The following is a 132350-nucleotide window of genomic DNA, read 5'->3' as shown; positions in this document are numbered from 1 at the left end:
AAATCTTCCCGATATAGGATTGCCTTCAGATGCCGGGGGGGGGGGGGGTTGTGTGTGTGTGTCAGATAACTCCATACCCTCCAGCATTTCTCTGATGAAAATAGGGCTGTCCTAAGGAAAAGGAGGACATTCCAGGATGAAATCAGAAACCTGTAAATCAAGGACGTCCCTGGAAAATAGGTCTCCCCAGCCTGGGTGGCTTCCAGCACATATAAAAACATCACCACCATCACAATTTCTATTTCTATTTTTAATTTATAAATTTATATATGTTGTCAGTGCTGCTCTTGTGACCCAAGTAGTGGGTCCTGGCCATAGCTGCCAAGTTATCCCTTTTTTAAAGGGAAATTCCCTTATGCTGAATAGGCTTCCTCGCGAGAAAAGGGAAAACTTGGCAGCTATGGTCCTGGCCCCCCAGCTGAAGTTCACAGCTTTACACTATTATTATTACTATTTCATAGCTGTCAAGTTTTCCCTTTTCTCGCGAGGAAGCCTATTCAGCATAAGGGAATTTCTCTTAAAAAAAGGGAGAATTTGACAGCTGTGCTATTTATTAAATTTATACCTGTATACTGCCCTTTGTCAGAAGAGCACAGGGCAGTTTACAACACACCACATAAATGTAACTAACGTCGTATAGAAGTCCATAGTGCTTTATGGGTCATGGTTTGCAGCACATTAAAACATCAAACGAAACCATCCAGAATGAAATGTTACTGAAGAAAGTCAAATACAAAATATGCATTCAAAGCAACCTAATTAACAGGAAAATAAAACATCTTAAAGAGACTTCAGAACAAAACATTACACTGGAGGTGAACTCTAGAATACCGGTACATATTTAACACAAAGTTAAGAACAACTACAGTCTTAAAACATTTCAAAAGAAAACACTGCTAAATGAAGTAAAATATAAAATATATGGTCTCGCCTCTTGAACAGCCTCAGCTTTTGTAGCTGGAGTCGGTGATTCGACAATGAATAAGTGGAATTTGGGTATTTGTGTTTGTTTCATAATATTTCATGGACTCTACTGTACAGTTGGAACTGGACACAAGGGTCATCTAGCCCAGCCCCCCTGCAGTGCCAGGAGTCTTTCACCTGACGTGGGTCTTGAACCCATGACCCTGAGATTGAGAGTTACTGAACAAACTTAATAGTTAAAAATTAAATTACTAAATATTAAATTTAGCAAATTCAGACAGTTATACACCACTTTGATGTTTAAAACAACAACAGCGCCCTCAGAAACGGTTTACAATAGACCAAAATGAGGGAAAGTTTAAGACGTACAGTAATTAAAATGCCCAATACAGTACTGAAATGCTAGACGCCTTTAGGCAGGGGTCAGCAAACATTTTCAGCGGGGGACCGGTCCACTGTCTCTCAGACCTTGTGAGGAGCTGGACTATATTTTGAAAAAATAATAATGAACAAATTCCTATGCCCCACAAATAACCCAGCGATGCATTTTACATAAAAGCACACATTCTACTCATGAAAAAACACGATGATTCCTGGACCATCCTCGGGCCGAATTTAGAAGGCAGTTGTCCAGATCCGGCCCCAGGCCTTAGTTTGGCTACCCATGCATTTAGGCTTTAAGGGAGAGCTGGGAAACTAGTGGTATTCCAGATGTTGCTATCAATCGCAGCCAGGAGAGTCAATGGTCAGGAACTGGGAGTTGTCATAAGAGTTGGAAAAGTTTAGGAGCAGGGTTAGGAAAGGTTGCAGGGCTGGGGATTTGTAGTTTAGAGGAAAGGCGAGTAAGAGGATATGTCCCCCTTAAGTTGACAGAGAAATCTACTACAAGGGTACAGAAGGGGAATAGCTCAGTCAGTAGAGCATAGGACCCTTAATCTCAGTGTCTTGGGTTCAAATGCCATGTTAGATGGGAGATTCTTGCATAACAGGGCGTGGGACTAGAATAGATGATACTTGTGGTCCCTTCCAATTCAATAATTCTATGATTCTATAGTAAGACACTGTGGCCAGGCCACGCGTTGCTGTGGCTCATCCCAGTGATTCCCCCCACCCTGTCCCGATCCATGACCTATCCCGTCCCCTCCTGCCCCCAACCCACACCCAGGCGAGTCCCCACCTCCATTCGGCCTAATCTGCAAAGGGGAGCCTCCATTCGGCCTAGTAGCTGGAGTACCAGTGTAGCCTCCGATAGAGGGCCAAGGTTTTCTAGCTGTAGTACCAGTATAGCCACCGCTAGAGGGCGCTGTGTTGCAACCTCTTCTGCCTTCTATTTCCCAACTTCCCCGGCCCTCTGATTTCAGGGTTCCAAACCAGTGGGTTTTACCTGGTTTTCGTGGCACAGGTGTGACATGTGGCCAATCTATGTGCATGGAAACACTCGCCTATACCCATGTGACGTTGTGGCCAAATTTGACCGCGATCGGGCAAGTGGTTTTGGAGAATACCGCGTTTTAACAAAATTGGACCCTCTACATTTATATATACATTACTGTATATAGAAGATTGTGTCACAATAAATGCCTCCCTTCTCTTATAACAGCAATGGCGCCCACCTGAGAGGTGCTGGAACTGAGTTATGGTGAGTTCCAGCTGAAAAAAAAGACCTGGACTTACAGTTCCCAGAAACCTTCAATAAATGACAGTGCCCAGAATTAGTTTAGAAGAAAAATGTGCTTCGGGTGTGCTTTAAAGGTACAGTGCGCACACAGCCTTAGTGGCTTGGCAGCATATACAAAAACTGTATAGCGAACATGCCAGGCACACCTCAGTGGGGAAGGAGTTCCACAGCCTAGGGCCCAAACTTTTCAAAGAGGGAAGAGGGCCAGATTTGATGAAGTGAACATGCGTGAAGGCCCCCAAAATGGACTTTGGACATGCCTGGCCTAGGGGCTGCTCCAGATAATACCCTATTTATGTCCTTTGCATTAGGCTTCCACTGGATGAGCTTATCAGAGACAAATCAAGGGAGGCCGCAGAATTACAGTACCAGCCCTCCTAAGAGACTGTCCACCTATTGTGTCTCTGAATACAGTAAATCATGGCTTTTTCCAGTTGTGGGGAGACATACCCATATCAGAATCTGATGAAAGTGTGCTTCTTTCAGGGCAAGGGACTCCTAGACTTTCTAAAGCTCGAATCCTGTACACGCATACCTCAGGGAAGTATGGGAATACTTCTGAGTAGGCATGCTTAAGACTGCACTATAAAGGTAAACCCTTTCTGACTGAAAGATGTACACACTGTATAAGATTTTGATTTTCAAAGTCCTCAGAAGTTTCAGAAGCATTTATTTACTCGTTTCAGGTCAAGGAGGATTATACTGTGAGGATTCATACACGAAATGTATAAATAGTTAAAATGCTGCAACAAAGACCACTCACAGCAAGTTTTAATTGGGCCGATCTATTGTTTTTTTCCACTATGGGCTATGATTAGTTTTAAACTACTTCCTATAACTGAAACACTCAAATGAGCTTTTAAATAGGCCTTCATTATTTTAGTCCCTAACTTTACTTAATATGTTTGGACAGATTCTCACAGTTTCCGTTGCTAATACGATTCCCTGCAAATAGAGCAGAAGGTTCAGCAGAACAAAAGAAATGATCTAATTTTAGTAATGGCGCAAGCAAGGCCTGTATAATCGTGTACTCTCCTGGTCTAGTTTTTGAATGTCGAAGCCTTCTTCCCTCCCTGGATTGAGTTGAATTTGCATAATAAGTGTGCGAGTTGATATTCTTTTTCATCTGGTATTTTATACAGCATCTCATCAAAGGTATATGGGTTTTTGGGATGATGCTTGCCTGATTCGAGACACATCCAAACCTTTGTCTAAAACGGGGCAATCATAGGCTAAAGAATCACATTTGATAAACAGCGGGAGTCATTGTGCAATGCCATTGCACACTCAGATTTTTATTATTGGTATTCCTTCATTCCTTCATACAGTGCTATCGGTGAAGGCGATCTTTACAAATCCCGGCCTTGGGCAGCTTAGATCCATTTTTAACAGTGAAATCGACTACAGAAAGGAAGGGAGATGGGGTGGCAGCCGTAACAGAACAAGCTTAATAACTTTCAGACTCCCTCGGAAGGTACTGGATTCTCCTTCACAGGAAGTTTTGAAGCAGAGCTTGGATGGCCATCTGTCATGGGTGCTTCAACTAAGATTCCTGCATTGCTGGAGGTTGAATTAGATGACTCTCCGTATCCCTTCCACCTCTACAATTCTAGGATACAGCTCCCAGAATTATTTATGGAATACGGTAAAGTCTCAACTTACGCGGTGGTTACATTCCAGAGAACGGATCTAAAGCCAAAATCACGGATAGCTAAAACCCTTTGGGTTCAATGGTGAGCAGGATTGCCAAAGTTGCTTTTCCTGGTCTTCTGCCCCTTTCCGCCCCTATTATTATTATTATTATTATTATTATTTATTTTGCCACGTGCATGAAGCTTAATGTGCACAAATTAAACTCGTGTATGTTGCAGGTTTATTTGTATGTACATACATTTGCATTTGTTGATTGCAGACTGCCATTTGTTTTCCAAATCCACAGAACACTGAGCTCTTCGGGTGGTATACAAATTTAATAAATAATAATAACACCAGAACAAATTTCCCAGCTTTCTCCCGCCCCACCTTCACTTATTCCTGCTGTGCTCCGTGTCTGCTAGCAACATGTAATATACTGCATAACAAACCTCCAAAGACAGAGCTTGACACTGGAGGAATCTTAAGGGGTATTAAAACCTGACAAGGTTAATCTTCCCATGTGTTCTTCCAAGGTTTGTTTGTTTTTTAATTAAAAGGAAATGCAGCTGTTTCTAATCAAGACAGCACAGAAAGCTGAAGGGAAGAACCTGTTGCTATGGGATTTTATTTTATTTTTAAAAATAGTGACTATTGTAGCAGCTTCGCTCCATTGTTCATTCTTTTTGCAGTCCTGGTTGCCCATCAAAGGTTTGGCTTGAACTGCCTTGCAGTGCCCTCTTGAGGCCAAATGCTGCAACTTCATGGCCAGCTTTGTCCTTTTGTGGATGCCTGAGCTTCCTTTCTTTGTCAGAGTTGGACCAATACAGTAAAACTCTCATTATTGCACTCACACATATTCTTGTTGTTAGACAGTGTTTAGACAACCTCTTTCTTCCAAGTTCCTTCCCAACACATCCTTTCCATGTGGCCTTTTGTCTTAGCCCCTGAAAACTAGTTATTAGGAAAATAAGGATGTAAAACATGCAGCTGTCGGGGCTTCCAGACTCTTGCTATTTTGTGGGTGGGATTCTGTCACTGGCAAAGTCAGGTTGTGCAATTGGAAGAGCAATTTGGGGCTTTTGAACAAACACCCCCAGCCAGCCTTTTTGCAATAAAGATGTGAATGAAAGCGTGGATTAGCATTTGCTTGAGGCAACATCACCTGACCTTTCTGCAGACAAATCCAGAGTAAGTAGCCCACATTGTCTAACCTCCCTGTAAACTCTGCAAAAAACAAACCCCAAACCTCTTTATCCAAGAGGCTGCCTGCACATGTGCTAGCCTATACTTTGAGATCACAACCAAAGCTCCTTCTTTGGGTTCTGTTGCCATCTGAGTGTGGTGGGTGCCTCTTGGTGGCACCCGCATTTTTTGAATGCTCTCTCTAGAGAGTTTCATCCGCTTCTCACTCAGAGGTCTATCCAGCACCTGGCAAAACTTCTTTATATTTTTATTTTCCCATAATTTTTACCTTTTTTCATCCATTTTATTCAGGTTAGTCAACATTATATTCATGAAATAAATCCCCCCCTTCCAGTAGCACCGTAAAGGTAAAGGGACCCCTGACTATTAGGTCCAGTCGTGACTGACTCTGGGGTTGCGGCGCTCATCTCGCGTTATTGGCCGAGGGAGCCGGCATACAGCTTCCAGGTCATGTGGCCAGCATGACTAGGCCGCTTCTGGCGAACCAGAGCAGGAAACGGCGTTTACCTTCCCACTGTAGCAGTACCTATTTATCTACTTGCACTTTGACGTGCTTTCAAACTGCTAGGTTCATAGCTGTCAACTTTCGGATTTGAAAATAAGGGATCAGCAGCAGCCTCACCTGTCCCGGGGACAGCCTATGGTATATCTAACAATCCAGGATAGCAGCGGGAAACGGCGCTGGAATAAGGGAGTTTCCCGCAAAAAAGGGAGGGTTGACAGCAATGGCTAGGTTGGCAGAAGCAGGGACTGAGCAACAGGAGCTCACCCCGTTGCGGGGATTCGAACCGCCAACCTTCTGATCGGCAATCCCTAGGCTCTGTGGTTTAACCCACAGCGCCACCCGCGTCCTTAGAGACCAACTAAGTTTGTCATTGTTCTAGTTACAGGTAGGTAGCCCTGTTGGTCTGACGTAGTCGAAACAAAATAAAAAAATTCCTTCTGGAAGGAATTTTTTTTAATTAAGTTTGTCATTGGTATGAGCTTTCGTGTGCATGCATACTGGAATGAATTTTTTAAATTTTGTTTCAACTATGGCAGACCAACACGGCTACCTACCTGTAATTATATTCATGATGCTTGCATAGATTTACAGATGTCAGCTCAATATTAGGTATTTGGGGGGGGGATGGGTGGTATTAAATTGTAAGCCACTCTGATAAGGCATTTGAAAGGTGGGCATATAAATATTAATAGCAACACCCGGACTTAAACAGCCCAAACAGTAGCACCACCCCACCCACCAACAAGAGGAATGTATCTGCAGGCTTGGGAAACGTTTTGCATATTATTATTATTTTTTAAAAAAAAATTGCTCTGGTGGGAACCCTGCCCCCGAAACATCCTAATATCCACATGGACCCCATGATTCAGGGGGGGGGGGCGCAGATTTTGCTAACTTCTCATAACCCACACCAGATGTTGTGTTTCTGCCTCCAGAGCTTGAAAATAACTGCCCCTTTCTACAAAAATATAATTTGGGAATAGGTTTGCTGGGATTGGATTTGCGATGTTTACCCCACATCTCTTCCCCAGAGCAAAAAACAGCAACAGCCTCAGGCTTTTTTCCAACCCACTTAGTATGGTATGTTGCTGCTACGAGCATTTCAAGGGTCTCAGTCAATGTGACTAAAACAGCCTTGGAAAAATTCATCAGGCTCTTCTATTACTGGAAATTAGCACCTCTCTTCTTTTGGGGGGGGGCAGGGCAGGGGGGGGAGTTATTGCTGAGAAACAAACAGAGCAAAGCATATTAAGTGCCAGGTTAAGAATATCACCTTAATCACGAACATGTTCCCTGCGCCACTTAATACGTTCTCTCCTGCCAGCTGTCCCTTAAATATCCCTGTAAGGTCAATTGGATAAACCAAATTTTAAAGGCTAAAATCAGACACAAAGCCCCCTGCTGTTGTAATGGTCAAATGATTTGCTGCTTTGTAAGCCTTTGGTTGATTTATATATATCTGCGCACAACACACACACACGCGCACACAAAATAGCACATAAGGGTTGCGGGAAGGAAACCGGAGGAACCCTCGAAGGTGATTTTTCAGGCCTGAAAAGTGAAAGGGCTACATAAACAGCAATCAGAGACAATTAAGAAAACTGGGACAAGTGCCTCATTCTTTTCCCCAACAGCCCCCACATGGGAAATTGCACTGTCCATTTCGCAGCCTTGTTGCATTTCAAATAAGGCCCCCAGCTAAGTCATGGTGGGGTTCTCCCCCCCCCCGCCTCTTTAGCCTCTCCAAGTCCAACTCCAATCAAAAGGTATTGCTTAAAATCTTCCTATTATGGCACAAATGAAAGGGGTGATTGTCTATGCTGATGAGTCTAGAAGATTGTCTTGGAAAGAATTGGACAGGTTTTTTGTCTCGAGCGGCTCCATTATAGTGTTATTGCAGAAGACGGTCTCTCTCCCCCACTCCCCAAACAAAAAAATAGAATAAGCAAATAAGTGTCGAATAACAACATTCAGGTTGTGTGCTTGCCAGGTCTTGGTGCTGGCATCCACTGTGCAGAAGAACTGCTGTGCAGCCTGTATTACAGATTCTGTCCCGGAGCAACAGATTTTTCCATGATATACCGTACCCATTTACTCTTAAAATTATGAATCATGGCTTCAGAGAACCTGGGACTGTTACTGCACATGGGATGGTCCTGCCCCCAAAACTAGGGGCTCCTCCAACCTGTTTATTCAGCATTCATCCTGATTTGCTTGCACAAAGGTTATGCAGATATTGAACTATGCATGGTCTTTATATGTTGGGTGCAACTTGGTGCTTCTGCATTGATCATTCATTTGCCCCACACTTTTTGAGGCATCAAACTGGAAAAAGTTCATTTTTAAAAAAGTGCTTTAATCCACTTTTAATAAAGTCAGTTGGATGGTATGTAATCCCACAAATGAAGTCAGAATTTTTTTTTGCCTTTCACTAGCTTTAAGATAGATTTACATCACATGCTGAAATGTTGAAAATGTTGAAAATGTTATAAAAATTAAAGGTTTTCTTTAACCCCCCCCCAAAAAAAACCATTGTAAGACTTAGGGGACTGTTCACGCACAGGCCTTTCTTATGTGCGAAGCGCAGCTTCTCTGCATCAAAGGGAACTTGCAAACACACCCAACACCCTGAGAGACCATCAGGGTGTGATGAACTGCATGTCAAAGCATGGCACAAGACTGCAAGGAAACAGCAATCTGTTGTTCAAAGTGCTAGTTTCAACCTTTAATGCCTGTGAGGGGGGAGACTTCATCAGGCAAGGCCTTATTCCACCTGCCTTGCTCCACCCTCCAGTCTCTGCTTCTCAATTTGTATTGTAATAATAATAATAATAATAATAATAATAATAATAATAATAATAATAATAATTTATTATTTATACCCCGCCCATCTGGCTGGGTTTCCCCAGCCACTATTATTTTATACACTGTGGCTTGCCATTGTTTTATTGATTGTAGTTTAGAAATTATTTATTGTTAAGAGTGAGTTTCTGTTTAATTTTTATATGCTGGTATTATTATTCTATACTATTCTAATGATTGTTGAATGTTACATTTTTGATGTCGGTTGCTTATTTTAAAGTTATGTTTTATTATCACATTTTTGTATTGCATCGATTGTTATAAGACGTACATTCCTTGTTTCTGCAGCTTGTAAACCGCCTTGAGTATTGTAAGGCAGAAAGATGGTATACAAAATAAAAGTGATTATGATGAGTGATGATAAAAGCCTGAGCCATGGGTATCTTTAAGGACCAGCTCCTCCTGTGTGGACTCAACCTGTGGTACAAGTTGAGTTTGTGAAACCCCCACTCATGACAGTGTTGCTTCAGGGCAGCTATCCTTCCATGGATTGCTCAGCTGGTAAGAGCATAGGACTCTTAATCTCAGGGTCATGGGTTCGAGCTCCACATTGAGCAATAAGATTCCTGCATTGCAAGGGGTTGGGCTAGATGGCTCTCGTGGCCCTAACTACAATTCTATAATTCTGTGTTTGGGACACTGGTATTAATTAAACCAGGGGAATCTCACACACCCAAGGACTGAGGGCACATCTGGAAAACTTCAGAAAATTTTCTGGGCACCACAAAATGCCCATTTCACAGCAAGGGACACTGAGGCTCAACACCCACCCAACTTTAAACACTTACACTTCCCAGATCAGCAACAACAACAACTTCGAGTACACAACAAAGGCATCTAGAGCAGCATCCTGTTCTCTCAGACAACCAGAAAAAGCCAGTAGTGAAGGGAGAGTAAGACCATAAGCCCTATTGAATTCAACCAGGCTTACTCACAGGTAACGGGTTGGGACTGCAGCTGTATTATACCTTCTAGCTACCACATTTAGCTGACTTTCAGAGGAGATGGTTGCCCTTGTATAACCGTGAGCTCCAGGAGTCTTTCTGCAACTTCCAGTCTTACCTTGAGTAATGCAGCGGAACTATTTTTGGACTTGAACTGAGATGCAAAAGGATCTGGAAATTCCATTAATCTTCCATGCCTCCAGCTTCACCCAAAGCTCAAAGGGAATGAACCTTCGCAGTTGTCTTTATCTTTTTGATAGGTATTAAACTATTTAAGGATTCCAGTCCCTACACCTCTGCAGAACCATTGCCATTTCCCCTCTCTCTCTCTCTCTCTCTCTCTCACACACAGAGGCACATTGTTAATTCCCAAAACATCACCAAACTTCTGAGAGCTGATGCAAATGTCTTTTTAGCATGGGAGAGAGCCACGGTTATGATGCCAAGCCCAACCCATCTGTCCTGAAGAAGTCAAGATGAGGAAGAGAAAGAGGGTGTTTCATTTGGGGTAGGACCTTCAGCCGCTCCTCCTGGGCCTTCCCATTCTGAGGACGTAGACCTCCTGCCTTCCTCTGATTCTAAGGATGATCTGTCACCTCACAGAAGCAAAGGGTTACAGAACAGAGGGAACATATCTGTTTCTCTACCACAAAGGGAGAGCCACAGCTAGCTCAGCTTACTGGGAGCTCTCCGTGGTCCTGAAAAGGCCTGCTTGCATGAACACACCTTGCCAAGTCCAGCTACTACTGTCTCTTGAGCCTGGCTTGACCTGATGTTATAGAATCATAGAAAGTAGAGCTGGAAGGGATCCCAAGGGTCATCTAGTCCAACCCCTGCAATGCAGAAATCTCAACAAGATCTTGCATGACAGATCTTGCAAAACCTCCAAGGAAGGAGAACTCACCACCACAGGTCTTACTTTCAGAAAGTTCTTCCTGATGTTTAGTTGGAATCTCCTTTCTTGTAACTTGAATCTATTGGTTCAGGTCCCACCCTCCAGAGAAGGAGAAAACAAGCAGCAATTCAGATATTTGAAGATGGCTATCATATCTCCTCTCAGTCTTCTCTTTTCCAGGCAAAACATACCCAATCCCCTCAACCACTCCTCATCAGGCTTGGTTTCCAGACCCTTGATCATCTTGGTCGCCCTCCTCTGCACATATTCCAGCTTCTCAATATTCTTTTTTTTCTTTTTCTTTTTAAATTATTTTTATTAAGGATTTTCTTGGGTTACAAAGGTAGCCAACAAGACAATGACAAAAACTTACCGTCAGCATACAAATCAAAACACCCTCCCTCCCCACTCACACAAGAAACCAAGGATCATCACAGCCAACCACAAATGAACAATCACATCCTACGACAATATCATTCTTAAATTGTGGTGCCCAAAACTGGACACAGTATTCCAGGTGTGGTCTGACCAAGGCAGAATAGAGTGGTACTATTACTTCCCTTAACCTGGACACTATACTTCCATTGATGCAGCCTGGAACAGTATTAGCTTTTTTGCTGCTACACCACACTGTTGACTCATGTTAAGCTTGTGATCTACCAAGACCCCTGGATCCTTTTCACAGGTACTACTGGCAAGCCAAGTGTCCTCCGTCTTATATTTGTGCAGCTGGTTCTTCCTGCTTAAGTGTAGAACCTTCCCTAAGTAAGGTTGCTACCAATTCCTGTACAAGTCATGAGCTCCAGCAGATCAGGACACCCACTTCATTCTTTCATCCAAAATGTTTTGCTTTTAGAGCAAGGAAGAAGCAGCACAAGATCCTGAAACTAGCCCCTGGAATGTCAAAGATGCACTTCTGAAGGGACAGCCGACTCCTCTGAGCATCCAGAGCACCCCACAGAGTTTCCACAGGTCACGTTCCCAGAGCCCTAAATAGCCAGAGTGGTGGTTATAGAGTATTGGATAAGGACCTGGGAGACCAGGGTTCAAATCCCCACCCAGCTATGAAGCTCACTAGGTGACCTTGGGCCAGTCCCTGCCTCTCAGTCTAACCCACCTCGCAGGGTTGTTGTGGGGATTAAATGAGGAAGGGAGAACTCATTGAGAGAGAAAAATGTGTGATAATAATAATAATAATAATAATAATAATAATAATAATAATAATTTATTATTTATACCCCTCCCATCTGGCTGGATTTCCCCAGCCACTCTAGGCAGCTTCCAACAGAAAAATAAAATACAGTAATCTATTAAACATTAAAAGCCTCCCTAAACAGGGCTGCCTTCAGATGTCTTCTAAAAATCTGGTAGCTGTTTTTCTCTTTGATATCTGATGGGTGGGTGCCACCACCGAGAAGGCCCTCTGCCTGGTTCCCTGCAACTTGGCTTCTTGCAACGAGGGAACCGCCAGAAGGCCCTTGGTGCTGGACCTCAGTGTCCGGGCAGAACGATGGGGGTGGAGACGTTCTGCAGTAGATAAAGCCCACTGCCTAGAAGGAGAAAATTGCTGCATGAAAAAGGGCTTTTAACTGGGATGTTGCACCACTCAGGAGGTGGTGCTTCCCAAAGCCAGTTTTGATGCCCCAAACTAGACCGTGGAGGAAAGGATAGAACAAAAGGCATGTATGGGGAGACATGCCAGAGGTGTGGAAAGTTATTCATGGCGTGTTCAAAGCTGATAGAGAGCCATTTGTCTTCCTCTTCCACGACAGAGGACATTCAATGGAGGTGAATGGAGTGTGGAGGAAGACAAGGGAGGTCATTCTTCACACAGGGCATGGCTGTGGAACTCCCCGCCTCAAAGCAGAGTGGTGGCCACCCACTTGGACAGCTTTAAAGGGGGTTTAGGCAAAATTAGGGATGTGGCTGGCACTGTGGTCTAAACCCCTGAGCCTCTTGGGCTTGCTGATCAGAAGGTCGGCGGTTCAAATCCCCGCGACGGAGTGAGCTCCCTCTGCTCTGTCCCAGCTCCTGCCAACCTAGCAGTTCAAAAGCATGCCAGTGCAAGTAGATAAATAGGTACTGCTGCAGCGGGAAGGTAAACTGTGTTTTCGTGCGCTCTGGTTTCCATCACAGTGTTCCCTTGCACCAGCAGCGGTTTAGTCCATATGACCCGGAAAGTTGTCTGTGGACAAATGCTGGCTCCCTCGGCCTGAAAGCGAGATGAGTGCCGCACCCCCATAGTCGCCTTTGAGTGGACTTAACAGTCCAGGGGTCCTTTACCTTAGGCAAAATTATGCAGGATAAGAAACCGCCATCATGTGGCACCACCAATAACATGGGTGCTCCTTTTCAGATATCTTGCTGATGGGTGTGACCAAGTGGGCATTGGGTAGAGACCTTCGTTGATGCATCTATGGGAAAAAGTGACTCGCCATATGTTTCTCAGCCTCTAGACACAAAGGCAACACAAAGGCAAGAGGTCACCTTAATTGTCTTCCTACCGCATCCAGAAATTTCCCCCAGCAACTGGCTGAATATGTAGACTACATTTCTCTTCTCCAAGCTTAGCAAAATACCTTGGTGTTAAAATGAAGGAACAACGCCCCCCTCCCAATCTAAATAATTACATATACTTAAGGTGTTTTTGGTTCTTTCTTGAAGAGAAAGTAATGAGGGAAGAGATTAAAGGCACCAAGATGGCAGTGGAATTAATGCAAAGAGGTTTTGGGGAGATTTGTTGGGTCTTTCCATTTGTCTTAACAGTCCAATTATGTACCACATAGCAGTCCGTATAACCGTCGTACGATGGAATTATCTTGCAATCAGGTTGCCCACAAAGACCCCAAGAGGATGAGAGGTTTTATTTTATTTCTCTACTCCCCCCTCTCCTTTAAATCTCCTTAGATTTAAGAAGGTTTTGGTCAACCAAATTAATTGTTTTTTTGGGGGGTGGAATCCTCCTTTACGGATCACGTAGAGGAGAGAGAGAGAGAGAGAGAGAGAGAGAGAGAGAGAGAGAGAGAGAGAGAGAGAGAGAGAGAGAGAGGACATGCCTTCTGTAGCTCTGTGAGTCAGATGTTCTTTTGGAGTTACAGTGATTTTCGCTTTTAATTCCTCATCTCGCCGACATGCATTCTGAAAGAATAATGAGGGCTGCGTTGGTGGGTTTTAATGCTCTTCTCTGCCAGTGTACTTTAGGAAATCTTTGCACCGCAGCAGCGATAAGGGCTAGGCTCTTGAGTGTCAGGTGGACTTTGAAAAGAATTGCAGTGAGCTGTAAGCAAGCAGGAGAGCTTCTGTTCAGCTAATACACCCAGTTGTTCAGGCACAATACAGAACTGGTCTTCTGTTTATTTCTATAAATATTTATATAAACCATGCAATAAAAGCCATATTGAAATTTTAAAATCAGCTTACGAAACAGGAACTAACTATCGTAGGAAAGATGTTTATTACTTATTATTTGTCATTATTTCTATTCATGGCAACTTTTCATCCTTACCAATTCCCAGAACAACACACTGCAAGCATAATATAAGCCTTTTAAAGGGAGATTCTTATCCTAATTTGCATCTGCATTGGATTTGAAATAGTCGTCGTCGTCCCCAACATACAAATTTGTTGTTATATGTGGAGTTGTTTTTAATTGTTTCTATATTAATACAGTGGCTTTTATGTATGGGTTGGGTTTTTTCCCACATGGATTTTTCTTTCAGAATGCCCCCACCCCAAGTTAATTTTAATTTTCCTGTGAGATATTCTGTGGGAAGCAATTCATAACTGGAATCTAGCTAACTAACCATCAGTTTGGAAAGCCAACATCAACTGGGAAAAAACATTGAAACAGGTTAAAAACCAATATGTTGATTAAAGATGGGTGAATCTGCCAATTTTGGTTTCCTTCAGCATCTCATTTTTCCAATCTAGAGTTCAGTTCTCCACATTTCCATTTGATGATTCCCCCCAAAAATTCCTCATCATGAAAACCTGCCATTTTAGTGTGAATTTCTCTCAATATACATGGCATGCAATTTTGCTTCTTATGCACATTTCTGCGAAGCAATTCTCCCTAATATAAGGCAGTCTTGTATTTTATTTTCACTAATAAATGCAATTCCGCGCATTTGTTTTACCCTAGTATATGTACCTCTGTACACATAACTTGGCTGGGGGACTGCACTGCGAGATTTGGAAAAGTACACATTGTTCAGTTCACATACCGTATAAGAAATTGCATATTAGGTAGGCTCACCTTCAAATACAACCTGAATCGAGATTCTACCCGGTCCTTCCCTGTGATGCATGTGAAGCCTGAACCTGGCAGCTTGAAAGGCAGCACAGGATAGGAGGTTCTGCTGCCATTCCAAGGGACAAACTAGATGCTTTGGGGGGCAACCAAATTTTATTTGGGCCTGTTCATGACTGAAGAGGAGTCTCTCTGCGTGTTCCTTTTTTCTTTAAGCAAGCCTTCTTTATTTAAGCAAGCCTACTGAGACATGTAATTTTATTGCAATGAAACTGTTGATTTTATCTGTATTTTGGTAATTTAATTGTCTGCTAGTTTTTAAACCTGTTAAAATACGATTAAAAAAAACAGGGATACACTATTACGTAACTGCTTAGAGGTGTTGGGTGGGTATCCAGCTAACGTCAGTGCAAGGATTTACATTTGCACAATGGAGTGTCCCATTCAGTGCAGTTTTTCAAGAAAAAGGGGTGTTGTGAACACCCCCCTCATTCTCTTAGAATGGCAATGGCACCCACCTGAGCACCATTTTTTCTCTAGCTAAAAAAAATAATCCGGTTCCACTCCACCTCCTCCCAAGTCTGTTCTAGGGGGTTTTCCCAACCCTCCAGAGCTGGGTTTTTTTGGGGGGGGGGCATGGGACACATGCAAAGGAGTGGAAGGGGGAGAGGATTTAGGCATGAGCCGAAATCCTTGCACTGACGTGGCACTTGAATTGGATACTACCCATTATTTTGATTAAGCAGTATATAAACCTTGCTGAGTGCTCCCTGGAAGGACAGATCGTGAAGCTGAGGCTCCAATACTTTGGCCACCTCATGAGAAGAGAAGACTCCCTGGAAAAGACCCTGATGTTGGGAAAGATTGAGGGCACTAGGAGAAGGGGACGACAGAGGACGAGATGGTTGGACAGTGTTCTTGAAGCTACGAACATGAGTTTGACCAAACTGCGGGAGGCAGTGGAAGACAGGAGTGCCTGGCGTGCTATGGTCCATGGGGTCACGAAGAGTCGGACACGACTAAACGACTAAACAACAACAACAAAACCTTGCTGAATTATGGCAATACGGGACTATAAACAGGACAAGGGGGAATAAAAGCACAAAAGTGGTCTTAGAATTATTGCAAATAAGTGTACGGCAGTCTCACTGAGTCTTGTGTCCAGGTCAGTCCCACACAGCAATGATCACAAGAGGGGTACAGTGGGATTGTATTGTGACCAGGTTAAGCACAAAGACGCCAAGAAGTTGAAAGGTTTTGTTTTGCCTTTGACACAGACACCCTTCACACATGAACAAACAGTGCACATATGTTTAAAACAGCAAGGGGGAAAATGAATAAGGTCTCCATCAGAGGGCAGTTCCACAAATTGGAAGCCACCACCGGGAAGGCCCTGGTGCTAGAAGGTGTTGATCTTCTCTCTCAACAGAGGAATCCATACAAAAGGGTTGCATCTCTAGACCACAGTTGTTGTTGTTGTTGTTGTTGTTATTGATTATTATTATTTATTAACTTTGTATACCACTCTATCCCCACATGTCTCAGGGTGGTTACAACATAAAATCACAAACACAAAATACATACAAATACTAATAAAAACAAAAACAACCCAATAACGCCCCCCAAGCAATCTTAAAAGTGCATTGGATGTCAGTCACCCCCCCCAAAAGAAAAGGTAAAGGACCCCTGACAGTTAAGTCCAGTTGCAGATGACTCTGGGGTTGCGGCGCTCATCTTGCTTTGCAGGCTGAGGGAGCTGGAGTTTGTCCGCAGACAGTTTTTCCGGGTCATGTGGCCAGCATGACTCAGCCGCTTCTGGCACAACGGAACACCGAAACCAGAGCAGCACACGGAAACGCCATTTACCTTCCCACCAGAGCGGTACCTATTTATCTAATTGCACTTTTTGGGTGTGCTTTCGAAGTGCTAGGTTGGCAGGAGCTGGGACCGAGCAACGGGAGCTTACCCCATTGTGGGGATTCGAACCGCCGACCTGCTTCTGATCAGCAAGCCCAAGAGGCTCAGTGGTTTAGACCACAACGCTCCCCGCGACAAAGGCCTGGTTAAAGAGGAAAGTTTTTGCCTGGTGCCTAAGGTTGTATAATGAAGGCGCCAGGCAAGACTCCCTGGGGAGAGCATTCCACAAACAGGGAGCCACTGCAGAAAAGCCCCGTTCTTGTGTTGCTACCCTCTCCATCTCTCGTGGAGGAGGCACACAAAGGAGGCTTGCAAAGTTCTGGGTCGCAAAGGGAATTGTGCTCACAAGGGAGAAGACGGCTTACTCTGGAGCACAGTACAGGAGAAATATCTCCTGCACAGCCGTTTTGGAAACAAACTCATGCAGGAGGCCTCCTTGCTGGACATGTCCTTTGCCTGCAGCCCCGTGAAACCCTGTCACAACCCCCCTTCCGGCAACAGCAACGCCGAGCACGCCGCTTATGCGGCCGAAAGATTTCATTTCTGCGGAAGCAGCATTGCCTAATAATCCCAGGGTTTTTAAAGCTCCGCAGGTGGAAAACAGGGGGCTATAAAATTGGGTTATTTATTCCAGGGAAGGGATAAAGGAAGCCATTCGAAATAATGGTGGTTAGGATCTCTCTCTTTTTTTTAAAGAAAGGAAACAATCCCTTCCAAAGTGAATTAAACAGCAAACTATCCCAATTTTGATTTCTAGCCTCGCCAGCCACCCCGCACATTCATTTGGCTCCTGCTTGAAGGCCCTTCATTCTGATGTTTTGAGCCTCTTTTTATAGTCTCCAGCTTCCTTTTCACCTTCCTCCTCACAGTTTAACACAGATGTCTCGGCCCAGCCTATTGTTCCAATTGTCAGTAGTTTAAAAAGCCTCTGCAGTATTTTACTCTTTCCATTGTATCTCTGCTTCCCTGAGTGCTCTGCTCAACAGCGTATTACTTGTCTTGGCTGCGTTTTCTAAACCCATTTATGCCTCTCCCTTTCTCTCTCTCTCGCTCCCCCTCCCCTTCTCTAGACACTTGTTCATCAGGGAGCTTAAATTGACTTCTCTCCCATTTTGTTTCCTTAACTAAAAATGCACCATTAAGGCTGATTGAAGTCTTTTGAAAACACTTCATGAAAAATGAAAGGACCCTAAGAAATGAGGCTACCCGTGTTTGCAAATACCTGTTTTTCAGACAAATTGGTGGGAAGAAATCTGAAAGAATTGGGAACTTAACAACGCCATTGATAGGTGTTTATGCGCTCTCCTTATTCTCGCACAAATTGGAAAACCGGGTGTAAAAACATCATTTTCGGAAATGTGAAAAATTGGTGGGCACTCAGCAAGTTTCTTTAAATAAAAACACAGCAGCTTGGGGAGGAGGTTGGGGACACCCAGAACAAATACTTGTATTGTTTCCTTAACACACACACACACACACACACACACCCCTATAGCATTTAATAAAAACATGTATTCAGAATTTAAATATTATCCTTGTCTTATCATCAAGGTAAGTTTTGAAACAAGAGCAACATATAATTATCAGAGTTTTAGTTAATATTTTCTCTTAAAAGCAAAATATTTCCATCTGGAGGGAATTGTGCAATAGGAAGCAATTTATCACATACTAAATATATTAGTGGATTGCGGTTTGGGCTTACATTTGTTAAGAATTATTACTTTGCTGTATGGACTGTGGCTGATATGTTATGATAGATGTCACAAATTTATAAGGAAATGTCTGGAATTGTTTATTTTGGATATTTTACCCCACCAGCTCACTATGGAACGTGCCCTTCCCTGTGGAAAAGAGAACGATATTGCTTTTGCCTTTTTCGCAGGGGTGTGTTTTTCTCATTATTCAGCTCTCCACATTCCACATTTGTAAAAATACATCAGCGTTTCAGTGCAAATTTCTCTTAATATAGACATTTGTTTGCAATTTCCCATTTTTGTACATTTGCTAACCATGCATTTTTATGCATATTTTACTCTAGTACACACATCACTTGGATAGAGAAATGTATTGCAAAATTTGGAGAAGTGCAAGTTTTGAAGTATGACTGAGATTCAGCTTGCGTATTGTATTGTATAGTAAAAAATGAAGCTGGTTTTGCCTTTAAATATGAACTGAATCAAATTTATCCTTTATCTGTACTTTTTGGTAGGGTTGACTTATATACTCAGGTTCTTAAATGAGACTGCATTTTTGTACCAATAAAGATGGTAACTTGTTTGGCAGTCGATTTTGGTTAAGAAGTGGGATATAAATATAGCAAATAAATACTCACATTTGGGGGATTTCTTGACAAGCGCTTTAGATATTTTTACTGCCATGTGCTAGAAATTTCTCTTGTCCTCTTGCCCTTAAAAAACCACATCCTCAGCAGTCTGATATTAAACATCAAACTGTACCATATATTGAAACAAATACATGTGATTGTAATCGTCTTGTAGACTTCTTAATTTATGTGGGCTGTTACATGCTTAAAACTAGTTTTCCTCCATCGAGTTTACCGGTAAATGCAGTAATGTTCTTTAAAAATATAAAATGATTAAAAATAAAAATATTAGAATGCCTGAGAAACTGTGGCGTGAATCAAGCCTTATGAGGAGCGGTTGAAGGAGCTGGCTATGCTTAGCCTGGAAAAGAGGAGACTGAGAGAAGATAGGATAGCCACCTTCAAATATCTGAAGGGCTGCCCCATGGAAGAGGGAACAAGTTTGTTTTCTCCTGCTCTGGAGGGTAGGACTCGAACCAATGGCTTCAAGTCTCAAGAAAGGAGATTCTAACTAAACATTTGGAAAAACTTTCTGACAGTAAGAGCTGTTTGAAAGCGGAACGGTCTCCCTCAGAAGGTGGTGGACTCTCCTTCCTTGGAGGTTTTTCAGCAGAGATTGAATGGCCACCTGTCATGGGTGCTTTAGCTGTGATTCCTGCATTGGAGGGGGTTGGACTAAATGACCCCGGGACCCCTTTCCAACTCTACCATTCTATGATTCTATGAATCAGCTGCTTTAGAAATGCACACTTGGCTTTTGCCAGGGATGGAGGAACCTGCAATGTCAGTTTCTCGTTTTTCCAGTCATAAGTTCGCAACCTTCACATTTTCACATGAATCTGCAATTTATTTTTATTTTGTTCAAGTTTTCTTGACAATTCATCAGCACTCCAGTGAGAATTTTGCCTAATACAGCTATTTTTGCACACAATTTCTCCCAGCACACACATTTTTGCAAACAATTTCCCCCAAATACAATGCATTTGGGTATGTTATTTTCAATGATCTGTAGGTTTTCATAGGCACACTTTATGTGTTTTTGTACACATTACCTGGCTGGAGAACTGCATTGCAAAATTCAGAAAATTGTGCCTATCAAAATGTGGCAGTTTCACACTATTTCTTTGGAAAGTGTGAATCGGGGAGATTCACCTTTAAATGCAAACAGAATTGAATTTCTCCCGCATTCCTGCTTTCAACCAAATGGGTCCTCAAGACAAATTGGCAATAAATAAGTATGCATTTGTGAAGCTAGGAAACAGAAAATCCTGAGGGTGTCTTTCCTCTTTAAAGCTCAAGGCAACCCATGCTTTTTGGTGCTCCAGATATGGTATCGCTGAAGAAGAGGAAAACCCACTTGTAAACCATCTGACACAAGAGAAGAGGAGGCTAATTCTGGTCAGCGGAGAGATTTGTAATGGAAATCTCTACCCGGCATATGGAAAAATGCTGCAAAAGGAGGAAAATATCAGGAGGGATTACGCAAAGCTTAAAAGCATGCAAGTGCTTCCAACGAATGGGTGATTAAATTGAAAATGGAAGCCAGTTCATGAAGAAAACTGACGTGGCTATGCCTGCAAAACAAGGGACTGATCTGCATCAGAGGCTAGGTGAGGTTAGGTGGGTAGCTGGTTAGGCCTTTTTGGTGTTGGCCCCCCCTTCTCCTGTTCTTCTCCAAGGAGGTGGCAACACTTCTCTCAGACAGAAAATGCAAGGCCTTCAGTGTAGTGTCAGTGGTCAAAGCATTTGGCTTGGCTCAGGGAAACCTGGTTTCAAATCCCCAACTCAGCCTTGAAGCTCAGTAGCCTGACCTGGAAATCATACAACAGGCCTTGGCATGTGTCTGTGGTCTGTTAAGATTAGTGAGCACTTCCCTTACTAAAAAAAATGCACTTCCTGTTCTGTGACTTATCTTGACCCCCACAAGAGCCAATTGCACAGGGAGGAGATGGAGGAGAGCCCCCATTGCACAAGCAGAAGTCCTTGTGCAGGGCTTCTTCGGACAGGGTTGGTTAGGCGAATCCCACCCAGAGATTCTGGGATGGCAATCCTGTCCAGTGCTATTTTTCTAGAAAAAGAGGTGCCGGAACTCACCATAAACATCTTCCTCGTTCTCTTAGAATGGCAATGGTGTCCACCAGAGAGGTGCCGGAACTGAGTTCCCCCGAGTCCCTGCTGAAAAAGAAAGCTCTGGTCCTGTCCGTGAGGCAGACTGAAGCCGTCACCTCGGGCAACGGAATCCAAGGGGCACCTCTGTGGCCACCTCCACTGCCCTAGAAGCGAGGGAAAGTTGCGGCAGCTTCTGGAGAGATCTGGTGAGAACCTTCATGCGACCTTCCCAACACCCTGATAAACAAGGCACACTTCCTCACATACTGGGGTCCCAGGGAAGGTTGTGCAAGAGCTCTGGAGACCTCCACGTGATTTCTCGGGGCTCTTGCACAATCTCACCAGAAGCTGAGCAGCCGTGGTAAGCAAGGCTTTGGTGGAGGTGCCAAGGGGACTCGTGCAGGGCAGCGCTTTCCTGTTTCACCGCAGGTGGTGAAATGGAACCGACTGCCCTTGAATTCTGGGAAATGTCCTTTCTTTCAGGGGTGGGACTAGAGCTCAGGTGGTAGAGGCAAGCCACAGCAGAGGACCTGGCTTCCATCGACAGCATTTTCCCAGCAAGTGATGGCAAAGCTCCATCTTTGCCTGAGACCCTCGAAAGCTTCTGCCAGTCAGAATACTGGGCTAGGTGGACAGTTTGGTCTGACCGGGTATAAGCCAGTCTTCCGTGTCTCTGACTCCATCCAATTCACTGAAGACCATGCGAACAACAACGGGCTCATTACTGGCGTGTCTTCTGCTGCGGGATTTGCATAGCTGCCATGGCAGCAATGGTGACTAGTAGGCGCAAATGTCATTGCAGCTGTGCATCAGCACAATGTGCTTGCCTTATTACGAATAGGGATGTGGGTGGCGCTGTGGTCTAAACCTCTGAGCCCCTTGGGCTTGCCAATTGGAAGGTCGGTGGTTCGAATCCCTGCAAAGGGGTGAGCTCCTGTTTGTTCTGTCCCAGCTCCTGCCAACCTAGCAGGTCGAAAGCACGTCAGTGCACGTAGATAAATAGGTACTGCTGTGGCAGGAACGTAAACGGCGGATAAATAGGTACTGCTGTGGCAGGAACGTAAATGGCGGTTCCGTGCGCTCTGGTTTCCATCACGGTGCTCCGTTATGCCAGAAGCGATTTAGTCCTGCTGGGCACATGACCCGGAAAGCTGTCCGTGGACAAACGCCGGCTCCCTTGGCCTGAAGCGAGATGAGTGCCGCCATTTGACTGGACTTAGCCATCCAGGGGTCCTTTAAAGGTAAACGTAAAGGGACCCCTGACCATTAGGTCCAGTCGTGACCGACTCTGGGGTTGCGCGCTCATCTCGCATTATTGGCCGAGGGAGCCGGCGTATAGCTTCCAGGTCATGTGGCCAGCACGACAAAGCCGCTTCTGGCAAACCAGAGCAGCACATGGAAATGCCGTTTACCTTCCCGCTGTAGCAGTACCTATTTATCTACTTGCATTTTGACGTGCTTTCGAACTGCTAGGTTGGCAGGAGCTGGGACCGAGCAACGGGAGCTCACCCCGTCACAGGGATTCGAACCGCCGACCTTCTGATCAGCAAGCCCTAGGCTCAGTGGTTTAACCACAGCGCCACCTGGGTCCCTATTACCTTTTACCTATTATGAACACAAAAAAGCCACTGGCGATGCATGTAAGGTTGCTTCTGCAGGGTTGGGGCTCAACAAGACAGAGGTTTGCATAACACAGACTCTTTGGGGAACTGTCTCGCCAGTTATCTTATGTTGTGTAAATGACTCTGAACTGCATTTTACATGGGACTGCCCTTGTAGACTGCTTGGAAATTGATGGCACAATTATTATTTTTTAATTTCCCCCCAAAAAAATTGTTGCTGGTGGTGCACTAGACCAGCATAGCTACCCCTCTGAAAGTTCTGGGTTGTGTCTAACCAAGTTCTACTCAAAGTAGAACCACTGAAATGACTGACCCTAACTTAGTCCTGTCCATCAATTTCACTGGGTCTACTCAAGAGTATGACTAATGTTTTAATCAATTTGTGGTTTTATTTTTCATGGATTATAAGACACACTGTGAAGTCTCTTGGATTGAAGAGTTGGCCACTAAGCAGCAGAATAAATGAAAATAGGCTAGGGACTAAAATGGCAAAGGGAACTTTTGGATTAAGGGATTCAAAGTGGCCATTGTCCACCTTGCCTGCTACTCTAGGGCTTATTGATTGCAAACATTAATTTTCCAAATTACAATTTCTGACTGGGGGCGGGGATCTGTTTCCCTTCCACCCCCACCTTTTGCAGAGAAACAGGTACCTTCTTTCAATATTTACAGAAATGCTTAAAATAAAACAAACAGCCAACTCAGCTTTTGTAGTCATTCCAGACCCTCCCCTCCCAGGCCAGGTGGAAAAAGGCCTGCAAGGCTGGGAGCAGGTCTTTCAGGACTCACAACCAAGATGGTCTCTTGCACTCACCATTCAATAGTGAGTCCCATTGGGTTCACCGGGGCTTGTTCTCGGGTAAATGGTAAATGACTGCATGTTCAATTGAACGACAGATTTAGGTATGTGGCTAAAATCATCTTCTTCTGGAAGGTTGTTAGCACAAAACAGCAGGTCATCCTCAACACACTTGCTCAGCTGTGACAAGTTGATTGAAACAGAATTTCTAGGGCTTTATTAGAATGATGCTTTACAAAAAAAAGGTTTGCTTTTCGCGGCTGCATCTAAAAAAAAAAAAAATTGGTTTGGCCAGGAAGAACATTGCAAAGCTGAAATAACTAAGTGTGCATGCATACGAAAGCTCACACCAAAATAAAAACTTAGTTGGTCTTTAAGGTGCTACTGAAGGAATTTTTTAAAATCCATGAGTTGGTTTTTGTAAACTGGATATTAGGACAACCTTCTTTCAGCAAAGAGGGGCGGGAGAAGGGAACTTCCAACCAAACCAAACAAATTAATTAAGCATTTAAGACCCTGGGTTTTACAAATTGAAGCATTCCGACTCCACTGTTAAAAGTTCTTCTGTAATATATATCTATATAATTTTAAATAGAATGCATGAAATATCTTCTAAGCCAAAACTGTCTTTATTATTTGAGGGAATGTAGAAAAGTGGGGCATTTGCCTTTAAGAGTTTCTCCCGTTAATGGAAGGGAAAAGAGCAGTGAGATCAACAAGCAAAGTAGCTAAGTACACTGAGGTCATTTGAAAGCTATGAGTTCTATAGCAGCGGTACATGACAAACCTGTCAGCTTCCATCCCATTACACAAGCTATGAGCCATGTGTTAGGCGCGGCGTGATTATGGGCAAATCTCAACCGAGCTACACCCAAGTGTCTGCTTCTCTATGAATTATTCAATTCCTTTTATGCAAATAATGTTTCAAGGAAGCAACGGGGATCTGTAATGGCTGGGAGAGAAACATCCATTTAGAAGAATTAAAGACTGGGCGAAAGGTACAGCATTTTTATAGGCCAAGGCTTCTGGAAACTCCGCAGAATCGGTACATTCTGAAAGGTTTGCAGCAGGACACAGGAGCGTACATGAAGTTACATGTTTTGCTGCCCTTCTCTCCCTTTATCCAAGAGGAAACAAAGGATTGAGGCCAGCAGACCTCATCCTACTGGTTTTTGAAGACTGGGAGAAAGAGGTTTGTGCCTGCACTATATCCAGGAAGTTTGGATAGATGGGCTTTTGTTTGTGCCGCCGTGAAAAACAAACCGTACCCTTTTCTGAAAAAGTACACTATTCGAATTTCTGAAGAGGGGGGCATTGCAACAGCCACACACACCCTGTAATTATTATCTTCTTTTTTTAATAAAAAAATACTTGGAAAAATATACTAAATAGGATTTAAAACGAGAAGGCAGACCCCAAACAGCAAGAGGATTTGAAACAAGAGCTGAAAGCATAGAGCTAGAACCAGACCAGGCAAACAGAGCTTCACACACAAAATAATCACATCATCTGCGGCTTGATGAGGAATTCAAGGAGGAAGCATTCCCCCTGCATGTTCTTCCCTGTCACATCGTATCTGCAGGCATTGCTTCGTTCCAAGTCCATACTTTCTGGAAATGGGGGAAACGACCAAGCAACGCCCAAGTGTGAATGCAGAGGTAGGCACTCGCGGGGAAGAATCGTGCCAGCGGTGTAGGTGCTTAACCCCTCCCGCAGCCGTCAATTCTTCTCCTCCAGATGCACCCACCCCCCTCTACTCAACTTCTGATTTCAGAGTCCAGGAGAGAATTAGCCAGCACAGGATATCCTCCACCTCCCTGCCAATTCCCTCCTGCAGTTATCCAGTAACTCTGAACCAAGGTTGGGGGACCGCATCTTCTCCTTGGGGTCAGCATCTTGTTCTACTCTGAAGGCACTTTGGTAAGACTTGTTTACTGAGCGTTCATCCTGAATGGTTTGCAGGGAGGTTAGAGGATGTGGGCTACTTGACGAGGATTTATTCTGATTTCTGTGCGGGGAGGTTAGATGATGACGCATCAAAGCAAGGGTTATATACCCCAGTGCTGTTTTTTCTGGGGGGAAAGGTGTCAGAACTCACCATGAACACCACCCTCATTCTCTTATAATGGTGCCCACCTGAGAGGTACTGGAACTGAGTTCCGGCTGGGGGAAAAAGCCCTGGTTATCCTACACTTTTTCTGTGCATTTTCTCATTGTTTTCTCATTGAAATATACTCAGAGTAGAGCCATCAGAATCATGGAGTTTATTTCAGTTGTAATAAAAACAAGTCAGTCATCAGGCGTGTCTCTGTGTGGGTGTCCCCACCCTGGGCACAGGCTATATATCCTGTATCCACACCCTAAGTCACACCTGATAGGCTAGTTCAAACTTCCCTTCTGTAGCCGGATTGGATGGCTCCAACGGCCAATCATATTACTACATTCTAAAATTCTAGGATTTAAAGCTCCAGACACAACAGTTTTTCTTGCTGGGAGAAGTCTGATCTTTTGGGACAGGGGGTTTGTTGTGCAAGAACTCCTACCTAGTCAACTATAATCATGTGACCAGGGGGTACAGCATGCGTGGCATAAATGGCTGGGTGTTTTTGCACACAAAAACACATTTCCCCATGGCTAGTAGGCTTCCTTGAACAATAGTCTTCCAAAAGGTCTTATTTAAGCACTATCTGTCCAAGTCACAAGGGCTCCCCCCCCCTTTGTGGGTATAATAATTTCTCCCTTATTTCAGGAAATGAAGATCAAACCTATCAATGGCATTCAGGGCTCTAGAAGAAAATAATCTCTGCAAGGAAGGCTGACATACAAACATCTTTAATAAAATTATGAGAAAAATGATTATGGCAGAATCATTCTGCCTTCTGCGTCCTGTTAAGCTTGAAATGAAGGCACTTCCACACTGCAGTTTATTGCTGTGTCTGTGCTGACCACAAATGCTTTATTTTCTTGCAGCATTCATGTGGCATTATCCTCATCAAAATGCCATCCCACATCCCCCCCCCCAAATCTGGATTTACTGTTTTTGTGAGGGTGGGTTGTTTTTGCCCCCCCCCCCAAATGGATTTCCCACAGAAACTGTGAATTCCGATTAAATAGGGAAATAATATGGGATGACATTTTGAGGAGGGCTCCTTCATTTGGGCAGTGCAATAAAAAATGCTCATGCACAAGAAAATGCAAGTCCACGATAAAAACGGCTGTGTGGAGCACCCTGAAAGATCAAAATTGTGAGCACCCTCCAACTTTAATAAGTAAGTGCCAAATGTCAGCAGCTTTTTGGTTCCTTCTAATCTTGGAGAAGACAAAAGCCTACCATAATAATTCCTACTTTTTTAAAAAAAAATTGTTGCACCATTCAAATGGAGAATGCTGTCACTAGTCTTTTAAAAGTGTGAAGGTTTGCACACTTTTTCTCGAAGGTATTAAATAAGAAACACTTCAGCCACAGTGAGGGGAGGTCCGGTAAATGCTGCCCCCGGGGTCCCCTGGCTGGATCGCAAACACTCCAGCAGTGGTCTCTCAGGTATGGCTGCACACGGCTTTAACATTTCCTGACACACCCAAGTCAGCTTGGCTGGTTGGTTTGCTCCCTCAAGGATGCTCTGCCGATGCCTCCTTTTAAAAGAGCACCTCAACACTCAGCACCCATAGCCTCACGAGGGGCAGCAGCTCCAAAGAACCCAACGCAGCTGGGTAGTGCAGAACTCTAGCACAGTTGGGTAGTGCAGGGAAGGACAACCATTGCTCTCCTCTCCTGATATCGCTGGACCAAAATTCCCATCATCCCTGACCATTGGGCCATGCTGGCTGGGGCTGATGTGAGATGGAGTCTATAATCTGGAGGGCTGCAGGTTCCCTGCCCCGAAGACAGAGGGTCAGCTGGTTAATGGCCACAAAGCAGGGCTCTTCAACCTGCCCCCCCCCTATTTCAGATGGCCATGCACATTCCATACACTCTCCTACTATGTGCCATGGCCATTTCCAATGTGGCAACCCCCAAATTTGCCAGCTTCTATGGTTCCACTGTGTTGCCATGCTGTGCCCCGCTTGTGAGGAGTACCACACCTGATTCCCCCCAATATATATATATATTTCTTCAGTTCCACTGGAAGAGTACTTCTTGTTTTTCTTTTGCAGAATGCCAGAGGGTTTAAAGTGTTTGGAGGAAGTTATGTTTGGAGCTCAGTTGGCAGAGCATGAGACTCTTAATCTCAGAGTTGTGGGTTTGAGCCCCGCATTGGGCAAAAGATTCCTGCATTGCTGGGGGTTGGACTCAGAAGGCAGCCCTGTTTAGGGAAGCTTTTAACGTCTGATGTTTTATCGCTTTTTAAATTATTATTTACATTAATTCTGTTGGGAGCCGCCCAGAGTATCTGGGGAAACCAAGCCAAATGGGTAGTATATAAATAAATTATTATTATTATTATTATTATTATTATTATTATTATTATTATTATTATTTATTAGACCCTTGGGGTCCCTTCCAACTCTATAATCACCAACTCACATTTTCTGCTCCCCGATTACATTATTTTCATTCATCACTTGTTACAAGGACAGTCTCCCCTATGAATTCCATATCCTTAGCCGACATATTTTAGGAATGGATGTCAACATCAATTTATTCCTTGCTATTATCTTTTCTCCAAAGCTGCCCCTGCCAACAATACTTCCATCAGAAAACCCTTATGCGACCGTAACAGTTACATCTTGTACTCAACCCCAAGTCTAATTAAAATGGAACAGCACCATAAAGTCAGGTTAAGGGGACGAATGCTAGTATGGTTATCAATCCACAATCCGTCAACAGTTATGTATTAAATCTGGAATAAACATGGGCTCCCATCTTTTCCATTGATAGCTAAGGCACACCCCTGATTTGCAGTACAACAGTGCTGAGGCTAAAACTACACATGGAGGTCAATTGTGTGGTTGCTTTCATAAAGGTATAAATTCCAAATCAGCCTGGGCAGAGGAGTGAAAGTGTCAGAGGAGCTGTTAACTCTGTTTTCCTTCCTGTTGTTTGACCATCTCCTCAAGATGTATCTCTGGGGAGCGAAAATATAGGGGAGAAAACATAGTTTCCAGAAGGGGGAAGCGTGGTGCAGCGGTAGCACTCACCAGACCTCTTGACCACTGAGTCAGTGCTGCTCATCAGGATGGAGAAGGGTGAAGCACCAGGAGGTTGGCTCAGTGCAAACAGGCCAGCAGGAGCACGGGATTAGCTCCGCTGCTCTATCTGCATCACACTGACGTTCCTGCGACTTTTCTGTCTCTGGGTAAGCAGCAGCAACACAGCTGTTGGGAGGTCAGGTGAGCATCACCACTCCCATCCCGCCACCGTCTGCTGCTGGTTATTTTCTGACACAAGTGGAAAAGCAGTCTGGGGAGGGAGGCGCTTTTGAGCAGGCAAATGAAAGAAAGGGAGAGGGTTAAGCAGCCCCTCTCCCTGCCATTCTTCCAGCTGTTAATGGCCTCCCCAAAGGCTGCTTTACATCCTGGTTGTTGCTGTTTTTTTTATGGGCAGAACTGATTGCACTACCAATAGTCACATGTTAACTGGAGCCCAAGAGTCCCATTTGGTCCAGAGTATCCTACTCAGTCCTGGATCTGGAGGGGGAAAAAATCAGGCATGCTTCATCAACCTTAAGAAACTTAAATCAGTTCATTCATTTCAGTCTCTGATCGAAGATATAAAATGTGAAATTATGGAACAAATTCTCCTGGAGTGTAACTCAAGTTGGGAAAGCAAACATCTGGATACAAATGTAGATCAGTGTCAAAACTAGTGTTCGTTCCTCTTGCGGCTATTTACAATTCATTCGATCCGAAAGTGGAACTGCACCGTTTCTGAAAGGAAAAGAAAGGAAGTCACATGAGAAGGGTTATATTAATTCAAAACAGGGATGCTACAGGAGTTTCTGTGACACAGGTGATGAACAGGTGACTTTATTTATTTATTTGGTACATATTATTTCACTAATCTTCTGTAACTGAAGGCAGTGTATACAAGGCTCCGACCAGACCCACCCAAACCTCTTTAGCTTATGGAAGGTGGCTACATTATGAAGCCTCCAATAGAAATAGGCAAATCTGTCTTTTTTGGATTCCCTCCATTTCTCATTTTTCTAATCTTAAACTCTGTTCTTCACATTTCCATAGCAATCAGACATTATTTAAAATGAAATCCTCGTGAAAATTCACCAGCATTTTAATGCAAACTTCTAATAATCGCATTTTGGTATGCAGTTTTGTCTAATCTGCACATATAATATACAATTACCCCTCATATATTTTTTACACACACTGGTTGCTTGGAGAACTCCCATCACAAAATCTGGAGGGATGCAAATTTCAAGGGAAAGCTGTTTGAGTTCACATATCAATTAGATAATTTATCATTAAAACTCAAACAAAACTAAATTTCTTCCCCATCATGAATCTCAGACTATGTCCCAGGTTTCCAGAACTGATTGCCTACAAGATAATTCTTGCCATCTACCCATTAAATTTTTATTCTCTTTTTTTAAAAAATAATTTTTATTGGTTTTATAGAATAACACAGAGAAGAAAAGAATTTTTATTCTCCCATCTAAGCAACACAACAACAACAAAAATCAACGATGCCAAGGGCCGAATTCACTAAGAATTCACTTCATTCCTGTCATGCATGGAGGAAAAAAGGAGGAACCCAGAGCCACTTTTAACACCTCGTATCAATGAACTGAGTGCAAAAATATGGAATTGACACAGTGCCAGATCAATGTGTTGGTTAGAGTGCCCGGCCGACCCAGTTTCAAATCGGCACTTAGCCATGGAGTTCATTGGGCAACCTTTGGCTAGTTGCCCTCTCTGTCTTGCCAACCTCACAGCCTAAAAGGGGAGGAAAAGAACCGCACATAGCACACTAAGCCAGGCATCCCCCAAACTGCGGCCCTCCAAATGTGTTGGCCTACAACTCCCATGATCCCTAGCTAACAGGACCAGTGGTCAGGGATGATGGGAACTGTAGTCCAAAACATCTGGAGGGCCGAAGGTTGGGGATGCCTGCACTAAGCCCTTAGAATAGGGCTTGACTGCAGCCCCCATCACCCCGACCATTGGCTAGACCGACTGGGGTTGATGGGAGTTGGGAGTCACGCTCCATTTGGAGGGCCACAGGCACAGGAGTCTTCTCCCATGGCCTGAGGTCCCTTTAGCCTCACCCCCAATAAAATATTTGAGGGAGCTGGCCCCCCTCAAAGTTGATGGACATTGCCATTCGGATGGTGTGCATGTGATCGTGGTCCTGTGTGATGGCCTGGGACTCGGGGCTCGGACTCGGAACCAGAGGAGTCTCAGTCTGCACCAAGTCTGGGGCCTGATTGTGAGGAGCCTCAGTCTGCACAGATTCCCCTGCAACAAGCACCAGCTGAGCCGAGTCAGGGGCCTGAGCCTGTCCTGGCTCCAGATGTGGGGAATACCTCGTTGCCGTCAGCTGGCTCATCACCGACAGCTGAAACACTACCGGCTGAGTCAGGAGAGGCTGAGGCGGCTCCTGGGTCTAGTAACCCACCAGCGTCTCCCGAGCTGCAGAGACTCAGGTCTGAGAGAAGGAGAGAGCTGAGTACTCGCAGGAGGAGTGCTCGTCTTTGGGCGAGACAGGGTGGTGAGTCATCAGGGGATCTGGACCGGCCATTACCCTGTCAGAGATAAAAGGCGGTCAGACCCCGCCCCAGTTTGTGGGAGCAACATTGCTGTTTGCCAGATTCTGCCTGTGTTCCTGTTCCTGCCCTGCACCCTGCTTTGGCTACATTGACTCTTTGGACCTCGGACTGGACCTGGACCTCGCCTCTCGGATTACCTACGGGACCAGCACATCCTGTGATTGATTATGTGGACTGAGGCTTACCTGTCCCGTCCCCCCAATATTTTATTCAAGTCGGCACCCCTGGCCACAGGTTAGGCAACCTTAACTTAGGAGGACAGCTGTGATAAAACTACTAAAACCCAGGCAAAAAATGGAGAGCTATCCTTGGCTCTTTAGAAGTCGTCTTCCCCTGCGATACATGTATTCTTTATTTTCAGCCAGACGACTGACATACGAGAGTTTCCAAAACGTAGCTCACACCAAGAGAAAGAGAAAGACTGGTGATCAGTCGCATACCTGCACTCTCCTTGCTGGTGTGGCAGGTTTACGTGGTTCGAGAGGGGCCGCTCTGTGGTGCCCCGTGGGCTGGAAGGTTGGCTGAGGCTGCTCTGACTTGCCTGATGGCGACCTCTGCATGGATGCTACGAGGGTTACACACGCCCTGTGCGGAGTTCTTGGACTTCTTACCTGAAAGCGGAACTGTAAAATCGGCACTTTTCAAACTTAGGGTCGCCATTGTTTTACACCAGAGGTCGGCAACCTAAGGCCCATGGGCTAGAAGCGACCCATGAGGGTCGCTTAACTTAACTGGCCCATGAGCCGCCCCTGAACAGAGCAGCCCACTTGGCAAGTCCCCGCGGCTGTGCTAAACCGGCACGGCACAGTGTGGTCCAGGGACTCTCTTCTACAGTTCCAGAAATCGCATCTGTGCATGTCTGCGGCGCTGATAATCGCTTCTGCGCAGGCGCGATTTTCGGGGTCTGGGCATGCGCAGATGCGATTTCTGGCATTGCACTACGCTGGCCCAGCCCATGGAGGATCTCTGCAGGAGTGATCCGGCCCATGCCCGGTAAGCCTTGCCGACCCCTGTTTTACACCAAGCAAGAGGAGTCAAGTTTATTACAGGGAAAACAATGCTGCAGGCAGCTAACTGAACCAGGCTGTGTGTTTGAGCAATATTGCAGCGCATCGTTAAAACTGCGGAACTCCCTCCCACAGGAGGCTGGGATGGCCCCCATATGGGATGGCTTTAAAAGGGGATTAGACAAATTTAGGGTAAGGTAAATGTAAGCATGCGGGTGGCGCTGTGGGTTAAACCACAGAGCCTAGGGCTTGCCGATCAGAAGGTCGGCGGTTCGAATCCCCACGATGGGATGAGCTCCCGTTGCTCGGTCCCAGCTCCTGCCAACCTAGCAGTTTGAAAGCACGTCAAAGGGCAAGTAGATAAATAGGTACCGCTACAGCGGGAAGGTAAATGGAATTTCTGTGTGCTGCTCTGGTTCGCCAGAAACGGCTTTGTCATGCTGGCCACATGACCTGGAAGCTGTACGCCAGTTCCCCCGGCCAATAAAGCAAGATGAGCACTGCAACCCCAGAGTCAGTCACAACTGGCCCTAATGGTCAGGGGTCCCTTTACCTTTACCTGAAATGTAAAGGCCCCCTGGATGGTTAAGCCCAGTCAAAGGCGACTATGGGGTTGCAGCGCTCATCTCGCTTTCAGGCCGAGGGAGCCGGCGTTTGTCCACAGACAGCTTTCTAGGTCATGTGACCAGCATGACTAAACCGCTTCCGGCGCAACAGAACACCATGACGGAAACCAGAGCGCAAAGAAATGCCGTTTACCTTCCCACCGCAGTGGTACCTATTTATCTACTTGCACTGGCGTGCTTTCGAACTGCTAGGTTCGAACTGCTAGGTTGTCAGGAGCTGGGACAGAGCAATGGGAGCTCACCCCGTCGCAGGGATTTGAACCACCGACTTCCAATCGGCAAGCCCAAGAGGCTCAGTGGTTTAGACCACAGCGCCCCCCATGTCCCTACAAATTCATGGTGGAGGGGGCTATCGATGGCCCTGATGGCTTTGCTGTGCCTGCAGAGTCAGAGGCAGCAATGCTTCTGAATGCCAGTTGCTGGAAACCACAGGGAGAATTTTTCTTGTGCTCTAATCCTGCTTGAAGGATTCTGGTTGTCCACTGCGAAAAGAGGATGCTGGACTAGGTGGTCCATGGGCCTGATCCAGCAGGCTCTTTTCATGTTCTTAAGTTCATCTAGACTCACCTTGACATTTGTGGGGGTGCTTATGTATTGGACCAGAGACCTGTAGGGGACCCTGTTGTGCCATCTTAAACCAGCCAAGTGGAAGACCTGAGACTTAAACCAGAGAAAAATAAAGGCCACCATGGCCAATTCACACTCACCTTTGACGGACTCACTCCCAACCAGCTCATCCACAGAATGAGGGACAATAAAGTCGCCCCCATATAAATAGCTGATACCCGCGTTCAGGTTGACGTTGGCTATCTTCAGGGGACAAGGTTTGGGGAAAGTAGTCTGCAGTACGGGGAATCCACAGTCTATTGGAGAGTTGGCAAGAGGAAAGACCTACATGGTGAGACGACATCAGGGGTATTAGTAAGTCTCGTCTCTCAGGCTCAGAAATGCCGCAAAGAAACAGGGAGGGAAAGTTACTTACCCCAACTACTATGGTCATGTGGGCCCCCCAAAAGCTAATCCCTTGGGTGGGCTAAAAAGGGTTCCTCAGTCCTGCTCTCATTTCAAAGCAGGATACATTTCCATTCTCCTTAGAAAAATATTCTACTATGTGTGAGACTGCCTTACAATTCTGAAGTTTCCTCCCAGTGTCCAGTCTGAGGCTGTGACAATTTTATTGCTGCTGGTTAGCGCACTCACCCATTTTCCCCAAGCTCTTGTTCCAAAGAGACCTGCCTTGACTCCATTTCCCTCCCTTTCACAATTCAATACAGTACAGCCTGCAAAACTACAACCCCCATCAGGCTTTGCTCCTCTCCTCTCTCACAAGATTCCACCGGCAAGGGGCAAGGGCTACGTGTTTGCCTCAGTGCCCTCTGTAAAAAAATAAAATAAAAGCACTTCCCAGCATGTTTCTGCCTTTCCCTGTTGGATTTCCCTGCAAAGTTCAGTGGATTATGTTGGGTTTGCTGTAGCATGGGCCGAAGCCCAACTTACTCATGCTCATTAATGTCAGTGGGTCTACTCTTGAGTAAAACATGGTTGCATTGTCAATCCCCAAGTTTCCATCACGCTCTGCCTTTTTGTGAAAGATCACAGGGTGGAATTAAATGTCACACTATGACAAACTTCCCACTTGCGCAAGCATTTTGGCTTGCCAGACGGAACGATTCCCCCTCTTCCCGCACCGTGTGCTGTTTTGCAGGCTGTTTTGCAGGAAGGAAGACGAAGCCCCATTGTGCAAATGGAAGTCCTCATGCAGGGCTTTTGCTGATGGGCCTCTTAAAGTGAACCCCACCTTTAGACTGTGACCAAAAGACCAATAAGCCCAGCTAAAACCCAGTTGAAATACAAGCCCTAAAAACTGACAGGAGATTTGAGAACTGGTACATCCCCCTTCCCCCAGGTGAGCTCCCCCCACGATCGCATAAAATTGGTTTGCGAATGAGCTGAGCTATATTTCCCTCCAAGGAGGAAGTAGATTGGCCCATAAGGATCCCCCGCTAATATTTTCTGGGCGCTGCCTCTGCAAACAGCAAAGCAAAGAGATGAATGGGATCCTTCTGAGCAGGAGGCGCCCTGTTGCATGTAGTTCGGGGCTGCTTCCACTGTCCTCCGCAGCTGTTTCCCTGGTAAGGGAAGCAAGGGTGAGCCACAATATTTTTTTTAATGCTCCCTCTGTCCATTGAGCCAAGCATGACTAGGCACCTACAGCTTGCTTCCGGGCCTGAGCCCAAGAAACTACAGATGCATCCCTTTCTGAAACTATCACCACTTTACGTCGATTGTGTTTAACGCCAGTGCTTCCTTCTCCACCTTCGACTGCAGGGCTTAAAATTCATTCCCACTCTTGCCGATACCGTTTTTATGTGCTTCTTGAATATTCGACACAGAAGCACGGCCTGTTCGTGACTCATAGAGGTAGGGCTGAAGGAATGAGGAAAATACAACAGGCCCCATAGAATCAGGAGCGTGTTTGTGTTTGTGTTTGTGGGGGAACCTTGTCTATAGAACCTTGTCAATAGAACCTTGTCAATAGAACCTTGGTTCCAGGAGCAGTGGGGTGGGACTGGAATACAGTCATACCTTGGTTCGCGAACGGCTTAGTTGTCGAACAAATCGGCTCCCGAACGCCGCAGACCCGGAAGTAAGTGTTCCGGTTTGCGAACGTTTTACGGAAGCCAAACGTCCGTTTCAGCTGTCGGCATTGTTTCTGGGGTCAATCAGCCGATCAGAAGCCGTTGGATTTTGAACGCTTTGGAAGTTGAACGGACTTCCAGAACAGATTGAGCTCGAGAACCAAGGTACCAAGGTAACTTGGCAAGAAGCCAAGTTACAGGGAACCAGGCAGAGGGCCTTCTCGGTAGTGGCACCCGCCCTGTGGAATGCCCTCCCACCAGATGTCAAAGAGAAAAACAACTACCAGATTTTTAGAAGACATCTGAAGGCAGCCCTGTTTAGGGAAGCTTTTAATGTTTAATAGATTATTGTATTTTAATATTCTATTGGAAGCCGCCCAGAGTGGCTGGGGAAACCCAGCCAGATGGGCGGGGTATAAATAAATTATTATTATTATTATTATTATTATTATTATTATTATTATTATTATTATTATTATTATTACCACCATACTTGCTAGGACTTCAACCCAAAGCTTGAATTGGATATGCACTTGTAGGCAGGCAAAGCTTGCAAGAAGAGGAGCAAAAGACCGATATTCTCCCGCGTGACGTCACCATGTCCCGCCCCGTTTCACCAGCCCATCTTTGGTTCTCCAAGGGATGCCATAAACTAGGGGTGCCTCCGGCTTATAAAAGGGTCAGGGAGGCCCAAGAAATGCATTCGGCAGTAAAAATTTGCCACCAAGGAAAGATGGCAATCAAGGCCTTTGGACCGATTCAGGGGATTTTGGGAACAATCTGTATGTTATTTGGCTCATCATTCTAGCGTTTTTACCCTCATGGAGGGGTTTGGATGGGGGCTAATGTTTTGGTTTTCTGCTACCATTTCCAAAATGTTTCCGGAGCACCTCGGAAGAAAACAAGGCGCTGATTAAGATGCTTTCTCCTGTGCGAAATTTCCTGTGACATTTAACACCAAAAGCATATTTTTCAAAGAGAAACGGCAGAAGACCTTGCTTCTCAACTTTCTAACAAGCACTTAGGAGAGAACAGCTTTGATGTCGGGAAGGAAACCGAGAAACCGTTTGTTGTTCCACTTCGGTGGCCTAATGAGATAATGCCTCAGTTCTGTTCTAGCTAACGAGGCAGAGCATCTTCACTGAAGCTTTCTGAAAAACCCAGAAATCTCTCTCTCCTAAGAGAGGGGAGGCCTTAGCACTCTTTCGGCAGCTGCACTAATACGGCCATGTTTTTTATTTTTAAGTGATGTCCAACGTATAAAAAGCATAGGTCAGTTTGGAAATAAAGGCATTTACAACGTGCTGCAATTCGCTTCACAGCACTTAGAAGCCTTGTATACAAAGCACCACATCTTCAAGCAGCAAAACACACACATGCACCAGTGTTCATTTTTGCAAGGGAACCCGCTGAGCACTTGGCTCTACAAAGAGGCAGGCGCTGCTTCTGATTCTGTAAACATGGCAAAGATGTCGCCTAATGTGTTTGTCGGACTGGGGCTTGGGGCATCATGAACTGAGCGAATTTTCACACGGATTAGAGCAGCCTTCACCAACCAGGTGCCCTCCAGATGTTCTGGACTACAACTCCCATCTAATCCCTGTTGAGATCCTGAAAAAGTATGTCAATTGGTGGGCACCTCCACTTGCTAATCTGTTCACGCTTATTGATAAAACAGGAATAGTACCGAACTCTTGGCTGACCTCTATAATATTTCCAATATATAAAAAAAGGTGACCCTGAGCAACCATGTAATTATCGACCTATTAGTTTATTATCTACTATATGTAAACTCTACTCAAAACATCTAGAGAGATACTTATTAGATTGGATGAAAAAGAAAATAATTATTGGTCCTGAACAGATTGGCTTTACAAAACATAAATCGACAGTAGATCATTGTCTATTATTGGCATCCCTAGCTGAAAAATACACGAAATCGGACAAGGGGAAGCTATATGTGGCCTTTATCGATTTAAAGTGCGCTTTCGATTCAATTCCAAGAGGTCTATTATGGGATAAATTGAAAACTTCCGGGATGGAAACCCGCTTACTTTTTCTGATTAAAAAGCTACATTCCAACACTAAAGGTCAGGTGAAGTTTTCCCTTGATGGTCATTTATCTACCAGCTTCACAATCACTAAAGGGGTTAAACAAGGTTGTATACTTGCTCCACACTTGTTTAACCTATTCTTGAATGATATGAAACAACATTTATCTGCTGTAAATGGCCACCCTCCCAGATTAGATACCAAAGCAATCCCTACCCTCTTGTACGCAGACGATACTGCTCTCCTCTCCTATTCCAGAGTTGGGCTACAAAGATATTTAAGAGCATTCTCCAATTACTGTGAAGTGAATCACCTAGCAATTAACTACTCCAAGTCAAAGATTCTTGTTTTTTTCTAAAAGTTGGTGTCCATTCAATTGGTCGATTGGAACCCAAAAAATGGAGCAAGTTAAATGCTATAAATACTTGGGTGTCACCTTTCACTATAACTTAAAATGGGCGACCCATCGCAACAGAACAATTAATTTAGCAAGATGCTCGGTTGCACAAATCAAGCGCTTTCATTTTCTTGGTGGGAATCAATTTGTACCTGCAGCAATTGCTGCCTATAAGGCAAAATCCGCCTCCCAGCTTCTATACGGGATCCCCTTATGGATATCCAACTTTAACAACAAAGTAGAAGGAGTCCAATAATCCTTCTTTCGGCAAATCCTTGGAGTACCAAAATGTGTGCCATACCTGGCTATCTGTGCAGAATTGGGCCAACACCTTCTTGAGACAAGAGGGTGGATCATTACTTTTAAATATTGGCTAAAAATTCATTTTAATACCGATCCAGATAGCCTGATATCCTGTCTTCTGAAAGATAGCCACAGCTTTATATGGTTCTCTAATATTTCCAACAAACTTAGGCAACTAGGCCTTTCAGTGGATTCCCTCTTGACATATGAGGACTCATATATCTTTACTCTTATTAAGCAGAGACTGCTTGATATTGAATTCCAGAAACTTCATCCTGCCCAACCTCTAGTATGCTCGCTTGCCTTCCTGGGGCTGCCGCTGCACCAAGGATTGATACCTAATTATTTATATGACCTGGTATCTCCTTTTTATCGCAGAGTATTTATGTTGGCCCGCCTAAATGCTTTTCCATCCTCTGTGTTAGCCGGAAGACTCAAAGGCATCCCCTACTGTAATAGATTATGCCCTTGTGGCCAGAAAGAGGTAGACTCTATGGCTCACATGATTCTGGACTGTCCCCTTTCTAATTTTTTTTTATTTTGGCCCCCTCTTATCCTTTATGAGACCTGGAACCCTCCCCAACAAGGAAACAGTGGTCCAGCTCTTGCTGAGGGATGACTTCCCCGAAATTACCAGAATTATGGCCCACTACTTGTCCAGAATTTATGTAATTAAAATCAATACATCTAGCCTTCAACAATGATAGCTGAGGATCCCTTGTGTGCCTCTTCCTCCTGCTGCTCACCATTATTTCTGTACGACGTAGAGTTACTATTTATACTAATGACCTATATGCTTTGTATGTTTTGTCTTTGTTTTTATATTTTATATATATGCCAATAAAGGTGTTGAAGTTGAAGTTGAAGTACAACTCCCATCAGCTCCAGCCAGATTTGGGAGTCGTGGTTGAAAACATTGAGGGCACCAGGTTGGCGAAAGCTGAGCTAGAGACTGTGGGTGGACACTCCTAAATTACACCCCGAAATTTAAAAAAGGCTACCAATAGTGTTGTAGTCAAATTACATATGCACAAACATGTACAGTATTGCGGAATGGTACTCCTCCTACAAAGGGGTGCTAGAATCACAGAACTGTAGAGTTGGAAAGGACCCCAAAGCTTATCTAGTCCAATCCCATGCAATGAAGGAAGAGGGGTGTAAGGCCCTTAAGTCTAAAATAAGGATGGGAGCCTGTGGTCTTGCAGGTGTCAATGGGCTCCAACTCCTACCAACCCCCACCCAGCAGGGTCAATGCATGGTTCTACCATAATGGGGGTTGTAGCTCAGCTACAAGGCTGCAAGGCCACAGGCTCCCCATCGCTGGTCTGAAATTAACTGCTTGCATATATACAACTTCTTGTGTAAACACACATGCACACCCATAGAAGCTCTGGAAGCGCATTGCAGCGTACTCAGGGACGGACAGTGTAATTACCGGTATATTGCATGCACTTCCTGACGCACGTATTGGAATCACAACAGCTTAAAAATCTGGTGTGGTCTTGTTTATGTCACACAAGCATACAAACCTCCCGCAAGCAAGTGTGAGGATTTGACCTTACACTGAAAGCGGCAAGGAGAAGCTTGTACTGCACATCATTCAGTCTTACCTCTCAAAGCCTCACTCGATCGATCGCATAAACCAGTCCGCCATCCTCCTTCTTCCTCCTTCATCCCTCCTCTGCCATCCTCCTTCATCCTCCTTCTTCCGAACCCCATCCTTTGCCCAGCCACATTCAATTCACCCTCCCAAAATCTCTGCCAGAAATCACTGCTTGGCTGTACCCAACTATATGTCAAATAAGGTCGATGCATGGAAGTGAGAGCTGGACCATAAAGAAGGCTGATCGCCGAAGAATTGATGCTTTTGAATTATGGTGCTGGAGGAGACTCTTGAGAGTCCCATGGACTGCAAGAAGATCAAACCTATCCATTCTTAAGGAAATCAGCCCCGAGTGCTCACTGGAAGGACAGATCGTGAAGCTGAGGCTCCAATACTTTGGCCACCTCATGAGAAGAGAAGACTCCCTGGAAAAAGACCCTGATGTTGGGAAAGATTGAGGGCACTAGGAGAAGGGGACGACAGAGGACGAGATGGTTGGACAGTGTTCTCGAAGCCACCAACCTGAGTCTGCCCAAACTGCGGGAGGCAGTGCAAGACAGGAGTGCCTGGCGTGCTCTGGTCCATGGGGTCATGAAGAGTCGGACACAACTAAACAACAACAAGGTTGGTGGGGACGAATTTGACTGTCCCCCAATAACTAGGGTGGCAGTAGGGATGGTTCACCCAGAATAAAAAGTGAATGGCAATCATACGTTCAATGTCATTTGGTGCTGCAGGAAGGTGGTTTTTAAAAAAAGAAATAAAGCCCCGTCAGAAAGTGTTATTTTGGTTCTTTGGGTGCACAAGGATTATCATTCCGGGCAGGTAACAGGACTCAGGAGGAGTATATGCCACCTTTGGGACTTAACGGTAGCTCAAGGTGTGGAGCTAAAGAGCCCTCATTACTGAACTGTCATGGATACCAGCACCCAAACATGGCTGCCCCTGAATGCGACTCAAAAACATGCTGGATTTTTTAAAAAAAGGATGGAAGAGGAAAAGAAGACACCAAAGGCAATTTCTGAGCTGACAGAATCATGTCTTCCTCGGTCCTCCCCCAAAACGGTAAGAGGCCTAAGCAGATCTTAATTATAATAATTGTACTTTACTTGCTGTTCTAGCAAATGGACTTCAGCCCTTGCCCTCTCTTCCGGAGTGACTGTTACTCCATCCAGCACCTGAAGGTTAGGTAAGTGGAATACAAGGAGCGGGCGGTGGCAAATCTTGCGGGACACCTGGGATGTGGAGAGGAAAGAAGACAGTGGTGAAACCCAGGTGTTAAATCAAGTGCATTTTGCTCTCATCCCTTCCAGAGTTTCAGGTTCAGGTTTCGGCCCTACAGTTAGCTAACAGATGTAACATAACACAGTGAAGACAGATGTAACACACCACACAGCGAAGACAGATGTAACACAACACAGTGAAGACAGATGTAACATACATAACAGTAAGCACCCATGGAGGGAAATCTTGCTTCTAAACTTGCCATATGCACACGCATATGTCCAAAACAAACTCTGGATCTGCTTTCAAGTCTTGTCCCTCCCACTGTGCTTTCTAAAAGGCATCATTTTAGCAGAGGCACATATACAATTTAATGGCTACTGTCTGGCACTCAAAACATTTCCAGGCTTTCTCATTGATATATTTACTGTCAAATGGTATATGACCTGTTTGGGCATACCAAAACACACACCAAAAACACTGTACGTTACATCATGAAAATGAGTTCCGAATATTCCAGAATGAGATCATAGAATCACAGAACTGTAGAGCTGGAAGGGACCCCAAGGGTTATCTAGTCCAGCCCCCCTGCAATGCAGGTATCACAACTAAAGCATGCCAGGCCTCTTTGTGAGCGCCTCAGTCTTAACCCAGCATCCTGTAAAGCACTTACTAGATTGTGGATAATTAATGAGATGAAGGTAAACCTCAGCTTTACTCACCGGATTTCCGTATATCGAGAGCTCTTTAATGCATGGAAGACAATCAAGCTTTTCAAGTTCTGACAACTCCTGTCCCAAGATTAAAAAGGTTGTATTCAAGAGCCATTGAAAGCTTTTCTGTGGAATGCAAGCACTGACACTCTTATGCAGGAATCTTCATACAGCTTTGCTATGGAGTCCCTCAGGGCATGGGCGTACCCAGCATGGGGCGGGGGGGGGGCAGCTGCTCCCCAGAAGCAGGGCAGCTGGAGAGGACAGGCAGGGACGCTTGGCTGAAGTGAAACGGCAGCAGCGGCAGCAAAGCTGCTTCCGTTAAAGGAAACCTGGACCTGGACATACATGCAAATGAAGTGCCGTGGAGCATTGTGGGGCAGCACTTTCTGTGCTGTGCTCGCTGTGACTTGAAGGAGTGTGGCCCAGGTCCAGGTTTCCTTCAACGGAGGCAGCTTTGCTGCTCCTGCCTCTTTTTAGTCACCGCTGCCATTAAAGGAGCGGGCGAGGCAGGAGTGCAAGCGCGGGTGGCTCCATGTGCTGCATTGCAAACAGCCCCCTTTCCTCTGGGGTGTGTGGATGTTGACCATGCCTCCTGGGGGGATCCTGGCCACATCATTGCCAGCTAGCCAATTGGGTGGCTGGGGTGTGTGGCTGGGGGGGGGGTGGCTGGTGTGCCCCCCCCCTAGTTTTGATCCTGGGTACGCCCATGCTTCAGGGATCACTTTGGGCAGGAATGGGGACCCTGTGCCCCTCCAACTATTGAAGGACTGCAACTGCCATCAGCCCTAGCCAGCCTGGGGAATGGCCAGGGATGATGGGAGTAGTGGTCCAAAATCTGGAGGGCTGCAGATTTCCCAGTCCTATTCCAGCCTATTCAAATCAGGACCGCTAATTCCCAGTTGACCAGTTGTTGGCTCAATTGTTTCTTGACTGATCCTAAGAGATAGCAGCACAAGATCCACTGCAATTAGGGATGGGGCAGAAATTTATTTCAGCCCCCATTTAAAGGCAAGCCTACCTAATTTGCCCTTCCCCAAACAGTAAGTCAATCGAAATACAACCATCTTTTCAAATCTGCACTTCTCCAGATTTTTGCAGTGCAGTTCTCCAGCCAAGTGTACCAAAAGCAATATACCAAGGTGAAGTATGCAATCAAATGTTCACATAACATAGAAGCATGCATTGCATTAGGGAAAATTCATTTGCAAAAAAATGTGTGTTCTAGGCAAAACTGGATACAAATATGTGATCATCAGGGCGAATTTGCTGATGAATCTTCAATGGGACCTTTTAAAACAAGAGTTTGCAAACTGATGCAGAAATTGGAGAACTGTACTTTGGAAAAATGAGAAATGGAGAGAAACCAAAATTGATGGATTTTCTCTTACCTAATCATAACGGCAACAAGACAAGCTGAGTGCAGAATTCAGCACTAGAACCTTTTGCATCCAGCCTTCCCCAAGCTAGTGCCCCCCAGCTGTTTTGGACTGCAGCTCCTCGACATCTGGAGGGCACCAGGTTGGGGGAGGCTTGCTCCGCTCTCTCCCATCAGATCCACTGTACCTGAATTCTATTGAGGCCAAGGAAAAGCTTCTGCAGCTTCACCAAGCAATGCAAATTGTTCAGTTCTCTCAGGCGGTTCTCCTCCAGGTGAAGCGCCACCAGGCAGCTCTGCTTAGCAAACGAATTCTCATGGATTGCTTTGAGTCGGTTATGATCCAGCACCAATTCCTGTAGAAGCTGCAGGCCATCAAGCCCCTCGATCTGGCTGATCTCGTTGCCTGCAACGGCAAGAGCAAAGGATGTGGGCTGTATCATAAGCAGCCAAGTACAACACTTCCTGTTTGCCCAGAGTGGACACAAAGGGGGATGTTACACAGGGCCGTCTTAAGCGCCCCTGGCGCCGTGGAGCGACGGATCCCTCCGGCGCCCCCCGCCCCGTTTCCCAGCGCGCAGCGCGGCTGGCACAGGCGCTGCTGCGCGGCCGGCGGGCAGGCACAGCGCGGTTGCCGTGGGCGCAGCTGCGTGGCAAACCGGCGGAGCAGGCGGGCGCAGCTCGTGGCGCCCTCCTGGCGGGCCGGCACCGTGGTGCCCTGTGCCACCCAGCCTGGCTGTAGGGCCGGCCCTGATGTTACACCAGCCGTGTGTCCCGGGACGGCGATGGCACCCTTTCCCCAAATGGTACCCAGTGCGGTGCGCTCCCCCCCCACTCCCCTCCATACGCCAGTGCTCCCACCCCCCAAAAGGTATTATATGAATACGTGATAATGGCTGTTTATACTACTGTTGTTACTTACCCTGTAAGAACAGGAACTTCAGGTTTTTTAGCCTGCTAATCTGCAGCGAGGCCAAACTGGCAATCCCATTGTAGCCCAGATGGAGGACTTCTAAGCTCTCCATTATCGGAGCCAAGCTTTCATTGCCTCCCGTGTCCCTGAAACAACACAGGGACCATGTCAGGGGACAGAGCTCAGCCGCCAACTGCCAAGAAAGAAATTTACATACAGCTCCCCCCACCACCACCACCACTGCAGAGTTTTGCTAGAGCTTTGAAGCAGGGGTGGGCGAGGACACCCCGCTGCTGTTAAAAACAGCGCTGCTGGAACCCCCACCATGGACTTCGGGCATTAACATGGAAATCCACTCTTCCCCCAGCCAAATGCCTGGCAGGAGGAAAAGTGGAACAGCTGGAAACCGCTGTTTGCTTCTATTTAGTAAAAGTTTTATGACGACCCCTTGGCAACAGCCCTTTGCTGCCAGGGCAAGGCATGTGAACGCAACACTTCTGCCGCTCTGCAGAGGAAAAGTCAGGGCTCGGCCAAATGGAGGTTTCTTCTGAGGTTTCAGCGCGCTTCCTCTTTACAGGTCTGGCATGCCAGGTTAAGTTAGGGGGGGGGGCATTTGAGACATTACACAGCAGCGCACCCAGGGGAGTGTTCCTGGGTGACAGGAAGCTACAGCCATTCCTGGCCCCTTGACAGGCGTACCTGGAAAACGCACACATTTGTTTGCAAACCCACTGGTCATATTCCTACATCGCATTTTTAGGTATATTGTTACAAAAGTTGGGTGCCACCCCCGCTCTCTGCCAAGTGGTGGCAAGAGACTATGAGGTCCCAGGGTTTTTGTTCCTTTGGAGAACTGAAGATGTAGCAGGGACTGTCATGTTGTTGTTGTTGTTTAGTCGTTTAGTCGTGTCCGACTCTTCGTGACCCCATGGACCAGAGCACGCCAGGCACTCCTGTCTTGCACTGCCTCCCGCAGTTTGGTCAAACTCTTGTTCGTAGCTTCGAGAACACTGTCCAACCATCTCGTCCTCTGTCGTTCCCTTCTCCTTGTGCCCTCAATCTTTCCCAACATCAGGGTCTTCTCTTCTCTTCTCATGAGGTGGCCAAAGTATTGGAGCCTCAGCTTCACGATCTTTCCTTCCAGTGAGCACTCAGGGCTGATTTCCTTAAGAATGGATAGGTTTGATCTTCTTGCAGTCCATGGGACTCTCAAGAGTCTCCTCCAGCACCATAATTCAAAAGCATCAATCTGTCATAGCTTTTAGAAATATGGTTTATTCACCCATTTACACCTTCAGTCTGCATGGAGGGAGGGCAAATCATGCCCCTTAAGAGGTGCCACCCGAGGCGGCCGCCTCATCCCCCCTCACGGGCGGACTGTCTGAGCTCTGAAGCACAAAGAGCAAACATTTCTGGTGGCCATTGCTATGAGAATACTCATACACAGAAGAGGCCTGAGATGATTACTGAAAGCAGGCTGAAAAGGAGGACTTAATTGCCTTAAGAAGGAAAGGTCGTACTGATACGAATCAGACAGTGGAATTAAGCAGTCTTTAATTAATTAAAGGACTTAATATCCCGACTGATAAGCCTGATTAAGGTCTTTCGGAGATATCAGACCTGCAAAACCCACACATATCTTTTGCCAGATGTTTCTGAGAAAAGCACAAAAGCCTCACCGTACACCTGGACCCAACTGAGCAAAGAGAAGCCTGGACAAAGCAGTCTGATTTTCATAGATTAAGCAGATATAAGGGGCTCACATGTCTGGAACAAAAGGCCGAGATGCAAGGGAGAGATACCATTTGTTTTCTCTCCATGCCTCTTGCCAGGAACTTGTCCACAGTATCTCAAGGCCTTCATTTATCAGTCTGGGTCGTTCACACACCAGTTCCCCTCCTCTGCACCCCCATCAGAATGTGTCCCAGAAAAGGCTCCAAATGGAGGACCCATGACTAGGAGGACCCATGGCGTCTGACTTGGGTAGCAGGCAGCCTCCACTGCAAATGCGTAGAACTGGTTCTCCCTCCAGAGACCAGCCTCCTGAAGGGGAAGCATCATCCATCTGGGTTTCACAAAGCAACGGTGCTTCTAGATCGGACTCAGAACACCCACCCGTCTTCAGCAGCTCCTGCTGGACTTATCTACGACATACTTATTGCCTTTGGAAGACTGTCCGTAGCCGCTGGATGTCACTTTCTGGTACAGCAGCTGCCTGTTGGTTAAGTGATTTGAAACCTTCTGCCTGGGAACGATCGACTCGATGTGATTGTAGTTGAGGCAGAGGACCTGCATAAAAAAGAGGATATCAGGTGAATTCAGTTTGGCCATGTAAAAAGGACCCAGAATTGACCCTCTGCAATGGGTTGGACCAGATGACCCTTGGGATCTCTTTGAACTCTATAATTTTCTATGATTGTATGACGTAGGATGGGTCAAGTAGCGCAAACAGGGAATAAAGACAGATCTACAGCTCTGACCTGCTTAGTCCCTAGGATGTCGTGGTGAGAGTGACCAGCTGGGGAACCCCCAACGGAAGAAGACTCAGAACCTGGGGAGTGGTGGTGGGACAATGATGAGGGGGCAGAGGGAGAAGGTCTCCCAGAACCAGAAGAGGCAGGAAAAGGGTGGAGAAGGGACATGCAGGCACAGTCTCCAATTGCTTGGGGAAAATCAGGGAGTGGAGGAGACTTGGTAAAGGTAAAGGACTCCTGGACAGTTAAGTCCAGTTGAATTTGACTATAGTGTGTGGCCCTCATCTCCGCTTTCAGGCCAAGGGAGCTGGTGTTCGTCCACAGACAGCATGACTAACACCGTGACAGAAGCCAGAGCACACGGAAAAGCTTTCTGGGTCATGTGGCCAGCAGGACTAAACCACTTCTGGTGCAAGGGAACACTGTGATGGAAACCAGAGCGCACATAAACACAGTTTACCTTCCCGCTGCAATGGTACCTCTTTATCTATTCGCACTGGTATGATTTTGAACTGCTCGGTTGGCAGGAACTGGGACAGAGCAACGGAAGCTCACTCCGTTGCGCAGATTCGAACTGCTGACCTTACGATCAGCAAGCTCAAGAGGCTCGGTGGTTTAGACCACAGTGCCACCCGCATCTCTGAAGAGGGGACTTAGGCAGCTGTGAGGAGGCAGGGCCCTTCAGTCTCAGCAACTGCTTCATTAGGTCTGCCAATCACGTTTTGGCTAATAAAGAGTTAACTTGCACAGTGTGATTTACTGCTGCCTCGCTCCTAACAGCAGCCTTTTGAGCAGGGATGGGAAACCTGTGGCCCTCTGAATCCAACTCCCATCATCACTGGCCACTGGTCCAGGCTGGCTGGAGCTGATGGGACTTGGGAATCCAAGAACATTTGCAGGGCTGCAGGTCCCTCATCCCTTCTCTAGAACTTCTGAGGCTACTACCACTGGCTGCTACTATACTTGATATTGCAAATCAATGTATGAGCTTCATAGCATTCACTCTCATAATAATCTCAGGAGGAGAAGAGAAAGAAGACTGAGACGGAGGACTGAAAACTGGGGCATAGTTGTAGTAAATGGTAATAATTTTTTAAAAAGTACTGTATATTCCTGCGTCTAAGACTACTTTTTAACCCTGGAAAATCTTCTCAAAAGTCGGGAGTCGTCTTATACGCTGGGTCGTATTTCTTATATGGCGAGGATACAGTGGTACCTCTACTTACGAATAACTCTACTTACGAATAGTTACAGGTAGGTAGCCGTGTTGGTCTGAGTCGAAGCAAAATAAAAAAATTCCTTCAGTAGCACCTTAAAGACCAACTAAGTTTATATTTTGGTATGAGCTTTCGTGTGCATGCACACTTCTTCAGATACAACCTTTTGTGTATCTGAAGAAGTGTGCATGCACACGAAAGCTCATACCAAAATATAAACTTAGTTGGTCTTTAAGGTGCTACTGAAGGAATTTTTCTACTTACAAATGTTTCTACTTACGAACGGAGCTCTGTCCGCCATCTTGGATGCGGTTTAGATAGGATTTTTTCTACTTACGAATTTTTAGATAGGGTTGCTTCGACTTACGATTTTTTTTCTCCCAATGCATTCCTATGGGATTCGACTTACAATTTTTTTCGACTTACGAATGTGCGTTCGGAACGCATTAAATTCGTAAGTAGAGGTACCACTGTATCCCAAACTCTATATTTTAACTGGAAAAGTTGGGGTCGTCTTATGTGCCGGAATATTCGGTAAGTCTGAAATAGCCCTCGCACACCCACACCAGGGCCATCTATATCTGCACTCTATTCCCTGTGAACGAGAGGGGAAGAATAGGAAGCATGGATGACTCACCTTGATGTTAGGGAGATAGATCAGACCACTGAAGGAGGTGAGGTTGTTGTTCTGCAAATTCACGCTGGTGATGTTCTTAAATTGGTCTGCTGGCGCAAGATCCACCATTCTGCATCAGACAAAGGAAGGAAAGAAAGAAGACATTTAGAGAGGGCGGAAGGTAAATAAAACTTGATGCTGTTTCCCGCCCTGAGGCATGCTCTAAGGAATCACCGACAGGGTTTTTCTTTCCCTTTTCAAAGCAAGTGGAAAACATTTTGGGAATTACAGGGACAGAACTACTTAAATCGTGTAGAAATTTATTTATGTGTGCTACTACAGCAGCAAGAATGTTACTCGCCCCAAAATGGAAATAAGCAGAAGTCCCAACAAAGGAAAAATGGATACAAAAACTTATGGAATATGCAGAAATGGTGAAACTTACGGGAAGAACAAGAAATCAAGATAACAAACTTTTTAATAAAAGAATGGAAATGGTTTGTTGAATATTTACAGATAAACTGCAAACAGATAAAAACATTAGCAGTTTTAACAAGAGTAGATATTTAAAGTAGACAAACAAGTGAGCAAATTAAATGAATTTGGATATGCAGAAGATATAAAAAACGATAATAGCTTTAAGGAACTGCAGAAAGAGGGGGAAGGAAGTCAAGTTTTGAAATGTTAAAATGATTGTAAAATTAAGGAAATGTATAAACCTGAAAAGTATAAATAAAAATTAAAGAGAGAGAGGGGAAAAACAACAACATTGGTCTAGGAACATAGGAAGCCTTCTTACTCCAGGTCAGACCAATTGGTCCATCTAGCTCCATATTGTCTTCTCTGACTGGCAGTAGCAGCAGCTGCCGCTCTCCAGAGTCTCAGACAGAGGCTTCCCATGTCTTCTACTCATTATCTATTTACCTGGAGATGGTGGGGATGGAACCTAGGACCTTGTGTGTGCAAAGGCTGTGCTCTGCCACTGAGCTACACTCCCTCTCCATGCATGGAAGCAGTGGTGTAGCAAGGTCAGGTGGTACCCGGTGCAGAAAATTTATTGCCACCCTCCCTCACATTGAATTATTTTCAAATTTTTTGCCTGCAAAAATGGTTTGTCTTTATTTCATATTGGGGGGGGAGAGCTTTTTTTGTGGAGATTGCGTGCCTTGTGACGAGCAGACTATCTGCCATTCTACAGCTGAGGGGGAGCCGGCGGGCGGACCGCTTTGGCAGCAGGAAGCCTGCGTGTGCCAAAGCCACAGCGTCTCTCACAGGCGTTGAGTGCCACGCATTTTGTCACCCCCCTCATAAGTGACACCCGGGGCGGATTGCATCCACCTCGCTCCGCCCCTGCATGCAAGTCCAGCTTATACCAGTCCCAACCACTGCATGTTTCATACACACACAAATAAAGACACCAGCCCTTTCATGAAAAGCAGCCAGTTCCCAAAATCCTGAAGGTCTTATTCACATACCAGTGGAAGGACAGCAAGGAGTTTGGCTTCTCTAGGGAGTTTCCCATCCCTAGCCAGGCATGACGGGAGCTGTACTTTTAAAAGGGATTCAGGGAGCGCCGATGTGTGGTTTTAGGAACTCTGCTGACAAACAGAGCTGGAAATAAACAGTAAATTGCAAGAACTCAGGCCAGGAGGAAGATGAATTTGCAGTAAGTCTTCAAAAGGTTTTATTTATGTAATGATGAATTCAAATAGGAATCAATTCCAGTATGATAGTGAGGCAAATAAAAATAAATTCCCGTGGAAAAAATCCCAGGACAAGACCCTGTTTCGACAATTCTTCATCAGCAATGTTTTAATGGTCAGAGTGTACCAAGTATGCAAACATTGCCGATGAAGAATTGCCTCACTATCATACTGGAATTGATTCCTATTTGAATTCATCATTACATAAATAAAACCTTTTGAAGACTTACTCGAAATTCATCTTCCTCCTGACCCGAGTTCTTGCAATTTACTGTTTATTTCTGGACTTCACCAAGAACTCCAGTTTCTACAAACAGAGCTGGCCATCTGCCCACAGTCCTTGTCACTCGTGTTAAAAAATATTACTGACCTGATCATAGAAGCCGTCCAATTTAATTCTTGCATTTTGCTGAAGTTAGAATGGCCCAGTCTTTCCGCAACCATATCCGCATTAAGTTTGCCCCCAAATAAATCTTTAGCGTTTTCAGTTTCAGCTGCTTCCTGTATTGAGGACATTAATATATATATATATTTAACCAAGAGCCAAAATGAAACTTGGAAGATTGAAGCTGGATGTTGGGAGATTCAGGACAGAGATAAGAAGAAAGTAGTTATTCGCAGAGTATACACAGCACATCTGTGTTCCGCGTCTTCCTCCTGGGCCTTGTTCAGAAAGTGGTGGTGGGGGGATGAGTGTTCAGACCCCTGGGCTCTCACTTGTGGGGTGCCTCAGGGCTCTGTCCTCTCCCCCATGCTTTTTAATATCTATATGAAGCCGCTGGGGGAGATCATCAGGGGGTTTGGGCTGGGTGTTCCATCAGTAGGCGGATGATACCCAGCTCTACCTCTCTTTTAAATCGGAACCAGTGAAGGTCCTGTGTGAGTGTCTGGAGGCAGTTGGCGGATGGATGGTGGCTAACAGATTGAGGTTGAATCTTGACAAGACAGAAGTACTGTTTTGGGGGGAAAGGAGATGGGTGCGTGTGGAGGACTCCCTGCTGCTGAATGGGGTTACCTCTGGGTTTCGGTGCGCGTGCATGCGCTGAAGCACTAAATTGTGCTTTGCGCATGCGCAGAAGCGCCGAATCGCGACCCACGCGTGCGCAGACGCGGGTTGCAAACGCTGCGGGTTGCAAACATGCCTCCCGCATGGATCATGTTCACATCCCGAGCGTCCACTGTATTAAACACAATATTCAATAAAGCACAATATTCCACATTGATTCTGTATTCTTTGCTTGGGGCTGGCTCCCTTCTTTGCTTATAAGACATAAAAGTTTTATACATATCCTTTATGTAGGAAAGGAGCTCACCACTGCAGTGCCATCCAAGGCTTTCAGAGATGCGATATGGAAAATTACAAAGAGGCGGTAGTTATCCTGCTTCCAAACGATCAGGTTTCCATACATGTCCAGGATGACCAGATTGTTTAGACCCTGGAAAAGGAGGCTGGTGTTATCAATTGCCTGGTTCTCCCACTTTCCACCATTTCACTGTGTGAACCCTACCAGTAAGGAGTTGAATGCTCCAAGCTTCGACCGCATGGCTTAAGCAAGCCATCTTTGTATTTCTATACAATTTAGAAACTCTCACCATGTTAGAAACTAAGTCTTACTGCCTGTGTTTTCTTACTGCTGTATGGAAAAGCACATGAATCTGACCTTTGAAGAGTCTGCAAGTAAACCACTTTTAACCTACCAGACGTGTGATTTCTTTCTATGCTAAGGGAAGGGGAACTTTGGAAGCAACTTAGAAGGGGATATCTTATAGGTCTAACAGCTTATATTTCCACGCTTTACTTTGCTGTATATTTTGTGATTTTAAATCTCTACTGGGGCTCTCTCACCAAAGAGCACTTGCCCCAAGCCTGGATCTAGGCATCCAGAGAATTCTATTTTTATAACACTGCCATATTGTATATTTAACCAAATACCAAAAACAAGAATTGCAAAGAATAGCTGTATTTCCTTTCGAGGGGGTAACAGACTCAGTGGTTCACAATCCCTTCTCTTTGGCATGACGCTACACATTCACAAGAGTTTCATCCAGGTAGGTAGCCGTGTTGGTCTGACGCAGTCGAAATATATATAAAAAATGGTCCAGTAGCACCTTAGAGACCAACTAAGTTTGTTATTGGTATGAGCTTTTGTGTGCATGCACACTTTTTGAGATACTCTGAAACAGAAGTCACCAGACCCTTATAATATAGTGGGAGGGTGGGGTGGGGTGGGTTTTTCCTCAGGAGCATAGTAGGAGATGGGTGATTGACTTTCATTCACGCTTTTAAAGTGGCAATGTCCCCCCCCCCACTCCACCCCCTTTACCTTCAGCTGATATATTTCTTGGTTGGAGGAAACGTAGTTGTTGCTTATGTAGAGCTCAATGAGCGCATAGGCTTTTTGCAAGCCCGCCAAGGAAGTGATCCGGTTGTTCTCCAGAGAGAGATAATGGAGGTGAGACAAGTTATCAAAAATATTCCTCTCCAGGCTGGTGAGGTGATTGTTGTTGGCACTCAGTCTTGTGAGCTTGCAGAGCTTCGAAATGCCTGGGGAAGGGGAAGCAAGAACATTTCTTACAAGAGCTGTGACACAAGGGAGAGAGCTTTCTCCGTGGCTGCCTCCTTATTGTGGAACTCCCTCCCTTAACAACAACAACAACAACAACAACAACAACAACAACAACAACGATGATGAAGGCCAAGTCCTTCCTGTTCAGACAGGTCTTTGAAAACCAAAGTGCTGATTACTGGGCTGCCGTCAAGGCTGGTTCTAAATGTATTTTGGTGTATTTTAACTCTTCCTAGAAATGTGGAGTCGGAAGGGGTCCCAAGGGTCATCCAGCCCAACTCCCTGCAAGGCAAGAATCTCAACTAACCAGAACCATTGCTCAGTTTTTCACTATTACTTTGCATTTGAGAACAATGTTTTGTAGACGTTGGAAGCCACCTTGAATCCTGGCTTGGGGAAAAGGCGGTACAGTCGTACCCCTGAGAAATCGAACGCCTTGTGAGATGAACCTTTTGGCTCATGAATGCTGCAAACCCAGAACAAAATAAAAAAATGTTGCGACTTCCGTGGCTTCCAATTGGCTGCAGGAGCTTCCTGCAGCCAATCGGAAGCAGTGCCTTGGTTCCCAAACATTTTGGAGGTCAAATGGACTTCCAGAACGGATTCTGTTCGACTTCGAGTTACCACTGTATATTTAAGTTTGGTACATTAAATAACTAAATAAACCAACAACAACGATAATTTCTCAAGAGGAATAAAAAAATTCCTTCAGTAGCACCTTAAAGACCAACTAAGTTTTTATTTTGGTATGAGCTTTCGTGTGCATGCACACTTCTTCAAGAGGAGAAAGAGAAAGCAAAGCAAAGGGACAAAATTGTCTGCCTCCCCCCGCAAATTAAGTAAATAAGTAAAAAATAGAGATAATAAGAATATTTGAAATGCTCGCTGAGGTCACATGGACGATGTTGTGGCACATTCTAGCGACACAACTGGCAACCCAACTGAGCAATAGGCGTGGCTTCCACGAATTGACCAATCACATCGCAGGGAGCTCGGTTCTGGAAGCTTCTCATATTTTTCAGCAAATCCAAGAAAAGTTAAGTTTTTTTAAAAAAAGATGAAAAAAGGTGCGTTCTTTGTAATTTTGCAAAATATATTCGTTAACCGCATGAAAGGTACACCCTGGTGTTAATTTTTAAAAATTTAACTTCCTAGTTTTAAAATGGACTGCCATGGATTGCAAGAAGATCAAACCTATCTATTCTGAAGGAAATCAGCCCTGAGTGCTCACTGGAAGGACAGATCGTGAAGCTGAGGCTCCCATATTTTGGCCACCTCATGAGAAGAGAAGGCTCCCTGGAAAAGACCCTGATGTTGGGAAAGATTGAGGGCACAAGGAGAAGGGGACGACAGAGGACGAGATGGTTGGACAGTGTTCTCGAAGCTACGAACATGAGTTTGACCAAACTGCGGGAGGCAGTGCAAGACAGGAGTGCCTGGCGTGCTATGGTCCATGGGGTCACGAAGAGTCGGACACGACTAAAAGACTAAAAAAAAACAAAGTTTTAAAATGACTAAAGGTTTTGACAGATTTCTCAGAGCACTGGTGGCCAAAAGAAAGTAATTTAAAACAACTGTTGTTCCCGGGAAACCAGGAATTATGTTCACATGTGGCAAGAGTGTAAATATGTACAATTTTTCTAGCAAAGTGTTTAAGGAGATAACTGGAGAAATCACTGGGTTAAAGCTGACCAAAAGTCCAGAGGTAGCATTATTATCAGTTTACGATGGGGTGGAAGGCTCACCAGCTATGAAGGACTTGCTCACAAATTTATTGAGAGCTGCGCGAATTATCTTACACATCAGTTAGGAAGACAGGTGAACTAATATCAGTGTACTGGATGAAGCAAAGATCACCAGTGTTGAAGCAAGGATTCTTCAACATCAACTTTGTTGGACTGGTCATGTTGTGCAGATGCCCAATGATCGTCTTCCAAAGCAACTACTCTATTCCGAACTTAAAAATGGAAAGCGTAATACTGGTGGTCAACAAAAGAGGTTTAAAAACTGTCTCAAGGCAAATCTAAAAAAATGTAGTATAAACACCGACAACTGGGAAACACTGGCCTGTGAGCGCTCCAGTTGGAGAACAGCCTTTACCAAAGGTGTCATGGGCTTTGAAGAAACTTGATCTCAGGACGCAAGGGAGAAACATGCTAAGAGGAAGGCACACTTGGCAAATCCACACCGTGATCAACTCCCGCCTGGAAACCAATGTCCCCACTGTGGAAGGACGTGTGGGTCCAGAATTGGCCTCCACTGTCACTTACAGACTCATTGTTAAAACCGTGTTTATGGAAGACAATCTTACTCAGCTACGAGTGATCGCCAAAGAAGAAGAAGAAGTATAGCTAGGAAGTGGAAGGGGCAAACAGAATATAAAATGGAAGAATGGTATAAAGAGGTATGGGATCTAGCTATTAATGATAAATTAACATGTGCCATTCGGGTAAGACAGGGAATACTCAGGAGAAATGATTTTGAGAAGATATGGAGGGTGTTTGTAGTATTTGGACTTTTAAAACGGAAAGGGGTCAAACCATTGCAAGAGATGTTGAAATTTTGGGAGGTTGGATGGTTACAATGGAATGGTCTCAGTGGTGGGGTGCACATTTTTATTCTTATATATGTATGATTATTACTTTGACAGTGGAAGACAAGAGTGCCTGGCATGCTATGGTCCATGGGGGCACAAAGAGTCGGACACGACTAAACGACTAAACAACAATTACTTTGACAAAGTAAAATTAATAATAATAATAACAACAACTGTTGTTGAGACACTTCATTCTGAATCTGCCTGAATCCTGCCTACGCCCATGGACCCAGAAACAATTCAGAAGCCAGCGCCATCGAGTATCAAAAGCCCTGAACAGAAAGCGTTCCGCACCAGCTGAACTTTCTGAGCGCCGCTTCTCCAAGGCGGACGACCATGCGACGCCTGTCTCCTCCAGGCAAAGCTCTTGCAAAAGCTGCCACTGTAAGGAAGTGCTCCTGGCCTCGGCCCCCTCCCTGGGAGCAGAGCCAAGCCCAGGAACGCCCAAAGCTGTGGACATTCGGAACGGAGCATGCAAAATACCTTACCCTCGAGGGTTGTGATGCAGTTTCCGTCTACTGTGAGCTCCTCCAGATTTTGGCAAGTATCCAGTCCTTCTATTTTAGTGAGATTGTTGTTGCTAAAGGATGCCCACCGCAAATTCTCCAGTTTCTCCAAGCCACTGATTCTGCTGAGATGTTGCCCGTCAAGGTTTAATACCGTAATCTGTCGGGGCAGAGGGAGGGGGGCGAGAATAAAACACAATCCTCACTGTATCACTACGCCGAACCAATGAATTCAGGAGTTTAGGCATGAGAATCATTAGTGCATATGATGTTTGGTGCAAGGTCTATCCTACACTCAACGACAGACAGGAGCATATTTTATCTCATTGAATTTCACCAAGTCTTTTCTTTCTGTATAAAGTGACTAACAATTGTAATAAATAATAATAATCACAATTTCTATATTTCAGTTTCTGTGAGTGCGTGCGTACATTGGGTGCTGCATTTTAAGAACAATGTGCAGAGTCTAATACCTGCGGAAATTCCGACTGATCGTCAACATTTTAAAATTTCTTATTGACACTTTAAAAAAAGATAAACCACAAAACGCAGTGCTGCCGCGCTGATTTGTATCTCATTACTTTCTTTCATCCTCACAATAATGTGGGAATCTAGCTTCCCAGGATTCCCATTTTACAGAGATGGATACTGAGGCAGCGAGACAGTGGCTTTCAAAAGATTCTCCAGTGGACAGGTAACTGAGGTGTGTTTTGGACCCATCTTTCTGAAACCCAGTAAGTACCACCCCGAGAACCCCAGAGATTTCTCTTCTTGCCTCTTGTTGCAATGCATATATGTTTTCAGCAAAAATGCGTCCTTTCCCCCGATACGAATCACCTTTGGCACTGATGTCACACAGTGTAATGTTGACACCATGGGCTGAAACATCCGCCTCTCTTGGCAGCGTCTGTGAATGTGCTTCCCTTAATGTACAAAGAGCAGAACGCTATGCTCATCTGCCCAAATGTGTTCTCCTCTAGCTATGCTATGCGCCGCACAACAAATCGAACTGACAGAGGAGCTTTTAACCTTTTCTACATGGCAAATTAACATGATTCTGGATGATGGGCCGCAACACAGACTATGACAGGATGAGGTGCCCGAGGATCTCCCTGGACTGCCTTGTCCAATGTCCTTATTTTGTGGAACGGACTATAAACGGTGGGTGGTCATTTAGGAGGGAGAATGAGAATTGTGCCCATGTGTACGTTGAAAGGAGCTGGACCTGAGGTTTGTCCGGAGAGCTTGGAAAATGGCTGCCTATCAGTCAGCTCAATGGACCATTAGCCTTAGTGGTTAGAGTAAGACGGCTCCATTATAACCATGAAGTGCTTACTCTGAGGCACCGATGGAGCCACAGAAGGTGGGTTTTTTTTTTTGGAACAGTCTGCTTTTATCTTATCTGTCGAACGCAAACTTTTCCGTTCCACCTGCTTCGTTCCAAAAATTCATTCCCAGTGCCCCCCTACCCTTATTCAGAATGGTAGTTTCCACGAGCCACTAAGGCAAGATAATGACCCAATAAAATTCCAAAAAAGTAACAGCTCATTAATTAAAACTAGTTTATTTAATTCAACAAAACTTTATGAACTTGATGCAGTGATGTCAGCCTTCCAAAGTCTGACAGCCGGCTACACCTCCAGCAGCCCCCTTGCCTCCAGCACCCCCCTAGATCATCCTACTGCCCACTGTACGTTAAAGAGCCACAGCGTTAAAGAGACCCAGCTATTTTTTTCTCCTATGCTGGTTCTAAGAGGCAATGGGAGTGGCACAGCAGGTCCCAGAAGTGGTCGACCTGCTCCCAAAATTTCAGGAGATCTGATTTTACAAGCACGTGGTATTTGATAAGGTTTTCCCCTTACCCGAGAAGGCCAGTTGTTCTGAAACACGTCCACTTTGTTCTGGCTAATCTGGGTCAGGATCACAGCCTGAGGAAGGATGCTCAGTATGCGAAGTCTGTCTTGGTCCGTCCGAGAATTCTCCACCAGAGACACCTGGAGGAACGAAACCACCAGAATGAAGGCAAACAGCAAACGAACGTGCAGCGTCGCAACCCAATAAAATCACCCTTGGAGACATTTCTAAAGCAAATGTGTGAGAGAGGGGGGATTCCCCCCCTCCCAACCTTGCTAGAGCAGGCTCATTTCTGGTTAGGCCAAGCATACTTTCGGCTTTATAAAATGCCTGCAAGGTGGATGAAGAAACTCACTGGTGGAGAGACTATCAGCTTAACAGAAAACCAAGTCTGCCTACCTCGAGGGGTGGGGAACCTGTAACTGGACTGCAACTCCCATCATCCCTCGCCATTGGCCCATGCTGGCTGAGACTGATGGGAGATGGAGTCCAATAGCATGCGGAGGCTTCCCAAAACCCAACCAAACTGATCATTCTCCCCTGCTCTGTTTATGGACCCTCTAAAACAAAAAGCTCTTCCTGCAGTATGTGGGTCTACAGCTCAGAGCATGGGGTGATTGTGGAAATCCTGGTAGACATACGTACAGGACCCAAATGGATCTCCTGCTGCATATCCTTCGAGCATTCCCTCTTGGGAATGCCCACAAAACAAAGTCTGGTCAGAATTGAGCAGACACTTCCAGAGGTAATGCTAAATCCTGGCAAATGAGCCGCCCTAGCCGCTAGAGGGCCTTGAAAATTTGTGTCCTGGGCTTCTTCGACTCGTCTACCCATGTACTATCTGAAACTCAAAGGGCACATGCATTGTCAGGCGTGAAATATATTGGCATTATTTCCAGTTCTGCTACCCCACTCAGGGCCGTCTTTACCAGGGGGTGCAAGGGGTGCAAGGCACCCGGGCGCCAAATTCTGGGGGGGGCGCCAGGTACCCGCTGCTGAAGCCCCCTAAGCTCTTAACTATCTACCTGTTAAGAAATAATAAATAATGTTGATCGAGCTAGAAAAACAAAATACATATATACCTAGGTATTACCGAAATGTATACCTACTGTTTCACTAAAGGACTTTCGACTTTGTGCGCTTATTGACCAAACATGCGCCACCGCGCCAGTGGCGGCGCTTGTCATTCACAACGGCGCCATGCACATGAAATTTGGGGGTGCTGAGAGGATCTTTGCACCCCAGTGGTGCATATGCTAAAGACAGCGCTGACCCCACTACACCTTGCTCCCCTCCCTCCAAAGGTTTGCCCACGAGGAGATGCCCCACTCGGGCTGAGAACTCTTCCTTGCCGCTGCCTTAAATGAGCAAACAAACCCGGGCTATCTAACCTGCGTGATTTTCGAGTCTGCCATGAACTGGATGGCAGCTGCTGCCTCGTCCTCAGTGATCAGAAGTCCGTCAAGGTGGGTCAGAGCCCTCAGCTGGCCAATCACACTCAAGCGTACGGAGGCTGGCTGGCGGCAGGGAGGAGAAAAACAAGAGTGGGGTGACGTTTCTCTTGGACGGAAGCGTTTGGTGGTGTGGGATGTATCTTCACTGAAGCAGTCAGATACAACGTTTTCCTGTTGCCTGGACACACTGGTGAATGTGGCTCCAGACAGGGAGGACTTCCTGTCATTGTGTGTCACCGGGTAGATGGGCATGACCCTAGCTGACCCTGCAGCCATCTCCCCTTTTTTCCATTTTCTCCTTTCAAGCTTCTCTCTTGGACCTCCTCTCCTGGCTCTTAGCAGCGCATGGCTCATCCTTACAGAGGATGGGAGCCGCAAGGTAGAAAGCCTGAGGTCTAGCTCAGACTTATTTTCTCTACAAATGTAACTGTAACCACATGATAAACCCTGCCTTCAGATTACTGCTGTGAACTGAATGTAAGTAAACTTTTACAGTGGTACCTCGGTTTATGAACACAATTGGTTCCGGAAGTCTGTTCATAAACTGAAGCGTTCATAAACTGAAGCGAACTTTCCCATTGAAAGTAATGGAAAGTGGATTAATCCGTTCCAGACGGGTCCGCGGAGTACCCAAACTGAAGCATACTTAACCCGAAGCATGGGTGTAATTGGTTCCGGAAATCTGTTCATAAACTGAAGCGTTCATAAACTGAAGCGAACTTTCCCATTGAAAGTAATGGAAAGTGGATTAATCCGTTCCAGATGGGTCTGCAGCATTCATAAACTGAAAATTCGTAAACCGAGGTGTTCATAAACCGAGGTTCCACTGTACTTTTAAAGAAGACTGTCGTGAAATTATTATTTTAAGAGGGAAACAAAAGGGGAAACTTACCAGGAACAAGCCAGTCTGGACAAGCCAGATTGGATTGCTTGATTTAAATGATTCTAACGAACCCATCAACTTGCTTCCAGCAATCTGCAAGGGAATGTGCTCTGCTGCTGCTTGCTCACTAGCGTGAGGAGGGATAATATTTAATCAATATATCCTCTCCTACTTGCCCCAACATTCCCACAGGTGGTGGCACCTACCCCAAAGTGTAAGTTAACCCAGGGAGAAAGGCTGCCAGGTCCTGCATTGTTCACCTTCCACACACAACTTAAGAACATTTGTGTTTACCAAGGCGTAGGGATGGAGGAAACCTGTGACGCTGTTTGCAAGTTATTGATCGCTACCAGATTTAGTCCTGCCTTGTGGTGACATTGCTTTTTTTGTTTTTGTTTTATTAGTTCTTATTTATGTTTTGCTGTTTACTCCTCGCTTTGGCCCATCTTATAGGGAAAGCAACGTATAAACGAGGCAAGTGAACGGACAGCGAATGAAAGGGACAGCAAATGAAATTCAGCACGGCCTTCTCTACCGCACTACTATGGCAGGAGGGGGAAGTAGCTTCTGCGGCAGCCTCATATCCAACACAGAAGTAGCTGCAGGGTGTGGGGAACCTCTGGCAACATCTGCAGGCCAGAGGCTCCCCATCGCTGCCATCCTATAACAGCCCTCACAGCAGAAACAGGGAATAGTCCTATTAGCATTAACAAAGAGCAGTGCCAATGGGGCTTACTTGAAAGGTCGCACTGAAGTAAAAAAAAGGCCCCTGTGTCTTTTTTTGTTTGTTTGTTTCGTTGCAAGTTCAGGAGGAGATATACCTTATGCCATGGGTTATGGCGGATATCGAGACTGAGCACCATGGGGGTATGTTTCCGTAAGACGCCAATTTCCTCCCCGGCCTTCTTCAGCTGGTTCCAGCTCAAGTCCAAATACTTCAGTTTGTTCAGGCCTCTGATGCCCTCCAGGGTGATGACGTGGTTATGGCTGGCGTCAAAATATTCCAGGTTCGGCTGCAGCAGAAGTAAGATGTGTGAGGATGACTTGAAAAGCAGGCAGCTAGGAAACTAATTCGTTTGCAGAACAATGTGCATGGTATTATGATTGCACTGGGTGGTTTGTCAGTGGAACTGTCTGTCAGTTTGCATTTCTTGGTGCAGAAAGTATTGATCTGATGTGTAGAGATCTTTCCTATTCTACTTAATTCAAGAGGGTTCTGGAAGCTTCTCTGTGTGAAAGAAGCAAGCAGAAGGTTCATGATGTTTCGGTTGTTCCTTCAGAGAAGCTGAGCACAGCTGGCTTAAACTGCTTCTCTTATCTCTTCTGTCAAGGTCATACTGACTGCAGTGGTGTCTCGCAAGATGAATTTCATTCGTTCTGCGAGTCAATTCGTTCCGCGAAAAATTCGTCTTGTGAATCGCGGTTTCCCATAGGAATGCATTGACATTTCTTTTTTTGCCCATAGGAACGCATTAATTAAATTTCAATGCATTCCTATGGGAAACCGCGATTCGCAAGACGAATTCTTTGCAAAATGAATTCGTCTTGCAAGTCATCATCAGATCGCAAGACGCACTCGTCTTGCGAAAAATTCGTCTTGCGAGCTACCACTGGATATAATAACAGGCCAGAAGGAGCCTGGTTTCACTTTCTCTTTCTATCTCTCTTCCTTCTGGTGTGGTGTTCTGTACATAGTATACTTAGTAGGGCGTGTTGAATTTTTCATCTTTAAAAATCCTGATTTGAGGGGTGATAAAAAGTTGTGGTATGATTAGGTAATTTGAAATATATTTTGGTTACTTGTAAATATTTAGGTCTTGCTTGGTAAATATCTATGTGAAAAGTTCCTACTTTTTAACATTTTTAAAAAAAATTCTGTCATTTAAACATATAGGTTATTCCCAAATTTTCATGAAAAGAGATGTTGATAAGTGCCTAAAATTGATTACAAGATATTGTAGTTCTCTTATATATGTATTGTAGTTATCTGTACTATTAATATTATACAACGGTATGTGATATCTTTTTTGCTTTCTACAACCAGTGATAACTGCTTCACTATGACTACAAAGAAGAGAACAAGACAGGGAACATTCACACATATGAGCAACCTTATTGGAAGTGGAAGAGGCATGTTGCCTTCTGAATTACCCACTTTGCGAGACGTGTTAAGATATGGACTGTTGCTGAGAGAACAAAGTAGTGAGGATATGAGAAACTATCCAGCTGCCAGTGTTGCAAAAGACATATATCCTAAAGTACTTGAAAAATGGGATCGAGCAAACTGTTCTTTTGTTTTCCCTGTTGTGAATTCAAGAGTTACAGTATTAGCAAAGATTCAAGAAAGTTGGGAGCAAGCAAAAAACATATCTCTTGGAAGGGGCAAGTTAGATATTAAAGAAGCCTTTGCTTCAAAACTTGACAAGCTCTTTGACATTCTCAATTGCTTAATGTATAAGATGGATTGTATTGATTGTTATAATTAATAATATTTATTTAAAATTAAAAAAAAGACATTCTCAATTGCAAATGTGAAATCATTATGTGCTCTGAATTTGGCTGTGCTACAGATTGCACAAAAGAAGATCACATTTTAGTGTTAAGGTTTAGACTTATTATAAGTTATTGCAAATTTAAGTTAAGTCTGCTGCAACTGGATTTCTTATGGACAGTGCCAATCCTGAATGTATTGGATTTGTGGCCATTGTGCTCATTTGCCTTCAGTAGCAGTAAAGCTTCGCTGGATGAAATACAACCGCCTCTGGTCTATTTCTTGGGAATCCTGCAACATGTTTAAGTTTTTACTCTGCTAACTATACGTCAAGAGTTCTGCTCTGGATCAATATTAAGTAGAATTTTATGCCACAGTCTCCCTCGGAAAGTGGTAGTCTCTCCTTCCTTGGAGGTTTTTCAGCAGAGGTTGGATGGATGGCTGTATGCCAGGGATGCTTTAGCTGAGATTCCTACATTGCAGGGGGTTTGACTAGATCAGGGGTGTCAAACTCAAATTCATCGGGGGCCGCATCAGCAGTTTGGTCACCCTCAAAGGGCCGGTTGTGTCTGTAGGACTATGTGTCCACTCTTTATTATCATAAATTATTGTCACTGCATTCAATTATTACTGTTTTTTGTAATAATGTAAGCTCATTCCCGCCCCCACGCGGATCACATTCCTGCGTCGTGGCGCGTGTGTGGGAGGGGATGTAAACAAGGGAAATTTGAACAAAAGGTGGGGGTCGACGGCTTCCGGGGGGGGGCTCAACTAAACCTTCGGCAGGAAGGAGAAAGCCACTTCTGGGATTAAAAACCTGCAGATGGAAAGAGGGCTTCCCTCTCCCGCCCTGCGCACACCCAAACCCCGCTAGGCAGGATGCCACACGCTGCAACCAACCTCATGCTTTGGAGAGGGGCAGGAACATGCGGTGCAGCGCCAACTCCCTGCTTTGCTTTTGCATCCTCCCTCCTCAGCGCCAGAGTCCCTTCCCCTCACGCTGAGGGAGGGCAGCGGATTTCCCGAGGAGGACGGCAGCGGCAGCCCCAGCGGACGTGCATCTTCGCCTCAGAGCTGCTCTTCCCCCCACCCACGCTGTTGTCGTCTTCGCCACCGCCTCTCCCTACCGGGACTGCAGGCAGAGGAGGCTTGAAAACCTCCCCCCCCCAAAAAAATTCCCCTCCCACCTACTCAAACCGCGAGGCGACTCCATCTGGAGCCCTACATCACGAGGGGCTGAGAGGAGGCGGCGGCAGAACGGGAAGAGCAGGAACCCGTGCCGTCGTCGCCGCCTCCCTCCCGGCCGCCCCCCGGGGAACAGCTCTGCCGGAACTGAGAAGCCAAAGGGCGGCTCGGGGGTGGGGGGCAGAGCAAAAGCCAGGCACCCTCCCGAGTGTCTATGAGGAGAAAACGGGGGAAGAGGGAATCAAGAGAGCGACTGTTGCGCTTCGCCTACTTCCCCCTCAGGCTCACTCCGCATCCCTTTCGCCCGCTCGCTCGTCCACCTCCCGGATGCAGCCGAAGGGAGGAAGGGAAACGGCGGGCGGCGGCTCCCCAGTGCCGCCTCACTCACTCTCGGAGACAACAGCAAAGCCCGCCAAAAAAAACCCCAGCACTGCTCCATCCCGGCACCAACTTTGCCGGCGGCGCCTGTAGGGCTTTCCTACCTCCTCGGCGGGCTTCCTCCTCCTCCTCCTGCATCTCACTTCCCCGTCTGGCTGCTGTGCCACTGCCTCCCTCAGCCTCATTCGAAATTGAAATTCCCTGGCCAAGGCCGTCAGCGCGGCTCCAGCGCCACGCCCTCTGCCTGCAGCCCCGCCTCCGGTTTTGACCCTCGGCTAATCGCAGGCTCCAGAACTACTGTCAGTGGTTATTGTTGGTGGCGGCTACGCGGGCCACATGACGAGGTCTGACGGGCCGGATTAGGCCCCCGGGCCTTGTGTTTGACACCCGTGGACTAGATGGCCTTTGGGGTCCCTTCCAACTCTTCAATTCTATGGTCTATGAAGTCACATAAAAGGTTTTAAGCAGATAAATATTATATCCAATGATGTCCAAAGACTTGCATTTCCCCATGAAAAGCTCCCTTCACTCCAGGGCTTTTTCACTTTGTGCCTTAAATTCAACCTTAAATTTAATTTTTATGAACATACCCACTCTAATGAGAAAAGAGATAGTTGCATTACTCTTACCAAGTGGTAAACGTCATCTAAACAGGTGAATTCGTTAAAACTAATAATGAGTTTGCGAAGCCCGGTGAGCTTGGAGATGTCTCGGAGTTTGCTCAGCCTGTTTCCATGCAGATTCAGAATCTACATTGAAAGAGAAGAGGGGATTGAATGATCTTCTGCATGCAAGCCAGCTGCTACCCTGCCACTGAGCCACAACAACATCTGGAGGGTATCATATTGGGATTGAAAATTTTATTATGGATTTGGGCTTCTGCATTGTTCTGCTGAATTGGTCCTTTTGCTTTCTTAAAAAGAAAAAGAAAAAAGCCAAGCTCTGCCCCTTTTCAATATAATTGGGACAGTTCCGTGCTTAGTCACATTCGGCCCTAAAAGCTTTGCTGGAAAAACTCTCCCCTCTTCACCATTGCAATGGAGAGGCAGTGTGGCCTAGTGGCTAGAGCGGGAGGCCAGGGGTTCATATCCCCAGTAAGCTTGCTGGGTGACCATGGCTAGTCACTATGTCTTGGCGTGACCTACCTCCCAGGGATGTTGTCAGGATAAAATGGAGGCCGGGGGAGGGGGGGCGAAGAACCACACGTGCTTGTTTGAGGAAATGTGAGATATAAATGCAACAATACATTAAAAGACGTTGAAGCTACATGTTCTCTTCTCCTTCCACCTCCATTGCCAGTTGTGGTTCTTCAATCTGCCTCCCTACCATCATCCATCTGTGAAATCTTGACCTGTCTAGAAAGGTGCAAGGAGACTGTGGTGGTTTTTTATTGTTCTTATTCTTTAGGGGGGAGAGAATTTTGAACCCAATATAAAATTAGAAGTGCACAAGGTAAAAAATTAACAACAATGGTTCAAGTTACAGGTAGGTAGCTGTGTTGGTCTGACGTAGTTGAAAGAAAATAAAAAATTTCTTCCAGTAGCACCTTAAAGGTAAAGGGACCCCTGACCATTAGGTCCAGTCGTGACCGACTCTGGGGTTGCGCACTCATCTCGCATTATTGGCCGAGGGAGCCGGCGTATAGCTTCCAGGTCATGTGGCCAGCCTGACAAAGCTGCTTCTGGCGAACCAGAGCAGCACACGGAAACGCCGTTTACCTTCCCGCCGGAGCGGTACCTATTTATCTACTTGCACTTTGACGTGCTTTCGAACTGCTAGGTTGGCAGGAGCTGGGACCAAGCAACGGGAGCTCACCCCATTGCAGGGATTCGAACCGCCGACCTTCTGATCAGCAAGCCCTAGGCTCAGTGGTTTAGCCCACAGCGCCCACCTGGGTCACTTAGCACCTTAGAGACCCCCCAACTTCATGGAACGGGAAGAGTTTGCGGTCTCCTTTGGAAACAGCACCGTGTTGCTTGGATTCTGCAAGAACATCGTGTAACAGAACCTGCTCACCATGATCTGACTGTAGATGTTCGCCTTGGCTACGGCCAGCACCGTCTTTTCATCCAAGCAAACTATTTTGGGCTTGGGCTTAATGATAGGCTTCATGCTTAGAACTTCGTCGTCCCGTTGGAGATCCCGGGAAAGCACGAATCCCGCCGAGTTTCTCCTTCCTTCCTCCCCGGTCACGTTGCTGAGCGACGAGAACAGAGGCTCCACTTTGACCTAGGCAGGAGACCCAGAGGTTTCTCTTTTGGCCACAGCTTGTTACTGCATTTCCTTTGTTTAACTAAACAGGTATATAAATGAGCTAACAGAGAGTCTTAAAGATGCTTCAGTGCACCACTCAGCACAAAGGGTGGGTGTGGGTGGGGAGCCTGTGATTCTCCAGGCATCCTTGGGCTATAGCTTTCATCATCCAACATCTGGAGGGCCAAAGGTTCCCAGCTCCTGACTTAGCAGGACGCCCCCCCAAAAAAAGCCTGGATCTGCACTTCCATGGATTTGACTCTTTGCAAATTAGCTTGGGCTCCCAGGGACCCAGGTGGCGCTGTGGGCTAAACCACTGAGCCTAGGGCTTGCTGATCAGAAGGTCGGCGGTTCGAATCCCTGTGACGGGGTGAGCTCCCGTTGCTTGGTCCCAGCTCCTGCCAACCTAGCAGTTCGAAAGCACGTCAAAATGCAAGTAGATAAATAGGAACCACTATAGCGGGAAGGTAAACAGCGTTTCCGTGTGCTGCTCTAGTTCGCCAGAAGTGGCTTTGTCATGCTGGCCACATGACCTGGAAGCTATACGCCGGCTCCCTCGGCCAATAATGCGAGATGAGTGCCGCAACCCCAGAGTTCGCCACGACTGGACCTAATGGTCAGGGGTCCCTTTACCTTTACCTTTACCAACTGCTGAAGTGGGGGTGAGCCCCTTTAATTAAAGGGAGAGCTTGCTAATTGAGAAAGATGTGGCCATGCATAGGTGGCGGAATGAGTGTGTGCTATCTGTCAATTTCAGGTTTCGTAGACTTGGAAGGGACCCCCAGCGGTCATCTAGTCCTACCCCTTGCAATGCAGGAATCTCGACTCAAGGATCCCTGACAGATGGCCATCCAACCTCTGCTTAACAGCCTCCATCACCTTCTGAAGGAGCCTGTTCCACAGCCAAACAGCTCTTACTGCGGTGTGGCGTGCTTTTCCGTCGTGTGGCCCCTTTAATTGCAGGGGCAAGCTGCCGAGCCTGTACCACAGCTAGCATCGCCACTGTGGCGGCAACAGCGGCAGCAACAGCAAGCAGTGCATTCCTTGTGGGACACTGTCTACTGCCCCTGTAGACAGTGGTGGAGGAACCCTCTCCGGCACCCGGGGCAGGGCAGCCCGTATGGAGTGCACATCTGCGGCATCCTGTATGGACTGCTCATGTGCGGCAACCCGTACAGAGTGCACATGTGCGGCAGCCCACACGGACTGCGCATGAACGGCGCCCATACAGACTGTGCGCACCTCGGCCGCTCTACAGCTGGTGGGGGGAGGCAGAGGCCATCTTGTCACACACCCCAGAGTGACACCCGCCCCCCTCTGCCCTCCTTCCTATGCCCCTGCCTGTAGATCCTAGAGCCAGAGGCAGTCAGGTCACCTTGCCTCATGGGTGGGCCGGCCCTGACTAAATGGCAGCAGCTCTTCTGTAGGTAAAAGGTAAAAATGGTAAAGGACCCCTGGACAGTTAAGTCCAGTCAAAGGCGACTACGGGGTGTGGCGCTCATCTCGCTTCAGGCCGAGGGAGCCAGTGTTTGTCCACAGACAACTTTCCAGGTCATGTGGCCAGCATGACTAAACTGCTTCTGATGCAATGGAACACTGTGATGGAAACCAGAGCACACGGAAATGCCGTTTACCTTCCCGCCGCAGTGGTACCTATTTATCTACTTGCACTGACGTGCTTTCGAACTGCTAGGTTGGCAGGAGCTGGGACAGAGCAACGGGAGCTCACCCCGTTGCGGGGATTCGAACCGCCGACCTTCCGATCGGCAAGCCCAGGCACATTAGCAAAGGGGATCTCTACCCTAGACCCTCCACGCTGAACACATTGCTAGGGAGCAGGAAGTGCGTACCAACGTGATGTACTCAAACTCTACGATGTACTCCGGCAGAACCAGCTCGTGATCGAACACAAACCACTCGCACTGTCGCAGGTTGCAGTCGCAGTTCTTGGAGTCCAGGGAAGAGCAGACTTCTGAAGCTAAAAGGCAAGAGCAGGAATGGCAGATTCTCTTACGGATTCCCCACCCCTCCGTATAATGGTTACTGAAGTTTTGAAATTGTAAGAACAGGAGACATTTGCAGAAGGAAAATAAGAAAGAGAGGAGAGAAAAAGAGCCTGCTGGATCAGGCCAATGGCCCATCTAGTAGAGCATCCTCTTCTCACAGTGGCCAACCAGGTGCCCATGGGAAACGCACAAGGAGCTGAGCACAAGAGCAACACTCTCCACTCCTGTGGTTTCCAGCAATTGGTATTCAGAAGCATTGCTGCCTGGAGTTACAGGTAGGTAGCCGTGTTGGTCTGACGTAGTCGAAACAAAATTAAAAAATTCCTTCCAGTAGCCCCTTAGAGACCAAGTAAGTTTGTCATTGGTATGAGCTTTCGTGTGCATGCACACTTCTTCAGATTCTTCAGTATCTGAAGAAGTGTGCATGCCCACAAAACCTCATACCAATGACAAACTTTTTTTTTAAAAAAAATATTTTTTATTGATTTTTTGACATATAACAGCAAAACATACATCACCCACACACCAACCCCGGCATTACCTAAAATAAAAAACAAGAAACACAAATAAAAACATTAACATATCTAAACATAATAAAAACAAAAACATGCATATATAGTTCAAAAACCATTCATCTTTTCTGACATTGTAGGTTGACCTCCTCAGCCCCCCTTACTGTGGTTCATCTTATACTCTCTTTGGCAATTTCATAATCATCATCTTAACATTGTTTCTTTCTATCTTAAACATGTTTATACCTTTTAAATTTTACACCAAAATTCTATAATTATCCTTGTCATTATAGATTACATATTTATCATCTATGACAACATCATACTCCTTTTCCCTTACATACTTCTTCATTTAATTCATATTATAAAATTCTTTATTTACTTTTATACTATACTAATACCAATGACAAACTTAGTTGGTCTCAAGGTGCTATTGGAAGGAATTTTTTTATGCTGCCTGCAGCTCCACCATGGCTACCAGCCATCAATAGACCTCTGCCCCACACAACAGCAGAGGTTTAGGACCAGAGTTTTTCTCCACTTAGATAAGCTGCCTGCCCAGGTGGACGGCCCCCATTTGCCCCTGCACAGCATGTGCAGAAACCACCTTCTGGTTGTTTATTAGCTTTATATGCCGCCCTTCATCGTAAGATCTCAGGACGGCTCACCGAATAAAACCCAGGATGAAAACGAGGAAGTCATTAAAAACAAAGGAGCAAAAACAATCACCCACCCACCTCCCTTCCTGCAGAAACATTTTATAAGGCTGCAGAGCGTTAATCAGCCAAAGGCCTGGTTGAAGAGGAACGTTTCCGCCTGGTGCCTAAAGGTGTATAATGAAGGCGCCAGGCGAGTCTCCCTGGGGAGAGCATCCCACAAACGGGGAGCCACTGCGGGGAAGGCCTGTTTTCCCGTTGCAGCCTGTCTTTGCATGCGGGGGAAGTCCCTAACTCCCTGAGGATTTAAGACCAGTCGAAGCCATTTCCGGGGTGTGGCTGCCGCTGCATGTTGACAGCTTCTGGGAGCTACAGGTGAGTGCAGGGCAGAGACCAAAGATGGGGAAAAACTATACAACATGTCTCCCACCAGAGGTACTGCCCCTCCCTTAACACACCCCACACCCCATCCTACGTATGCTTTCGAGAAAAATAGAGTTCAGCCCATCCCCTTGCAATACAGGAATATGCAGCTGCCCCGTGTGGGGATCGAACCTGAAACCTTGGCGTCGTCAGCACCATGCTCTAGGCAACCTAGCAACCCAGGCTGCCCCAGGAGGACCAGCGCTTGTCACAAGAGCCCTGCTGGAACAGGACTCAGGCCCATCTAGTCCAGCATCCCGTTCTAACATTCACCAGCCATTTGCCCATGGGAAGCGTGCAAGAGAAGCCCAGGCACAACAGCCCTTTCGCCCCGCTTGGGATTCCCAGCAGCTCGTATTCAGAGGCATATCTCCTCCGACAGCGGAGGCAGAACGTCACCACCATCGCTATGAGCCACACCATCCCGAGCACAGGTGTGGCGCTAACTTCCATCTTCCCGCTTTCTCCGAGCTAGGGCAGATCGCAGCTTTTGGCGCACACCAAAGCAGAAAAAGAACCCAAAGGTTTCAAATAAATGCGGAGGCTTCATGTGTGGGGCTGGAGCTCCATCTAGAGGCTACTCGCTGCCTTGCTATTTTCTTCCAGTAGCACTGGGTGTGCGGAAATATCTGCTCTCCCCTGAGCTTTTTTCCAGGCCCTCTCTCGCCCTCTGCACCAGACTCCTCAGACAGATGGAGACTTCCATTCTTTGCGGGGTGTGCGTGTGTGTCCAAATAGCTTACAAAAGCTTTCCAAATGACTTAGAACTAATTGGGATGTATCTGAAACAGACTGAATGGTCAAAACACATCTATAACCAGTCGTTCCGCAAGAACTGGGAATCACAGAATTGTAGAGTGGGAAGGAACACCGAGGGTCATCTGGTCCAACCCTCTGCAATGCAAGAATCTCAGCTAAATAACCCCTGTCAGGCGGCCACACACCTGGTTTACTGGTAGCACATGTGAAAAGGACTGCAAGCTTAACATGAGTCAACAGGGTGGTGCAGCAGCAAAAAAGCTAATGCTATTCTAGGCTGCATCCATGGAAGTCTAGTGTCCAGATCAAGGGATGTCATAGTCCCGCTCTATGGTGCCTTGGTCAGACCACACCTAGAATACTGTGTCCAATTCAGGGAACCACAATTTAAGAATCATAGAATCATAGAATCGTAGAGTTGGAAGAGACCACAAGGGCCATCCAGTCCAACCCCCTGCCGAGCAGGAAACACCATCATAGCATTCTTGACATATGCCTGTCAAGCCTCTGCTTAAAGACCTCCAAAGAAGGAGACTCCACCACACTCCTTGGCAGCAAATTCCACTGCCGAACAGCTCTTACTGTCAGGAAGTTCTTTCTAATGTTTAGGTGGAATCTTCTTTCTTGTAGTTTGAATCCATTGCTCCGTGTCCGCTTCTCTGGAGCAGCAGAAAACAACCTTTCTCCCTCCTCTATATGACATCCTTTTATATATTTGAACATGGCTATCATATCACCCCTTAACCTTCTCTTCTCCAGGCTAAACATACCCAGCTCCCTAAGCCGTTCCTCATAAGGCATCGTTTCCAGGCCTTTGACCATTTTGGTCAAGAAGAATGTTGACAAGCTGGAACGGCAGCCAAGATGATCAAGGGTCTGGAACCAAGCCTTATGAGGAACGGTTGAAGGAGCTGGGTATGTTTAGCTTGGAAAAGAGGAGACTGAGAGGAGATATGAGAGCCATCTTCAAATATCTCAAGGGCTGTCACATGGAAGAGGGAGCAAACTTGTTTTCTCCTGCTCTGGAGGGTAGGATCCAAACCAATGGATTTAAGTAATAAAAAAGGAATAACTTTCTGACAATAAGAGATGTTTGCCAGTGGAACGGACTCCTTCGGGAGGTGGTGGATTCTCCTTCCCTGGAGGTTTTTAAGTTGGGTAGCTATCTGCCCTGGATGGTTTGGTTGAGATTCCTGCATTGCAGGGGGCTGGGGGTTGATGACCCCTGGGGGTCCCTTAATTCTATGATCTCCTTACTTGTACTACTGTGCATGGTCCTTTTGTATATGTTTGGTTGTTGGGGTACATTACACATATTGCCGATTCCATATAGGGACCCTTATTGGGTACTGTTACATTTTTTAAAAAATAATAAAAATCCCAGGATCAAATTTCCCCAATGAAATCCCAGGAGTACGATATGACAAACTCCAGTTGGAGACACTAACTTACACTTGGATTTCTCTTGCTGGTCTGCAACCCCACTGCTGGCTGTAGTACTGGGGGTGTTCTGGGAGGTCTTGCCAGACCTGTAGACGGAATTGGCGTTGGGATACCTGGCCCGGACGATTGGCTCTCCGTCATGAGCCGGGGTGCTCTGCCCAAGGAAGACTTTTGCAATGATGAGTTTCCCTGAGAAAGAAGAGAACGCCTCGCTTACAAGAACACAAGGCATCAAAACCCCAGAGGAGAGCCCCAGACGATGGAAGCAAAATGAACCAAGTCGCACACACAATGGGTGATTGATCTTGCCTGGATCTGCCCACACATTAAGGATGTCATCAGAGGTCAGTCCCCTGGGTGCCATCCAAACAGAGGTGAAGCGGGTGTCAAGATTTTTCTTTGGAGGTGCCCTGATGCGCTGCCCTACAAAATTCCCCTTGCAGAACACGTTTTTGCATGTTATTCTCACTAACGTGTGTATCTTTTGTGTACTTTAAAAATAAATAAATAAGTGATCTGCCCACCACTCTGAAAGCCTTTCCAGCTGAACAAGAGGGACTAAAAATGGCTTAAGTAAATAGCTAAACAAACAAACAAACAATATACCCATTTTTGCATTCATTCGTTGGAAAACTGCATGGCAGCCTTTGAGGGATGTGTGGATTTTGAAGCACTGGTATGAGAAGGGTGAATTTGGTATAATCATAGAATCGCAGAAGTTGGAAGGGTACTTTTGAGAATCATCCAGTCCAAGCCTCTGTGATGCAGGACTATGCAGCTGCCCCATACAGGGATAGAACCTGCAACATTGGCATGATCAGCACCGCGCTCTAACCAGCTGAGCTACAGGTCTGCATAAAAAAAACCAAAACAGACTGGACATATTTCTTCTTTGTCTCCGGTGCAAGCTGCTTTCCTCTCTGACAGTTCCTCACCTTGTCACAGCAATATTATTTGGATTCCAGTCTCATCTACGACTGATGGACCATCCCGCTAGCACCCACAACCCGCTGCCTTTATTGCAAGGCCTTTTCCAGCTGAAAAGGCTATTTTTATGTGACAAGGGCTCTAAAAATTATTCATGGGTGCTTAGAGCAACCGCTCTATATTTACCACGCCTGAATGTATCATCGGAGTCCCCCTTGCTTCTGGCTTGCTTTTGCAAATATTCAATTCTTGGACATTCGCAGATACTGAGACTGTTGGAGAGCTGAACGCCTCCTTCGCTTCCAGGCTGCAAAGAGCAACAAAGCAAGTCTGAGATGGCAGAACAGATTGACCCTTAAATGCTCTCCCAACATTAAACTACAACAAACCCCTTCCTTCCTATGGAAAGCTACCATGCTAAGCATTTCCAGCTCAGCTCTCCCTTGTCTCTGTTGGCTATTTTTCTGAGTCATGCAGAGTGACGAAGCGGTTTCACCCTCGAAGTAGATGAAGTAGACTCTGCACTCAAGACTTTGAAGACGACTCTTTGCTTGCAGGATGGCAACTATTGCAAGCAGTACATATCATACATATGTACTAAGTCCAATGCAATGCGTTTCACTCTCTTGAGCCCAAGAGAGGGTCTTCTTGCTTCCAAAAATCATTTGAAGCAATGTATAAATTGTAGCTTGTCTGTCCTCTCCAACTCCTCTGGGCGGCGGGTTCTTGGAGTCTCCACAGTCAGAAAAACAACGGCAAGTCCCAGCCTTCAAGTCCCAACCTTCCTACCACTAACTAAGACACAGACGTGCTCACTTTTAAAAGTGAGTTAACAAAGGCAATGATTCAGACCAAACACTCTGAAGCCAGAGGGACACAAGAGGTCTCAATTGAAACTTTTGGTTACCAAGAAGACCAAACTTTAATAAAGAATGAGGAAAGAATTATAATTTATCTTGGAGACCTGTGTAAGCAGATGCAAACATTAGCAGGATTGCAATAACACTTGTAATGTAGCAAGCACTATGAAGACAGTGATGTTATAAAAAATATAGATTATTGGAAAACATGCAGTAGAAAAGGTTTAATAAAAAGGACCCATAGAGGGGGAGGGGAGAAGTCCAGAGATTCGGAGGAATCTGTAAATGTGGATGTGAATGGGCGGGGTATAAATAATAACAAGTTGTTGTTGTTGTTGTTTTGTAATATACTTGTAAAATCAAATAAAAACTATTTCAAAAAATAAAAATAAAATAAACTTTTGGTTACCTTTTTTACTTCCTGGAAGCCGTCCTCTAGGATTTGGACCAACTGCTGTTTCTTCAAGGGTACGTCTGGGGGAGATACATAGAAGAGATATTCCAGCATCTTCCTGTAGTTTCTAGATTGGGAAGGTGGGAATAAGAGGGGGGGGGAGAACACCTCTAGTACTGGGCACAAGAATGCTCAGGGGCGTTAAATGTCTCTGGGTACCGGACACACCACACACATTTGCATATGAAATTTGCATATGAAATGAATGCTTTTGGGAAACTAACAAAGAAGCTGGATGCTGTCCCAGCAGCATTGCACTTGCAACCAACATACTTTTTGAAAACCAAGTTTTAAAAGAGAGGGGCAAAGAGGCATGAGATATGGAGCTTGCTGCTAAAGCGCCTGCTCATGAGACAATTTCCCCCACTCTCCTGTCTCCAACTTAGCGGGTGGCGCTGTGGTCTAAACCACTGAGCCTCTTGGGCTTGCCGATCAGAACCTCAGCAGTTGAAATCCCCATGATGGGGTGATCTCCCGTTGCTCGGTCCCAGCTCCTGCCAACCTAGCAGTTCGAAAGCACGTTGGTGCAAGTAGATAAATAGGTACCACTGCGGCGGGAAGGTAAATAGTGTTTCCATACGCTCTAGTTTCCATCACGGTGTCCTGTTGCGCCAGTAGCAGCTTAGTCATGCTGGCCACATGACCCGGAAAAGCTGTCTGCGGACAAATGCCAGCTCCCTCGGCCTGAGAAGCGAGGTGAGCGCCATATCCCATAGTCACCTTTCACTGGACTTAACCGTCCAGGTTCCTTTACCTTTAACTTTACCGTGGCCAATAGTGGCTGGCAAAACACTCCTCATTTTGTGGGAGTGACGTGGTATGTTGAAACCCGACATGTGACAGAGCATCAACACCGTGGGTGTTTATAAAGAAAAACAGCTTTGGCAAGGGACTATTTTGAGCAGGAAATTTGCACGCGGGGCTGCTTACTCCTTTACCTGCATGGCATCTTTCCAATCAATATCCCACTCCCCACGAGTGGCTGCCTCGTGCACAGGGTTCAAGATGCAGCAAAAATACATAGAATCATAGAATCGTGGAATTGCAGAGTTGCAAAGGACCCTGAAGGTCACCCACAGCCCAACCCCCTGCAATGCAGGAATCTCCGCTAAAGCATCCCTGACAAATCACCATTTGTCTCATACAGTACATACTTTTGACCTTCTGCTTTAGAAGTCATCATCCAAGTCTTCAGCCTGACTTGGAGGTCTACAGTAGACCCCCCGAAGTAAGGTCACTGTGGTTTCTCTCTCCTACAATTTTTACCCATATGCTCTCAATCTGCCTTCCGAGCTCCAAGTCATGGATCTCTTCATAAGTGTGCACATCCTTCACATATGGTGCTATTCCCCCCCCTCCCTTCACGTCTGGGCTATTCCTTTTGAACAGTTACAGGTAGGTAGCCGTGTTGGTCTCAGTCGAAGCAAAATTTTAAAAAATTCCTTCAGTAGCACCTTAAAGACCAACTAAGTTTTTATGTTCACCTGGGATGAACAGAGACATCGGATTCTTATCTCATTATGCATGATCTAGCTTTCTTTTGTGCCTCAGCCCTTGCTCCCCCCCCCCCGCAGAACCAATTGCAGTCATCAGCAGTCGTTAACAGCCATCAACAGGTTCACCACTCCTATCAGCCCATCACCCATTCCCACCCACCCACCCACCCTCTGAATATACATAAGGGTCTGGTTGATTCTGTTTCAGTGTATCTGACGAAGTGTGCATGCACACGGAAGCTCATACCAAAATAAAAACTTAGTTGGTCTTTAAGGTGCTACTGAATGAATTTTTTTTTATTTTCCTTTTGAACAGGTTATTAATGCCCCCCCCCCAATTTCTGCATTCTGGTCTGCTCCCCTCTGAGCCCTCCCTAAAGCTGGTACCATAGTGCTTCAACCATAGAGCACATGGTCAAGAATAAGCTCACAGGTTTTAATTCCAGGATCATGGGGGACATCACACGTAAATCCTTCAAAACGTTTCAGTAGCCGATCCAGCTATCCGTCGGGAGGTTGAACTTGCCCTCAACTCACTTGTTCAGTACATTAGCTGCACATCAAGGATCTTCCGCAAAATCGATCGCTGGCTTTTTATTTGAACCCACAGCTCCCTCAATTAACTCCCCCTCCCCGCCTCAGCCCATGGGCGTAGCCAGGATTTTTGTTGGCCAGGATTTTTGTTTGTTAGCCAGGATTTTTGTTGCGCCTTTTGTTAGGAGGCGCAGACCAATTGAAAGCAACAAACAAATCCATCGGCTTTAGTGGGTCTACTCTGCGTAAACTGGTATCAGAGCTATCATCTGATAGTATCATCTGATAGTTGATGGCATCCTTGCGGGTTATTTATGCTGCTAATTTTCTGACGTGGTGCTGTAATAGGGATCCATCTTTAGTACAGTGGTACCTCGCAAGACGAATGCCCTGCGAGACAAATTTTTCGCAAGACGAATGCGTCTTGCGATCTGATGGTGACTCGCAAGACGAATTCGTTTTGCGAAAAATTCATCTTGCGAATCGCGGTTTCCTATAGGAATGCATTGAAATTTAATTAATGTGTTCCTATGGGCAAAAAAAAAGAAATTTCAACCGCAATTTGCAAGACGAATTTTTCACAAAACGAATTGACTCACGGAACGAATTAAATTCGTCTTGCGAGGCACCACTGTATCTAGTTTCCTCTTTGTTCCCCAACTATGGTGAGGAAATAAGAAGCGTGCTGTGAGTTTTGAACATTCCCTGTCCCCATTTGTCATCTGCAAGTCCCTCCTCCTTTACTTGGTTCGCTTTAAACCAAGGCAGAACATTAATTTGTGGCGTAACATTAACACTAACCAGATTTCCCCGTAGCCAAAGGATGCAAACCAACTTTGAACTCCGGTTTAAAAACTCTGGCTATAACAAGGGCACCTCACATTTGGCCAGAATTCGCTATCTTGCTGTCTTATTTGTCTATAATTAAAAGAAAAAGAAAAACCCACTTACAAAAACTCATTTAAATCTTCTTTGTCCAAAAAGTGTTGAAACTTCTCTTCAAATTTCAGCCTCAGAATCCGGTTGTGCACCCTGATGACGCGATTCACTTTCACTCCTGTGATGCCATGGGTTTTGAAGTCCAAGGCGCAAAATCGGGATAGAATCAATTCATAGCAGGAATTAAACCTGAGTTTAAGATAAGATAAGATATCTTTATTGTCATTGTCCCCTTGCGGGAACAACGAAATTACTCGGTTGCTACATCCACTCAGATAAAGCATTCCGCATAATCCAAAATTACAAAACCTAATTAAAAACAGTAAATAAAAAAAACAGTTTAAGAAAACAGAAGACCTTGAGGCTGTTGACGGCTGAGGTATGTGCATCAATTGTGCACTATAATACAATTTTTTAAAAAATGTCAGTTTGTACATCAGTGGATGGCAAAAAAGAAGAAAGACTTGTGCACAATAAGCCAATTGCAACAGAACAGAAAATATTGGATGAAATTGCAAATTAACGTTGGAATAGATTGAGGCACATTAGTGAATGGTTTTGATGACTGAATCATGTGTTTTGTTTTGTGATATGCTGTAATTGTGCTACATTTTGATGCATCTTGATTTATTTTGATAGATTTCTGATTGTCGTTTTTAGAGGCTTCATAGGAAGCCATTTCACAAACAGAAATAAAAATGAATGAATGAAAAATGTGGGCTTTGTGTTTCATTTTGTCTATTCCTCCCATCTGTAGCAGAATTTTTTTTGAGTGTTTCTAGATGTTTTAATTCCTTTATCTTCTCTGTGTATACTTACGAGACTTATGTGGAAATATGAAGAGGTGTAAGAATTAACCTTTTTAAAAAATATATATCAAGGTTTCGAAATACAGTATCTCAAAACAGCTGTACCAGGCATCACTGGGGGAGCCCTCTTCAAAACGGATGTTTCCCACTGTTTCCAGTTCAGTCAGCAAAAACTGCACAGCCAAACTACTGGCTTTCTTCTTTTTCTTGACTTCTCCCTGATAAACTGCTTCAACTCTGCAACGAAAGGAGCAGGATCTGTCTTGGTTGGAAGGACCACAATAAATACCAGCTGGTCCTAAAAGATCTACATTGGCTCCCAGTACGTTTCCAAGCACCTTTAAAGCCCTAAACGGCTTTGGTCCTGTATACCTGAAGGAGCGTCTCCACCCGCATCGTCCAGCCCAGTACAATGGGATCCGGCTCCGAGGGCCTTCTGGCGGTTCCCTCACTGCGAGGTTACAGGGAACCAGGCAGAGGGCCTTATCGGTAGTGGCCCCCCTCCCCTCGCCCTCCCATCAGAGTCAAGGAATTACCATATTTTTTGCTCCATAAGACACACTTTTTCCCTCCCAAAAAGGAAGGGGGAAAGTTCGTGCGTCCCATGGAGTGAATGCGAGAGCCAGAGCCAGATCCCGCGCCAGAGCCACAAAGGTGAGAACCAGAGCCAGAGCCGGGCACAGCAGGAAACCAACTCTCAGGCTGCTTCTGTGACAGCGACTGAGGAGAGACAGAAGGGAGCCACTTCCGCCCCTCTTCCCAGCTTCCATCCTTCCTTCCTTCCCCCCTCTCTTTCTTTCTCTCTCACCCCTTCCATCTGTCTGTCCTTCCTTCCTTCTCTCTCTCTTCCCTCCCTCCCTCCCTTTCTTTCTCTCACTCCTTCCTTCCTTCCTTCCCTCTTTCCTCCCCCTCTCTTTCACCCCTCCCTCCCTTTATTTCTCTCTCACCCCTTCCCTCCCTCCTTCCTTCCCCCTCTCTTCCTCTCTCTCTTTCACCCCTTCCTTCCCTCCCTCTTCCAACTTGAATAAAATATTGGGGGGGGGGAGGTAAGCCCCACCTCACATACCGTATCAGCCTTTCTCATCCTGTGGGTCCCCAGATGTTGTTGAACAACAACTCCCATCACCCCTCGCTAGAAAGGCCAGAGCTCAGGGTATGATGGGAGTTGAGGGATGATGGGAGTTGTAGTCCAACATCTGGGGACCCACAGGTTGAGAACCGCTGCAATTGATCTCAAGACAAAGTGCATGCACACTATATGAATGACAATGCCCATCAACATGGGGAGGACAACTTCCTCAAATATTTAGGGGGGGGCAAAGGCACCTGGGCCTCTAGGAGTTGGCTGCTATGCCTAGGACAATTCAAGAAAGCAACATATTTTTTTCTTGTTTTCCTCCTCTAAAAACTAGGTGCGTCCTATGGTCAGGTACATCTTATGGAGAGGAAAATACAGTAAACAACTACAGTGGCACCTTGACATCTGAATGACTCAACTTCCGAAGGTTTCGACTTACGAAGTCAGCAAACCCGGAAGTCTTTTCGCCATGCACGCGTTTGTCGCATGCACAGAAGCACAAAATCGCGCTTCGCGCATGTGCAAATTGGACGCTTCTACAACCAAAGGATTCGACTTACGAAAAGCGCCGTGGAACGGATCGCCTTTGTAAGTCGATGTACCACTATATCTGAAATTTAGAAGACAGCTAAAGGCAGCCCTGTATAGGAAAGGTTTTTTTTTTATGCTTGATGGTTAGTTGTGTTTTTCTATGACACGCAGGTTTGCATAATGCTAGGAGCCATTTCATAAGAGGCATCCTCCAGTGGCAAGGGAAGTGAAGGGGGAGCTGATGGAGGATTAAGGGGGGGAGAGAAACCCCACTGTGCATTTCACCCCAGGTGTAGGCAATGAGCACAAGACCTCCAAACCCAAAGCCTACTCCAACAGCAGCCCTTGAACATTTCCTGAAACGCACGTACTCCTCTAGCTTTTTGCTCCAGAAATTCACTCTTCTTTTGAGGGCCTCCAGTTTATGCATAAACCACTGCTCAAGGCTCGATTCCTCTGGGGTCTCATCCGGACTCTCAGCTTCCTCGTCGGATTTTTCGCAGCTTAAGTTTTGGCTCGAAATAGCTTTGCTCGCCTGTATCTTGCCAGAGGCCTGCAGGTCCACCAGTTCACGTTCCAGCTGTTGAAAAAGGAAACGATGAAAAGAAGGACATGAAAACGCTCCAATCTTTAGGGCTGCACTGCGCTTTACGTTAAGCATGTCTTTTATTTTATCTCTATATATAAATGTAAACTGGGCATGTCCGTTGGTTCCCACCTTTCATCAAAACCGCTTGAGCGATAGTGATGAAATTTGGACACAACGTCACATGCCACTATGGGAGTGTTCCTAGCTACATGGGGTATACAAATGTCACACCTCCACAAGGTAAAACCCCATTTTTAGGACCTAAAAGGACAGCCAGGAGACCCTGTCGAGCATGCTGGGAAAAGAACCAGGTTACAAAACATCGCCCTCTAGCAGCGGCTACACTGGTACTGCAGCTAGAAAACCTTCCCTCTCCACAGCACCTTGGCTCGCCTTTACAGACTCGGCCGAATGGAAGTGGGGACTCACCTGGGTGGGGGTTGGGGGGAGGAGGGGGTGGGATACGTCATGGATTGGGACCAGGTGGGGGGAATCACAGAGATTCTGGGGAATCACAGAGATTCTGGGGAAACACAGCCCAGAATAAGCAAGGAGGTAGTACAAGAATACTTGGCTAGTTTAGATGTATTCAAGTCTCCAGGGCCAGATGAACTACATCCAAGAGTATTAAAAGAACTGGCAGAGGTGATTTCAGAACCACTGGCAATAATCTTTGAAAATTCCTGGAGAGCAGGCGAAGTTCCAGCAGACTGGAGGAGGGCAAATGTTGTCCCTATTTTCAAAAAGGGGAAAAGAGAGGACCCAAACAATTACCGCCCAGTCAGCCTGACATCAATACCAGGAAAGATTCTAGAGCAGATCATTAAGCAAACAGTCTGTGAGCACCTAGAAAGAAACTCTGTGATCACTAAAAGTCAGCATGGGTTCCTGAAAAATAAGTCATGTCAGACTAATCTGATCTCATTTTTTGACAGAATTACAAGCCTGGTAGATGAAGGGAACGCTGTGGATGTAGCCTATCTTGATTTCAGCAAGGCCTTTGACAAGGTGCCCCATGATATTCTTGTAAAGAAGCTGGTAAAATGTGGGCTAGACAATGCTACCATTCAGTGGATTTGTAACTGGCTTACTGACCGAACCCAAAGGGTGCTCATCAATGGCTCCTCCTCATCCTGGAGAGTAGTGACTAGTGGGGTGCCACAGGGTTCTGTCTTGGGCCCAGTCTTGTTCAACATCTTTATCAATGACTTGGATGATGAGCTTGAGGGCATCCTGAGCAAGTTTGCAGATGACACCAAATTGGGAGGGGTGGCTAACACCCCAGAGGACAGGATCACACTTCAGAATGACCTTAACAGATTAGACAACTGGGCCAAAGCAAACAAGATGAATTTTAAAGTACTACACTTGGGCAAAAAAAATGAAAGGCACAAATACAGGATGGGAGACACCTGGCTTGAGAGCAGTACATGTGAAAAGGATCTAGGAGTCTTGGTAGACCACAAACTTGACATGAGTCAGCAGTGTGATGCAGCAGCTAAAAAAGCCAATGCAATTCTGGGCTGTATCAATAGGAGTATAGCATCTAGATCAAGGGAAGTAATAGTACCACTGTATTCTGCTCTGGTCAGACCTCACCTGGAGTACTGTGTCCAGTTCTGGGCACCACAGTTCAAGAAGGATACTGATAAGCTGGAACGTGTCCAGAGGAGGGCAACCAAAATGGTCAAAGGCCTGGAAACGATGCCTTATGAGGAACGGCTTAGGGAGCTGGGTATGTTTAGCCTGGAGAAGAGAAGGTTAAGGGGTGATATGATAACCATGTTCAAATATATAAAAGGATGTCATATAGAGGAGGGAGAAAGGTTGTTTTCTGCTGCTCCAGAGAAGCGGACACGGAGCAACGGATTCAAACTACAAGAAAGAAAATTCCACCTAAACATTAGGAAGAACTTCCTGACAGTAAGAGCTGTTCGGCAGTGGAATTTGCTGCCAAGGAGTGTGGTGGAGTCTCCTTCTTTGGAGGTCTTTAAGCAGAGGCTTGACAGCCATCTGTCAGGAATGCTTTGATGGTGTTTCCTGCTTGGCAGGGGGTTGGACTGGATGGCCCTTGTGGTCTCTTCCAACTCTATGATTCTATGATTCTATGAGATGAGCCAGGGTGGGGGGAGGAGGGGCGGGATAGTTCATGGGTCGGGACACGGTGGGGCCACTCACAGGGATGACCTGGGGGTGGGGGGAAGAGGGGCTGGGATACGTCATGGATCGGGACAGGGTGGGGGGAATCACAGGGATGAGCTACAGCAATGTGTGGCCGGGCCAGCTAGTTTTATATTTAAAACCATACAAAGCACTAAACACTGTGGTGTTTGTTTTTTTTTCCTTTTAGAAGCAGCAACTGCACATTGGCTCAATCCAGATTGATACCAAAACACACATCTCCACAAAATTCTCCTATTGAAAAGTCTGCTCTTCTTTTTTTCTCTGAAACAAGCAGTACCTTTGAGAGCAAATAGCAAACTGGAGGGAGGGGGGAGAGAGATCAGTGGGGGGAAGTGTTGGAAGGAAAGAGTTAACACTGCCTCTTTCTTGCACTATTGTCTTCTTCTGGACTCCCCCCCCCCCCCCCCCGCTGGTTTTTTCCAGAACTATCAGGTGGCCCACGCTAAGCAGGCTTCTTTTAAAAAAGAAAGTGTGCTTAACATAATATGCAGTTTGGCCTTTGATTTCCCAAGTCAAAAGACTGAGCAGCTTTCAGAAGAACCACAAAGCCCATCTCTTTGAGATGGCCTTCGTCTTTGAGAAAAGGTGGGGAAATTTCAGTGGACTGGCTCAAATGTTCATTCTGGGGTGGGTGATGCTTTTGTTCAACCACCCTAAAAACTAGGTGGGAACTGACAGGATCAGAGCCACTTGGAGACAAAAATCTGTGCTCACACTCCTGTTTGCTGTGCAATCACTGTATTTCCAGTGCCGGGTTTTCAATCTCACAACATGACCCAAAGCTTTGTAGATACTGTTTGATGCTGGTTTCTCAAACCAGCGTCACACGACTTGGAGTCCCAAAATTTCTAACCAGTGCAAACAGCTTTGCACAGGTTAAAGGCACCCCCTGCTCTGTCACTTCTCCCTGGGGGTGCACGCACACAAACAGAAACTTAACTGAAGCCATGCTGACCTGAACGGGGTGGGTGGGTGGGAGGTCTGTGAAATGCATGGCTGGGGTGCAGGGGGGAGACAACGCCACTGCGCCCTCTAAGGCGGCAATGTGACCACACCTAAAATCCAAGCTCACCGCAGCTAAAACCGCCAGTCCCAGAAGCAGGGCCCAACCCAGACACACTTGGCTGACGCTGCCAACGGCTTTGCTTACATTCTTGATGTTGTAGCTGAAATGCTTTATGCGGTCTTCCGGCAACTTCTGCAGCTTGTGCTTCCTCTCCTTTAGCTTCTCGAGCTCCTCATTAAGCTGCCGCTGGGCGCTCTTGATGCGCATGTTGTAGAACATGACCTTTTTCATCACCATGGTCTTCGAAAGAGAAAAGGGAAACCAAACCGGGGCAAGGGGATGTGGAGGGAACAGTCATTGCGCAATGTCACAAAAACAAACCATGACAACCAAGGTGGTCCAAGGATCTGAGAACCAAGCCTTATGAGGAACGGTTGAGGGAGTTGGGTGTGTTAATAGCTTGGAGAAGAGACTGAGAGGAGATAGGACAGCCAACTTCAAATACTTAAAGGGCTGTCACATGGAAGATGGAGCGAGCTTGCTTTCTCCTGCTCTGGAGTCTAGGAGACTCAAACCAATGGATTCAAGTTACGAGAAAGGAAATTCTGACTAAATAGCAAGAGCAGCTGGACGGTGAAATGGACTCCTTCAAAAGGTGGTGGACTCTCCTTCCTTGGAGGTTTTTAAGTAGAGTTTGGATGGCCATCGGTCATGGATGCTTTAGTTGAGATTCCTGCATTGCAGGGGGTTGGACTAGAATACCCTCAGAGTCTCTTCCAACTCTACGGTTCTGATTCCATGATTCAACCACATTTAAGTAGGCCCATTAGAACTGCAGTCCTGCACAAGCAGGGCAGGGCATGGAGTGACATCTCGCAGGAAGGCAGAATAAAGCTTCCCACTTCTTCACCACCGAAAGACTGAGTTTGCTATTGTCACACTAAGAGGTGCAGTGAGGTGATATATATATACAGTCATACCTCAGGTTGCGTTTACTTAATGTTGCAGATATTCAGGTTGACCCGGAAGTGTATGCTTTTGGGTTTAGCCGCACACGCATGCGTAGAAGCGATCTGTGCGCTTTGCGCGCACACAGTAGCGCTGCTCTAATAACAGACTTTTCGGGTGTGAACAGCACCCCAAAATGGACCGCGTCCTTAAGTAGAGGTAAAGGTAAAGGGACCCCTGACCATTAGGTCCCGTCATGACCGACTCTGGGGTTACGGCGCTCATCTCGCGTTATTGGCCGAGGGAGCTAGCGTACAGCTTCCAGGTCATGTGGCCAGCATGACAAAGCCACTTCTGGCGAACCAGAGCAACACACGGAAATGCTGTTTACCTTCCCGCTTGGAGCGGTACCTATTTATCTACAGTGGTACCTCTACTTACGAATTTAATGCGTTCCGAACGCACATTCATAAGTCGAAAAAAATCCCATAGGAATGCATTGGGAGAAAAAATTCGTAAGTAGAAGCAACCCTATCTAAAGATTCGTAAGTAGAAAAAATCCTATCTAAACCGCATCCAAGATGGCGGACGGAGCTCCATTCGTAAGTAGAAACATTCGTAAGTAGAAACATTCGTAAGTAGAGGTACCACTGTACTTGCAATTTGACGTGCTTTCGAACTTCTAGGTTGGCAGGAGCTGGGACTGAGCAACGGGAGCTCACCCCATCGCAGGGATTCGAACCGCTTACCTTCTGATTTGCAAGCCCTAGGCTCTGTGGTTTAACCCACAGTGCCACATGTGGTAGAGGTACCACTGTGTATAGATATATATTATAAAATTTTCTGTTTTACAATTTAAAGTACTCATTTTTACATCCTTAAGATATCACTAACTTTCCTTCTTCTCTTTCCATGGTTCATTTTACATAACTCATTGGTTCATTTTACATAACTTATATTCCTGCATATTTTACAAAAACTATACCAATCGGTTTTCCATTATTGCATCCATCAAAACTTATTTACAGTACTCTGTTGAATTTATCTTAATGCTGCCAGCGTTTTCAGCTGTACACAATTATTTCCCATATATTCAATAAAAGTTTTCCAATCTTCTTTAAACGTTTGTTCTTCTTGTTCGCTTATTCTATATGTTAAGTCTGCAAGTTGTGCACATTCTGTCAACTTTAGTTGCCATTTTTCTTTGGTTGGAACCTCATTCGTTTCCCCTTTTTGGGCTAACGAAACATGGGCCACAGTTGTAGCATACATAAATAACCGTTTCTGACACCTGGGAATTTCAATCTGAATTATCCCCAACAGAAAGGACTCTGGAAGTACTTTTAAACTTTTTTAAAAAAACAAAAATAAATAAATGCAAAGACTAATGGTCTTTACATCATAATGGGCACCATCATGTCAATGGATGGGTTTGAACATCATGGTCAGCCAGAGTTGCTGTCTTACCACGGTTGACTGAAAGTACATGTATTTTAAAACATTTTTTTCAATTCATTATGGATCATTTCCCAATACTCTTTTACCCTTTTACAGGTCCGCCACATATGAAAGAACGCTCCCTCCACCTCATTGCATCTCCAGCACTTATCTGATCCAGTCTTATACATCTTAGCAAGTTTAAAGGTAAAGGGACCCCTGACCATTAGGTCCAGTCGTGACCGACTCTGGGGTTGCAGCGCTCATCTCGCGTTATTGGCCGAGGGAGCCGGCGTACAGCTTCCAGGTCACGCGGCCAGCATGACAAAGCCGCTTAGGGTGAACCAGAGCAGCACACGGAAACTCCGTTTACCTTCCCGCTGTAGCGGTACCTATTTATCTACTTGCCCTTTGACGTGCTTTCGAACTGCTAGGTTGGCAGGAGCTGTTACCGAGCAACGGGAGCTCACCCCGTTGCGGGGATTTGAACCGCCGACCTTCTGATCAGCAAGCCCTAGGCTCAGTGGTTTAACCCACAGCGCCACCTGCGCCCCTTGTTAGCAAGCCTACTCAGAGTTAAATGCCACCTGTGAATCATTTTTAGGTCGTTCTCCTTCAAAGAATAACATGCTTCAAACTTCACATCACTTTTCCAGAGCTTTTCCCAGAGGTTAAAATCTATGTGGCTGGGGAGACCCGGCCAGATGGGCAGGGTATAAATAATAATTATTATTATTATTATTATTATTATTATTATTATTATTATTATTATTATTATTGTTATTATGTAATGAGGTGATCTTAAGGCTCTAGACGTGATGGTCTTGCAGCCACCATTGCCCACTTTCGATGGGAATGTATATTACTTGTAGATGTGGCAGGCTAGCCTAGCTGTGTTTGACGTCCCTCCATCTCATTTTGGTTAGTTCAGGCCCTGGAGCTCCACCTTGAAATCCTGCTCTGATGCCACTACCACCGGTCGTACTGGAAGAGCCGCATTTGAGGAGGCCTATCGCTGTGAATCAAAGCAAACTCCCCCCCTCCCCAAATCACACAGGTGTATTACTGTCGGACATGTCAACCAGGGGATCCTATGCCTAATAAAGATGTTAGGGAGTCTCCACTGACCTCTGCCAGCTCCTTGATTTGTTTGGACGATACATCGTACGTGTCGAGCCTCTGAAGCTGAGGGATGTGATACAGGACGTGCGTCGCATAATTGCAAAGAAGGCAAACCGGATTGGGGTTGTACTGGGGGTCGTTCAGGCAGAGATCGACTAAACGAGGCAGCCTGGCCAAATTGGTTATTTCCTGTTAAGAAAAGCGGCGACAAACAAGATCGAATCCCTCCTAGCGCATCCCTGAGATATTCTGGGCGAGATCCAACCATGTGGACTCACTCTTGTGACAGAAATCTGCTTCTCACGCCATCTCACGCTTCCAGCCCCACAAAACCTGCTCAGCGGTGGTGGTGCATGGGGCGTCGCAGGAGTGAGGAGAAGCCTTTGCACTTCGTCACACTGTGTTGGATCTTGTCCCCTGCGTTTTATCTGCCAGAGAAATCTTGAAGGGGCAGGAGGATGGGAGGGGGGAGGCCTTCAGCATCAAGGTGGAGAAAAATCCATGATGTAAAAAAAAAATTAAGAAATCAGATTTTTAAATATATATATATCAGATTTTTTAAAAAAAGTAAATCAGATTCTTTTTTAATTTAACTTGGGTTTTTTAAAATAAAATGCTTTTGGAGGAAAAATCTTTCCAAAGATAGTTTTCTATTTAAGTGACATTATAGTCCAAATGCTATTCATCAGGAAATAAGGATTTGATAAAGTTTTTCACGTGTGCTAAAACTCAGTCTAAGTTTTTTTTTTTTAAATTGGTTAACCACATCAGTTAATAAACACGGATACATATGCTATAATTGCTTTAGTTTAGTTATTGCTTTAGTTAAATAAATTGTTTAAATTGTTATGAAGGATTATTTTTCTCCTTCCAATAAAGTACAGCAGAAAAGTTGTCCAAATATAAACAGTTAAATTATAGAGTTGGAAGAGACCACAAGGGCCATCCAGTTCAACTCCCTGCCAAGCAGGAAACACCATCATTAAAAAATTATTATCATTAAGAAATTACCCGTGTTTCTCATATTATAAGACACGTCTTATATTTATTTTTTCCTCAAAAAAACACACTATGGCTTATTTTCAAGGGATGTCTTATTTTTTTCCTCCTCCTCCTGCCGCGGCCGGCATTGCTGCTGCGCCTATCACTATGTCTTATTTTCGGGGTATGGCTTATATTCCTTGAATGCTTAAAAATCCTGCTATGGCTTATTTTATGGGTATGTCTTAAAATATGAGAAACAGGAATGCCGGCCGCAGCAGGAGGAGGAGGAAAAAAATAAGACATCCCTTGAAAATAAGCCACAGTGTGTTTTTTTGAGGAAAAAATAAATATAAGACGTGTCTTATAATATGAGAAACACGGTATTAAACCTCACAACAATTTCAAAATTATCAGTCTATGTATTTCTAATAGTACTGTATAACCAAATCAGTAATTTTTGATATAACTTTAAAAACTACTCTGAAAATTTATTATTCAAAAAATGAAACCTTCATCTGGTTGTAAATATTAAGATTACACCAGCGGGAATGAGTCTTTCTGTAAAAAATAAATGATTTAAATCAAGTCTTGCTGACCCTGTTCAGCATTAAGCCTTTTAAAACAACTTTGTCACGGAGCTACCACACTGTTGTGGTGCAGTGTATTAAAAACAGAAGGTTCCACGTTAAAACCCTGGCATCTCCGGTTGGGACCCAGGAAAGCAGGTGCCAATCCACGTGAACTGGTACCTGAAGGAGCGTCTCCACCCCCATCGTTTTGCCTGGACACTGAGGTCCAGCTCCGAGGGCCTTCTGGTGGCTCTCTCACTGCAAGAAGTGAAGTTACAGGGAACCAGGCAGAGGGCCTTCTCGGTGGTGGTGCCTGCCCTCCCACACGGAGCAATGGATTCAAACTTCAAGAAAGAAGATTCCACCTAAACATTAGGAAGAACTTCCTGACAGTAAGAGCTGTTCGGCAGTGGAATGTGCTACCAAGGAGTGTGGTGGAGTCTCCTTCTTTGGAGGTCTTTAAGCAGAGGCTTGAGAAGCATATGTCAAGAATGCTTTGATGGTGTTTCCTGCTTGGCAGGGGGTTGGACTGGATGGCCCTTGTGGTCTCTTCCAACTCTAGGATTCTATGATTCTATGACCAGGTGTCAAAGAAATAAACAACTATCTGACATTTAGAAGACGTCTGAAGGCAGCCCTGTTTAGGGAAGTTTGTAATGACTGACGTTTTAATGTACTGTATTTTTTATTTCTTGTTGGAAACCACCCAGAGTGGCTGGGGAAACCCAACCAGATGGGCGGGGTGTAAGTAATAATAATTATTATTATTATTATTATTATTATTATTATTATTATTATTATTAGCATCCATCTGTCTTGAGAGACAAAGGAGTGCATCTCCAGGGGTGATGTCGAACCTCTGCGTTAGCAGCGGCGAAGTGACCTACCCGGGACCCAAGCCTGGACAGGGCTACACAGGTGACAAGGCCCTCCCTCTCGGCCTGGTTGAGGTGGTCCAAAGGAAAGCAGAGCAATACGGTATGTTTGACACCCACCTTGGCTGCAGGAGTACAAGGCACCACCCAACAGTCTTAGGGACTCCACTCTGGATTTGCGTATGTTTACGTTTTAGAGCCCTTTCTTCTCTCAAAGGTGTCTCCCAAGGCAGTGGAGTTTTAGGATCAGAGTTTTCCTTCTCCTAGATGGGCTGACTTCCCAGGTGGACAAGCCCCACCTGACCCTCACTTCCCTCCACAGCACGTGCAGAAACATAGCTGCCAAGTTCCAGACTGAAAAATCTGGGACCAGCAGCGGCTACGCGACTTCCGGACATGCGTAGAAGCAACTTCTGGTGCCGCTCTGCCGATTTCCAAAATGGCCGCAGCGCCGGAAGTCACTTCTACGCACTTCCGGACATGCGTAGAAGCGACTTCTGGCGGCGCAGCCATTTTGGAAATGGGCAGAGCAGCACCAGAAACATGGCCACCGGCAGGAGCTGCTTTCCGGGGGATTTACGGGAGATAAATCCATTCGGGAGACCAGCGGGAAACGGTAAGAAAATACGGGGGTTTCCCGGGCAAAACGGGGTACTTGGCAGCTATGTGCAGAAACTGCCTTCTTGACCGCTGGACCCACTCAAGGTCTCGTCTGCTCAATCTGCAAGAGCCTGTCTTCACATGCAGGGGAAATTCCTAATTCACTGAGGGTTTGAGTTCCATCAGCTCCCCTCACCTTGGTTAGGCAGCCAGTTGGAGCCATTTCCTGGGGTGTGGCCACCATCGCATGCTGACAGCTTCTAGGAGCCACAGGTGAGAGCTCAGTGCAGGGTAGTTTTATAGTGGCCATGGCAAACTTAATATTAGCAACCTTGATGGTACCCGATTGCCTTTAAATGTTTTTAGGTACTCAAAATATTTGTAGATTTTTTTTAATGGCTAAAATATCTTTTGATTTTAGTTTACATTTTATTTTTTAAATATGTTGATGTTTGCTGCCCTGGCAGCGAGAATCCAGCACAGACCTTAAAGGATGATATTCGGTTGCCGGACAGGTTCAATTTTTCTATATTTGCACTGGGATCCAAGCGATATCCTAAAAAGAAAACAACAGAAGAAAATAACGTGTGACGGGGCTTGTTCCTGTTCCCGGCCAATTGTATTATGGGCAGATCTACACCATCCATTTAAAGCACATTCAACACCAATGGCTTCCCCCAAAGAATCCTGGGAACTGTAGTCTGTCAAGGATGCTGGGCACTGTAGCTTCGCGAGCGTGGAACTACAGTTCCCAGCATTCTTTGGGAGAAGAGAGGCACTTTAGCTATAGGGTGTAGATCTGCCCTACGGAAGGGCCTGTGCTGATGCACTTAAACAATACCTAACAGGTACATGCCTGATGTTTGTGGACTGTCGCATCCTGCTCTGAGAAGAGTAGCTGTGTTTGCCCGTGTTGCCGCAAATACGAGTCTTGTCGCAGATTAAAGACTCACAAATTATTACTTAAGTTTTCGTGAACCAGAATCCTCTTTTTTTTTTTAGTTTAAAATAGACTTTATTTCTCATCTTTTTTAAAAAAACACAACAAATCCATAAACAGAAAAGAAAATACAAACTCATAAACAAACAAACAAAAAGGAACAAACAAACAAACAACAATTAATATAATTTACAATCCTTCAATAAATCATCCATACACTCCAATTAAAATTTCTTCCCAACCCTTTATATATCGCTTTCCTTGTAATCTTCCTAGTACTTGCATTACCCTTTTATTAACCGTTAATTACCTCTGACTTCCTTTAACTTTACAATTATCCATGTAAATATGGATCTAACTATAACTATATCCCCATGTAACTCTAATCCCAACAAATCGCAAGCTCAGTTTTAATTCCCTTATTCCTAAAATACACTTCTACACACTCCCATTCCATTAAAGATTTTTCTTTAGATATATTTCTAATTATTGCTGTCATCCTTGCTAAGTTAATGAATTCTATTAATTTCAACTGCCACTCTTGAACCGTGGGTACCTCCTCTTTCTTCCATTTTTGGCCAATTAGAAGTCTTGCCGCTGCGCTTGCATAGAGGAAAACATTTTTCTTGTTTTCTGGAATATTCTCGGGTATCAAACTTAATAAGAAATACTCTGGTTTCTTTCTGAAGGTGATTCTTACCAATTTTTTCATCTCCTCGTATATATCTCCCCAAAATTTATTAATTTTATGACATCCCCACCAGCAATGGAAATAATCCCCTACCTCCTTACTACACTTCCAACACATCTTGGATTCATTTTTATAAAATTTCGCTAATTTATTCGGGGTCAAATGCCACCTGTACATTAATTTCATCATATTTTCTTTAATACCCGCACTGGCCGTGAATTTCATTGTTTTTTTCCATAATGTATCCCATTGTGATTTGAGAATTGGCCTTCCCAAATCCTGGGCCCATCTAATCATTACGCATTTCGTATCTTCGTCTTTTAATTCCCATTCTAACAAATATTTATACATTTTAGATAGAGGTTTTGTATTATTGTCAATTATAATTTCTTGCAATTTTGATTTCTCTTTTTTAAATCCTAATTCTTTATGCTCCTTAAATAAACTCTTAATTTGACAATATTGAAGCCAGCTGGCGCAGGATGTTTTGATTTCTTCATATGATTTTAAAGTTAATTCCTCACCTTCTTTTTTTATTAAATCTTGATAAGTCAGCCACCTCTCATTCTTACCCCTTCCTCCCATCGCGGTCATCTCTAATGGGGAGGCCCACCATGGTGTTTGGGGTTCAATTAGATTCTTAAATTCCTTCCAAATTCCAAAAATTGATTTCTTTATCACATGGTCGGAGAAATGTTTAGAATTCCCTTTATTCTCTGATAAGAGGTAGGCATGCCACCCCATTGTATTCCTAAATCCCTCTATTTCTAGGAGCTCTTTATCCTCCAGAGAAATCCACTCTTTGAGCCAACATAGACAAGCCGACGCGTAATAAATTCTTAGATCGGGGACTCCCCATCCACCTCTCTCCTTAACGTCTGTCAATAATTTATATTGAATTCTTGCTTTTTTTCCCAGCCAGATAAAATTGCTCAGATCTTTCCTCCAGTTGTCAAAAATTTCCTTCCTCCCAATCACTGGTAGCATTTGAAATAGAAATAAAATTCTCGGCAATATTGCCATTTTAATAGCGGCTATCCTACCTGAAAATGTCAAATTTAATCCCTTCCATCTTTCTATATCTTTCTTAACTTCTTTCCATAATTTTATATAATTATTTTCGAACAACTCTATATTATTTGCCGTTATTACCACTCCCAAATATTTGATTTTTTTGACTATTTCCCATTCCATTAATCCCTCCAATTCAAATAATTCATTTTCTCTTATGTTTTTAATTATTACTTTGGTTTTCCCTTCATTAATTTTAAGTCCTGATATTTCTGTAAAGAGATTTAATGTTCTTTTTAATTTTATTATCGAGTCCGCCGGGTCCTCTAACATTATTATCATGTCATCTGCAAAAGCCTTTATTTTGGAGGTGGTCCCTTTTGCCTTTATGCCTTGTATTCCCTTATCCTTTTTAATATCTTCTAATAACCAATCTATTGATAAGATAAATAGTAACGGGGATAAGGGACAGCCCTGTCGGGTCCCTTTTTTAATCTCAAATCTTTCCAATACTTCCCCGTTTAGAATCAATCTGGCATATTGTTTTTTATAGATTGCCCTAACTCCTTCCATGAATTTCCCATTAAATCCTTTAGTTTCTAATACTTTTTCCATATATTCCCATGATAGATTATCAAATGCTTTCTCGATGTCTAGAAAGATAAAGCTGCCTTCTTGCCTGGGGCCAAATCTAAATATTCTATTAGGTCCAAAAGGATTCTTACATTTTTAACCATTTTTCTACCTGGTAGGAAGCCTTGTTGATCTTGTCCGATAAGTCTATTTAGAATCTTTTTCAATCTATTAGCTAATATATTCGTAAAAATTTTGTAATCTACATTAAGCAAAGATATTGGTCTGAAGTTTCCTACTTGTTTGACCTGTTCCTCCCCCTTCGGGATTAAAGTTATATATGCGTCCCGCCATGATTCAGGGAATATTCCTCTCTCCATAATGCCATTTAATAATTTTTGAAAGGTTTCTCCCAGTTCTTCCCGAAAAATTTTATAATGTCGGCTTGACAGCCCGTCCGTTCCTGGAGCTTTCCCTATTTTTAATTTTTGGATGGATTCATATATCTCTTGCATGGTTACCGGCCGTTCCAGCCATTCTTTTTCTTCTTTCGTGATTTGTTTTCCCTCTCTCTTTGTAATAAACTCCTCCAATTTTCTTTTATTGATGTCGCCTTTTTCGTATAATTTCTTATAATATCTAACAAAACTTTTTTGTATCTCCTCTGGTTTGCCCAATTTTCTTCCCCCATCCATAATTTCTGTAATTAATCTTTCCTTCTGTTTTTTCCTAAGTTGCCATGCCAATAATTTGCTCACCTTCCCTCCCCACTCAAATGTTTTTTGTTTGGCCCATCTTATTTTATTTTCAACTTCATATCCCACCTTTGCTGATAATTCTTTTTGTAAAATTTTAATTCTCATTATTAGCTCTTCATTCTGAGGATTAACTGCTAACTCTTTCTCCTTTTCTTCTATCTTTCCCTTAAGTTCTCTCATGGTCTTTTCTCTCTCTTTTTTAACTATGCTCTTCTGTTGGATGTAGATACCCCTCACAAAGGCCTTACCCGCGTCCCATATCGTTGTTAGCTCCATCCCCTGTTGTACATTATTTTCAAAATATTCTTTCAGTAACTTTTTAACTTTCTTCACAAAGGCTTCATCATTTAAAATTCTCTCATCTAATCTCCATCTCATATTCTTAATCCTCCTATGCTCTTTAATTTTGACCGTTACTGAATTGTGGTTGGTTATTGATTTAGGTAAAATCTCACTTTTAACTCCATTTAATAATAATCCTAATGAAACCCAAATCATATCGATTCTGGATGCAGATTTCTTTGCTCCTGAAAAATATGTAAATTTTTTATCCTCCGGATTGTCTCTTCTCCAAACATCCTCTAAACCATAATTGCTTATTATATTGAAAAATGTTTCTGGTAACTTCCCTCTATCCCTCCTCCCCCCATTTGATCGATCTAATTCAGGTTTTATGACTCCATTAAGATCCCCCAGCAGAATAATTTCTTCATCTGATATGTGCTCCCCCATTTTCATTCCTAATTTCTTAAAAAATTCTTTTTTACATCCATTTGGTGCATATACATTTATGATAATTATATTTCTGTTCGATAATTTCAACCTTATCCCCACCATCCTCCCCTCATCATCGTGGAATATTTTTTCCGCTTTGATGTTTGGTTTAACATAAATAATTACTCCTCTTTTCTTTTTCTTATTCAAGGATAGGAATTCTTCCCCCAATCTTTTATTAATCAGTACTTTTTCATGTTCCTTGGACACATGTGTCTCTTGTAAACACATGATATCCCAGCCTCCTTTTCTCAATATATGTTCGATCTTGTTCCTTTTAAATTTATTGTTTAACCCGTTAACATTCCACGAGATGATATTCAGATTAAGATTCATTCTTTATTATTATTTAAAAAGGAAGGATAGGTGAGAAAAGGAAAAAAATAATAATTTTGATCTAAAATTAAGCTGGGGTGCTTAAAGGAGGTTAAGAAGCGGAGGGGGGAATGAAAGAGGGGAAGGGAACGAAAATAAAGGGGGAAGGAAAAGGAGAAGGAAGAGGAAAGAGCAATAATAAATTTTGATCTAAAATTAAACTGGGGTGCTTAAAGGAGGTTGAGAGGCGGAGGGGGGAATGAAAGAGGGGGAGGGAACAAAAATAAAAGGGGAAGGGAAAGGAGAAGGGGGAAAAAAGAGAGGGGAGAGGGAAAGAAGAAGAAGAAGAAGAAAAAAGGGAGGGGTATGGGGGGTAAGAAACGAAGGGGAAGCAAAGAAAGGGAAACAATCAACACAACCTCCTATATCTCCATTCTTGCTATAAGGAATATAAGCCAGTTAGTTAATTATCAAGATTAGAATAACTACTTTAAATTTCAATTTTGGAAAATTTGGGAATTTGGATTTTAAGATTTATTCAGTCACTTGGTTCTCGTCGTCACGTGCTTCTTCACACTCTTTGAACAGTTCTTTCTTGTGTCTGTTGCAAAATTTCTCTGCGTCTTCCCACGATTTAAATGTTTTTTTCCTCCCTTTAAACACAAAGGTGATTCCATCGGGATACTCCCAAGTATACCACACTCCTTGCTTATTTAGGGCATCTGTTAGCTCTTTATACGCCTGTCTCTTAAGTCGGAATCTTTTGGGTATTTCTTTAAATATGGCCACTGTTCTTCCTTCGATGGTTAGGTTTTCATGTTTCTTCTTTTGAAGGATTTTATCTTTAAGAAGCATGGAATTTAAAAAAACCATGCAATCTCCTGGTCCTTTGATGTTTCGTGCTCTGTCTATTCTCACTCTATAGATCTTGTCCACATCCATCAATAGTTCTTCTTCTTTAACTTGCAACCATTCTGCCAGACCCTGGATTATTTTCTCCTCAATTTTCTCATTCGCTGTTTCCGGGACACCCCTCATCCTGAGAACCAGCTCCTTCTGCTTCATCTCAATCAGCGCCATTTGATCAGCCAAATCTTCTTGCATCTTCCTCAGTTTCCGTGTCTCCTCGCCTTCTTTTTCTCTAGATGTCTTTATTTCTTTGAATTCTGTGGTTATTTTCTTGATCGTTTCGTCCTGTTTTGTAACTTTCCCATGTAGATCTTTAACTGTTTTGTCCAGCTCCTTGTGCTTTCCATGTAATTCTTTCATTTGTCCAGTTAGTTCTGCGATCATTTTTGTATTGCCTTCAACTTTAGATTCCACAGAATCCATCTTGTCGTTTAAATGCACCAATTTTTCATTTAGAGTTCTGCTCATTTCCATAATCAACTCTTTAATGTCTGCCATTGTTTCGTTCTCATTTGGCGTTGGATTGGATTGTCTTCTTGTAGAGTTCCCTGCCGTTGTCACCGAGATTCCTTGCTGTTCTTTATATTTTCTTATAGGCATATTATTGTTTTCTATGTACCTAGTCTCTTTATTAGGTTTCTTCCTTTGCTATAGAATGTCCTTTCTTAGATTCACCTATTCCCACTGTTCCTACTTATCAGTTCTATTTACAGAGTCCCTTATTTGCTCCTTTTCTTGGGAGTCCCTTTTTCACCTTTAGCAACTCATTTTAATCTTGCAGTTTGTCTTAAGGGCAAGAGTTACTTTATAACTGTTAGTTTCACTTTCAAGACCTCAAAGTAACCTTACCCTGCACTGCTCTTGTTTTGTGGTCTTAGGCAGAGAGTTCGTTTGCCTCCTTATCAGAGTGTTAAGCAGCCCTGGCAGTTTGTAAATAAGTTCGTGATTAACTTCACGGAGCTCTCAGGGTTTGTCTTTTTCCTTCTGCACCACTAGTTGTCGTTCTAAAGTTTCTGTCTCAGGTTTTTTTCTTTCATTCACCTCCTCCTCCTCCTCCCCTCCTTATCTTCTCCTCGCGCTGAGACCGGAAAAGAACCCTTTAGAGTGATTTAAGTCTCCATTTTGGAATGGTTTTAATAATTATTTCACAAGCTGCTTTTTGGGCTTTCCCTTGCTATCGCGCCTCCCTTCTTCACCCCCTTCTTAAATTCCGTTTCTGGCGCTTCCTGCGATTTGACAGTTAAATTTACTCCTATTTTCACGGGGCTTTCTTTTGCAAGTTCCCAGCGATATATTAATGGTTCCTTCGACTTGCTTCTCCGCCCGTGGTCACGCACTTCAATTCACAAATAATCTTGTATACACTCACGGTTCGGTGCCTCTATAGTTTCTTAAGCCGAAGAGCTCTGGTGCTTTCTAGGCGAGCGGTTTAAGCGCCCCGACAGCAGATACTTTGTATCCCGACGCTTGGCTCCTCTCCACAGCTCTCACCTCTCTGGGTGCCGCTGCCGAGTTCTGCCGTTCCTGCGTGGTTTTTCTATCTTTCGACGAGTGACCCGTACCCTCGTCTTTATTTGGGAGGGGTTTTTTGGCGCTAACCCCCTCCAATATTGGTATTATCTGCTGTTTTATGCTCCGATGTCCACGGAGCTCTCCCCTGATCGCCCGTTCACTAGCGCACCGTCACCGGAAGTCCATCCGAACCAGAATCCTCTTTATTGGATTTTTAAAAATTCATCTATTTGTTGAATTCATATACCACCCCTATACCTGCAGGTCTCAGGGCGGTTCGCTGGATGCATTTAAGTGCACTGCTTAGTACCTGCAGCCGAGGATCACACCACAATGCCATATAAAGTGGACTCTCATCCATAAATTGTCTTATGCCATAAGGCAGTTGTGAGTCTTCAAGGTGCCACCAAGACCAGGGCAGAACTACCCACAGACACTTCCGAAGCCTTGACAGGTGCAAAGCAGGAGGAGTGTGAAGTATGCAACTTTCTTTTCATATCGTTTGAGAAACAACGTCCCTCCCTTTATTTCCGCTGGGACGGAGAATGCGCCAGCTTCTCATTCTTTTAAGGCAGGGTTAGGGAGCTGGATGTTGTTGAACTAAAGCTCCCATCATCTGGCCACTTTGACTAGAGCCGGTGAGAGACAGGAGTCCAGCAATGTTTGGTAAGAAGAATTCAGAAGAGTATTACGCAGCCCTTTAAAGACTATATACACTAAAACAAAGAAAGCCACATGCATTCTATCTTTAGTTTGAGCAGCAAACATCAGTGCATTAACTGCTGAGTGGGCTTTGGGGAATACCCAGTCTCTTATTGGCTTTGCCTCAATGGCTCTAGAGCACAGCAGTTTTCCTCTTCTCCCCCAGAATCATTTAGAAAACTGCCCACATTCCCTCCCCAAGACTTGTCCTCTATACTTTCCGCAACTACGTATATGGAATTTTGAAAACAGCTGTGCAGAAACGTGACTCGACAATTTAAAAGCATCACCTACCAATCTTGCCAATTAAATTCCCTGCGAGATTGACATCCTTCAACTTCTGCAGCGTACTCAGCCCCTGTAAACATTTGTAAGGAACAGTCTTCAGGGTCACGGAATACCTCAAAGCTTTAATAAATGTAGGGTTATTCCTGTCGGGGGACAGTGCTGATCACGGAATGGTGAGATTTTTAATCAATCAAGTTTAGTTCTTCAGACATGACATGTGCCAACTTACGTTAGCAGAACAAATGCTTTTGGAAATGTTAACATCAAACTGCACATCTAATATGCCGTGATAAATACATTCTGTGGCACTTCGAAAAGTAGCAAGTGGGCTCTTTGATAACAACTTTCAGAGGGAAAACAAAGAGTTTAGGTGGTTCTCTACCTCTTCACTAGCGCTCAACCATCTTGGGCAGTTTCTTGGGCTTAAATTTAGTCTAATGGCTTTCCTTAAAAGATTCCTGGGTGTGAGAATCCTCAGTTCTAGGCCCATAGTCTCCCCCTGCTACTGAACCACAGTTCACTGGGTTCTCTGGAAAGACAGAATGACAATTTAAAAAATCAGCTGAACGGTACAATCGTATATATGTCTACCCAGAAGTAAAGGTAAAGGACCCCTGGACGGTTAAGTCCAGTCAAAGGCGACTCTGGTGTTGCAGCGCTCAGCTCGCTTTCAGGCCGAGGGAGGCGGCATTTTTCCACAGACAGCTTTCTGGGTCACGTGGCCAGCAGGACTAAACCGCTTTTGGCGCAACAGAACACCGTGACGGAAACCAGAGGGCACGGAAACACTGTTTACCTTCCCGCCACAGCGGTACCTATTTATCTACTTGCACTGGTATGCTTTTGAAATGCGAGGTTGGCATGAGCTGGGACAGAGCAACGGGAGCTCACCCCATCACAGGGGTTGGAACCGCTGACCTCAGAAGTAAGCACCATTCAACTGAATGGGACTTACTCCAAGGTAATTGTGTATGTGATTTTATTGCATTTATATTACATGTTGCATTTATATGGCACCTTTTCTTCCATCATGGAACCTAAGGCAATCTATTTGTGGTTCATGGAAAGCCACTCATCCAAAGCACAAACCAGACCCAGGACTCCTTAACTTAAGCAAAGTGGTGGCCCCATGTGTCTTCAGACCGTACCCTGAGAGTCTGTAAACTACATGGCCGCAATCTGAATAAGCCTCCTTAAGTGAAAAACATTCTCTCGGGGTGTGCTTCCCCCCCACACTGACTGAACACAGACCATGGATTTCTCCAATCCCGGGCCCCCCAGAATCAAAAAGAAGATTGAGGTTTGGTAATATACACATGTCCAAGCTTCTGCCTCTGGTAAGCAGGCCTGGTATTATTTCAACAACCTGGAAAGCTTCTCTGATCCAGAGATGACAGTGGCAGAAATGAGGCAAAGCCTCTCTCAAGAGTAAAAAGGTAAGTCCAGTCGCAGACAACTCTGGGGTTGCAGCGCTCATTTCGCTTTACTGGCCGAGGGAGCCGACGTTTGTTTGCAGACAGTTTTTCCGGGTCATGTGACAAGCATGACTTAGCCACTTCTGGCGAACCAGAGCAGCGCACGGAAACACCGTTTACCTTCCCGCCAGAGCGGTACTTATTTATCTACTTGCACTTCGTGCTTTCAAACTGCTAGGTTGACCAGGAGCTGGGACCGAGCAACGGGAGCTCACCCCGTCGCGGGGATTCAAACCGCCGACCTTTTGATCGGCAAGCCAAGCCCAAGAGGCTTTAAACTGTTCTGTGTCTAGCCGAGATTGCATTGCTATGCAGTGACCATATGCATCTGTCACACGCTTTGCTCAGCAAGTTCCAGATCAATTAGCACACCTACAACTGAAATGAAGCTTCTCAACACTACCTGGGCAAACAGGACACAGGAGATGAATGTTGGCTGGGCCATCCCTGTACTAATGAATTGAATTTATTGGATTTCTATCCCTTCCTTTCACCCAAGGAGCTCAAGATGGTGTGCATTAGGCCTGGGTGATTTCTCGATATAGTGTCCAAAACCGGTTTGAAGTCTGTATCGTGATATTAGTTTCATAATTTTTGACCTGGAAATATATGGTGTGGGCGGGGTTGGTGGGTGTGCTTTGCAAATATCACAATGTGGGGGAAACCGTGAAGCCAACCAAAGCCTCTACAGAGCTCCATCCTTATATCAGACATTGTGATATATCAATATATCACAATGTTCAGCTGGTGATATATCGTGATGCTGAAAACCAGGTATTGCCCAGCCCTAGTGTGCAGGGTTCCCTCCTTCCTCATTTAATCCTTACAACCTTGTGAGGTAGGTCTGGAGGCAGTGACTGGCCCAAGGCCATGCAGTGAGGTTCATGGCCAAGTGGGTATTGGAACACTGGTCTCCCTGGTCCTGGTCCAAACTCTAAACACTCTACTGCCCTGGCTCTCAAGGACACCTATTCGAAGGTGCTTGTGGCATCACTGTGATAACATGCACAAATTGTCCTGCCCCAACCAGAAGAGTCAGACAGGAATTAATGGCCAAAACAAACAAACAAACAAACAAAACCCCAAGCTCACCTCTATTTCTCTAATCTGGTTCCCATTAAGCCAAACAACTTCCAGCTTTGTTAGCTTCTCCAGATTCTCAATAGTTGAAATCATGTTGCAGTAGAGGTAAAGCTTTTGCAACAAAGCACATCTTTGCAAACCATCGATCTTCTGAAAAGAAGGCAGCGTGCGTCATTTTTAAGCACCAACCAAGAAAGGGAGAGAAGTGCACACTTGAGTAAAATTACCTTGTCGGGGGAAATCCCACCAATCACAGGCCCACAAAGATGTTCCAGCCAGCCAATCAAACATGTTCTTTTCCAGGAAACTCAGTTCCCTTACCCCTTTCACCCCCTCAGTCTCTCCTCCCCCCCCCACACACTCCTGGACTTAAAAATGAGATGGAAAGCCAGCTGGTCAAACCACCCTTCCTTGCCCACTGGAAAATAAAAGGCTAAAATAAAAGCCTATTAAGCCCACTTACTGTCAAGCAGCATTCGGCCACCCATAGCTCTTTAAGTACCATACAGTACTGGAGATCAGAAATCTCTTGGATGGCCTGTCTGACGAGAACCAGCCTCGTTAAATTGGGGAAATGTGACAGGCCTACTATTCTGGGGTAGCCGGAGAAAAACATCTCCAGGCTCCTCACCGAAGATCCCTCTAGGTCAATTCTGTCGTAAGACAGTCCATTACAGGTACACTGGAAGAAGAGAGAGAGAGACACAACCACTGTTATTGACCTCCTTCTACATGATGTTAAGTCAAGCACATGCCAAAATGTGTCACTGCTGTCTTTGGCTATGTTTCCAGCGCCAACTTTCTTCGGATCACAACAAACTTACAACAGCTACTCATTATACAGTAGCCTAATCAGTAACTGAGGGCAGGGAGCTCCGAAGCCATCTAGTTTTCTGGTCTTTTATGCTAGGATTGGCCACGGGCAGCCCAACCTGGCCTTCACACATCAGAATGCAGTCATACCTCGGTTTAAGTACGCTTCGGTTTGAGTACTTTCAGTTTAAGTACTCCGCGGAACTGTCTGGAACGGATTAATCCACTTTCCATTACTTTCAATGGGAAAGTTCGCTTCAGGTTAAGTACGCTTCAGGTTAAGTAGGCTTCAGGTTAAGTACAGACTTCCGGAACCAATTGTGTACTTAAACCGAGGTACCACTGTATCATGGTGAACCGCCCTGAGATCTACAGATGAAGGGCGGTATACAAACGAATTAAATAATATAATGTGATCACAAATGACCTCCCACCGCTCTTAAGCATCTCAGCCACTTTTCTCCCGAAGCGGAGACAATCAGAAGACTTAGCAGCCCTTTAATTGCGTGAGCAACAAGTGAGGTTCTGCCATCTTTCTCCCATGATGCTCCTCAGCTGTTCACAAACCTTGTGTGTCAGACGGATGGAGTCCAGTGGGAATTAGCAGCTAAGGCTGAATTTAACTTGTGCTTAATTCTAGGGGAGCCATGTGTGAGGACCTTTCGCACCTTCCTTGGAGACCACAAACACACACACAGACATGAAAAAATTCCCATGTGATGGGCGATCCCAACAGTGCAATGTAAGAGGACTTCTGCTAAAGCAGTTCACACAGGGCTGGTGTGAGTTCAAATCAGAGTTTACACTGTTTATAAGAGTGGGCAGTATTGAGTGGATATCACAGGCAGCTTCTGTCAAGTTGGCTCTCCGCCTTTTAGGTACAATTTTTTGGGCGTGTGTTGCCACCTACTGAACACACATAAACATCTGAGGAAGGAGCATGTTTGTGCCTTCCTGCCCACAGACTGTCTCGCCAGAGTGGTGCATGCTCTGGTTATCTCCTGTTTGGACTACTGCAATGTGCTCTATGTGGGGCTACCTTTGAAGGTGACTTGGAAACCATAACTAATCCAGAATACAGCAGCTAGACTGGTGACCGGGAGTGGCCACCAGGACCATATAACACCAGTCCTAAAGAATCTTTACTGGCTCCCGGTATCTTTCTGAGCACATTTCAAAGTGTTGGTGCTGGCCTTTGAAGTCCTAAATGGCCTCAGCCCAGTATACCTGAAGGAGCGTCTCCACCCTCAGCACTTAGGCTGGACACTGAGGTCCTCCTCGGAGGGTCTTCTGCTGGTTCCCTCACTGCAAGAAGCAAAGTTAAAGGGAACCAGGCAGAGAAGAAGAAGAAGAAGAAGAAGAAGAAGAAGAAGAAGAAGAAGAAGAAGAAGAAGAAGAGGAGGAGGAGGAGGAGGAGGAGGAGGAGGAGGAGGAGGAGGAGGAGGAGGAGGAGGAGGAGGAGGAGGAGGAGGAGGAGGAGGAGTTTGGATTTGATATCCTGCTTTATCACTACCCGAAGGAGTCTCAAAGCGGCTAACAATCTCCTTTCCCTTCCTCCCCCACAACAAACACTCTGTGAGGTGAGTGAGGCTGAGAGACTTCAGAGAAGTGTGACTAGCCCAAGGTCACCCAGCAGCTGCATGTGGAGGAGCGGAGACGCGAACCCAGTTCCCCAGATTACGAGTCTACCGCTCTTAACCACTACACCACACTGGCTCTCTCGGGCTTTCTCGGTAGTGGCGCCTTCCCTGTGGATGTCAAGGAGATAAGGAACTATGGTATGCAACTTTTAGAAGGCATCTGAAGGCAGCCCTGTATCAGGAAGTTTTAGTCTGAGCCAAAAGGGCACTTCTCATGTTTCTTAGATGAAGGTCAAAGTACCCTGGACCTCAGGAAAAAAAACACTGTCAAATAAAATACTATACAATCAGTTGCAATAATAAATCAAAGAGTTACCAGCTCTTTAACTATTTCAGTGGAAGCAATCTGGTTTTGATTATCACTTTGGATCATCTTCTGAGCATTGCAGCTTAAAGGTCATAGCACAGGATCTAGACAGGAGAACAGCAAAATAATTATCTGCTGAGAAACCAGACACATAAATGTCAAAGCCACTGATCTTAGAATAAATGGGAGAGACAGTGCTCAAGAATGTTAACTTCCAGAGCCATCACCTTGATAGGCCCACATGAAACAGGCTACAGAACCAAGAGAAAAATTATGTATTTCAGGTTTGGGAATGCCTGTTTCCTTGGATAACACAAAAGTGGGGACAAGGGGGAGAATCTCCCCTCCCCTCCTGTCCCATCCGATTTTGCACCAGTTCACGTGTTCTCAGCTCCAGTTTAAGAAGCTAGCAGGGCCTGTGATTCAAATACAGTGGGGAATCAGTGTGGAAGAATAACTGGGAAGGGAACAGAACGGAACGGTTGTGGCTCAAACTTCCACAAGTCCTGCGGTTCTGCTTCACCTGAGTGCACTCAGGGGATGGGGGATGATCTCCAGGCACCCTACATGTGTCAGAGAGGACCAAGCAGCTACCTTTCTACATGCAGGGAGCTCTGTTCATGTGGAGAGTTGATTCCCAGCTTTCCTATCCCCTGGGTGGTGCGGGAGGTGGTATAGGGAAAGGATGGGAAGGAGAAGGACCATGTACTATATATTGCCACACCATCCTTATTTGCATCTGGAGAGGGGTGCCTCTGGGCCAGCTTCCTGCAGGCCCCAAACAGATGAACCATTTCCACTGAATCTCCTGGTATTTCTACATTTAGTTGGAAAGAGCTGCAGGGCCACTCAAATTGGATCAGGCAGAGGTAGGGGTGTTAACATTTCCACCCTATTCTATTTCCTCAGTCTAAGGTCACATAGGCACCATACATTTAAAACACATGGCTCCCCCCTCCATTTTTTAAATATTAAGCCGTAAAACAATAGTTAAAATAAATGAATACGCAGGACTCCATAGCAGCCCCCAACCTCTGGAATTCTCCACCTCATAAAGTGCATCTGTCTCTTCCATCACTGTATTTTGATGATCAGACTTTTTCATACAGTTCCCCCCCCCCAAAAAAAACTAGGCTATTATGTGTATCCTCCTCACTGTTAAATATTTCTCTGTGTGTGCATATACGGAGATTTTGATTATTTGCATTGTGTTTTACTGTTTTTTATTATATTCCGAGTATTCACAACTTTGGGGACCATGGGGAACAAAAAGCAGCATAAGAATGATTTAATGAAAAACAGGAGTGAGTTCAAACACAGGGGGTTGGACTAGATGGCCCTTGGGCTCCCCTCCAGTTCTACAATTCTCTGACTCTAAGGCATCAGATACACCTCTTTGGGGAGGGAGTTGCACAGCTTAGGCGCTGCCACAGAGAAGGCTCTATATTTCCTTCCAGTTTGCTTCCAGTGGATTCAAAGACACTGTGAAACAACTAGCACAGCGTCTAAGGATGTGAGATGCAAAATTCCTCACCGAAATGTCACACACAAAAACACCTGGCGACCTAAGGCACACAACTACTTTCCCTTGCCCCACCCACCAAAGAAATCTGCAATACAGAAATAACAGTGACACACCCAAAAGGCTGCATGCTATCACTATTATTAATAAAGCTAAAATTTGCAGTATATGGCAAACCTGGCGAGAACTTTAAAACAACAATATTCCAAAAGAACTTCCATTAAACAATCGAAAACAAAGGAGCATTCTTTAACAATATATTATGATTCCACACTTACAATCACTGACATGGATCACAATCTCCATTCATTCCGTCCCCTTCCGCCTCCTTCCAGCCACCTCAAACCTGAGGGTTTTGTTTTATATTTTATAAGGCCATTACAAATACTTTTAAGCAGCAAACTAAATCCCATCTTGGCTGCGAATCCTTGAAAACCTGCTCCATGCCTAGTGTACTTTTTGATGTGGTTTTTATTTTCTTTTTGTACCTTTATTTTCAAATCCGTTACGATTTATGTGGAAATGGTTCAGTTTGGCTGTGTGCTTTTCAATGCATTTTATTTATTGTTTATTGCTACTTATGTTTGTATTTATGTAAAGCTTTCTGCGCGGTGTAAGCCACCTTGAGCACAGTTGCAACCATGGAAAGTCAGCAATAGAAATAAAATGAGTTATGGACGCAGGTGTGGAAATCCGGTTTCAGGGGACACTAACCCCCCCCCCCAAAAAAACATGCCCCCAAAGTGCAGCAAAAATGCCCACCTTCTTTTCTACAACAGCTGCAATCCTAACCCCACTTACTCAGGAGTAACATCCACTTAAATCAAAAGGGCTTGCCTCGGAGTAGACATTTTAAAGTTTATTATACTTATTTATTACATCTGTACGCTGCCCTTCATCGGAAGTTCACAAAACATAAAGAAAACAGAAAATATGCAACACAGCAAAAGCAAAACAAGGCAGTAACCCCACATGGCCAGGATTATGCTGCAGCATCTCAGTTTTGTTTTGTTTTTTTAAAAAAAGAAACAGTGGGCTAAAGCGGGGTAACTAATCCGGGGTAAGAGACTTCATGCATGCTCTCCTAAGTTCCGGGGAGAAGCAACCCCTCTTTGCATAGGGCAAGGAAGAGGATGTGCAACGCAGCTACCCCATGGGAGGAGGAAATAGAAAGAGGGTAACAGCGAAGTCATTCCCTTCCCTCTCTCGGGCGGGGTGCCAGATATGGGGGAGGAAGGAGGTGCAAGGCTGTTGCCTAGCAACGGCAGGTAACCCACTCCTCCTCCCTGGCGGCCGCTCAACCTACCTGGAGCCCGGAGAGATGCTGGCTGAAGCCAGGCCGGGCTGTGTATAGTGAGCGGGCCCTGCCGTCGCCTAGGCAACACTCCTCCTCTCTCCCCGCCCGCTGCCTAGCAGCAGCCAATCAGCGTCGACGGGGAGGCAGGGGCGTGTGTGGCGTCACAGGGTTCCACGCACAGACTGGAAGGAATGAATGGAGCGGCGGGGAGGAGCTTCCATTCAACCTCCCTTGCCGCTCTCGTCCGAAAGGGCGCGGTCTTACCTGAATCCTATGGGACAGGTGTTCCGGGCAAGTGGGTTTGAAGGTCTGGAGCAGGTTCATTAGAAGGGAAATGCAGGCAGGTTGCAATGGGGTTTGTTTGAGGCGTTTGTTTTGTTTTTGCTCCCAGAGGTAAAATTATTATTATTATTATTATTAATATATTTGTTTATACACCGTCTTTGAGCCGACGGGACTCAAGGCGGCTTCCAGGCAAAAGCAAGACTCGCTAAAAACAGCCATAAAAACAAAAAACAAGCAAGCATTAATATAATTAAAACTGCATAAATCAATAAAATCTCAGGCAGCCTCTGGCAATTTTTTTCCATTTTATTTTTGTTGCATAAAATTGGTTGTTAAGAATAAACCACAAAACTCAAAGTGGTTTACAAAGAGGACAAAGTGATGAGAACAGAAGCCAGCAGTGGTGGCCTTTGCCAGCCTTGCACCTTCCATACTGCCTCTGACAGTCACTGATAGCCTTATTCTCCTCCATGAATTTGTGTTATTCTCTTTTACAGGTGTCAAAGTTGGTGCTCATCACCGCCTGCCATGGGAGCAAATTCCATTGTTAAAATACTTCTACACACAGCACATAATTAATTCTGTCCTGAATCTCGCAACATCCTGCTTCATGGGATGACCCTGAATTGTAGTACAGTGGTACCTTGGTTCTCAAACGCCTTGGTACTCAAACAACTTGGAACCCAAACACTGCAAACCCAGAAGTAAGTGTTAAGGTTTGCGGACTTTTTTCGGAAGCCAAACGTGCTCCATTTTGAGTGTTATGCTTCCGATTTGAGTGCCACACTTCCGTTTTTAATGTTATGCTGAGGTCTGTCTGTTTTTGCTATTTATTTTGCGTTTCTGTTTTTGCGGCTTTTTGTTTTGTTTTTGTGACTCTGTGGAACCCAGTTCAGCTACTGATCAGCTACTGATTGATTGTGTGACTGCAGTACATCGTTTATTGTTTTCATTTTATGGAGCAGTGGTCTCGTTAGATAGTAAAATTCATGTTAAATTCATGGGGATGTTTTTAAAAGTCTGGAACGGATTAATCCATGTTGCATTAATTTCTATGGGAAAGCGCGCCTTGGTTTTGGAACACCTTGGTTTTGGAATGGACTTCCAGAACGGATTAAGTTTGAGAGTCAAGTACCACTGTATTATGAATAAAAACGTCTCTCTACCCACTTTATTCACACCATGCACCATCTTACACACCTCTGTCATGTTCCCTTTTATACATCTCTCCCCCCCCCCCAATTAAAAGGTCCCAACCGCTGCGACCTTTCCTCATCGATTTTGGTTGCCCTTTCCTGAATCTTTTCCAACTCTACAATATCCTTACCAAGGCAAGTTCTGGTCACTTAGGTGTGAGCATGCCCTGCTTAAGTCCATAGGGTTTACTCTGAGTAAGTGTGCATGGTTTTGGGGCTGGTGGGAGTTGCTTTCCAAAATATCTGAAGGGCACCAGCTTGGGGAAGGCTGCTCAGGCAAAAGGACATGCTCACCAGGAGCTCTTCCTCCCTTCAGATGTGAGAAGCGAAGCTAAGCTGCACATTGCCCAGCAGTACTTTTACACATCGCCAGATGTCACTGTTATTCACACATTGCATCTCCTGTCCATTTTCGTGATTTGCCTTGCAAGTTCCTCTATCCCTTATCAGTAAATCCTTTATTGTGCTCGTACTAAATTAGAAGTGCACAATAAATGCTTTGCCTTAGCATGCACTGCTCATGTGCTCCCAGCCATAGAATCATAGGGTTGGAAGGGACCTCAAGGGCCATCTAGTCCAACCCCCTGCAATGTGGGAATCTCAGCTAACACAGCCATGACAGATGGCCATTCAACTTCTGCTTAAAAGCCTCCAAGGAAGGAGAGTCCACAATCCCAGGGCAGACCATTCCACTCTGTTATTATACAGTATTCTTATAATTCCAATGTTCCACTTTATTATCCCACTGCTCCACACTATTATTATATTATAATAATTAATAATATCTTTTTTTGTGTCACACAGGGCCCCAGAATGGGGCTAGATCACATAGGTGCCAACTTTGCCCTAGGGTCTGGGCCAACTCCCCAGGGGGCGAGGTCCCTTTGCCCCCCCAATAGGATATTTGAGGGGACCGCCGCCCCCCAAAGTTGATGGGCATTGCCATTCAAATAGTGTGCATGCACCGTGTCATGTGATCAGTTGTGCTTACTTGCTGCCCCCCCCCCGGGCAATATTTACTCAAGTTGGCACCACTGCTAGATCAAGAGCATTGTGGGCAATTAAAAGATCCAGCCACTTAGTGCTGAGCGAGGGAAAGAAGACAAGCTTTTAAGGCGAGGTGAGGGCAGCCAAAGCAGGCATTTGCAGCGAACCCTACAAGGACAATGAGATCCTCAGAGTTGCCCAGGATTCCAGGTGGTGATGTTGTCCCCGGGCAGAAGCAAATCCTCACCCCTATATGAGAAGCTACACCTGCCAATATTCCCCCTCCTATGCAGCTGTTAAAGCAGGGGGCCTGTCCACTTTGCATCTCATCATTGCTGGGGTGTCACTGTGCTAGCATTGTGCTGGCCTGGGGCTGATGGGAGTTGAGGTCCAAAATAAGTGGAGGGCACCAGGTTGGCAAAGGTTGGTGCAGATGAATGAGACAATGGTGGGAATCAACATGTTCCATACAGTTTAGGCTTACCCTGTTACAAGGGGTTGGACTAGATGACCCTTGGGCTCCTTTCCAATGCGACAATTCTTTTAAAATTTATTTCAAACAAAATTTTATTAAAACATTTTCATAATACCATATGATAAAAGAGAATGATCTTAATAAAAGCTGAGAATGAAACAGAAAAGAAAACGCTAAGAGAAAAGGAAACAAATAGAAGAAAATAAGAAAATAAAAGGGATTTCTGATTTTTCCATCTGTCGGCTGCATAAAAGAAATTATTCAAAATATTCACTCTAGAACAGGCATCCCCAAACTGCGGCCCTCCAGATGTTTTGGCCTACAACTCCCATGATCCCTAGCAAACAGGACCAGTGGTCGGGGAATATGGGAATTGTAGTCCAAAACATCTGGATGGCCAAAGTTTGGGGATGCCTGCTCTAAAATGACACCCAACTTTTCTACATTTTTTAAGGCAATATTTTCCCAAATAGATTAATTCGTTTCCCTTTTTACACAAAAAGTCCAAATGGGGCTACAATTCTATGATTCAAAGATAATTTGGGGTTAGTTTTATTAATACTGTACTATTTTATATCAGAATTGTTTTCTGCAGCTAAAAAAATCTATGATAAAGTAAAATACATAAATTCTGCTATATGTCCTTTGAAACCCTTTCATGTATCCTGGGGGCACATGCACCACACTTTGGGGAACAGTGCCGTAACAGATTAGCCCTAACTGAAAAGATTGCTCAGATTTTAGGGGGCTCCTAGAATAAATCAAGGCGCAAATCAGCCACTGATTTTGCTTCTTTGGCCTGCTGGTTAAGAGCATACAAATTTAAAACACAGTTCAGTGTTATATAGGGGCTCAGAAACACAGTGGCACACTGTCAGAAGAAAACAGCAGTAAGACCATTTTAAATGAGAGAAAAGAGGGAGGTAAGCCCTGCAAGCATTATTAATGCCCACTTCCATCAATGGGAGATGACACATCCATTAAGTTCCACTCTGCATTAGTCCTGTGAAGAAGCAAGCTCATCGCTGTAATTTAGTTACAGGTAGGTAGCCGTGTTGGTCTGCCGTAGTCGAAACAAAATAAAAAAATTCCTTCCAGTAGCACCGTAGAGACCAACTAAGTTAGTTATTGGTATGAGCTTTTGTGTGCATGCACACTTCTTTTACTTTAGGTCTCCATTTCAGGGATGCTACCAGTGCAGCTGTTTCAAAACAAGACTTAGGTTGATCCCAAATGACCACTGCATTTTGAACCAGTTGAAGTTTCTGGGTCGTCTTCAAGGGCAGCCCCATGCAGAGTGCATTGCAATAACCCAGTTCAGTGATCCATGCACTCTCCCCCCCCCATTTTTTTGAAATTGATTTTCAAACATTTCAATCACAAAAACAAAAACCAGGAGTCACCTTAGGGCACAGCCGAGCTGTCACGTCCCCAGAAAGCTCAGTCTGGGTTTTTTTATTGGGAGTCAGTGGTGCTCTCGCGGCTCCCCCCTCCCTCACAGTGCCAGGAACCTCAGAGCTCGAGGATTCCTCGCCAATCAGCGCTGGACGCAGACCGGAAGTTACCATGCACTCTTTTTTTTTTTTTGCCCTGCACAGCTGACCACAGGAACAAACTGCAAACTCTCCTGCTTCTTGACATAGATATTCAGGTCCTGTGAGACAGTGCACTGGCCGCAAAAAGGTTTACTTTGTGAACAGAGTTTGAATTGTTTTTTTTTAATTGTCTATGCATTGATTAAACAAATTAAAAGGGTCAAGGTAATGAGGCCAGGGCAGCTTCCCTTAAAAATGCACCGCTTGCAAACTATTTGGGCCTTCTTATTTCTTCCCTGTTCAGAGTTCCCTTTGGCAGGTCTCGATCTCTTTTGAAGATGAAACAACAAGAAGAGGCCGTCTGGCGTGGGACTCTGCACTCAGGTTTCTCAGATGAAACAGGATCTTAATCGACTTGTCTGTGCAGGGAAGAAAGATCCAGCTATAACCAGGCCTCCTCGGAGAGGCTTTCTTCCTGCTATCATCCACTAACAACGTTTACGGTAAAAGGTTGCCGCGAGATGGTTGCAGAGTGGTCTGCAGAATTGATTGCTTTTTGGCTGGGCTACAAAACCGGTACATAGTGGGGGGAGAAGGCAGATGGAATAGGAAGTTCAGGAGCTGGAATGAAAAACTTGCCCAAAGCGACATATTGAAACAGCCGGGCTGGGAAAATTTATCCAGACACTTCTGTACCCCTCTGATTTATCACGCGAGTTACACCGCAGGGAATCTGATGCTCTCCAGATGTTGTTGTTGAACCCCATCTCCCAATAGCCCCGCCAAGCATGGCTGATAGTCAGGGATGATGGGAGTTGTAGTTCAGCAATATCTGGAGGGCCACAAGTTCCCCAGCCCTGCCTTAAGTAATTCAAAACAAATGTTGTGGTTCCTCATAAATATTCTGTTTCCAGCGCCAGCCTAGGCATTCCCGTCATTTATTTGCAACATCTAATATCCAAAGGTGTGTTGACTCTGTACATGGATGTTCTATGTGTTCTATGGGAGACACCTGGCTTGAGAGCAGTACATGTGAAAAGGATCTAGGATGTCTTGGTAGACCACAAACTTGACATGAGTCAGCAGTGTGATGCAGCAGCTAAAAAAGCCAATGCAATTCTGGGCTGCATCAATAGGAGTATAGCATCTAGATCAAGGGAAGTAATAGTACCACTGTATTCTGCTCTGGTCAGACCTCACCTGGAGTACTGTGTCCAGTTCTGGTCACCACAGTTCAAGAAGGATACTGACAAACTGGAACGTGTCCAGAGGAGGGCAACCAAAATGGTCAAAGGCCTGGAAACAATGCCTTATGAGGAACGGCTTAGGGAGCTGGGTATGTTTAGCCTGGAGAAGAGAAGGTTAAGGGGTGATATGATAGCCATGTTCAAATATATGAAACGATGTCATATGGAGGAGGGAGATTGTTTTCTGCTGCTCCAGAGAAGCGGACACGGAGCAATGGATTCAAACTACAAGAAAGAAGATTCCACCTAAACATTAAGAACTTCCTGGCAGTAAGAGCTGTTCGACAGTGGAATTTGCCGCCAATGAGTGTGGTGGAGTCTCCTTCTTTGGAGACTTTGATCACTTCCAGGATATCTGATCAGCTAATTAGGCATCCTAGAGGAGACTTGCCTAGCAAAGAGGTGATGGCCAAAAACTTTCATGGCTTTAAAAGATAAGTCAAATTCATGAAAATAAGGCCACCAGTAGCTACCAGACACCTGGTTGTCTTCTCGTGCTCTGGAGGTTAGGATTCGAACCAATGGCTTCAAGTTACAAGAAAAGGAAACTCTGACTAAGCTTCAGGAAGAACTTTCTGACAGTAAGAACTGTTTGATAGTGGAATGGACACACTAGTGAGGTTGTGGACTCTCCTTCATTGGAGATTTTAAAGCAGAGGTTGGGTGTCCATCTGGCCTGGATGCTTTCACTGAGATTCCTGCATTGCAGGGGGCTGGACTAGATGACCCTTGAGGGTCCCTTCTATGATTCTCCCAGATTCCCTCCTAGCTCCCTTTCCCTTTCTGCCCTCTTGGGTGGAATCGACACACATATTAAAAAAATGCTGTGGAAATGCTTTTTTAAAAAACGTTTTGAAAAATACATTGAATTTGGCATAGCTCACTGTCACCACCTAGTGTCCCGTTTGTATATTGCACTTCACATCATATTTAAAGCATCTTATTTGCAGTTGTATAGCTGAGTCCTTCCTGCCAACCTAGCAGTTCGAAAGCACGTCAAAATGCAAGTAGATAAATAGGAACCGCTACAGCGGGAAGGTAAACGGCGTTTCCATGTGCTGCTCTGGTTTGCCAGAAGCGGCTTTGTCATGCTGGCCACATGACCTGGAAGCTATATGCCGTCTCCCTCGGCCAATAATGCGAGATGAGCGCGCAACCCCAGAGTCGGTCACGACTGGACCTAATGGTCAGGGGTCCCTTTACCTTTACCTTTAGCTGAGTCCTTGGTCACTCACTTTCTATGCAGCTTCTCAGGTACCAGTCTGAGCTTTGAGAAACACACAGAGCTGGGACAGAGTGCCACTCTCGCAACTTCCTCCTTCTCCTCTTCAAGGAAGCGAAAAAATTTAACCAACCTCAGCACCCCTTGACAAATGGTGCAAGCAAGCCTAGAGGTGGGCTCAGAGGCTTTGCATGTGCCAGGAGATGTTCTCAAGGTTCCCCTTGAGCCCACAAGTACCATGTTGGTGATGCAAGGATTGCAGTTATACCTATCCTGCTGTGCCTCTCAGGAATTTGGAGCAGCCTTGGTCTCCTCTGCCATCCGGACAACTTAGATGACTGCTTTAGAACAGGGCAATGTGACTTTGAAGCAGCTATTTGATGACCTACCTCACAGGAAGCAATAGAAACAGCCACGCCCATTCTCTTAGCATAACTTGAGAAGGAGCTAACATAGCACAATGCCAAACTCTTATTAAATAAATGATCTCCAGTCTGGGACATTCATCCCCTTGCAGTAGGATATGCAGTCTAATCCCAAACGACAGGATGTGAGATCAGGATGATTGGTATAAATGGCTTAATTATTTGTTGCCGTTTGTTTTGCCTGGCTGAGACGCCAAACCATATTGTACTGCCAGAATGTTGGTTTTGCTACCAGTTCTGTGAGTGGGAGAAGTATCCGGACAATCTCATATCTAGGTCCAATTCGCATCCTTTTTGTTTTTTGAAATGTGAATTCTACATAAAGGGAACAGTAGCCAAAATGACCAGACAAGTGTGCAATGGGCTTGGCAGCCAAAGCAAAAATCCAGGCAACAATGTTGTTGTTTTTCTGGAGAACAATTCCCTCATCTGAACAAACATGAATTGATTTTTTTAAAAAGGAAAATTTCATAAGCTGCTGCCCAGATTGCTTTTCCACCAACCAACCCCTCCCCACTCCCTTCTGCTCTTTGCATCAAGAAGTCTCCCTCCATCTGCATTGCTTCAAAAGCAAATCACCACCATCATTTCATCTGCATGCTGTGTTCACATCTTAAACCATGTTCAACGTGCTCAGCAAAATGACACTATTTGCTCTAAGTCTTTCAAAAATATAACAAAATGTAAATGAACAATAAATGAATGAAAACACCTCAGTAAATGTATAATAAACATTACAAGTCAAAACAAGGTCTTATAATAAAAATACAAAGATATAATCTTTATAAATAGCAAAAAAAGAATGCCTCTTCAAAACTGGGTCTTGATTCCAACAAAACTAAACGACACCCTACCCCATAGCCTCTAGATATCCTGACCAGGAGGTCTTAATCTCAGGGGCATAGTGTGTGTGTGTGTGTGTGTGTGGGGTGGCCCCAGGTACACAATATTGAGGGGGGGGGGTGTTGGTGCAAAAACTGAGTCCTGTTTATACAGAAAATAAAATCTCTGCACCCTTCCTACAATTTTGAAGGAAAAGGTCACCAATCCACTTTAAATTCTTTGACTGCAATGCTTCAGCAGCCAGCCATTTATTCACGGGGAGTATTGATTCCTTTATTGGAAAAGGAACCTGACACTATCTACTCAGAAGCAAGTCCCGCTGTATTCAATGGAGCTTACTCACAGGTAACTGGGTAAAGACTGAGCAGCCTTACACTGCAGTCCTAAGCAGTATGGTATGTTCCTGATCATTCTCACAGTTTCCATTATATTCTCATGCTGATTATATCCTGCCTTTTCCCCCCTGATAGGGACTCAAGGAAGATTACAGCTAAAATCTTATTTCATTCCATTTATCTGTGGAAGGTGTTGTACATGATTCCCTTCCCTCACACATTTTTTCCTTTACAACAATCCTGTGAGGTAGGTTTAGCAGAGAGGTTGCAATTGGCTCAACGTGTCTCTATTTTCATCTGAGAAATGTTGGAGGGTATGTTCCCTTGCAGCAAGAAGTGAAGTTACAGGGAACCAGGCAGAGGGCCTTCTCAGCAGTGGCGTCCTCCATGTAGAACATCTTCCCATCAGATGTCAAGGAGATTAAGAACTACACAACTTTTATAAGACATCTGACAGCAGTCCTGCATTGGGAAGTTTTTAATGTTTGACGTTTTATTATGGTTTTATATTTTGCTGGAAGCCGCCCAGAGTGGCTGGGGAAACCCAGCCAAATTGGGGGGTGGGGTATAAATACAACAAACAAACAAACAAACAGCAGCTTCCTTCAACAGAGAGAGCCACTTCCTTCTACAGCTCTTCCCCCAAGAAGCAGCAGTGAAAGTGAGTTGATGCAGAACACCAGCATCAGAATAACACCATAGCACATTGGCAGAGCACATGCTTAGCATGCAGAATGTCCCAGATTCAATCTCGGACACCTCCAGGCAGGGCTGGGAAAGACCCTGTCTAAAATTTTGCACAGCTACCTAATCAGTATATTGAGAGCTAAGTGGAACAACGGTCAGCATAAGGCCACTTCTTTCAGTTTTGGGGCAGGAGTTCCTGCATACCTTTTAAACATTTCTTAAAAAGACTATTTGGAAACTATGCTCTGTCTGGTTTGACCATTATGAATGTTGGCATCTGTCTGTCTCTGGAGACAATGGAGGAGTGTGCCTTTGGGGGTGAAGTCAAACGGTTGGAGGTTGCAGCACCTGCTGTGGCTGTAGAGACTGATGCGGGAGAGACATGTTTTGTTGCAGCTGGGGCAGATGAATCCATTCACAACTAAGATGGAAATGAGTGCCAAACTTGTGCTATATTCCACTACAGTTCCGGAATTGGTTTTTACATTGCTTAAGTATAACACAAAAGGGACCCAGGTGGCGCTGTGGGCTAAACCACTGAGCCTAGGGCTTGCTGATCAGAAGGTCGGTGGTTCGAATCCCTGTGACGGGGTGAGCTCCCGTTGCTTGGTCCCAGCTCCTGTCAACCTAGCAGTTCGAAAGCACATCAAAATGCAAGTAGATAAATAGGAACTGCTATAGCGGGAAGGTAAACGGCGTTTCCATGTGCTGCTCTGGTTTGCCAGAAGCGGCTTTGTCATGCTGGCCACATGACCTGAAAGCTATAAGCCGGCTCCCTCGGCCAATAATGCGAGATGAGCGCGCAACCCCAGAGTCGGTCACGACTGGACCTAATGGTCAGGGGTCCCTTTACCTTTAAGTATAACACAGAACTTAACAGCTGGGGGAAAGTCATGAAAATGCAGTAATCTGCCCTGGGCATGCCGCCTACAATGGAATAAATCCGCCTCTAACACGCTACTATTGCCTCAAGAGAGTGTTGTTGAACAACCAAGCAAACAAGCATAAGAACCACCCAAGAAGAGCCTGCTGGATCTGGCCAACTGCCCATCTAGCAATCCAGCACCCTGTTTTCCCAGATGCCCCACTGGGAAACCAGCAAGCAGGATTGGAGCGGGAAACCACCTCTCCCCAGCTGTGGTCCAACCGTGGAGGCAGAGCACACACATTCACCATAAACTGGGTGCCGCCTCCTGAGTGGAATGGAACTTGCCCAGTCCTCTTTTAAGGACACCCAAGTTGGTGGCCATCACTGCCCGGATCTGAAGGCACCCCCTTTTCCTTTGCGCGCGTGCGTGCGCCTTTTTCCCGGCCTCCTCCTTGCCTTCCTGTTCCTCCATTTTCCTCCTTTTAACTCGTCGCAGGTGATTGCTCAGGGAGTGGAAGCAGTTAAAGGGGCCAGGCAGGCAGGCAGGCAGCTCCCCCCCCCTCCAGCCGCCCTGTGATATGCCAACCACAGGGTGACGCAAAGGCTGGCAGACTCCAGCTCCACAAGCCATTTGCACCTGCGTAAGAGGCGCAAGCGGAGCCTGAGCAGCAGCAGCAGCCGACCCGAGAGAGGCTCCCCGCGGACGCCGCCCTTTCTTCTCCCTCCTGCCGCCGCTGCCGCCTCCTTTCCTCGCCCATCCTCCGACCCACGGAGAGAGCCCAGCCGGGATGTCTTCGCCGCCGGGTCGCCCCAGCTCCTCCGGGGAGCACTGGGTTGGCGACGGCGCCGAGGACGAGAGCGCGGCTGCCGGAGCTCCGGCGAGGCGCGGCGATGGCGAAGGCGCAGGAGCAGCGGCGGCGCTCGGCTTCTCCAAGGAACCCCCGCCCGTTTCCATGGCGACTGCATCCACAGGTAAAGAGAAAAAGAAAAGGCGAGGTACTCGGAGATGCTCCACAAAGGGCCTTCGCCACGTTGCGGCGCGCCTCTCGCGGCAGCTCTGGCCTCCCGGAGGTGGTCATGGCCGTTTCCCAGGGTGGTGAGAAATAAAGGCCCTGGAATGAAATGAAAGGGGCCGTTGGAGATGGAAAAGGGACCCGGCTTCCTTCCAAAGTTCCACAAGGCTTTTTGGGGGTTCATCATTATATGCGCTCTTTGGCCTGTTCTGTGGAATTTCCGTGCGTGGCTATGGGGGAGCATGTAATGGGTGGCATTTGTTTGCTCCCCCCCCCAAATCCTTCATACACACACCCTCCGACTGTATGTAAATCCTCTGGCGGGGCAGAAGTCATTGCCCAGACCTTTGGGTCAGCTTGCATCATAATCTGCCCTTTAGTCTCTTTCTAATAAATTCCAGTGTCCAGCCTTGATTAATTTGCCTGAGAGGCTCCTTGGAAGAGGGCCTTTGGGACACTCTCCTCTCCCTTGGGGTGGCACCACATCTGGTTTTAAATGCTCTTCAGTGCTCTTAATGTTTTCCAATGCTCTCAATTTTTTGAAACGTCTTTCCATTTCATTTTAGTTGTACTCTTTTTGCTACTTTGCTGGACCCCTTTCGGAGGAAGAGCAAGATAGAAAACTAATGAAATGAAGTAAACATTGGTTTGCTTTTACAGCACATGCAGCCTGTACTTTCAGTTTCAACAAGCTAATCCCCCACTCACTTTTTTTGGGTGGTGGTAGGTTGGAGATACCGTAGTAGTTATTTTCAGGACTCTCTGTGTGTGCCCACACTGCTTGTGGAATTGAAGAGGCTTCAGCTTCTGAGATAATAGTTTTGGGGGCGGGTGGAGTTTGGAAAGAAAGGATTTTTCCATCCTTTCATCTCCTGCGACTGAAGAGGTTGCCTGCTCCAGTTTTAATTCCCACCTGCCAAGGAACAGATCTGTGTCCCCGTTATGCAATCTTGCAGTATTAAACTTGTGTGGAACAAGTTGGGGAGTGGGAGTGGATGGGAAGAAAAGATGGGTCCCAGTTATGCAACAGGACACCCGTAGCTGTCTGTAGCAGGAGCCTCTGCATTGTTGCTGGGCTGGGCTCTCCTCCCTCTCTGATCTCCTGGGTTCCCTCCTGCACAAGCTGCTCTGAGCAGGATACTGTCCAGGGTTATTTGCAGCTTGCTGTGCTGTATGTGTGTGTGTCTGGTGCAGGCACAACACATTATTTTTGAACAGTTCCCACCACCACACACATTGACTTTGCTGTGTCTGTTCTTTTGTTGTGAAATAGAACCTACCGCAAATGCCTTTGTGTTGACACAGGTAAATGCTCAGCCTTTTGTGTAGGCTTTGAATCAAAATGCAAGCTGCCAAACCAACCTGCTTTTTTGTGTGCCATGGATTTAGAATTAATAAATGTTTTTGTTTTCAGACCTTTTCACTGGTAAAAAAGTGGCTTTGCATGGAAAAAGAAAGGCAAATGTTGAGGAATACACGGTGCATGTGTGAGTGCAAAAGGGGAAGGATGGATTTCCCTGAAGGTTATAATTTCAAGAGGGAATACACCCCACCCCCCACTCCCAAGAAATCTGCTGCGTAGTCCCTTGTGGCAAGAAAGCTGAGCCAGTCTCAAGGGACAGACATTCTCAGGAACAAAGAAGAGTAGTTTTTCTAATGCAACCATTCATTTCTACTATGTTTTTTTAAAAAAATCTATTGCCTGATTTAAAAATGAGTGCATTTATCCACCTCATTCAAACTTTCTAAATGGATTGCAGGAAATCAGCAGTTAAACAAGGCTGGGAAGGGGGCACTGGAAAGAGATTTCTTTTACTTTTCTTTTGGAATCCTCTCCACAGGTCTCCCTCCCCCCCCCTTTTTTTTGAAAGAAAGAAAAGCAACGCCTTTACTTTTATGCTGGCTAAATCTGGAAGCCTGAGAAGAAAGAGGCAGGGCTTGTGATTTTCTGATGCTTCCTTCATGCGGCTGGACCAGAGTTCAAAAGAGCTGACAAAAGCATAATGGTTTGATTGTTCATTGGAAAGGGATGTTATTTCCTAAATGCAGCAGTACCCAGTATCATTGCATCTGAAAAAAACAAACTCCATCTTTCCCATTTGCTTGAAAATTAAGTACCACTGAAACCGGCAAGGGCTACATTAGATTCAGGGTGTTGCCTTGTTCCACTCCCACCCCTCTCTTATTGATTCCGCAGTTCGAAGTATGCAGATGAGCACTCCTGTTGCTTCCTGTCGCTGGAGGAAGTACCTGTGTTTACCTTTCCTTTAGTCCATGAAATAAATGTGCAGCGTTTCACATGCAGCCGGTAGTATCATATTGTGAGCTTTCAGTGCTTTGAAAACGGGCTGGGTCTACTGTTCATGAAGTGATTTTCTGCATCCCTTACTCACATGCGTGACTGGACCCCCAAGCAGTGTATGTGTACAGACACGATCCCAAGCATGTTTATTGGGAAGTAACCCCCGCAGACTTCAGTGATGCTTGCTTTCCAGTTCAAGTTGGCAGCCTCAGTAAAATAGATTATTTCACTGGGGGGTAGGGAGAGAGAGAGAGAATCGGCGGAGCTGACTGTCACAAGAACCTGCTTTGTGTAACATAGATAGAATGGACTGCGCTGCCTGTATATTTTGCATGCTTTCATTTTGACTGTTCTGCTGATATATTTAGCATTGGTAGAAAGTGATGTGTACATGAAATGCTTAGCATCAAAGATCAAGCCCCCTGGCGCACCTGCATGGGGGTGCATCTGAAATTGGCACCCCCTGGGATGCTGGATCTCCTTCATGCCTGCGCTGTAGCATCTAAGAGCAGTCCCCGTGGGCACGCAATATCATCATTATTATACATGTGGTTCTGTGTGATTGTTTGCTGCTTACAGAGGTCAAGGAACTCTTGTTGTGAAAATCTCACCGTTGCTATTAGGCTGCATCCAGCTAAGTCATATTCAAAAGTAGACCCATTGAACTCAGCGTCATTTATCGATTTATGTAGGCTGCTAAGTGGTTTTCAAAGTATAAAAACTAGTGATACAAAATAGTAACACCCATTATCCACCTTGGTTGTTCCGTCAGCAGAGCATGCGACTCTTGATCTCGGGGTTGTGGGTTCAAGTCCCACTTTGGGCAAAAGATTCCTTTATTGCAGGAGGTTGAGCTAGATGACCCTTGTGCTCTTTTCCAACTCTGCAATTCTATGTTTTGTTAGGGCCTTGTGCTATAATAGATTTGTTAGTCTTTAAGGCACCACAAGAAGAAGAGTTTGGATTTGATATCCCGCTTTATCACTACCCTAAGGAGTCTCGAAGCGGCCTAACATTCTCCTTTCCCTTCCTCCTCCACAACAAACATTCTGTGAGGTGAGTGAGGCTGAGAGACTTCAAAGAAGTGTGACTAGCCCAAGGTCACCCAGCAGCTGCATGTGGAGGAGTGGAGACGCGAACCCGGTTCCCCAGATTACGAGTCTACTGCTCTTAACCATTACACCACACAGGCTCTCTTCCTTGTCATGAGGCAGAACATTTTAAGGCTGCAGTCCTGGGAGTGAGTCCCATTGAATTCAATGGGGCTTACTTCTGAGTAGATATGTATGGGATTCCATTTTATGGACTCTGGGGCTCTCCCTTCCTGGGGTTCTGTACCTTTTAAACCAGACAGCCTTTCAGATAGAGGATGCTGTCAAATATTCTGACAGACCTCCCAGTGCATCCTTGCAGGAAGCCAGTGACTGATACTAAATTTGCATACATTTGCGTAAATCAGCACATGCAGTTCGGTATATGCACTGTTTCAATTTTGCCAGTGTGTGTATATACCGAAATTCATTAGGAGTAAAATGGGTTTATATGAGGATGGGGAGCAGCAAGCCCTGCAGTGTTAGACTCGCCCTCCCCCCCCCACTGCACATTTATTCTACTCCTATCCTAAGCTCTGTGATGGGCACTGCATCGCAAACCAGAGGGAACATTTGATTTAATGCGTAGGCACTTAAATATTTCAGTCGAGAATCTGAGCTGCGAAAAGAGTTCACACCCGTTCCATCCGTATGGCCCGTTGCAAAAATGGTTAAGAGGGCATCTCATCCTATCAGCCGTCAAATTTAAACAGATAGCAAAACACCACGGCTTCTGTCTGATGCGTGGCCCCTTTCTCAGAGAGTGGCAGTTCAGCTTGTCAAAAATTATTCTTAATAATAATATAATGAAAGGGTTTTCTGTTTGGCGGGAAGGCGATGAATAAGAAGCAGTCTGAGGCAGATCGAATAAATTCATGAAGATTATTCACGAGCAAGAGCGATGCTGGAGCGCGTTCTCTGTGTTCATGCCACCCAGCACACCATCTGGACCTGGATTCTGTTATTTATTTTTATACAGGGATGGTTAAAAACAATGTTGCCACAAATATTAATGCTGTTCCCTGGAATTCATTTCCCGGCGTAAATTCGTAAGGACTTCCAGTGTCTCTGGATTGACACATCCAAGGCTTTCCACAACCATCTTGGTTTCTGAACAGCAACAGAACTTTTGCAACTTTTATGACAGGCAGCAAAGGACACGTTCCTGGCCTCAAAACAACAACAACAACAACAATTTTCTTATTTATAAGCCCCCCATCTGACTGGGTTGGTCCAGCTACTCTGGGCGGCTGCCAGCAAAATGTAAAAAACATAGTGAAACATCACACGTTAAAAATTTCCCCATACAGGTCTACCTTCAGATGTCTTCTAAAAGTCAGGTAGTTGTTTATTTCCTTGACATCTGATGGGAGGGCATTTCACAGGGAGGGCACCACTACCGAGAAGGCCCTCTTCCTGGTTCCCTGTAACTTCACTTCTTGTAGTGAGGGAACGGCCAGAAGGCCCTTGGAGCTGGACCTCAGTGGCCGTCATTGTGAAATGATGATGATAATAATAATATACTTTACTGCCCTTTACCCAGCCCATGATATGAACAAGCCTTTCTTTTTTGAAAGTCATCTCTCTATTTTTTATAATATCTTTTATTATGTTTTCATTTTACAATATATAAATACATCCTCCTTTTCACTTTGTTTTTGCTCCTGTGAGCTAGTCGACTCCCCCCCCCCCCCGGGGTCTCAGGGTTACTTTGATTTTTTATTTTCTCGTCGCGTTCCCCTTTCTTCCTGATTACGTTACACCATTTTCAATCACACCTTTTAAAGAATATGTAAAAAGGTAGAGTTGTCATCATTACAAGTCTTCTTAAGTCAGTCCTGCTAGCGCTGTTAATTGTTTACAATTGTCCTTCAAATATTGTATAAATTTACCCCAGTCTTTCTGGAAAGCTTGATCACGCTGGTTTCGGATTTCCCCAGTCAGCTTCGCCAGCTCTGCGTATTCCATCCTCTTTGTCTGCCGCTCTTCAATTGTTGGCAATTCCTGTTGCTTCCATTTCTGGGCTAATAAAGTCCTTGCAGCCGTAGTTGCATACCTAAATAATTTCTGGTCTCTCTTAGGCATGGGTAGGCAAACTAAGGCCTGGGGGCCGAATCTGGCCCAATTGCCTTCTCGATCCGGCCCACGGACGGTCCAGGAATCAGCGTGTTTTTACATGAGTAGAATGTGTGCTTTTATTTAAAATGCATCTCTGGGTTATTTTGTGGGGCATAGGAATTTGTTCATTATTTCCCCCCCCCCGAATATAGTCCGGCCCCCTACAGGGTCTGAGGGACAGTGGACCGGCCCCCTGCTGAAAAAGTTTGCTGACCCCTGCTCTTAGTGATCAATATGAACAAGCCTTTCGACCAGTGCGCATGTCCCCCATTGCTCCTTCCTTGGGGGGCAGGAACAGCACATGGACCCACCCCCAGCTCCCAAAACAATGTGCATAGTATTTTACACTATGCTTTTTAGTGTAGTGTTTTATATTACAGTATACACTTAGAGATTTTGATTATTGAGCGGTATATTAAGTCCTGTTAAATAAATAAATAGTTCCGGAAGCCGGTCTAGTGAACAATTTTAGCTGTTTGATGTTGTACGTTGTTTTAAGTGCTCTGGTTTTAATTGTTCTTTTGCATTTTATCTTAAGCCTCTCTTTCAGAGACTTCCCACCCATAAGGCGGCTTACAGACATAATAAATAATATTACTAAAATCATAATTTTGACCCCTGTCGTAGGCAGTCCCACGAGTCCCGCTCCTGGCTGTAGAAATACAACAATGCTTTAAACGGCAAAATTGACTGGAAAGCTCAGCAACCAAGAAGACAAAAACTTTAATAAAGAATGGGGTTTTAAAAATAACTTATCTAGGAGACCACTGTTGGCAGATGAAACCATTAGCAGGCTTCTAATAACACTTGTAAAGTAACAAATACAATATGGAGAGATATATAATATGGATTATGAAAAAATACAGGTGAAACTCGGAAAATTAGAATATCGTCGAAAAGTGCATTCATTTCAGTAACGCAACTTATAATTTTTTATTTTTCCTTTAATTTTTACAAATGCTTTCTTTTGGAAATTCCACAGTAATAAAACAAATAGTTACAATAAAAAAAAATAAAGATCGCTATTACATTTCATTAATCCCATTCCATTTATAATTGACCCGCCTAACGACAAATAATTACAATAACAACAACGAAAGGCTTGGCATATCTTGCTTTGCATGTCATGCATCTATCTCATATATTGGTTTCCCCTTTTAAGTTGCGCTACTGAAATAAATGCACTTTTCGACAACATTCAAATTTTCCGAGTTTCACCTGTATGCAGTTGAAAAGGTTGACAATAGGAGCCATGGAGGGGAGGGTGGGAAGTCTCGAGATTCATAGAAATCTCTAAATGGGGAGATGTATTTTGTCTTGTTATAATTCTACACTTGTAAAATCAAATAAAAATTATTCCCAAAAGAAATAAAATGCTTAATTGAATAACTAACCATTTATTACCTGTTGCAACATGAAACATCTGCCTCCCTCAGCTTTATGAGAAGGTTTTGCTGCGCTCAACCGTGCAACCCAGGGCATTGTTTACTCAGAAGTAAGCACTTCCAACTTGGCATGCATAGACATTAGAAAGCCCAGGGCTGTCACCTTAGTGATGCTCTCTGGGCCTGCAAACTGCTGCAGACAATCTCCATGGGGACTTAAGCTATAGCTCGTGTTCCTTCCCCACCCCCACCCCCCGGCCCATGTAGGAAGGCTTAATTTATCATTTTACAACAATACCGTTATTATCCACAGCCCCTCCGGAGATTCCTTAATCCTGGCTCAATAGCAAGCTGCTGTGTCAACTGCAACTGTGTAAAATTAAGTATGGCAAAGGAAGGCGCCATAGAACATTGGCTTTCTGTGCAGAAATTTCCAGGTTCGATCCCCGTCATCGCCAGGCAGCGCTGGAAAATCCTCTGGCCTGAAGCCCTAAAGACCCTCTCCCAGTTGGAGTTGGCAATAGGGAACTAGATAATTATTTATTAAAATGGTATATCCCCCCCCTTTCTCCGTAGAGCTCAGGACAGTTCAAAGCATTTAATTATTTTTAAAAATACATTTATTTACCATGTTTCCCACCAAGAAGCTCAAGGTGGTGTTGTGCATGGTTTTCCTCCTCCCCAGTTTATCCTCGCAACAACCCTGCGAGGTAGGTTGGGCTCACATAAACCACAGTTTTTATAGTTCACATAAACCACAGTTTACTGATTTCAGGTGTAATGGCAAACCACAGTTTCTATGAAAGGAGAATATAACATTAAAGCAGTCAGTGCAAAGAGAGAGGGGACACCACAGTGTTCATTCATGTTTACGCAAAAACAAACCATCCCCACAGTGTTTCATTGATGATGGGCAGATCTATCAAGATACTAACCACCCACGTATATTATAATTGGATGGGAAAGCATTCTGCGTACTTAACAGTGGTGCATTTCTGCAGGTGCAGCTTGACATACCGGTATGTCAGGGCAAAAGGAGGGAAGAAGATGCACCTTTTCAGATTCTGTGCAAATATTAAAAGGTCCAAGTAACCCATCCTCCTTTGCTTCCGATTCCTCTACTCAGGAGGTCTGCCTCCCAAACTTGATGGCTACGGCTGCAGGCTGAGGATGCAATTATTCCTGTGTGTGCTTTGCAGGGTGGATAAAAATCAATGATTTTTTTAAAAAAATAAAAAAATCGGATTTTTTCATTTAAATCGGATTTTTTTGATTTAAATCGATTTTTTGATTTAAATCAGATTTTTTTTAAATAAAATGCTTTTTGAGGAAAATATATTACCATCCAAAGGTTGTTACATCATGAAATAAAGATTAGTTTTTTAATTATGTAGAATAAGGTTGTATATGTTTAATTTTTTGGGTAAATAAATTCCATTAATCCATTCACAATGTCATGCTCTTCCAGAGGTTTTTGTAAGATTATTGGGCAGTTTCTCTGCCTACAAGATATTATCACAGATGCTTGGTTTACTTTTGCAGTTCTCAAAACTGAATTTGACTCAACAGAGATCACATGCCTCCTCTTCACAGCAAAAATGTTATAACATGAACAGAGTTGAGAAAAAGACCTTAATCCTATTGTTCTACAAACCTATGAATACAGAATCAACCCCTTCAGTGCTAAGCTTCAAGAAGTTCAGTGAATAGAATAGAAACAATATTTTTCTGATTGTTTGGAGTGGACAGTATTTAAGTTTTTCATGTATAGGCTGGGCTGACAGTCTAAGTTTCTTAAAATATATATATTTTGTTTTTGTTTAGCCAAATTAGTTAACAAACATGGATGTTTGTTTAAGCAAATAACATATGCTGTAATGTTATTGTTTCAGTTGAATAAATCTATTGAAATTGTTATTACCGTATTAAGGTAATGATTATTTTTCTCCTTCCTAAGTACAACAGTAAAGTTGTCCAAATATGAACGATTAACCTATTAAACTGGGGATAAAAAACTAATATGAAAAGTTGTTATTCTAAAAATCTTCATCTACTTGCATATTAAAGTTATACCAGCAAGAATTAGTCTTTATGTAGAAAACTATGATTTAAATCAAGCCTTACTGACTAGTGATTTAAATCGTGATTTAAATCAGTTTGATTTAAATCAAATCCACCCTGGTGCTTTGACCCCCACAGTGTCTCTTTCCTCCCACCCTGCACAGAGGCACTGCAAAGATTATCCTGGCAGATAATCTTGGCAGACAAGGGGACTGCGCCTGCTGACCTGGATAACAGGGAATTGTTAATTCAGCTTCGCAAGGTGCCTTGCCGGTGGTCTCCCTACATCAGCCTCTGCATCCTTTGCTGCCGTGAGTAGCAACCCCTCCCCACATAAAACCAAAGGCTGGGAGCAATTCCTTCTCTGCGGCGATTGTACCGCAACTGGATTTGCACGGTAACTGTTCTCAAGCACTATCTTTGGAGTAGTTAGGCATGGTGCTTTCTGCACCCATTGTGCAGAGAGATGCTTCCATCGTCTGCCTTGGGAACTGGTTCTTTGATTCTTCATGCAACAGGCTTTTTATTATTACAGTGGTACCTCTACTTACGAATTTAATGCGTTCCGAACGCACATTTGTAAGTCAAAAAAAATTGTAAGTCGAATCCCATAGGAATGCATTGGGAGAAAAAATTCGTAAGTTGAAGCAACCCTATCTAAAAATTCGTAAGTAGAAAAAATCCTATCTAAACCGCATCCAAGATGGCAGACGGAGCTCCGTTCGTAAGTAGAAACATTCGTAAGTAGAGTTATTCGTAAGTAGAGGTACCACTGTATTATTAAAGATTCTCTTGATTTACAAAAATATATGCAATGTCTCTCGTAACGTTTTTACAAATCAGTTTCATTTGTGGAGACATTGGGAAGAAAAGGGAAAAAGAGGTAGGTGGGGGAGGGGTTGGGTGGCGATATTCCAATTTGCTTAGTATATGTGTTTTTTTTTGTCAGCGGCGCTTGTGTAGGTTCTCTGCTATTCGCTTGTGTTCCTTTGGTGGTTCTCTTAGAATGCCGCCCAACTGAGAGGGGCCAGACCTGAGTTCCAGAAAGTTCTAGTTGAGGGGGGGGGGGAAGTAGCCCTGCCCCAGTTTTGAAATAGCCTACCTCCCACTGCCCTGACAGCGAGGTCAAATTAGTGGCAAAAAACAATGTGTGACATTCTTTTTTCTTTTCTTTTTTATTGGGAACTTTCCTGTCATGTCTAATGCGCCGAGCACCTGCCATGTTGGAAACACCTAATGACTCCATTCACTCTGAGTGACCAATGGCAGGAACCTTGCTCAGGAAACAAAACGCACAGAGAGAAACCCCCCCCCCATGATTATGGCAGAGGGGGTGGGTGGGTGGGTGATGCATTGTAAAAATAAAAGGCTCTTCAACCTTGGATAGCTGTACAGAAGAGGCGGTTTGGGCAGGCAAATACAAACACAGTCGAACGCAATCCATTCCAGAAGCCCGTTTGGCTTCCGAAACATTCGACAACCGAGCCGCAGCTTCTGATTGGTTGCAAGAGCTTCCTGCACTCAAGGGGAAGCCGCATCGGACATTCAGCTTCCGAAAAAAATGTTCGAAAACTGAAGCATTTACTTCTGGGTTTCCGGCGTTCAGGAGCCGAAACGTTCGAAAACGGAGCCGTTTGGGAACCGTGGTTTGACTGCACGAAGCCAGACCATGGATCCATCTAGCTGAGTGTTGTCTAAACGGGGGACAAGGAACCTTTGGCCTTCCTGGCAGACACTGGTGGACTACAGTTCCCATCATCCCTGATCACTGGCTGCAATGGCAGGAGCTGATGGGAGATGTAGTCTGACAACAACTGCAGGAAAACCGCAGGTTTCCTATCCTCAGGCTAGAAAGACAAGTCTGCACTGCTGAAATTAAGCAGACCCTTTTGTGTTCTTATCTGGAGAGTTTTAAGTATTCGTGCTACATTTTAAACCACAACAGCAAAGCGATGGTTTATCCCTTTCATGTTGTATGATGCCTAATGGGCTGGTAAGGGAGTCAAAACCTGTGTTTTATCCACATGCCTGCCAGTTCATTACTGTACATGGAACAGCACTGTTGGGTGAATATACCTGATCAAATCAAGCAGAGTTATTTACTGGAGCAGATACTGAAAATAACTTCTATGGGGGTGTTAGCTCTAGAAAGGGGGTGGGGGGAGATAATGCTGGATGTTATTTCTTAGTATCTTACATTTCCATGAGCCGTTTGGTTTTACAAGCTCGGAAGAAAGCAAAACAAGATAACATAAAGTCTCCATTAAAACATTTTAAGGCAATTGGAGAAGTCTTGAGGACGTCTGATGAGCGGCGGTGAATCAAATCTAACACAGAAGGGTGATAGGCTCATTGGAGCTCATTCGGGTTTGCATCCCATGTATGTATGCTGTGGCATACATAAGCAATATTGCATTGCTTTATTCATGTATTTATTTCATCTGTACGCCAGCTCGTGACGCAAAGTCCTCTGAGCAGCTTATAATAAATTGGTATAAACAACAAATTAAAATGCAGAACGGGCCATAAAATCGAAACCCAACCTAAATACAAGGTAAACAAGAATCACAGCAATCTCAAAGCCTCTCATATTTACAGACTGAGAGGATCAGACTATGTGAGCTATTTAAAAGGTTTGGTGAAAAGAAACAGAACTTTGTTGTCGTTTAGTCGTGTCCGACTCTTCGTGACCCCCTGGACCAGAGCACGCCAGGCACTCCTGTCTTCCACTGCCTCCCGCAGTTTGGTCAAACTCATGTTCGTAGCTTCGAGAACACTGTCCAACCATCTCGTCCTCTGTCGTCCCCTTCTCCTTGTGCCCTCCATCTTTCCCAACATCAGGGTCTTTTCCAGGGAGTCTTCTCTTTTCATGAGGTGGCCAAAGTAATTGGAGCCACACACACAGGTAGTTAAAGGCCTAGTTCATAGAATCATAGAGTTGGAAGAGACCACAAGGGCCATCCAGTCCAACCCCCTGTCAAGCAGGAAACACCATCAAAGCATTCCTGACAGATGGCTGTCAAGCCTCCGCTTAAAGACCTCCAAAGAAGGAGACTCCACCACACTCCTTGGCAGCAAATTCCACTGCCGAAGAATATTCCCAGTGATGAGCACTGAGCTCAATCCTCAATGCGCATTGAGCCACCGAGGAAGACTACATGGAAACAAGGCATTCAGTGACCATTCACTCTACCTGACTTTATTCAATCCTGAAGTTCCTGCTTAAAGGTGAAGGTGAAGGTACCCCTGACTGTTAGGTCCAGTCACGGACGACTGCCTAGGGTTTGCCGATCAGAAGGTCGGCAGTTCGAAGTTCCCACATACTCTAAAAACACAGAAAAAACCTCCTTAGTTTTCTATGCTTGTAATCTCAATTGTATGTACCTACATGCACTTGGAGTTTTTGGCTGGTCCTGCTTACCCAAGCCAAAAACTGTGTTCATTCCACCTGCCAGCTGTATGACGTCAATAATCTCCACCCAACAGCAAAGGAATCTCTGGCAACATTTCCTGTGGAAAAGGGAGGAGCAGACCATTCAGGCTCTAGCCCATGTTCATAGGAGAGGCTTAGAGACCCCTTCTTCATCTCTTTTTCTCCTCTTCTTGTGATTTAAGAAGAAGAAGAAGAGTTTGGATTTGATATCCCGCTTTATCACTACCCGAAGGAGTCTCAAAGCGGCTAACATTCTCCTATCCCTTCCTCCCCCTCAACAAACACTCTGTGAGGTGGGTGGGCCTGAGAGACTTCAGAGAAGTGTGACTAGCTCAAGGTCACCCAGCAGCTGCATGTGGAGGAGCGGAGACGCGAACCCAGTTCCCCAGATTACCAGTCTACCGCTCTTAACCACCAAACCACACTGGCTCTCAACTGCCGAACACTGCCGAACAGCTCTTACTGTCAGGAAGTTCTTCCTAATGTTTAGGTGGAATCTTCTTTCTTGTAGTTTGAATCCATTGCTCCATGTCTGCTTCTCTGGAGCAGCAGAAAACAACTTTTCTCCCTCTTCTATATATTTATTAACTTTATAATATTTATTAACTTTATTATAGTTATAGAGGCAAGTTTTTGCCTGGCGCCTGACCCAGCAGGGAGTGGAAGAGCGTGAATGCCATCCTGTGATATATATATATATATATATATAGAGAGAGAGAGAGAGAGAGAGAGATAGTGTGGGAGCACTCACAATGTGCCCTCTGTGTTGTGGCCGTGTACGCAGTTTCATTTATGTTCAACTCCTTACAGCAGGAATAGGGAACCATTTCATACCTACCCTGACCCCACAGTCCAGTTTTGACCTATAAAAGTTGACCCAGGAGGATTCATTTCCGAGAACACTCTGGCAAAGCCGCACCAAGCACATTGATGTCCCTGCTCAAAAACTGTGGCACAACCCTTCTTGAACTTTGGCGCCCTTCCTCTTGGGACAGAAACCGACCAACACGCACATCCAATGTTAAACTCTGGAGGTGATATTCCTCAGACGGCAGCCTCTCTATCATAGCCACCTCTGCTCAGATGAGATCAGCCTTCTCAGCTCTTCTGTGGGGCTCTCAGCATGGTGACAAGGCTGTTGCTCGGGAAGCAATGAAGCTCTGGTGTGTCAGGTGTTGCAGCATGTTGCCGTGCTGGTGAGGCAGCTCCCATCTAAGCTGTGCGCGCACCGCTGCATGACAAGATGCTCGCAAGATGCCGACTCCAGGTCAGACCTCACCTGGAGTACTTTGTCCAGTTCTGGGCACCACAGTTCAAGAAGGATGCTGACAAGCTGGAACGTGTCCAGAAGAGGGCAACCAAAATGGTCAAAGGCCTGGAAACAATGCCTTATGAGGAACGGCTTAGGGAGCTGGGTATGTTTAGCCTGGAGAAGAGAAGGTTAAGGGGTGATATGATAGCCATGTTCAAATATATAAAAGGATGTCATATGGAGGAGGGAGAAAGATTGTTTTCTGCTGCTCCAGAGAAACAGACACGGAGCATTGGATTCAAACTACAAGAAAGAAGATTCCACCTAAACATTAGGAAGAACTTCCTGACAGTAAGAGCTGTTCGGCAGTGGAATTTGCTCCCAAGGAGTGTGGTGGAGTCTCCTTCTCTGGAGGTCTTTAAGCAGAGGCTTGCCAGGAATGCTTTGATGGTGTTTCCTGCTTGGCAGGGGGTTGGACTGGATGGCCCTTGTTGTCTCTTCCAACTCTATGATTCTATGACTGGTGCGATTCAGTATTGCTATTTTCACTTCAGCTGCCAAGAAGCGAAGGGAGGTCAAGTCCAAGGGCAACAGAATTGAGTCCAAGGTTGGCAAAGGGCAGAAGTTCTTGTTCCACATCACATTAAGAAACTGCAACTAATCCAGAATGTGGCACTTAGACTGGTGACTGGGAGTGGTCACTGGGACCATGTTACACTGGTCCTACAGGATCTTCACTGGCTCCCAGTACATTTCTGAGCATAATTCAGAGAGTTGGTGCTGACCTTTAAAGCCCTAAATGGCCTTGGCCCTGTGTA

At 45.1% G+C, this 132350-nt stretch overlaps 2 protein-coding genes across 4 annotated transcripts in view; one reads left to right on the top strand and one right to left on the bottom strand.

The window, feature by feature from the left end:
* Positions 1 to 28731: 28731 nt before the first annotated feature.
* On the bottom strand, positions 28732 to 106838 carry LRRC9 (leucine rich repeat containing 9). Its single transcript, XM_060271210.1, has 33 exons — positions 106782 to 106838; positions 103963 to 104057; positions 101657 to 101875; positions 101203 to 101343; positions 98642 to 98705; positions 90648 to 90718; positions 87141 to 87323; positions 83772 to 83927; positions 80220 to 80428; positions 78345 to 78476; positions 77443 to 77619; positions 74417 to 74528; positions 73334 to 73454; positions 72230 to 72409; positions 68272 to 68399; positions 66185 to 66397; positions 64798 to 64917; positions 60936 to 61127; positions 59169 to 59294; positions 57786 to 57917; positions 55906 to 56083; positions 52579 to 52799; positions 51568 to 51690; positions 50625 to 50755; positions 48573 to 48681; positions 46400 to 46533; positions 44254 to 44390; positions 43520 to 43737; positions 41963 to 42031; positions 41126 to 41251; positions 33730 to 33913; positions 31830 to 32012; positions 28732 to 29533 (listed from the first exon to the last, which is right to left on the bottom strand). Exons 2-32 carry the CDS (start codon positions 104017 to 104019, stop codon positions 31858 to 31860), a joined length of 4518 nt encoding a protein of 1505 aa, XP_060127193.1. The 5' UTR covers positions 104020 to 104057; positions 106782 to 106838; the 3' UTR covers positions 28732 to 29533; positions 31830 to 31857.
* A 10619-nt stretch (positions 106839 to 117457) lies between these two features.
* Positions 117458 to 132350, top strand: part of RTN1 (reticulon 1) — a 137007-nt gene continuing 122114 nt past the window's right edge. For 2 of the 3 annotated variants that reach the window (XR_004691867.2, XM_035104128.2), the window contains exon 1: positions 117465 to 117849. Coding sequence is in view for 2 of the 3 variants with exons in the window: in XM_035104128.2 (XP_034960019.2) it covers positions 117666 to 117849 (184 nt within the window). In the remaining variant the exon portion in view is untranslated. Of the gene's footprint in view, positions 117850 to 132350 lie in introns of all 3 variants that reach the window. The other variant, XM_060271192.1, reaches the window with a different exon arrangement.

This window comes from Zootoca vivipara, chromosome 1 (genome assembly GCF_963506605.1).
Source record: "Zootoca vivipara chromosome 1, rZooViv1.1, whole genome shotgun sequence".
Taxonomy (NCBI): Eukaryota; Metazoa; Chordata; class Lepidosauria; order Squamata; family Lacertidae; genus Zootoca; species Zootoca vivipara.
The sequence above is the reverse complement of the archived record's forward strand: the minus strand, read 5'-3'. Positions and strand labels throughout refer to the sequence as shown.

Excerpts from the sequence above, each read along its gene's own strand:
- LRRC9 (XM_060271210.1), bottom strand. The coding sequence starts at position 104,019 with ATGATCCAAAGTGATAATCAAAACCAGATTGCTTCCACTGAAATAGTT. Across the intron at positions 77,620-78,344 it reads GGCTCCCCCAGTGATGCCTG|GTTTAATTCCTGCTATGAAT; the intron begins GTACAGCTGTTT and ends TCTTAAACTCAG. Across the intron at positions 61,128-64,797 it reads TAGATGACGTTTACCACTTG|CCGAACCTGGAATATTTTGA; the intron begins GTAAGAGTAATG and ends CTTCTGCTGCAG.